At 51.9% G+C, this 137,892-nt stretch overlaps 8 protein-coding genes and 2 pseudogenes across 11 annotated transcripts; 2 read left to right on the forward strand and 8 right to left on the reverse strand.

Moving 5' to 3' along the window:
* Positions 1 to 392: 392 nt before the first annotated feature.
* DHX58 (DExH-box helicase 58) lies at positions 393 to 7,078 on the reverse strand. Its single transcript, XM_041001355.1, has 12 exons — positions 6,715 to 7,078; positions 6,353 to 6,554; positions 5,863 to 6,053; positions 5,206 to 5,322; positions 4,440 to 4,566; positions 4,148 to 4,339; positions 3,208 to 3,461; positions 2,755 to 2,904; positions 2,504 to 2,665; positions 1,989 to 2,179; positions 1,092 to 1,188; positions 393 to 957 (listed from the first exon to the last, which is right to left on the reverse strand). The coding sequence occupies exons 1-12, from the start codon at positions 6,880 to 6,882 to the stop codon at positions 772 to 774; spliced, it is 2,037 nt and encodes a 678-aa protein (XP_040857289.1). The 5' UTR covers positions 6,883 to 7,078; the 3' UTR covers positions 393 to 771.
* Positions 7,079 to 7,944: 866 nt separating this feature from the next.
* On the reverse strand, positions 7,945 to 15,094 carry KAT2A (lysine acetyltransferase 2A). 2 transcript variants are annotated; one of them, XM_041001200.1, is made up of 18 exons: positions 14,695 to 15,094; positions 14,429 to 14,552; positions 14,128 to 14,273; positions 13,938 to 14,027; positions 13,541 to 13,722; positions 13,258 to 13,449; positions 12,416 to 12,522; positions 12,141 to 12,251; positions 11,918 to 12,054; positions 11,627 to 11,835; positions 11,397 to 11,523; positions 9,859 to 9,969; positions 9,445 to 9,588; positions 9,125 to 9,239; positions 8,978 to 9,014; positions 8,835 to 8,898; positions 8,634 to 8,718; positions 7,945 to 8,534 (listed from the first exon to the last, which is right to left on the reverse strand). In XM_041001200.1, exons 1-18 carry the CDS (start codon positions 15,031 to 15,033, stop codon positions 8,341 to 8,343), a joined length of 2,514 nt encoding a protein of 837 aa, XP_040857134.1. In that variant the 5' UTR covers positions 15,034 to 15,094; the 3' UTR covers positions 7,945 to 8,340. The 2 variants fall into 2 exon arrangements, with proteins under 2 accessions (XP_040857134.1, XP_040857133.1); XM_041001199.1 differs by having other exon boundaries at positions 11,918 to 12,057; positions 14,695 to 15,033.
* A 609-nt stretch (positions 15,095 to 15,703) lies between these two features.
* HSPB9 (heat shock protein family B (small) member 9) lies at positions 15,704 to 16,237 on the forward strand. The gene has a single exon (XM_041001490.1). It carries the CDS (start codon positions 15,735 to 15,737, stop codon positions 16,218 to 16,220), a length of 486 nt encoding a protein of 161 aa, XP_040857424.1. The 5' UTR covers positions 15,704 to 15,734; the 3' UTR covers positions 16,221 to 16,237.
* Positions 16,238 to 16,760: 523 nt separating this feature from the next.
* On the reverse strand, positions 16,761 to 42,585 carry RAB5C (RAB5C, member RAS oncogene family). 2 transcript variants are annotated; one of them, XM_041000619.1, is made up of 6 exons: positions 42,471 to 42,585; positions 23,584 to 23,835; positions 20,758 to 20,909; positions 20,397 to 20,519; positions 18,497 to 18,590; positions 16,761 to 17,661 (listed from the first exon to the last, which is right to left on the reverse strand). In XM_041000619.1, exons 2-6 carry the CDS (start codon positions 23,747 to 23,749, stop codon positions 17,546 to 17,548), a joined length of 651 nt encoding a protein of 216 aa, XP_040856553.1. In that variant the 5' UTR covers positions 23,750 to 23,835; positions 42,471 to 42,585; the 3' UTR covers positions 16,761 to 17,545. The 2 variants fall into 2 exon arrangements, with proteins under 2 accessions (XP_040856553.1, XP_040856554.1); XM_041000620.1 differs by lacking the exon at positions 42,471 to 42,585 and having other exon boundaries at positions 23,584 to 23,839.
* A 2,808-nt stretch (positions 42,586 to 45,393) lies between these two features.
* KCNH4 (potassium voltage-gated channel subfamily H member 4) lies at positions 45,394 to 59,732 on the reverse strand. The gene is made up of 16 exons (XM_041001235.1): positions 59,657 to 59,732; positions 57,213 to 57,446; positions 56,803 to 56,949; positions 56,554 to 56,681; positions 55,521 to 55,764; positions 55,072 to 55,229; positions 52,066 to 52,273; positions 50,781 to 50,975; positions 50,290 to 50,489; positions 49,349 to 49,598; positions 48,680 to 48,918; positions 48,130 to 48,168; positions 47,657 to 48,009; positions 47,283 to 47,389; positions 46,864 to 46,937; positions 45,394 to 45,783 (listed from the first exon to the last, which is right to left on the reverse strand). The coding sequence occupies exons 1-16, from the start codon at positions 59,730 to 59,732 to the stop codon at positions 45,394 to 45,396; spliced, it is 3,042 nt and encodes a 1,013-aa protein (XP_040857169.1).
* A 2,258-nt stretch (positions 59,733 to 61,990) lies between these two features.
* On the reverse strand, positions 61,991 to 62,961 carry HCRT (hypocretin neuropeptide precursor). The gene is made up of 2 exons (XM_041001706.1): positions 62,941 to 62,961; positions 61,991 to 62,359 (listed from the first exon to the last, which is right to left on the reverse strand). Exons 1-2 carry the CDS (start codon positions 62,959 to 62,961, stop codon positions 61,991 to 61,993), a joined length of 390 nt encoding a protein of 129 aa, XP_040857640.1.
* A 2,179-nt stretch (positions 62,962 to 65,140) lies between these two features.
* GHDC (GH3 domain containing) lies at positions 65,141 to 69,120 on the reverse strand. Its single transcript, XM_041001417.1, has 9 exons — positions 68,780 to 69,120; positions 68,288 to 68,598; positions 67,898 to 68,019; positions 67,276 to 67,777; positions 66,793 to 66,985; positions 66,635 to 66,706; positions 66,426 to 66,559; positions 65,995 to 66,080; positions 65,141 to 65,716 (listed from the first exon to the last, which is right to left on the reverse strand). The coding sequence occupies exons 2-9, from the start codon at positions 68,583 to 68,585 to the stop codon at positions 65,498 to 65,500; spliced, it is 1,626 nt and encodes a 541-aa protein (XP_040857351.1). The 5' UTR covers positions 68,586 to 68,598; positions 68,780 to 69,120; the 3' UTR covers positions 65,141 to 65,497.
* Positions 69,121 to 73,433: 4,313 nt separating this feature from the next.
* On the reverse strand, positions 73,434 to 101,301 carry LOC121170330 (signal transducer and activator of transcription 5B). 2 transcript variants are annotated; one of them, XM_041001415.1, is made up of 18 exons: positions 100,492 to 101,301; positions 96,457 to 96,613; positions 94,045 to 94,134; positions 91,411 to 91,585; positions 88,593 to 88,723; positions 88,203 to 88,354; positions 87,632 to 87,787; positions 87,063 to 87,242; positions 86,633 to 86,720; positions 86,416 to 86,538; positions 84,499 to 84,591; positions 81,241 to 81,447; positions 80,023 to 80,117; positions 79,722 to 79,852; positions 78,740 to 78,910; positions 76,385 to 76,436; positions 76,026 to 76,130; positions 73,434 to 75,678 (listed from the first exon to the last, which is right to left on the reverse strand). In XM_041001415.1, exons 1-18 carry the CDS (start codon positions 100,617 to 100,619, stop codon positions 75,552 to 75,554), a joined length of 2,361 nt encoding a protein of 786 aa, XP_040857349.1. In that variant the 5' UTR covers positions 100,620 to 101,301; the 3' UTR covers positions 73,434 to 75,551. The 2 variants fall into 2 exon arrangements, with proteins under 2 accessions (XP_040857349.1, XP_040857350.1); XM_041001416.1 differs by having other exon boundaries at positions 96,457 to 96,585; positions 100,492 to 100,574.
* Positions 92,995 to 93,636, forward strand: LOC121169929 (annotated as a pseudogene).
* A 21,450-nt stretch (positions 101,302 to 122,751) lies between the features above and the next one.
* LOC121170332 lies at positions 122,752 to 123,973 on the reverse strand (annotated as a pseudogene).
* Between the last annotated feature and the right edge of the window lie 13,919 nt (positions 123,974 to 137,892).

Here is a 137,892-nt window from a genome sequence, read left to right on the forward strand (position 1 = left end):
CTGGGGAGTGAACCAGTGAATGCAAGATCTTGTCTCTCCTTCTCTCTGTGTTTATCTGCCTTTCCAATAATAATGTTTTAAAAAATCTTTAAAAAAGTGGAACGACTTGGACTCAAACCGATGCTCATATGGGATGCTATAGCAGGTAGCTTTACCCACTCTGCCACAGTGCCAGCCCCCTCACCTTCTGATGAGTCTCAAATTTAGACTGATGTTCCTGCTGAGTAAGGCCCCATGACACCCATGAAAAGAGAAGTGTTTTATCATTGTCATTATGCAGCAGGCCACAGGGAGGGTGGGAAGAGGACAGGATGCGGTAGGGGTGGGGAGGCTGTGTTCTTGATCTTGATGTGGGCGAATGTCTGTGTGAGACCTCACAGAACCACACACTATCAATACATGAGTTTATTTCATCAGAGTTCCTGAAACCTTCCATGCATTTCTGCTCCATTTTCTCATCTATCGGACGCTGGTGAGGGGCTTCCAACAGTGGTCTAGCTCACAATGGGGGAAACAGAGGTTGACCTGTGGGCTCCATCCCTCCATCCAGTGTGCCTCACTCTGTGTGTGTGTGTGGCTGGCTGAGCTGGAGCTCTCCAGGTGCTTCCTCATTTGGGGAATCTTCCCCCATCAGGGCACCAGGTGATGCTCTGGTCAGTGTAGGAGGGGACAGGATCCAGGGTTTGGAGTGGTGGAGGCGGAGGTGGTGACTGCTGCTGCAGGCTCTCCTGCCCACTGCAGGCTGATCTGGGTACTACAGCACCAAGGCGGTCAGTCCAGCAGGAGATCCTCCAAACTCAGGCCACAATGCTGTACTAAGTCAAAGTCTGGCACCGGGAAGGGAACGCGGGACCATTTCTTAGCCTGGATCCGCCCTCGGGGGGTCTCGAGCAGCATGCTCCGGACTTTGAGCACCGGCAGGTTCAGGGACTTGTAGATTATCTGCAGGCCCCAGCGCTGTGGGCCAGGGAAGGAGAGACACAGTAGCTCAGGGTGCTTGCCTCTGCCTTCAGGAACAACTTCCGTACACCCCGCAGGCCTGCCTCTCTCAGACTGAGGGCTCTAGCTTGGGACTCAGACCCAGCACTTACCTCCCCACAGTTCCTGCAGCTAATGACACCCCCAGGCTTCCAGTCCCGGAACTCTCTGTCCATGGCCACGGGGTCCCGGGAGACAGTGTAATAGATCCTGGGGAGGAGTGAGATGGCCACAGCCCTCAGGGACTCCTGGCTGTGGCTGCACCTGAGCTTCCCCCTGCGAGGGCCTTCCCAACTTCCCAGGGCCAGGAAAGGGAAACCTGCAGGACACCCTGCCTGATTCCACCATCCTTTGGCCAGGTTCAGGAGGAATCCAACAACCTCCTAAGGGACTGCCTGCCTCAGTCTTCACGCCTGATCCCAAGCCATGCTCTGCTACCTGCTCGAGCATGGGGAAGCTGCCAGTCTCTTGTTTGAAAAACTACAGAGATTCCTCATTCCCTCATTCCCTCGTGGGTAAAGGCTGACCCCTTGGGCTTATCTCTGTGTCCCGGGTCTTTGGTCACCTTCACATCCATCCATCTTATCTCATGCACATCCAACTTGTCCTCCAAGGCCTAGGTGGAAGGTTGTGTTCACAAATGAGAGCACTTCCGTGAGCACCTGGCACATAGCAGGTGCCTACTCAACACCTGAGAATGGTGCCAGGGATGGCGGAACTGACCCTCCAGGAGTCAGAGGCTGGGGGATGGCTCGGGGACAGCCTCTCTTGATATCGTCTGAGGAGCCAGGACCACACATCGGCCACTTGGAACCCTGAATTCCAGCTCTTAAGTCACAAGACACGTGGCTTCTCTGAGCCTCTCTGACCAAGGAGATGTGAATAAAACTTGCCTACCTAGGGTAGAAATGCCAGCTCTGTGCTGGATAAAATGCCCCCTAGGAACTATCTGGATGAGAGAGGAAGTTCTTTGCCCCTAGCCCCATGCCCATGCTCCTGCCAGGACTCACGAGAAGTTGGGGTTCACGTTGACGTGGTGGGCACCCTCCACCTTCCGCAGGTCACTCCCGTGGCCCACAGTCTCCGTGCAGTTGATGCACCGTAGCTGCACCTGCTCCGCAGCAAACTGGTTCCGTGCTTGCTTCTTCTGGTCAGCCCGGGCTGCCCGGTGAATTAGGGATGCGAGCTGCAGATCTTGGATCTGGGGGGTCAGGAAGAGGCATGGATTTGGCACTCATCACAGAGCAGCTCCAGTGACGGTGCTGGGGCCACAGGGGTAGACGGCACCACCCCGCACAAGGCCCAGCTGCAGGGACTCAAGGCCTAGCAGGAACCAGCCTGTCCTCCCTGACAGATGCATGCCTGCCTCTCCTTCTCACCCTCTCTCCCTCCACCTCTCACCGCCTCCACCAAGGTAACCCATGAGGAAGGAGGCATGGAGTGGCATGTGTGCGTGATTATGCATGTGCATGTGTGAGCCCCACCACATAGAGCTCCATGGCCTGCCCATCCCTGCAGGACTGACCTTGGCCTCATACACTGCTGGGTCCATCTTCTGCACAGCAGCCACTGCCTGCTCCATCAGTGCCTCCAACATCTCGTTGGTCAGCTCCCTCCGTAGCTCCCGGCTGTCCTTGGTCGCCACAAACGAGTACACACTCTGACCCGCACGGGCCCGGCCCCTGGCCTGGGGAGGGACGAGAAGCAGGGCCTGAGAAGGGCTGGAGTCCCAGCCTGGAGCCTCCAAGGGGCTGGGGCAGAGGGGCGGGTGCGTACCTGTACCATGGAGATCTCATTGGTCAGCAGCCCATAGCGCACCACCATGCTGCACTGCAGGATGTCCAGCCCCTCCTCGGCCACGCTTGTGGCCACCAGCAGGTTCAGCATGCCAGCCCGGAACCTCCGGATCACATCTTCCTGGTCCCTCTGGGTCAGGGCAGAGCGGGCAGAAACAGGTGGTCGGGATCAGGCCCCCGCTTGGCCTCTCTGTTCCACCAGCCTGTGCCCAGGATCTTGTCCCCAGACCCCTTTCTCTGCCAGAAATTCCCAGGCTCTTTGCTGCTCCTGAACGGGACTAAAGACCACCCTCTCCTCCCCACAGTCCCCTCCTGCCTCTGGGAGTTCTTAGGTCTACTCCTCTGCCCAGCAAGGGGGACATCAGCATGGCTCTCTCCCTGGGGCTCCCCGGCCCCATGCCTCTGCACCCCGGGGAACTCCCCCAGCCCCCACCTGGGTCATATGTGAGCTCTGACTGCCGCTGCCCGCCCCGATCAGCTGCTGGGCCCTGATGTCAACCATCTGCAGGTCAGGCTGCTGCTGGAGCCAGAGCAGCAGGGAGCGGGCACTCTGGCGGGTACGGGTGAAGATGATGCCCCGGGGGTTCTTAGGGCCTCTGAATTGCTCCTGCAGGATGCTTTTTAGCTTCTCCAGCTTGGGGTTCTCAGGGCCTTGTGTCGCCAGGCAGTCCAGCTCGTCCTTATATTCTGCCATGAAGAGCCACACGAGATACAGGTTTCAGGTCAAGGGCTGGGTTGGGCAGGGGCACTTTGTAGGGACAGGGTGGCAGAAGTGCAGAGAGGCCCAGGGTAGGATGCTTGCTCCCACTTCATTCCCAGGTGCAGCTAAGGGCACCTGTGCACTCACTCCCAAGCCACTGCACCTCCTATGCTCTTCACCCTAGCTCTCAGGGCAACCCTGAAGCTGTTCATGTGGAACTCAGCACCCAGGACAGACTGGGCCTCCACCCTACCTGATCTGGGCTTCCAGCACCCAACTCCACCCCTTCATCCTCCCTCTCTATCCAGAGGGACCACCCACCCCAGGCTTGAAGGACCCTACCATCTAGATAGCTTCTCAAAGGCCCAGCACTGTGGCATAGCTGGTAAAGCCACCACCTGTCTTGCTGACATCCCCTATGGGCATGGATTCGTGTGCCAGCTGCTCCACCTCCCATCCAGGTCTTTGCTAATGGCCTGGGGAAGCAGTGGAGGACAGTTTGGACCCCTACACCCATGTGGGTGAAATATTTCCTGGCCATAACCTTGCATTCTGATTGAAAAATTCAGGTTCCTGGATGCTTGCTGGCACCTTCCCAGCAGGCAGTACACCTGTGCCCTGGCCAGCCTCTGACACCACCGGGGCTAGCCCTGAACCCCACACCTGCACTTACCATTGAACAGTGCCAGCAGCCAGCGCTCGGCGTGCAGGATCTGAGCCTTAGTGGCACGCTCCCTGTTGTAGAAATCTCGCAGGGTTTCCAGGGCATCCACGGCGCGCACCGTGTCGTGGATGAGCAATGCATCGTTGTAGCGCCTCAGGTGAAGTGCATATACCCGCTTCTCCTGCTGCCCAGCCGCAGCCGCTGCAGGCCACCAGCAAGGGGTCAGAGTGGGCCCAGGCTCCACCCCATGGGCTAGGACCCACCCAGCAACCTGGCCCTTTGCAGGAGAAGTATGCCTCACCAGTCTGACTCAGCTCCACCACCTGCTGCTCGTAGGTCTGTGTGCCAAAGTCCCGGCTCAGCTCGGGCATATCCATCTGGTCATGCACTTGGTCCATGAGCTTCTTCAGCAAGTCCCCAAATGGGTCCTAAGTAAGAGAATGATGTGGTGTGAGGAATCCCAGAAGCAACAGACACCCATGTAGCCTTTAGCAGAAAGCTTTGATAGAGTTAGTGAGAGGCAGACACACACAAAATTCCCACCCACTGGCTCACTCCCCACATGGCTGAGGCAGGGCCAAGCCAGGAATTTCTTCCTGGTCTCCACAGGTGTGCAGAGGCCCAAGCTCTAGGGCCATTCTCTGCTGCTTCTCCAGGTGCATTAGCAGGAAGTTGGATGTGAAGCAGAGCAGCCAATGTTTGAAACATGGCTCTCTGTTTTATCTGAGAGTTCCAGAGGCCAGCAGGAGAGTGAAGGAGGCGCCCATTCTGTCTCAGTCGCTGTGCACCCTGGCCCCCTGACCCCGCCTTGTCATAACCATCAGACAGTGGCCTCAGCATCCCAGGTGCAGAGCTTGCCAGTGTGGGACAGAGGCCAGGCTCCTGCAAGGGGACATCGAAACCACAGACCATGGATGTGGGCTGGCTGCATCCCACACTTCACCGAAGGGAGACAGGAGACTCTAAAACCCCACCAGAGGCTGTAAGGGTAGACTCAAGAGCCAAATCTCAGTGTGTGAACCTCGCAGTGGACTGCTCAGTCAACCCATGTCCTGCCCCGCATGCACCTGGCTGCGACGGTGGCAGAGGTCATATCGTTTGCAGGGCTGCTGGATGTGCTGCTGCAGCTGGGACTGGTAGCGCTCTGGTGACATGATGCGCCAGGTGTCCAAGTTGGCACAGAGCTGGGGACGAGACAGAGGCTTCAGTGGTGGGGGAAGGGAGGCGGGTGGCAGCTGGGGACAGGCAGCTCAAGGTTTCTGGAGGGAAGGGATTCACTTTGGTGACAGATGGTTCCCTCTGCTGCTCCCTGCCCTGGTGAGGTCCTGGGCACTGGAAGCATGGGGCACCTGTGTGGCTGTGAGAGAGGCAGAAGATAACCCAGAAGGAGATATTTGGTGAAGCAATTCTGGAGACTCAAGTTGGATAATGGACACATTGCCGTGAGGGGTGATTGTGGGGGACAGCAAAGAGGTAACATTCAGGCTGAGGAATGCCAACAGAGCCTTACAGCACAAGCCAGACGAAGGCAGGGCTAGATTGTGCGTGGGACTTCATTAAGCAGAGACAGCAGAAGTTGATGGAAAGTGCAAGAAGCCATTGGAGGCTAGACCTTGTTTGAAAAAGGGGCCTGGATTCTGCCAGAAGGGCCAGAAGAGCAGGGCTGGTAGGTGGTGACAGAGGGGAAGGAAGCAAGGCAGGCAGGGCCATGGGCCTGAACTGACCTTTAGGATGTGGTCAATGGCTCCTTGGAGCTTGGAGGCCCCACCAGTGCCAGGGGAGGCTGTGAGTCCCAGCACCTGTGGCAGAGGTTGCACCTTCTGCAGCTTAAGCTCCAGGTAGCGACTCAGGATGACGTTATAGATGGTGTCCTTGTGAGTGTGGTGACACTCGTCCACCACGAGCAGTGTGAAGGCTGGGGGCACATGGGGAGGGCTGTGAATGATGCTTCACCAGCCCTACTCCCAGCCTCCCTCGCCCCCACAGCTTCCTCCCTTCACAGGACTAGCAGCTAGGTTCCAGGAAGGTGCCAGGTGTAGGGGGAGGCTTCAGTACCATCTTACCCATCAGTGGAATGAGCCTTGGCTGGCAGAGGGAGGCACTGCTGCCAGGTCTGTTCCTACCAGAGGGGGAGCCTGGCTGGGCGAGTGGCACTCCCGCCCAGCTCCAACTCCCTGGAGCTGAGGTGCACACCTGCCCCACCCCACCCCTCACCTGTGAGTTCCACATGCTCCTCCTCCTCCTTGCTTGCCAACGCCAGCTGCAGCAACTCAGCTGTGCAGATGATGAGGTCGTGGCACCGGGCCAGGTGCCCGAAGCCGGCCCGTGGTCCCATGTCCCCCCTCAGGGTGGTCATGGCCCAGCGTCCATCTAGCATGCGGCTGAACTCCTCGCTGTGCTGGGTCACCAGGTGCACCTGTAGGTGGAGAATGAGACCAGGAGTGGCTGTGGGATGAAACAGGGGCAAGGCCGACATGGCAGAGATGTGACCCGGTGCCAGATGGTGGTCAGGGTGCCAGGCAGCTGGAGAACATGGGGGCAACAGAGAGCCTGCTGATGGGGCAGTGAACACTCACCCTGTTGACCAGGACCACCACCTTGGCTCCAGTCACCGTCTCCAGGTGCCTCTTGGCCACATAGGCAGCCGCCCGGGTCTTTCCGGTGCCCGTGGGAAGCCACACAATGATATTCTTGCCTTCCAAGGCAGGCATGATCACTTCCCATTGATAAGGACGGAGCTCCATTCTGCACCAGCAGGGAACAAGGACCCGTAGCCCTACCAGCTCTCCCTGTTGAAGGCTTGGCTAGCCCCGTCCTGAGGTGCAGGTCTCCACTCGTGCTCCCCCTGGGGAGGTGGTGCTGAGCACCCCGGGAATCCACTTGCAGCCTGCCCCAGCCGGAGCTCACCCAGTTCTCTGGCTGGCAAGCAGAGGGCGGTCCCAACTCTAAAGCTGGGAGAGCAGAAATGGAAACTGAAAGTGGGAGGAGGAGCCAGCTCAGCTGACAGCTAACCTCAGGGATTTCCCAGCCCTGTCCTCTGCCCTAGGACAGGTCCTCCACCCTCTGCTCACAGGTCCTCCACCCTCTGCTCACCTGGCACTTGGCTGTAGCTGGGGCCAGCCAGATGACAGCCAGTGAGGGTTAAGGCAGTGGTTCTGAAGGCTGAGCTGGGGGTGGGGGGTGGGGGGTATGCAGCAAGCCTGAGGCTCAGCAGGTTCCAGCCTAGGGTGGCGAGCTGAGCTGCTGCTGGGAATTCCTGGGTCCCACATCAGGGCCAAGGCTTCCTATCGGGGGTCCTCCCGTCCCGCGGAAGAAATCACCCGACACTTGAGAGAGTCTCCAAGGCGCTTTATCCTGAACTTCCGTTGTGACCGTTATGACCATTACGCTCCAGCCCCTCCCCTGCCAAGCCCCCCCAGATAAGTTATCTGCCAAACCTGACCAATCAACTTAAAGAAAACCAAGGCACACCAATCAGGGCAAAGAGCCAATCACAGGGCAGGAAATGGTCAGTGCCCCCAACAGCGTCCAACTCAGCTTCCTGTTAGTGTGTCCCAGGAGCAGCAGAGGATGGCTCCTGCCAAATTCCTGGCTCAGCCCTGGTTCTCGTCGGCATTTGGGGAGCAAACCAGTAGACAAGAGGTCCCTCTTTGTCATTGCCTTTCAAGTACATACATACAACTTCCAGAAAAAAATATAGGTTCTGGTGTTTAAGAGGGTGTTGGAGGGGACCAAGGCTTTGGGAATATACCAAAGAGGCAATCACACAGAGACAAGAAAAAGAAAAAGAACAAAAACAACTTTATTGTTCCCTCCAAGGGATTAATATCAGGAAATAATGGTCCCCATACTCCACTTTCTGGGGGAACACAAACTGACAGAACAGGGCAAGGCAAGGCCAGGCCCCTCAGGCCCCTCCAAATGAGCCTGCTGCTCATCTCAGGGAGGACTAGGCCCAGGACTCCTGCCCCTGTCGCTCCGTGGGGCACAGGGCAGGCCAGGCAGCTCCTCCTCGGGTCACCTGCACCCCGCCCCCATGCCCCAGTCGGTGTCCTCTCCGCGAGGTCAGGCGCAGTGGTCACGGGCACCTGGACGCTCGAGGCCCCAGCAAGGCAGCAGGACCCAGGCTGGGCAGCAGGGGTGAGAATCGATGGAATCCGAGCTGGAGCTGCCGGGGCTGGGGAGGCGGCCCCAGGCCGGGGCTACTTGTCGATGAGGCCTCCCTCCTTGAGCTTGAAGTAGAAGAACTTCTCCAGCGCGCTGGCACAGCGGCAGTACTCGCTGTCCGGGGGGTTGTACTCCCGACAGTTGGCGATGACCCGCTGCAAGTCAGCCACAAACAGCTTCCGGGTCACGTAGTAGCGGCTGCGCAGCCGCTCTGTCATGGTCTTCAGGTCTAGGGTCAGGAGACAGTCTCACCTTGCAGCTGCGCAGATGTCTGCTGGGGGTGGGGGCGGGGTGGGGGTGGGGAGGGGATGGGAGGGCAGCTCCTCACCAATGGGGAAGCGGATGACCTCGTAGTAGTCCGGGGCCTCCGACTTCTTCACGGGCTCCATGAAGGGCCAGGCACTGGGGTGGGACTGGAGGGAGAGCTGAGCTGGGGACAGGCACCTCCCGGACCCTGCCCAGCCCACGACTGCCCCTAATCCCGACAGCATGGGAATTCCCCAGAAGAGGGGGGGGCCTGGTTTCCCACCTTGATCTGGGCCAGCAGGTTCTTGAGGGTTGTGTAGAGCTGATCTGGGTCCTTCAGCTCCTTCCTGGGATGACATGCCAAAGCCTGGGGCTTCAGCCCTGGGTCGGCCCCGACCCCCACCCTGCCCCCGGAGGAACACTCACCCCTTCTCCTTCCCCAGTGGCTTCCAGCCAGTCTCTCCTGCAAGAAGCGCAGAGGGGGAAGGACCCCTTAGGATGCGGGGCCACACAGCAGGTGCCCATCCACACCGCAGGCAGGTTGCCCTCCCACCCGCCAGGAGTTCTGCTCACGGATGCCAGGTACGCTCTCCACCGGGATCTGTCGAACGCCCTCCTTGAAGCAGCTGAGCCCAGGGTACACCTTGCGGATCTGGGCCTGCTTGCGCTCAATCAGCTTCTTGATGATCTGAGGGGAGGCAGGGTCTGAGGCGCTGCTTGTGGCCACTGCCTGGCCTGGGCTGGCTGGCAGGGTGCGAGAGCCTGGCCTCTGTGGGCCCTCACCCAGCACCAGCCCTGCTAACCACCCCGCACTCCAAGGAGACAGGCATGGACCCAGATGCCGGCCATGTTACACGTGCTTTGGCACACGTGGGGCTCCCTGCCCCCATCACCTCTTTCTGCTTCTTGATGATGTGCGACAGCTCCGTGTAGGGGATCCGGGGGTTCAGCTCGCACTCCATCAGCGTGGCGCCCTCGTAGTCCTTGATGTAGCCCAGATAGCGGCTCTTGGGCACCTTGATGTCCTTGGAGAAGCCCTGGGGCGGCAGGATGGGCTGCTGCGGCTCAGGAATACCCCAGGAATACCTGTGCCAGCCAGGGCCCTGCTCCCACACTTCCTTCCTGCCTACCACCCCGCACCCACTCACCTGTGAGCCTCCCAACTGTCCTGGCCGGCCCCGTCCTTCCCTGGGGCAGTGGCCGGAGGAAGAGAGGCGGCCAGCAGAGGGGACACCAAGGGGCACCTCCTGCAACCACTACAGGGCAGGGCCAAGCAGGGGACCGGGCAGGTGTGGGGCGAGGCCCACCTGCTTTTTGAAGTAGCCGATGGCGTACTCATCAGCGTAGGTGAGGAAGTACAGGATGTTGTGTTTGATGTGATACTCCTTCAGGTGGTTCATGAGATGCGTCCCATAGCCCTGTAGGGAGAAGGAGGTGGGAGGGCTGAGGTGAGGCGGGCCAGGAGCAGGGGGAGGAGGTGGAGTCTGTGGCAGGCACAGGGCCTGCTCGTCAGGCTCCCCTCCAGTGAGCCCAGGAGGCAGGGGGCATGTCTCCTTCAGGCCACAGAAGCGAAGGTGGAAGGCAGCTACCCCGGGAGCTGTGTGCCCAGCCAGGACCCCGTTCCTCTCAGTCTGCCAGTTGCTGATGCCCACACCTCAGAGCTGGGAGTGAGGGGGAGTTACAGGAGGCTCGGCCATGGTGCTGGTGCTGCCACACTGAGCCAGGGACATACCCAGCAGAGCTGCCTGGCACTGGGGCTCAGCAGGGTCATCTGCCACTGGAGGTCCACAGCCCCTGTTGCAGCAATGGGATCCCATCCACTTCCACTCCAGCTCCCTGCTTCACCCTGCAGGCACCAGGCACTGGCCAAGCACCTGGTCCCTGGCTTCGGTCTAGCCCAGCTGTGTGGACATTTGGGGAGTGAGCCAGTGGATGGGGGAACTCTCTCCTCTCTCTCAAATAAGTAGAAATAAACTAAAAACCAAAAACTGAAAAGTAGAACAAGGGATCCAGGGAGTGTACCCACTAGGTCAATTAGAGGGGAGAGCCAGCCCAGGGCGGCTGTGTCACGCACAGTGGCACCACAAGACAGTGCAGTCCTCCCGAGCTGCAGAGCACGCCACTGCCAATGGGGCTTCCCTTTTTTATTTTTAAAGATTTATTTATCTTTACTGGAAAGTCAGATTTACAGAGAGTAGACAGAAAGATATGTCCAATGATTCATTCCCCAAATGGCTGCAACAGCTAGAGCTGAGCCAATCCAAAGCCAGGAGCCAGGGGTCTCTACTGGGTCTCCCATGAGGGTGCAGGGTCCCAAAGCTTTGGGCCGTCCTCTACTGCTTTCCCAGGCCACAAGCAGGGAGCTAGATGGGAAGTGGGTCCGCCAGTATTAGAACTGGCGCCCATATGGGATCCCGGCACATTCAAGGCGAGGACTTTAGCTGCTAGGACATCGCGCAGGGTCCCAAAAATACTTTTAAAAATAAAAGTTTTCATCCACTGGATCTTTCCGAAAATTACCTTTAACAGCCCAAACCGGTCAAGGCCAAAGGTAAGAGCCTGAAACAGCCTGATATCCCAGGTGGGGAGCCAGCCCTGCTGGGCTCAGGGTGTGCCTCCCGGAGGCAGGAAGCAGGAGCCCCGGGGGGCCTGGGTCTCTAACCTGCCGGGCCAACCCCGCCCCCACAGGTGTTTCTCAATCCCGTTGTCAGCGCATGAGCGCCCCCTTGTGGCGATTTTTGGAACTGGCCCCTATAGGCAAGCCTTTAGAGTCCACCTACCACCTGGTCTGCAGCCGCCAGCGGTGGGCTGGGGCTAGGGCTGGGGTCAGGGGCACGGAGCTCACCTTGACCTGCTCATTGGAGGTGACGGCACAGAAGACAATCTCCGTGAAGCCCTGGGTGGGGAACATGCGGAAGCAGATGCCACCAATGACCCGCCCATCCTTGATCAAGGCCAGGGTCTTGTGCTTCCTGGGAGAAAGAGAGCCTGGTCACCGCCTGGGGTAGGGTGGGGCGTGGATCCAGCCCCCAAGGGCTCCCTGGCTCCACCACTTTGCCAGGTCGGGGGACGCACGGGTCAAAGACCAGGCGGGCAATGTACTCCTTGGGCATGCGTGGCAGCTGGTGGGAGAAGACGTTCTGCAGGCCCACCAGCCACAGCAGCACCCGCCGGTTGGCTTTGGGTGTCAGCGAGTTGCCGATGACATGGAACTCAATGATCCCGCGGCGTTCCTCCAGGCGGGCCGTCTCATCCCGGGCAGCGTTGGCCGACAGTAGGCTCGTCTGGGAACACACGGGGGTGGTGAGCTAGGGTCTCCGGCTGCCCTCCCTCACTTGCTGGTGGGCAGATGGGCTGGTTGCCCACCTCGGGCCCCAGCATGGCAGCAGGGTCAGTGATGGTCAGCATGACCTCGTTGACCAGTTCCATGGGGATGTCGCCCATCACGCGGAGCCGCTTGGCGTCCTCCAGGGTCAGGTTCTCTGGGAGTTTCCTCTTCTCCCCTGCTGGTTAGGTTGGCAAGGTTGCCCAGGGACAAGCTGGCACAAGGATGCACAGAGGCAGCAGAGGTCAGGGGTGAGGCACGCACCTGGCATTGGCTCGGCTCCTGCAGAATCCAAACTCAGGGAACTGTTGCTGCCCCCACCCGTGGCAGGGCTGAAGATGGGGGCGCTGGGCACTGCGGTGGCACTGACTGTGGCTGAGTGAGAAACCAGGGCCGGGTTCGGGGAGGGAAGGCCAGGTGTTGGTAGGTCCCTCAAGGCAACCCAGGACTCCCACCCTGCTGAGCCCCATCTTCTGTGTTCTCCCATGCCTGCCAGCCCCAGGCTCAGCACAGCCAGAGAAGGCTGCTGTTCTACCTACCGGGCCGGGGCACCAGCTGTGTGCCCTCTGAGGGTGGCATGGTGAAGCCTGACTCCCAGATGGGAGAGTTTGCCCCGTATATCTCTTCTTCCAGCATGGACAGGAATCTGCAGGGAGGGTGTGATGGTCCATGACTCCACCTGCCCCGCCCCCCAGGCCAGGGGAGCCTGAGCCAGGCCCCTGGGAGTGTGGGGGGAGGCCGGAGGCATGCCGTGGTCACAGACCCCCCTCTGGCTTCTGGGAGGCTCTCATGGACACATGGAGACCACCAGTTTTGCCAGTGTGGGCACCACAGGGAGCCAGGGCCTGAGCGGACAGTCAGCCCAGGGCCCCTTGCTCCCTGCAGCAGCAAAGTGTGCTGGGGACCTACCCCGCCCTCCACCTCTGGATCCCACCTGGCGGAGAGGAGTGGGGGCACCCGGGGCTCTGTGCAGAGGTGATGAGCCGGTGTGTGTGTGTGTGTGTGTGTGTGTGTAGAGGACTGGAACAGGGGTAGAGATGTGTCACCTCGGGTGTCAGCTCTGGTTCCTTGGAGTGCTGTGCTGGGAAGGAACTTCTCTGGGGTTGGGTCCAGGCCCCCCGGAGGAAACAATTAGCATCGTGTACCAGGGTGCGGAAGGGGCAGCATTAGCCGAGGCCATGTACCTGCCATCCCCAGACTAGGCAAATACTAGCAAGCTGCTTCTGGACCATGGGCGAGTCTGCCAGGTAGATGCCCATATCCCAGAAGGCCCCTGGAGGGAGAAGAGGGACCGATCCAGGAAGGTTTCCTGGAAGAAAGGGGACAACAGCGAGGACAATGAACCTGGAATGCGGTCCCCAGGGGCAGGAAGGAGCCTTACTTGGGGAAGTGTGTGAGGATGAGGGTCCTTTTCTCTGGCACCAGCTTGTCCTTCTCCACCCGGAACTTCTCCAGCAGCTGCCGCCGGGTCACCGTGAAAATGGAACGGAGCAGGCTCCGCCCAAAGACGTGTGTGGTCTCGTAGCGAGGGAGGCTGTCGCAGCTCTGGGGCACGTGGCAGTAACACAGCCATCTGGGGTTCAGGGGACGACGGTGGGAACCACTGAATCCTCATGGGGTTTCCAAACTCGACCCCCCCACACCTTCACCCCCACTAGGCCTACCTGGTGTAGTTGACCTTGTATGTCGCCACATCCTCTGACTGGGACCTTTGCCGGAACTGAGCGGGCGTCTCCAGCTTCCAGTAGTTAAGGCAAAGCAGGAACATCTTGGAGAGTTCGAACATGGTCTGCCGCTCCCGGGGCGCCAGGTGACTAAACTTGTACTGCACGAAGTTCAGCACCCCCTGGGAAGGGGCAGGTGGGGGCGAGCCGGCAGTGAGGGGTATGCAGTCAGCTTTTTCAGCTGGGAGACCACGGGGTGCCCCTCTCTCTGTGCAGCGCCCCCTGCCCTGTCCCACCCACTACTCTCAGCCAGAGTAGGAGGGAGGACACAGCACCGTCCCTTCCCTGCAGTGACCCCCAGTTCTGCTCTGCTCACCATCCTCCCCCCATCACACACCTGCTCAATATTAGGCTTCTCAAACGGGGGGCTGCCCAGGGACCCCTCCACCACGGGCCGGGTCATCTGCAGGATACACTTGCGCAGTAGCTGGCGGAAGAAAGCGGGGGAAGAACTTCAGGACTCAGCGCAGGGACCCTCCCCACTACACCTCAGCCGCTCATCCCCGCTGGCCGGCGCGGACCCTCACCTTGAAGAGGTAGAAATAGACCTGCTTGGTGTCCGTGTCTTCCTCCTTGTGAACGGACATGAACAGGTTCTCCACGTCCACCACCATGCCCAGCAGCCGGTTCACCTCATCTTCGGACACGTTCTCCAGGTGCGACACGTGGTCGGCTGCAGGGGGGCAGCCAGCAGGGTTGGGAAGAAGGGACAGGGGAAATTGACACGACTTCCTTTCCTCATCAGGGTGCACCTGACCCCCTACCGCATGCCTCCCTAGGAGTTGCCCTGATTTCCCAGAGCTGACTTCCTGGGGCAACCTGCCTTACCCAAGGGGTGCTCACAGCTGCGGCACAGTTCGCCCAGGTTAGCTGCCGGCTGCTGGAGGTCCATGCGGGGAGCAGTGGGGGGCTTGGGGTTTTTCCAGCCATTACATTTGCAGGTTTCATTGGCCTGGAGGCAAGAGACCAAGTCAACCGGCGCTGCACCCCAGGGACAGGAGTTGCTCAGCCTCCAATGTATCGCTCCCCCACTCCCACCCAAGCCCAGGGATGCCCCCGGGCCCCGCCCCTTTCACCGTAGGCCCCGCCCCCACCTTGCAAGCAGAGAAGACCCCTAGCTTCTCAAGCTTCTTGGCGCGCGGGAGTCCCCGGACCTGCGCCTTCCTCTGGCTGGCACGCTGCTGCTGGCTCAGGCCAGGTCGCGCCGGATCCCCCCCACTCCCGGTTCCCCCACTTCCTACTCCGGGCCCTCCAGTCCCTGTGCTCCCGGCCGGCGCTGCAACTGGGGCAGCGGCTGGTGCCGGCGTGGGAGCCGGGGTCGGGGCTGAAGCGGGGCTGGGCGCAGGAGTCGGAGCTGGAGTAGGGGCTGCGGACTGAAGGGGCCGGGGCTGCGCGGTCGGAACCGGGGCCGGGGCCTGGGAGGGTTCCGCCATGGCCTTCCCCGCAGCGGAGCGGCGCCGCGCTCCCAGCCCTAGGGCCGCATGGGCAACCGGCGCGCAGTGCGCAGACGCCGCCTGCCGATGCACGATGGGAGTTGTAGTCGTCCTCCGCCGCGCCCCAAGACTGCGGCTTCCAGACTTTTCCGTCCTGTGTCTTGCTGCTGGACAGCTGAGGGCGCAGGGGGATGCTAGACCGCGCTTCGTCCCTTCCAATTTCTCTGGAAAGCATCCGAGAACGTTAACGGTTGTTGCGTTCTTGGGGACGAGGAGCATCCTAGGAAATAGGCGCCCGTTTGGGGGGGGCTGTGCGCAGCCCCTGCCACCCCACCCCCACGGGCGCCGAGGCCCCGGTCCACGCGGCCCAGAAGTGGGGCTGCAGCCACGCAGGGGAAGCCTTGTGGAAGCTGGGACTGCCCCGGGACATGGTGGATGCCTGGGATGTTCACTCCGGGTAATGCACCTGTTCCATTTTGTGTACCTCGTGTCGACTGGGAGAAGAGTGTGAAAGGCAGGGCCAGGTGCTGGGAATAGAAGAGGGTGCGCCAGGGCCGCCCGAAAGTGACGGAAGTCAAAGGGGACCAGTGCATGGGGCGGGGTGAGCTGCGCTCAGGAGGACACCCCCCCTCCCCCCCGAGAACCCACACGCGTGCCCCAGCTTGGAGCCTCGAGCCCCCGGTCAGCAGTTGCTCTCTTGGATGCAGCGGGTCAGCAGCAGTTTGTCCAACGGGAGCCGGGCGACATCCAGGAGCCCCAGCGTAGCCCTCGCTGGACGGAGCCAGGTGGCCACACTGCCGGTGCAGCTGCTGAGGGACAACCCGGCTGCTGTGCAGGACCATGGCCGGGCTGAAGACAATTTTCAAATGAAGATGGACGCGCAGGGCTTCGCCCCTGAGGAGCTGGTGGTGCAGGTGACCGGCCAGAACCTGATGGTGACGGGCCAGCGGCAGCGGGAGTATGGCAACCCAGCCATGGGCGGTTACCGCATGGAGCAGAAGGTGCAGCGGCAAATGCAGCTACCGCGGGACCTGGATCCCGCAGCCATGACCTGCTGCCTGACCCCCTCCGGCCAGCTGTGGGTCCGAGGCCAGTGCGGGTCACTGCCTCCCCTTGACACCCAAGCAGGTCCGTCCCCGCCAAGACTCCGGGGCCACAGCCCTAAGAAGGGTCCCAACTTAGCCTGATCTAGTAAACCACCACCAAGTGCAGCAGCCTTCCTTGTCACTGTTGTCATCTCTGGGAATGGGGACAGAGGTAGAGAGGACAGGAAAGGAACCCGGAGGGCCACGGAGAAGCTGGCCACTGTGGCCGGGCCGCAGAGCAGCTCCAGCAGCTCCAGCAGGGGGCAGCAGAGGGCTGGGCATGCTGGGGGCCAGGAGGGACAGTTGGGAGGCTGTGGAGCGAAGGCCCTGAGGACAGGTGCTAAGTGGAGGCAGGCGCTGTAGACAGACACAGCAATAGAGACCACTGATACAGCCCACAATCTGGGGAGGGCAGGGAGTCAGGGGTGGTGGACAAGCCAGTAAGGAACCTCAACTGTAGCGTCTTGGGCAGCCTCCCCCACCCCACACCCTGGAGCTGCCAATAGCACCACCTTTCTCTTGGTGATCATGACCCAGCTCCCTGGCATAGTGGGGGCAACTGTTGTTAACAAAACTTGGGCTCAGCTGAAAGGAACATCATGTCAGGAATATCTGATAAACTCCAGAGAGAAAAGACAAGCGTGAGGTCCACTGATCGGCTGACTATATTGACAAGATACTGATTGGTTACATGTTGAAGAAAACATACAATACAAAATACAGAAAAAGTTGGTTCCATCCCCTCCCGCTCCCCCCCTCTCCCACCCACCCCCAAATACTCATCATCGTGATTTGGTCGGAACCGGGCTCAGAGCCAGAGGTTGGGGTGACCGAGGGTGGAGGGGTCATGGGCAATGGGCTCGTGGCTGTCACGGTAATGCTGTGGTAATGCTGCGGGGTCTCCCCGAGTGGGGCGCCAGGGGCCTGAGGCCAGCCACTACGCAGGGAGGAGCTGCCATTCCGTCCCCTGTCCCGAGGCTTGCCCCACTGCCCCCAGCCAAGGGAGACGGCTCCACATGAGGGGAGGGCGTGGATGCTCCTGTGGAGTCGGCTGCTGGACGGGAGGGAAAGGAAGGGAAACCACTCCAACCCCTCGTCCCTGTGCCCTTGGACAAGGGCGGGGTCCGGGAGCACATGGCTACTCCCAGCAAAGGACAAGTGGGAGACCAGCAGAGAGGGGAGGAAGTGGGAAGAGCAGATCATATATATTAAAAAAGTGACTTAAGACTTAAAATTGAATTAGTATTTGTACAGAAAGGTGCGGGTGGAATAGCTCACTCCGGCCTATGATCAAAGTTACATAGAGAAATCATGGTGGAGCCTCTCCCTGCCCCCAGCGGCCCGAAGCGTTAAGTGCGATTGGTTAGAGTGGATTCCAGTCGGGTCATCCAGGCGGAGGAGGCGGGAGCAGTGGGCAGGCAGAGGGCTCAGTTGCTGCAGCACTGGCTCCGGCTGGCTGGGTTGTTCTCCTGGAGGTCCACACCCCGGTTCCGGCCTGGAGCACCAGCTGCATTCTGGGGCTCGTTCTTGGGAAGCTTCTTGGCTGTTCGCGAAAGGAAGGGGAGATGCCTGTGTGGAGTCTTGCAGTCCCCGCCCCCAGTCCTGCTGTAGCCCAATGCAGCCTTCACCACCCATCTGAGGTGAGACCCTGAGGGCTTCGGTGTGCAAGGTACAGTCTTGGAATTCTGGGAAATAGGTGAAATAATCCAGAAGTAGGGGGTCTGGACTAGTATTGGTTTAATCAGTGCCTAGAATGCCTGAGCCCAGTTCTGGACAATTTCAGTTCAAGTCCCAGCTCCACCCCTGACCTCAGCTTCCTAAAAGCATGTATCTTGGGACGCAACAGGTGTGCTGGATACAGCACTTGGGTCCCGGCTGTTGCACTCACTTTGGGAGTGAATCACTGGACGGAAGATCTTTCTCTCTACCTCTCCTCCTCTCTGTATATCTGACTTTGTAATAAAAATAAAATAAATCTTAAAAAAAAATAAATAAAGTCCTCGCCTTGAACGCCTCAGGATCCCATGTGGGTGCCAGTTCTAATCATGGCAGCCCTGCTTCCCATTCAGCTCCCTGCTTGTGGCCTGGGAAAGCAGTCCAGGATAGCCCAAAGCCTTGAGACCCTGCACCCGCGTGGGAGACCTGGAAGAGCTCCTGGCTCCTGGCTTCAGACCGGCATGACACTGGCCATTGCAGTCGTTTGGGGAGTGAATCATCGGATGGAAGATATTTCTCTGTCTCTCCTCCTCTCTCTATAATTGATTTGCAATAAAAAGAAGTCTTTAAAAAAAAATGCCATGGGAGCCCCAGCCTACCCCAACCCACAACTATGTGCCTGCGGTGGTGGAGTGGTGCGCGGAGGCAGGAGGGCCACTCACCTATTGCCATGAAAATTTCATTCACGTTAATTGCAGTCTTTGCTGAGGTCTCCATGAACAGCAAACTGTTGTCGTCTGCATAGGCTTGTGCGTCCTGATTTGGATGGAGATGAGGAAGGGAGTGAGAGGGAAATGTCTGCAGCTGGCAGGGGCTGGGCTTTGGATAACAATCTCCTTGGTGCCCAGTGCGTTAGGCCCACTAGAGACTGGTAGAACTGAGGCTGCCAGGCCTATGACACCCTGTCCAGGATCCCAAGACACCTATGCCACCTCTGGGCACCTCTCTGCTCACACACACTGGCATGTCTTACTAGGGCTTCCCTAGGTTCACTCTGCTCTTTCGCGCTTCAACATCACCAGGTTGGGGCTGGCACTGCTGGCACTGCAGAGCAGTGTTCCAGAAATGCCTCTGCCTGTGAGGCACCATCCGGTGTCCTAGCTGCTCCATTTCTGATCCAGTTCTCTGCCCAGCCCTGGCCTGAGAAAACCAGAGCAAGATGGACAGAGTGCACTCCTCCCACTTTCCTCCCCCAGGGAAACCCAGATAGAGCCCCTAGCTCCTGGCTTTGGCCTACAGCCAGCTGGGGATTGAACCAGTGGATGGAAGCTTTCTCTCTGTTCCTTGCCACTTTGCCACAAATAAACCTTTTTTTTTTTTTTAATCACTAGGTTAAGAACTACTCCTAGAAAGTGATCCTGAAAACACAGCAGCCCATCTGAACACAGGCACAGGAGGACACATGAGTGACTACGGCACCATCTCTGCTCTTCTGCTGCTACAAATCACCCAGAAGCCCTTCAATTATGGATGGGCAAAAAAACAAATGACAACACAGAGTGCATAGCACACACCCGTCAGTGTGGAGAGGAGTCACATAGAACATAGGCTATCGCCAAGACAGGAAACTGTGTCACAGTAAGGGAGACGGCGACTGACTGAGCTTCTGGGACTGGAGCAAACTTGAGTGTCATCTTCTTTGCACCGCTGAGATTTTACTATGTGCATATATTATATGAAAAATGTACCCCTGGGGCTGACGCAATAGCTCAACTGGCCAATCCTCTGACTTGCAGCACCGGCATCCCATATGGGTGCTGGTTCGTGTCCCAGAGGCTCCACTTCTCATCCAGCCTCCTGCTTATGGCCTGGGAAAGCAGCAGAGAATGGCCTAATGCCTTGGGATCTTGTACCTATGTGGAAGACCTGGAAGAAGCTCCTGGCTTTAGATTGGCTCAGCGCCAGCCACTTGGGGAACAGAAGATCTTTCTGTTTTTCCTTCTTTCTGGAAATTTGCCTTACTGACGGGAATAAGTATTAAAAAGAAAAGGAAAGTGTATTCCAGTGGGTGTCATAGTGTGCTGGGTTAAACTGCTGTGTGTGAGGCTGGCATCCTGTGCTGGAGGGCTACTTAAATCCCAGTTATTGGATTCCTGCCAGTCCCTGCAAGTGTACCCGGAAGGCTGAAGATGGTGGCCCAAGGAGTTGGTCCCCAGCATCCATGAGGGAGACCCTAACAGAGTTCCAGACCCCGGGCTTTCACCTTGCCTGGCCCCGGCTGTTACAGGCATTTGGGGAGACAGCCAGTTAATTTAGTATTACACTCTCTCTGTCACTCTTTCAAGTAAACAAACCATCCTTTAAAAAAATACTCCTTTTTCAATAAGTCTCTAATTAAAAATCAAATAAATGCACCTAACAATGCTTGTACTCACTGTCTCAAAAATACACACACTCACATGCCAAAGCTCCTGAAGGGAGACATGGGCGACAGACAGTCCTTCTTAGGCCCATGCTGGTGCCATGTTCAGTGCAGGAAAGCTCCCTGCTGCCTCCTCCCATGGCCTCCCAGAGGCCCCTCGTGGGAGCCACAGCCGGAGGTGGGGATGGGGGGCTCCCTACCTGGAACTCCACGGCTCTCTTGCTGGCCAGGTCTGCCTTGTTGCCTGCGAGTGCAATGACGATATTGGGGCTGGCCTGCCTCTGTAACTCTTTCACCCAGTTCTTGGCCCGTGCAAATGTGTCCTGAGGAGACATGACCAGAAAGTCAGGGGGAGAGCCCAGTGGGCCCCACCCAGTATTCAAGATGGGGCTATATAAAAATAGCATGCTGCGGAAATGGCCCCAAACATCAGAGAATGCATGCCCACATCCCATATCCCACCTAGGGATGGTCCAAGATGCCTGAAACGGGGACTCTGGTGTCCTCCTTTTCAGGGCTCTGAGACGAGAAAGAGGAAGGGTGAGGGGAGAAGGTGCTTACTGTGTTGGTGATGTCATATACCACAATGGCAGCCTGGGCCCCCCGGTAGTACATTGGGGCGAGGCTGTGATACCGCTCCTGGCCGGCTGTGTCCCAGATCTCGAACTTCACCGTCGTGTCGTCCAAGCAGACGGTCTGTGTGAGAAAGGCCGCTGGAGGGAAGAAGGCGTGTCACCAGGCGAGGACAGGTTGGAAACCACCCTGGGTCTGTACTGCTGCTCTGGGCTCCGCCTGGGCACTGGACACTGGGCACCAAGCAGGAGAAAGCCCTACCCGTAGGCTCAAGGGGTAGAGCCGAGGGCACAGCAGGCAGTTCCCGGAGGGGCTGGCCTCTGGCCTCAGCGCAGAGACCACTCGGGATGCCAACATCCCTCCCACACAGGGGCACCTGGCTTGGCATCCAGCCTCCCTCTCAGCTCTTGATCCCAGCCCTCTGCTGATGTGTACCCTGGGAGGCAGGAAGAGACAGCTCAAGCAGTTGGGTCCCTGTCACCACATGGTAGGCTAGGGTTGGGTTTTTAGCACTTCGCTTCTGCCCGGTCCATGCCCTGCTGTTGTGGGTACTCAGGGTGTAAATCAGAACAGGAGATTTTTGTGTCTCTACTTTTCAAACCAAAAAGCTCATGGAAAAAATGGATTAAAAGTGTGAGAGTAGGGCTGACGCATAGTTCAGTGGCATAGCACGCTACGCTTCCACCTGTGGAGGCTGGCAACCCACACTGGCACAAATTTAAGTACTGGCCATTCCACTTTCTTTGTTTTGTTTTTTTTTCCCAATACTTATTTATTTTTATTGGGAAGCTAGATCAGATTTATGGAGAGAAAGCGAGAGAGAAAGATCTTTCATCCACTGGTTCATTCCCCAAATGGCCACAATGGTTGGAGCTGAGCTGATTTAAAGTCAAGAGCTTCTTCCAGCTTTCCCACGCGGATCGAGAGCCTCAAGGCTTTGGACCATCCTCTACCGCTTTCCCACAAGACTACAAGCAATGAGCTAGATCAGAAGTGGAGTAGCCAGGACATGAACTAGTACCCATACTGTTCGCTGGCACATGTAAAAGTAGGATTTAGCATGGGCCCGGCACGGTGGCGCAGTGGTTAAGGTCCTCACCTTGCACGCCCAGGATCCTATATGGGCGCCGGTTCTATCCCAGCGGCCCCACTTCCCTTCCAGCTCCCTGCCTGAGGCCCGGGAAAGCAGTCGAGGACGGCCCAAAGCTTTGGGACCCTGCACCCGCGTGGGAGACCCGGAAGAGGCCCCTGGCTTCAGATCAGCATAGCATCGGCCGCTGCGCTCACTTGGGGAGTTAATCATTGGATGGAAGATCTTCCCCTCTGTCTCTCCTCTCTGTATATCTGCCTTTCCAATAAAAAAAATAATAAAGATAAATCTTTAAAAAAAAAAGTAGGATTTAGCCACTGAGCCTTTGTGCCAGGTCTTGCTCCACTTCCCATCCAGCTCCTTGCTTGTGGCCTGGGAAAGCAGTGGAGGGTGGCCAAAGGCCTTGGGACCCCACACCTTTGTGGGAGACCTGGAAGAGGTCCCTGCCTCCTGACTTTGGATCAGCTCAGCTCCAGCTGTTCCAGCTATTTGGGGAGTGACTCAATGGACAGGAAGATCTTTCTGCGTCTCTCTTTCTGTGACTCTGCTTTCCACAAAAATAAGTAAATTTTTAGAGAGAGAAAAAAAAAGGGTGAGTTTATTTTTGTCCAAAAAATACTGAAACTTACACATGCTTTTTCATAATATACAATTTCTACCTATCATGAAAAAAACTGCACAAGATAAACTCACATTTAATTCCACTGTCATTGAACTTCTGGCAGTTCCCGCGTGTCTGTGAGTAGTCCCCTCACAGCCTTCACAGGCCCCCCTGAGGCAGGGCAGGTGCACGCAGCAGACATGGAGGGCCCAGGGAAAGCTGCCTCTTAGCCTTGTTCTCTACTCAGAGAGGGCAGCCCAGCTGGACAGCCACCCTAGCCCAGGGGCCTCACTGTCCTTTGGTTTCCTGAGGACACTCAGGCGCTCAGCTCTGCCGCCTGGGAGGCACTCGCCGTAAGCCAGGTAGAGGCAGGCTGGTGGCTGCCTTCGCAAGCAGCGCTGTCCTCCCACCTGCCACCTCTGCACAGACCCATTCCTGTGTGGCCACCTGTGGTTCACTGCCCATGCATGTGGATGCTTTACACCCAGGGTCCCCCGCTGGGACAGAGGGGCCCAGCAGGGAGAGAGCCACTTTCCGGGGCTGCCCTCCCCCAGCGACAAAGGCCTGGGTGTCACTCACTTCCCCTCTCCAGTAGGGAGAGTGCTGACATGGCCCATTTCATTTCCAGCTGCCTGCACAGCTCCTGCCAACCAAGAGGGTCGAGAAAGGATGACTCAATGGCAACGTGGGTCTTGGCCTGGCGAGGTCTGTGCTGGCAGCTGAGGAAGGAGGCAACTGAGATCTTTACTCACATCCTAAATGCTGACCATGGCGGGGTCAAGGACATACTTGGAACTCCAGAACGGGTGAAAGTCAGCTTCAGACACACAAGCCACAGTCCAGCTGTGGTTCCCCACACCCCTCCCCAGCCAAGCACGCGGTGTGCCCAAGAAAGCAAGACGCGCCCCGGGGGAAGTAGAGCCCGTCTCTCCCGATGCCCGGCAGGTAATGTGGGCAGAGGCAGCACAGGCAGCCTGTGTCTGATTCTGGCTTAACACCCTGTCCAGGGAAAAGAGTTGCCATGATGCCCTCTGGGAAAGAGTCCCCTTCCCCCTCACCATCCCTGGCTTCTCAGGACCCAGATTTTGCCCTGAGGGCCCCTAGTTCCCATGTGCCCACTCACCTCCAATTGTGCTCTCTTGGTACTCGTGAAATTGCCCCTTGACGAAGCGGAGGACAAGGCTGGACTTGCCCACTGCAGACTCCCCCAGCAGGACCAACTTAAACTGACAGATCTTGTTTCCGGCGGCTGGTCCATTGGGTCGCGCTGCGCCTCCCCGACCCGCCATGGTCTGTTGCGTGTGGTGGGACCAGTGAGCGCGGGGTGGAGGCCGGTGTGGTACAAAGAGGCACTTGTGGGGAGGGGGGCCTCCAACTGTGAAGGAGACAGGAATCCTAGGTCAATTCCAACACTTGCATTGGGTCCCCCTGGGGCGCCAGGCCTTTCCCTAGAGTCCTGGCTCACTACCCTCCCGCCCTACGCCTCACTACCCTGCCTTCCACAGCCATGGAGCAGCACATAGCAAAGGGGTTTCCCCCTCTGGCTCTTAGCTTGTGCATTCACCTACACAGAACACACACAGTCTGCAGGGGTGGCAGTGGGTGGGGTAAGGCAACAGGTTCTTTGGACTACCTAAAAGTAAGCAAACAAATAAACAAAAAAATGCCCAGGAAGACAGCAGGATTTAGGTCACAATGACCTTGTAGTCTGGTAGCCAGGAACGAGCCTGCCTCCGTGCCAACACAGGGGCCAGGGAGTGCCATCAGAGCTGATCAGATAAGGTTGCGGCCCTCAGAACCAAGGCCTGGCCAGGGGTGGCCAGCAGCAGGGGTGGTGTTTTCCACCTGCCACATCAGGATGGCCGCTCCACCGTGTTTCTGTGAAGTGGGGCCATGTGCATGGGAATCAAAGCCCTGTCTCACTCTCACCCTGAGCCACTCTTCTCGTGAAGGTCTATCACACACATTAACAAAGCACGTACACACACCCCCATATCACAGCCAGAGCTTGGCCAGCAGCTGTTAACGACTGCCAGCTTTCCTTTTCACTCACACACACTTCGCTTCTAGCCTACACTGACATAGGAAGGTGGTGACGCCAAGACAGAACCAGGGGAAGGGGCGAATGGTTAGCCCAAGCTGGGATGCCCCTGTGTCCTGGGTCAGAGTGCCTGGGAAGTTTCCACTCCCTGGCCCTTGCAGGTATCTGAGAAGTTAACCAGTGGATGAGACATCTTGCTGTCTCTCTCGGCCTCTCAGATAAGTCAAAAACAATTTAGGAAAGACCAACATTAAAGCATAGTGTGTTAAGCTGCTGCCTGCATGGCTGGCACTTCATAAAATGGGTGCTGGCTGAGTTGCAGTTTATATACTTTCTTTCTTTTAAATATTTTTTTTTTTTTTTTTTGGAAAGTCAGATACACAAAGAGGAGGAGAGACAGACAGAAAGATCCTCCGTCCGATGATTTAGTCTCCAAGTAGTCGCAATGGCCAGAGCTGAGCCAATCTGAAAGCCAGAAATCCAGAAGCCAGGAGCTTCTTCCAGGTCTCCCATGCGGGTACAGGGTCCCAAGGCTTTGGGCCACCCTCGACTACTTTGCCAGGCCACAAGCAGGGAGCTGAATGGGAAGCAGGGCTGCTAGGATTAGAACTGGCACCCACATGGGATCCTGGGGCGTTCAAGGCAGGGACTTTAACCGCCACATTATCATGCAGGGCCCACAGCTGGTATACATTCAATCCAGATCCTGGTTAATGTGCCTGAGAAATCAGTGGAAGAAGGCCCAAAAGCTTGGGCTCCTGTAGCCACATCAGAAACCTAGAAGGAGCTCTTGGTTCCCAGCTTTCGTCTGGTCCAGCCCTTGCATTGTGGTCATCTGGGGAGGAAATGGAAGATCTCACTATGATTTGCAAATAAATAAATAAATCTTATAAAACATTTTAGTTACAAGAGAAAAAGGGGGGGGGGCGGCACAGTAGCCTAGCTGTTAAAGACCTCACCTTGCACGCATTGGGATCCCATATGGGCGCCGGTTCTAATCCCAGCTGCCCCACTTCCCATCCAGCTCCCTGCTTATGGCCTTGGAAAGCAGTCAAGGACGGCCCAAATGCCTTGGGACCCTGCACCCGTGTTGGAGACCTGGAGGAGGCTCCTGGCCACTTGGGGAGTGAATCGACAGACAGAACATTTTCCTCTCGGTCTTTCCTCCTCTCTATATATCTGACTTTTCAATAAAAATAAATAAATCTTCAAAAAAAAAAAAAAAAAGAGAATTCCAGGGCAGTGAGTGGGGGAAAGTGGAGACAAACTCCAACCTGGCCATTCGCACCCACCCCGAGAGCGCGGGTGTCTCTGCCCGACTTGGCCTATGCAGGACAGGTCCTCGGAGAAGAACCCGCCAGCCCGGAGCTGGCCCTGCGCAGAGGCCAAGGGGCAGGGCTGTGAATGGACAGAAGCTGTCTGTGGAAAGCCAGCAGCCTACGTACATAAAGATGCTGACGGCAAAGGGCTTGATAATTCAACCTCAAATCACTTGCCACATCCAAATTCTCAGAGCAGCTTGTTTAAAAAGTGAGCTTCAGGAAGACTGATTCACTAACCAGGGACAGCCATTTCCTTTCTGGATAGCACCAAAGGAAAGGGGGTTTGCCGTGAGGGCGCCCTCTTCCCCAAAAGCTCAAGGAAGGAAGCAGGGGAGGGAGAGCTCTCGGTGACCAGAAATGGCATTTAATCGCTGTTCGATCTAAGATGCTCTCTCCCTTCCCCGCCCGCGGGAGGCAAGTGTGCCCGTTCTCCTCGCCTGGATGGCTTCCTCACATAGCAGCTCAACTCTGCTGCAATAAGGCAACCTTGAAGACAGCTAGCATTTACCGTGCTGCTGCGCAACTGTCACCTCCCTTAACTTTAAAACCTCCCGCTTTTCAGGTCAACTTGACACTCAGGCATTCAATGCCTTGCTCAAGGCCCCCCAGCATTTGGTGACAGTCTGGCTGCAGACCTGAGCTGCCCACCTGTTCAGGCCCACTGGTGATCATGCCATCCTCTGGCCCTGGTAACAGTCACAGTGATACTACAGTCCCCAGGACTCCCAGCAGTGGGAGGAGCCCTGCTCCCTGTTCTCCCACTCCTGGGGCCAGGCAGGGCGACAGCAGCAGAGGGAAGAAAATCACAACGGACCCTCAAATGGGCTAGCACCACGAGTCCACATAACACAGACTCTTGGCTGGGACACTGAAGGATGAGGTGCGAAGGAGCAGAGAGAGGGGAACAGAAACCCAAGTCCCTGATTTCGGAAAGCCAGAGCAGCTGCAGAGCAGCCAGCACAGACAAGTGGGGGAATACAGACAGCCCACCTAAAGCCCCTCCCTACCAACCAGCGACTCTCCAAACCTGCAGGGGGACAAACACATCCTACACAGCTGCTCTCAACCTTGTCTGCACATCAGTCCCCCACACAGCCGGCTCCTGGAGGGCCACGTTGCTCCGGAGCAGGACCCAGTGTCTGCAGGGCAACAGCAGCTGGCAAAGAGCCTAGCACAGGCACCGGCTTTAGGCGCCAAGGAACCCTCTCCTGTCACTTCCAGGAAACTTCAGAGAATCCACATTAGTGGTCTCAGCACTTGGGTGGGGCATGCTAGGTGCAAGACAGTGCCCGCACGTGCCTGGCACAGGTAACTGCTGAATAAACAGCACGCCATGGTACTGATGTCATTATTTATTATTATATCTTTCCTAAGACTGCTGGTGAACACTGGCCTCCCCTGGTGAACTGAGACAGGCTCTACCCAGCCTAGACTGGCTGGTGACGTGTCCTGCCTGCTGAGCGGCCCTGCCCTCCACAGACACCTGAGCAGGCACACACAGCACTTTTTACAGTCAGGTGCCTCATGGTTGTCCTGGCCCATTTAAAGATCATGTGATCCTAAAGTGCAGAAAAAGCCAATTTTGTCCTCAAAGTTTGCTGAGGCACATAGCGCTGTCTAGGGCAGGTGAAGGCCAGACTCAGGGGCCCCAGAAGCTGCCGTCCCCTCCTTCTGAGACTGGGAAATAAAGTGCATCCCCTGGCAGGAAGCACAGGTGGATTTTCGCACTGAGCTGTCCAACCATCCGGGACAGAAATCTTTCTTCGTGAGCCAGTAGTCAAAATTACCCACCATGCAGCCCAGGATGGGGGTTTACAAACCACCAGTGTTAAGGTAAAAGTCTGTTTTGAGTCAACAATCAAATCCTGTTTTAAGAGCCAAAGTTAAAAAATAGCCTGTGAGATACCAGAATAATGGCAGGGGTAGGACTTCAGACCCAGCCAAGAGATGCCTTATCATCACCCACTCCCCACCCCGCAAACCAGAACCCTGGCTTGTCCAGAGGACACGGAGACAGGCTGCCACCCCACACCGCCCACAGCATGGAGGAGGGAACACAAAGTCCTCCAAATTCGCTGCACCTTTTCCCACAGTGTACACCAAGGGCAGAAGGCACCCAAGGTTCCAAACACCCCAGCCCTGAGCACAGGCCGTTCTAGAGCTGTCGGGGGTAGGGAAGGAAAGAGAAAGAAAAAGTAGGGCTGACTCCTCCTCACTCTGGGGCTTCCTGTGCACTGGACGCCACAGCAGGTCGGTGGCTCGCAAACTGTTTTCCTTGGGGTATTTGGAAAAAATAACCCTGGGAATCTCCACGGGGGAATCTCAGACTCTATTTTAAAAACAAGTTCTTTGAGTGACTACAAGCAGCCCATCAAAGTAGGAACGTGATGGTTGGTACAGGAAGGAAGGGGGAAAGGGAAGGAGCTGAGACAGAAAGGCACCGGGCTGGTGCGGTGGACAGGGTGGGGGTAGGGGAAGCCTGCAGGTGGTGGGCAGCACCTGCTACAGAAGACTTTTCCGGACTCCAGAGGCCGCTGAGCATCTCCTTCTCCTTCAAGCTCCCTGAGCAGCGTTCACCTGGCTCTCCTTGAGTCCATGAAGTCACCCCTACACACTTTTTGTCCTTCCTGGTAAAGGGTGAACCATTCCAGCTGATGAGTGTCTCTCGGGTTTCCTGTTTGCTTTAGCGACTTCCTCTAGGTCAGAATCCTGGCACTGCCTGGACAGTGTGCTGATTAGGAAAACCAGTCTGTGGACTGAAGGTTGGGTGGGGACTCCCTCCCTTGGGGAGCCAAGGGACCCCGCCCTGGCTCCCTGGAGGGGGTTCTGGCCAGTGACTCTACAGCCACACTCCACTCTGGTAAAAAGCATTCCTGAAGGCTTACCACACAAGAGGCAGCTAGTGAAGGCAACAGGAAAAGGGACTTGTGGCTTAAAGAGAAACACAGGAGGAGACGTAATGAGGTTCAAAGGCTGCCTGGAGCCAAGGTTCTGGAAACCTCACATTAGCTCAGAAGACGACTGACCCACAGCTCTTTCTCAAAGGGGAAAACCAGTAACACCTACACCCAGAGCAGAGGTGAGCCTCACAGCAGGACTGTCCAGGCTCCGAGCTGGGGACAGACCAGAAAAAGAATCTGGGGCAACCAACTGGAGCCACAAGGTACCTGCACAACTTTCCCCGGGGTGTCTAGTGCACTGGCCCTGGAGGCTGGCTAAAGCCTAGCTCCACTGTTTGCTGGTCGTGTGACCTTGGCTGAGTCACATGGGTGATTATTATCAGCTTCAGTCCCCTATCTATAGTCGTATTATCTAATACTAATTGCACAGGGCCACAGGGAAGGTTACATGAAACTAGGCAGAGCGGAGGGCCCAGTGTCAGGCTGAGGGTCTGGCAGGTAGTAGTCAGCCTTGACTGGTTGGCCTGTCAGAGCTTAAAGGGGTCTTTAGCCAAAATCTTGATCTCACGTGGCTCAACTGGCTAATTCTCCCCTTGCAAAGCACCAAGATCTCATATGGATGGCTGGTTCATGTCCTGGCTGCTCCACTTCCCTTCCAGCTCACTGCTTGCGGCCTGGGAAAGCAGTGGAGGACAGCCCAAAGCCTTGGGGCGCTGCACCTGCATGGGAGACTCGGAAGAGGCTCCTGGCTTCGGATCAGCACAGCTCCAGTTGATGTGGCCACTTGGGGAGTGAATCATCGGATGGAAGATCTTCCTCTGTCTCTCCTCCTCTCGGTCTCATATCTGACTTTACAATATAAATAAATAAATCTCTAAAAATAGTAAATTCATAAAAAGAGTAAATCTTATGTATTAAAAAAAATCCTGTTCTCACCACAGAGAAGGTGAAGAAGCTAAGGTAAGGAGACCTGCTTGGGGTCACATGGCCACTGGGAGTGGGTGGCAGAGCCCAAGCCCAGGACCCCAAACTCAGACAAGGCTTTCCTGTCTCAGACTGAAAGGAAAACCCAAGAATACTGAAAGCATCATTCTAGCTACTTGTATAACAGGGACTGCAACCTTTCACCTGTATTTTCACAAAATCCAGCTTTTAGCCAGGGGCTAACTAGTTGCTACTGACTGAAAGATACATTGCTGGATAAATTCTATGCCTTAATTTGGGTGGTAGATGCATGGATTTCATAAAAATCTATCAGGGTGAACACCTGCGATTTGTAAATATTATATAAATTATGTATCAGTAAGAAGGCAAAAACCACTGCTGTGATAGATGTTTGCAAACAACAACAAAAATTAAAGCCTAGAAACACTATGAAACCAATCCAGCTCCCCTGTATATATGTCCTGCCTCATTAGTACAAAAATTCTGAATATCAATTCAGAATAATACTAAAGACAATCAAAAAGATGACGCCAGGGCCCCGGCATAGTAGCCTGGCAGCTGAAGTCTTTGCCTTGAGCATGTCCCAGGATGCCATATGGACGCCGGTTCTGATCCTAGTGGCCCCGTTTCCCATCCAGCTCCCTGCTTATGGCCTGGGAGAGCAGTCAAGGATGGCCCAAAGCCTTGGGACCCTGCACCCACGTGGCAGACCTGAAGGAGGCTCTGGGCTGCTGGCTTCGGATTGCCTCAGCTCCAGCTGTTGTGGCCGCTTGCGGAGTGAATCTACAGACGTAAGACCTTCCTCTTTGTCTCTCCTCCTCTCTGTAATCTGACTTTGCAATAAAAATAAATAAATACTTAAAAAAAATGATGATGCCTGCAGCAGAAGACCGAAAGAGAACAAAGAGAACAAAGGTTAAACACAAAAAAGGAGCAAGACAGCGGCATCCACATAAAAATGGTGGCTGCTGCATATTCAAGATGGACTTCCGGGACTGCTGCAAGCAGAACTTCAACAATGTGTAAAGTCTCACCATCCTAAACAGAGAAGTCTTTCCAATGGAAGAAAGAGGTGACAGTGGTGTCATGGCTTGTCCTCCCCACCAGCCCACAGAACAGCTGCAATCAAGCAGGGCTGGGGAAAGAGGAACATCCTCCCACCTGGCCAGGCCCATGTCCTACCGGAGACCCTACAAGAGGAGCCTGGACCCCGGGAGCCAGCAGCCTGACAGCCCAAGTGGAGTTGTGGACATTTGGGCCCTTCACCCACCACAGTAGATGGGAGGCTTAGGGGAGGCAGCATTAGGGGAAGGGGAAGGAAATGATGCCAACAGGCACTCAGGGTGAGCGGGGCGGGGCGGGGGGGTCCCTTCTCCCCAGGACAGGCCCTGCAGGCTCTTCCAGTTCACCCAACTCCCTTAAGGAAGATGACTGCCGATGGACTTCCCTTTGAATGACAGTTCCTGAGGTTGAGCTGAGTGCCTAGATTTCTGCACCACCCAGAGGCCCCCGACAGGATCCAAACTTCACCAATGTCTGAAGCAGAGGCTGATGAGAGAGGGCACCCAACACAGACCTTGGATAACCCTCCCAGATGGTCCTGTCCCACACAGCACCTAGGCTGCACCTGTATCCTTGCCAGCACCAGCTGGATTCCCCAGGGGTCCTCTGCCTTGTGTGGAAGACATGCTGGGTCATTCCGGACAGACAACCAGCTTCTGAGGGCATTGTCCCAGAAGAACCTCCAGAACTCCTTCCCTGTTCTCTAAGCTGCTTTCTCAGCTTTTGCCAACAGGCGGGTTCCCTGAAGAGGCCGGGACAGAAGCAGAGTCAGCACTGTCAGGAGAAGATGGGAACCTCCGGGCTGGCTCCACCCCTTCCTGCACCCACAGGAAGGATGGCCCCATGAGTCTGCTAGTACAGCTGGGCCAGGGGAGTCCACCTGCTCAGTCCACGGAAGGGCCCCATTTGCCCATGGGCAGTTACAGAGTTTGCCGTCACCAGGCCTGTTGGCTCACACAGAAACCCGAAGATGGGGTGGTGGGGAGGTGACACAGGCCCACACACAGGACTGTCTATAGCTGTCTTAGGCCAGGTGTGTCCCGCCTCCAGATTCTCACAGGCAGTCAGGGGCGAGGCCCTAACACTACCATCCCTGGGAGACTGGTTCCCTCTGAAGTAGCCTGAGACAGAGGCTCTGTCCCAAGTGGAAGCTCAACTTGAAATCCAGCATAGTCCATGGCCCAAATATGCACATGTGTCCAGGCACAGAGAACAGGAGGATTTGCGCCAGCCCTTGATGTTGCGGGTGACACTGAGAAGACCATGAGCCAGGAAGGCAAGACAAAGGGACTTCCCTGACCTGCCCAGTACCTGTTGCCTTCCTGGGACAGTAGGTGTCATGTGGATGCCAGCCAGGATGGACTAGGAGCCGCTCCACAAACCTCATGCCTACGCTATAGGTGTTCTACTCATGCAGCGACCTTTTACTCAGGATATTACTAACTGGAACCTTATCCAACCCACAGCTCATCTTCCCCTTGGTCTAGGGCAAGGACCCCTCTGTGGGGAGCAGGGGTACCAGGCCAGGACAACTGCCATGTGTGCTGCTGCCCCAGGCCTAGGACTCCTTGCACCTCTGGTGGAAGGCACAGCCATCAGCTATTCATTCCACCAACTAACACTGCTTACACCCCTTTGCATTCGGACAAAAGTAAAAACCCAAACAACAAAAGGAAGCTGGTTTCCATCCCTGCCCTCTTTGCTTTTCCAACGGTTCCTGAACAGAGAGCAGCGACCCCATCACAGAGGTGCATGGGGTTTGAAAAGAGATTCAGGTACTGGACACCAGCAAACCAAATACCTCTTGCTGAGACACCACACATTGCTCAGTGCCTGCCCAACAAGAACAGGGTCAAAGTTCCCCGTGTGAGATGCACAGGACGGAGGCTGCCATCAAGCCTGACCACGAAATGCCCCCTTTTTAGTGATTATTTTAAAGATTTATTTATTTATTGGAAAGGCAGATGTAGAGAGAGAAGAGATGGAGAAAGATCTTCCTTTCACTGGTTCACAAGTGGCCACAACGGACAGAACTAAGTCCATCCGAAGCCAGGAGTCAGGAACTTCCTCCAGGTCTTCCATGTAGGTACAGGGTCCCAAGGTTTTGGGCCATCCTCGACTGCTTTCCCAGGCCACAAGCAGGGAGCTGGATGGGAAGTGGGGCACCTGGACACTAACCAGCTCCCATATGGGATGCCAACACACTCAAGGTGAGGATTTGGACACTAGACTATTGCGCTGAGCCCACTGAGGCACTTTTTGAACAGATTTGTCCTTCTTCATTATTGCTGGACAAAATATAGAACAGTGCCAAGGGAAGACACCAAGAGATGAGCAGGTCACAACAAACAAGCCCAAGGAATGAGCACACTGCTGCCTCCAAGGTCTCACATTTTCATTAGACTATTGTAGGTAGCAAAGGCTGAGCATGAGCAAGCCAGAGGAAGTCAGTCCTGGTGCAGATGAAAAAGGTCACATGACAAAGTTCCTAAAGCCTAGAATATCAGCCTCCTCTGTTTTAACACCCCAGAATATAAAACCGGACACACAAAAAGTGCTTACATACTACAGCGAGCTGAGTATGTGACACAGGGATAGCCTGGACTGGTATAGGAAAAGAATGAGGGCAGCTGAAGGCTAAAATATACACTCATGGACCAGACAGAATGGCTGCCTACCAGAACCATACCCTGCTGCTCAACAGCCCAGTGCTCCACACAGACTTCAGTTCAAATGTGGAGCCATCAATGACCAGGACAGCCTCACACTGTTATCACTGAACCCACGACCTTACGTGCAAAATGAGGACTGTTACCACCCATCTCCTGGGACTGCTGGGAAGACATCACACACCATAGTCTGAGCCAAGAGCTTGGCTCACAGAGTACAGAGCAAATGTTCAGGGGGGACCTAGAATTCTCTGTGAAGAAAGCAAACCCCTCAATACCTATGTGCAGACACCATTCACATATTCCTTTATCTCCCACACCAACCTCTGGCTGCCTAGCCCCTCTAGGGTATCTCTCACCAGTTTCACAGGAGGGCAGATGTCCTCTCAGCCACCCCACACTTGACTCCCCTGGAGACTGGCTCCCAAAGCCTTAAGGACAGAGAAGGGGCACCCACCACTCAAGAGGTCAGCATCAAGTGAAAGCTCTCATCTAGGTAAAGCATAGCCCCTTAAAAAAAAAAAAAAACGCACACACAGAGTATCTTAAAGCTCCTTCCATCTCTCAAAGCCTCTTTCAGGAAAAGGAAGAAGTTGTTCAGTAGCAGGCAGGGGGAGGAGACAGCAATTGGGCAGTTGACAAAGAAACCAGAGTTCCTTTTAAAAGCCAGGCTTAAAATGCTAGAGGTTTGGAAAGTGGCGTCATTAATCACCACAGCCATGTGAGCAGCTCAGAGAGCAACCTGATGACCAGGAGAGTGGCCAGGGTGAGGGAAGCCTCCCACGCCTTCACCCAATCTGACAGGGCCACCTGAAAAGTGACACACACGGAGCTATGAACAGAAGGCAGGAGGCTTGTGAAGACCCAGAGCTAATGCTTCCAGCAGCGCTCACGTTTCCCATCTGCACAAGGGATGCTGGTGCCACAGGGTTTCCAGTTGATCAGTGAATCAGGATCCAAGCCCGGGTGACAGCCTCCCAGGGCCTGCTGTGTACAGCCACAAACTGCCCAAGCCCTCCTACCATGCAGCATCAGTTTTGAAAGGCACCAAAAACTGCTGGCCTGACTTTGCGGGATTTCATACCTAGAATCTAGGAAAGTTTGGCTGGAGAACTTAGCACCGATCACATCTTCCACCTGGTTAGTAAACACCCAAGAAAATCCCAAAGCTGACCACTTGTTGTGTCTCCTGCAGTTTCAGCAGGGCTACAAAGTACGAATGGATGAACTGAGAAGCACAGTCAGCTGTGGGGATCAACTCCCTGCCCAGAGCTGATCCCTACAGGGTGCATCTCCACCATAGCCACCTCGGGAGGCCTCAGTGACCCTGACAAACCCCATCCACATAACCCCACAGCAACCTACTGACAAGGAGACAGCTGATGCTAAAGGGAGGTGGGTCTGCAGCATCTCACAGCACCAGCCAGTAAGGAAGTGTGCAAAACACAAAACCAGCAAAGCCTCCCAAGGAGCGGCTCAGAGGGAGTGGGAAGGGGGGCCAAGGACTGGAGCGGAACCGTGCACCAGACTGTAAACCACAGCCCTAAATAAACACTCATGAGTCCACACTGGAATCAATAACTGAATAAACAAATGGGGGAGGACAAATGCCTTGTATAGAACTGAACAGGTCATGTGGAGATTCCGCCCTCAGGAAGGGCACATTACTCCCCACTGGTCCCATGTGGGCTGCACAGAGACATCCTTCCAGACAGTGAAAATGGGCAGAACAACTTCCCACAAAGCGAGCTGATGGCCATCACTCAGTTCTAGGCCTCGGGGTTGACACGAAGCGTGCTAACTCACATGGACAGTAACGAAAATGCACATCCCTTCTGCTGTCTGTCCGAACCCTCCCAACCCCAGTCCTCTCAGGAGTAAAACAGCAAACAAAGCCCAGTTGAGGCACATTCTATCTGGGCTCTGCTGACACTGAGGCCTCGTGTGCGAGACATTGTTAGTCAAGAGGAAGCCTGAAGATGTGTGACAACTCAATCCAAAGGGGGTCCCTAAGACAGAAAGGTCACTGGGGCAAAACCCCAGAGAGAATCCAGACACAGCACAGGGGCTTCCTGCAGCTGCCAGCCAGTCACTGAGGAGCAGGGGTGGGATTCAAGCTCTCTGTGCTGCCTGCAGCATGCCCCTACAGCTGTCACGAAAGCACAAGTGTATCAGAAATAAAATAAATTAGAGAGCTACAAATTAAGCTGGTGCCTCAGGTGCTTACATCTCATACTAGAAACAAAAATTTTTTTGAAGACAGTTGATTTTTCAAAAAATGCCCAAAATCTTTTCATTTTTAAAAAGATATCTGGTCTATTTGAAAGGCAGAGATAGAGAAGCAGACACAGAGTGAGAAATTTTTCACCTAGTACTGTGCCAGGCCAAGGCCAGGAAGTCTGGAGCTTCTTCCAGAGCTCCCAAGCAGGTGCAGGAATCCAATCATTGGGGCACCTTTCACCGACTTCCCAGGTCATTAGCAGAGTTGGATCAGAGGTGGAACAGCCAAGATATAAACTATTACCCATAAAGGATGCTGGGATCACAAGTGGTGGGTTAACTGGTGACGCCCCGACACCGACTCCCTGCTAAAATGTTGAGCACAGTCCCAGCTACTCCAAGCTCTGCTTCAGCTTCCTGCTGATGTGCATGGGAGGCAGAGGAGGAAGACTTCAGTACTTGAGTTCCTGCCACTGCCGTGGCAGACCTGGATGGAATAACTGGTACCCTAGTGGCCAAAGTCCTCACCTTACATGTGCCAGGATCTCATAAGGGCACTGGTTCTAATCCCAACGGCCCTGCTTCCCATCCAGCTCCCTGCTTGTGGCCTGGGAGGGAAGTAAAGGACGGCCCAAAGCCTTGGAACCCTGCACCCTCGTGAGAGACTAGGAAGAGGTTCCTGGCTCCTGGCTTTGGATCGGCGCAGCTCTGGCCATTGCAGCCACTTGGAGTGAATCAGTACATGAAAGATCTTCCTCTCTGTCTCTGCTCCTCTCTGTATATCTGACTTTCCAATAAAAATAAAGTAAATCTTAAAAAAAGAAAGAAAAAAAAAAGGAAGTGGGCAGGTGTCTGCTCCTCAGGGAGGCCCACAATGCTGAGAAGCATGAGTACCAGGCCTAGGTCCTGAACACAGAACACAGAGAAAACAGGACACGATGGGCCCCTACAGGGCTCACAATGTCAGAACACTGGGAAGTCTTGCCAAAAGGGGCCCTTAACCTTTTCGGGACAAGGAGAAGCATTGGAGGAAGTAACACTCGGGCTGGGCTTGGAGAGAGCAGCAGGGAGTTACAGTGGCCAGGGGAACAGGTGGACAAGAGCCTTCCCGCAAAGGGAACACTCAGGTCTAGTCCTGAAACGCAGCAAGGGTAGGCTGGACACCTGCCCAGTCAAGTCCTTGCTTTTTTTCTTTTTGTAAGATTTATTTATTTGAAAGGGAGAGTTAGAGAGAGAGAGAAAGGGGTATTCTATCCACTGATTCACTCTTCAAATGGCCACAACAGCCAGAATGGGGAAAACCAAAGCCAGGAGCTCAGGACTTCATTCGGTTCTCCCATATGGGTGCCAGGGGCCCAAGAATTTGAGCCACCTCCTACTGCTTTCCCAGGCACATTAGCAGGGAGCTGCAAGAGAAGTGGAGCATCTGGGACATAAACCAGTGCTTGTATGGGAGGTCAGCAGCAGTTTCACCCATTATACCTCAACACTAGCCCCCATACTTTCAATTCTAATCTCTATCCTGCCACTTTTCCCACAGTCTCCCACTATAACATGGGAAAGAGATACAAAACCAACCTCCCTGAGTTGTCAGGATGACTGAAAGACTATGCCAAGGGCTCAGGAGAGGGCCTGGTGCATGATAAGTAAGCTAGCCTGGGACACGTGTGTGGTTAAGGCGTTGGGCAGTCTCCATTGCACACTGCAGCACTTGGGTTTGGTACTCAGTTCTAGTTCCTGCCTCCAATTTCCTGCTACTGCAAACCCTGGGAGGCAGTAGTGTCGGCTCATGTAGCTGTGTTCCCGCAATCCAAGTGGGAAACCCAAAGCGAGTTCCTAGCTCCTAGCTCTGGCCTGGCTTGGCCCAACCTGGGCCATTACAGGTATTTTGGGGAGCAAACCAGTAAATGAGACCTCACTCTCATTGCCCGTGGTCTCTCTGCCTCGCAAATCATCAAAAATTAAATAAAGGGCCAGGTATGGTGAATACCGGGACACAGTATCCCTTGCCAGAGTGGCCGTCGGGGTTCAGCTTCTGCCGACCCACCGGGGAAGGATGAGATGCTCCTACCTGTGTGAGAGCTGGGTGCAGGTCCTGCCTCCCGCCCTCGCCTCGCCTGCCCTGGCTGTGCAGACATGTGGGGACTGGACTCTCTCTCTCCCTGTCACTCTGTCTTGTGAATAAATACACAAATCTCCAAGTACATAAAGTGAGAGTGGCTTAAGGAAAAAGAGGAAGTAAGAAGATGTGGAAGCAACTTGTAGGGGTGGTTCACTTGCACTTGTGAGGCAGACACCCTGTAACAGAGTGCTGGCTGAAGTTCTAGCTCAGCTCCCTGCTACTGTGCCTGGGAAAGCAGTGGAGGATAGCATAAGAGCCTGGGCCACTGCTACCCATGTGGGAGCCTCAGATGGAGTTTCCGGTTGCTGGTTTTAGCCTGGCCAAAAAGTTTTGTTGAGTACCTGCACAGTGAACCAGAGGAATAGAAGATCTCTCTGGCTCTTCCTATCACTCTGCCTTTCAAGTAAAAAGCACATAAATAAATAATAAACCTTTAATAATAAGAATAATGAAACTAGGGGCCAGCAGTCGGTTAAGTCACTGTCTGCAGCATTGCCATATTACATGGGCTCTAGCTATTCCAATTCCCATCCAGCTCCCTGCAATGGCCTAGGAAAAGCAGTGGAGGACAGCCCAAGTGTTAAGGTCTCTGACCTCAGGCGGGAGACCTGGGTAAAGCGCCTGGGTTCCTGGATCTTGTCTGGCCCAGCGCTGGCTGTTGTGGCCATCAGGGAAGTGAACAGGTGAATGAAAGACCTTTCTCTCTCTCTCTCTCACTTTCTCTCTCTCTCTCTTCCCCCCTCCCTCCTCCGTCCCTCCCTTCCCATCCTTTTGCCTCTCTGTAACTCTTTCAAATAAATAAATAAATAAACCTTTAAGTAACAATGATAATAAAAACTAAACCAAGCTTTACTAATATTTGTATTACTGTACCTCTGATGCAACAAAGGAGATGGGGCTATTTCCTTTGAAAACTTTTATTATGCCAGATTATTAATGCTGAGGGCTGTGTAAAAATATTCTAACTCGTGGGGAGCTAAGCAGGTCCAAGGCCCAGCACAGTAGCCTAGTGGCTCAAGTCCTCACCTAGCAGGCACTGGGATCCCACATGGGCACCAGTTTGTATCTGGGCTGCTCTACTTCCCTTCCAGCTCCCTGGTTGTGGCCTGGGAAAGTAGTCAAGGACAGCCGAAAACCTTGGGGCCCTGCAACCCATGTTGGCAACACAGAGGAAGCTCCTGGGGCTCCCGGCTTTGGATTAGCTCGGCTCTAACTGCTTCAGCCACTTGGGGAGTGAATCAGTGGATGAAGATCTTTCTGTCTCTCCTTCTCTCTGTAAATCGGATTTTCCAATATAAATAAATAAATCTTAAAAAAAAAAATACTCCAACTCTCCTCTGCCAAGGTTCACACAAGCACTCAGCAGACATGGGGATGTCCTCTCTGCCAAGTTCTACCTGAAGCAGTGCCTGTCAAATAAGCCCAGGAGAAGCAGCCCTGACTCAGGTCCGTGAAAGCAAACATAAAACTCCAGGAATCTGGGAACCCAAACCAAAGCTGCCAGTCACAACCAAAACATTATCTTCAAGTTTCCCGTTTTAGCTTAAATTCACCCAAACTGTGCATTCTAATCCACACTAGGGCCAGGACTGCTAGCCTCTGGAAATGATGCTGACTGAGTGTCAGAGGGCCTGGAAGAAGCAAAGATGCCTTTGTTCTTCAGTGTGTGGCTCTGGGTATCCTCAGCACACGGCCCCACGGAGTCCGGAGAGTCCCTGCAGGGGAAGCAGCCTTGGCCTTGGCGTGCCTTTCTGCGAAACAGGAATGCCACACCAATTTTGTCCAGGATCTGTGATGCAAGACAGTATGGGAAACGTCCAGCAGAGTATCGGACACTACACCCACCTGAGGCCACTGCTAGTCAGTAACAATCTATCCTGAGCCTGGCCAGGGGCAGGTCCTTGACCCTTTGTTTCCTTACACAAGATACTAAGTATTCCTCATTCGCTGAAAGCAGCAGCTTGAGGAGCTAAGCAGGCCTAAGGTCACACAAACTGGAAAATGGGGGGAGTCCAGCTGACAACTCAGGTCCTGCAAGGCTCCAGTGACGTGCCCCCAAACACAGACACACATACACTGATACACAGACACACATACACTGATACACAGACACACACGACAGACTGACACAGACACACAGTGACACATTGCCACACACAGACACACTAACACACAGTGACACACTGGTACACATAGACATACACTGCCACACTAACACACAGACACACACTGCCACACTAACAGACACACACTGACACACACACACACTGACACACTGAGCGCTGGGTAAGGTTATGGGAAGAAGCCTCTTTCTAACAAGTGCATGCTTGGTAGGGCTGAATTTAAAGTCATGATCTTGTTCTTGCTTCCATGTAAGTGCCAGTGAGAGGGGCCCCAGCAGACAGCTCCTCTTCCCACCTGTAAGTGTAGGTGGCACCTAAGGGGCATCAGAGATACCCCCGTCTGCTGGGTCCCTTCTCCCTCATCCCCATCCCGCAACACCACTGAGCCCACTCACTTTCCCTTTCATTTTCTAACCATCACCACTTCCAGGTTCCCAAGACACCACTGGCAGCCAGACGTTAGCCATAGCCAACATTTGGATCCTGAACACCACTGACTCCTGTCAAGATCCCCACAGGCCAAGAAGGAGGACAGGAGGCCGAGGTAAAGATGGGGAAGCAATTGAAGCCAAGCAGAGCCAGCGATGCCAAAGGCAAGAAGGTTCAGCGCTTGCACTTGCGTCCTTCATGGCTTACCCCACCTGTTCATTCATCTAAGGGCCCATTATTAGGAAAGATGACATCACATATGAGCCCAGAACCCATGTCTCGGCTCTACCACTTGCTAATCTCCCCGACATCTTTCAGTACCTCTCCAAACAGGGAACACAGATCTCACTATATTCCTGATACTGGGGAGCCCTGTGTGCGGAATCAAGTTTGCAACTTTACCCTAACCTCTAGGAATTAGTAGTTACTGCACCTCTCTAGTATCTAACAGAAAGAGGCCAGCCAGCTTGCTGGGACAGCCAACAAGGGGAGGAAAGAAAAGTGCCACAGATGAGGGGCTTCTACACCACACAGAGTCCCCCTCCTCCTCCCAGGGCCAGGCAGGCTCCCACTTCTGCCTGGAGTGACACAGCCATCTGGGACTCTGAAGCCTTCCTCGCCCTCCTGCGATGGGAGCTTCACAGCCCGGTTCCAGGTTGGAGCTGGCAGAGCCGGCCTAGATGCTGGGGAGGAGTCATCCTGAGGAGGACTCCTGAGGAACTCCCCCCAGGTCCTGGGAAGCCGAGTCATGGAGACCAGGCTGGTAGTCAGAGTCTCCGCCACGCCCACAGACAGAGCACTTGCCATCCAGCTGGTGAGCCCAATAAGAGTTTTCCTTTGCTGTCCAATGAACAAGTGAAACAAGCACATCCAAGCTGGAGCTCAGCAGACTGAAGGAATCAGATGCCGGAAGAGATCTCAAAGCCAAAAGAATCTCAAACACCTGTGGGCAGGAGCAACCAAGGTCAGCCAAGACGGGCAGGGTGGCACAGGAGTGCAGGGAGTGCCAAGCACAGCTCGGCTCCACCACAGACAGCAAGGGCCAGCCGTGGCCGCGGTCAAGCTACTCCTCATGAAGACACAGCCTCTGGCCTGTACTTTGGCCACATCACACAGAAACAACAGGGTAGGAAGGTCCAGCAGGACAGCTGACGGAGGGAGGGACCAGCCCCTTCTGGCAGGCCTGGGAGTTTCTCAGGCTCCAGAAACCAGCACACTAAGAATCCAGGGCTATCACCGGGATCATTCATCAGTTCAAGCCCAGAAGACCAACCAGAGCCCATGGTGTGGCATGGACCTGTTGCACACACATGCGGATGTGCGTGTATCCATGGGCCATGGATCCCACCCAAACCGCTCCACTCATGCCTGGCTGTGGTCTCGCCTCTGGGGCAGCTGGGAGAACACTCACTCCCATGCTTTGGAAGGACAGGGCTGGGCCTGGAGCAAAGGAGGAGGAGCAGGGGAAAGAGAAGATAATGAAGGGGCAGGTCCACCCTGATCTGTGATCTGCAGCTGGGATTGAGCAAAGCTCAGCTAAATTCTTCAGAGGCAGGAAGGGGGACTCACTTGAGAGCACAGCCTCCCGAGAAGGCCAGGGCTGGGAGGGCTGGGTTCCCAGAAGTGAGCCACACTCCCCAACTCCGCGGACAGCCCGAAGTGGTCAGGAGTGGTGGGAGCAAACCTACTTTCCACGCGTGTGGAATCGCCTTCCTGGGCATTCCCTCCCTCCCTCCCCCACAAAAAGGCAATCGGGACAATTTTTTCTCCAGGGCTGCAGGAGACAACTGCTTCGGCGGGACGGGGAGGAGAGGACAGGGGCGACAGCCTGCCCTCCCCGCCGCCTCCACAAGAACGGGGTCGGGGGGGAAGTCTCCCTTCCCACCTGCCAACGACCGTCCGATCCTGGGAGCAGGAGGAGCGGAACTTGGGGTTCCCTCTCTCCCACACCCGGGCTGGACAGGCCAGAGGAGAGCCTCGGGGGTTTCTCCGAGGTTCACAGAGGGCAGGTAAGTCCAGCACAGCAGGGATCTCCCCTGGCCCGACACCCTAAGAAGGGGCTACGGGTCGGGGGAGGGGTCAGGATCCCCCTAAGCTAGGGTTAGGCGGGACGAAGGGTTACCCCACAAAAGCAACTGGGCAGGCGAGACACGGGGTCCCGAGACCGGCATACTCACGGTGGCTCCGGGGACGGCGGCGTTACTCGGGGCCGCGGCTCGGACAGGCTTCGCTCCTCTCCCCCCCCCCAGCGGTGTCCCAGGCTCCGGCCTCCACTTCCGCCTTTCAGCCGCTCCGGATCCGGATCTCTACCTCGGCCCCGCCCCTCTCACGCCCAGGTGATTGACAGGGCGGAAAAACCAATGGGAGGCACTCTTGGCCGACTCACACGCTGCGTCCATAGGGGGAGTGGGAGAGGAGGGCGAGAGCGCGCGAGGCACGACGGGATTTGTAGTTTGCAGCGCCGGGAGGCGCCAGCTCCTGCTTGGGACTGGCGCCTTAAGGGTGGAGCCGGCTCGGGCGAGGCGGGGCTGGCCTGGGCCGGGGTTCCAAGGAGTCTCGGGGGAAGGTGGTGATGGACGGTTGGCAGAAGGCAGAGGGCGTTGTGTGTAGCACTGGGAAGGGGGACAAACGTGGTGTGAATGAATATGTACGGAAGGCCGCGTGGGTCAGCCCCGTGTCCTGGGAGAAGCCCGTGGTTATTCTGCGATGGGACACTAGGTAACCCCCCTGCCTTGGTGTGGCCCCCTAAACACCCAAGACCACCTCAGCCTCGGCCTCCGCCCACTCCCAACTGGAAATAAACGCAGAGCTGGATCGCTCCATCCCTAACTGTAGGCTGGAATCCCCCACGCTCAGGTACATGGAGACATTTGTTTCTCCTCCCTCAGGTTCAGAGCCACTGCTTCTCCTCCTCCCTTCCCCCTCCCACCCCCATTCCCTATCTCACTCTCCAGGGACACTGCTCAAAGCTCCTGTGGGCTCAAAGCTTACCCGGGTGGCAGCTGTGGCCATGGTGCCTGTGACACGGGCCCTCACCAGTCCTACCTGGAGGCTAAGCTGGAGATTCTGCCTATCTGGGACAGCCTGTCACAAAAATGTGCCTCCGTCCCATTCTACCTGGGAGTCAGGATGCCTCCTTTACTTTTCTTTTTTAAAATATTCATTTATTTAAAAATCAGAATTTTATATATAAAGGGAGAGAGAGAGAGAAAGAGAGATCTTCCATCTGCTGCTTCCCAAATGGCCACAATGGCCAAGGCTGGACCAGATAGGAGCCAGGAGCTTCATCCAGGTCTCCTGTGTGGATGCAGGGGATCTAAGCTCTTGGCCCATCTTCCACTGCTTTCCTAGGCACATTAACAGGGAGCTGGATGGGAGCTGGAACAGCCAGGACTCAAACCAGTACTCACATGGGATGCCAGTGCTGCCGGTGGCAGCTTAGCATGCTCCATCACAATGCTGGCCCCTGGTTCCTCTTTCTTGTGATACCCATAGTGCCCCCTCCTCCTGGCAGCAGTCAGCAGAGAAGCGAAAGCCAGGTAGCCAGGACTCGGTCCCTCTCACATACCCGTGTGTTTCTGTGGCTATGACTGTGAGCTTGGAGGAGGGCACCTAACAGGCCTGTAGAGACTCATTAAGATTGCTTCCTCCTCCCTGAGGCCCCTGGTGGCGTGAATGTGGTGCCAGGTGGATTGCTTGGCGCCTCTGCCCTTCCTAGAGACAGCAGCCGAGCCCCTGGGGGCCGGTGAGGGAACGGCTGCAGGGCTGCCTCCTCCTCTAAGGCCTTGACTCCCAGATAGATTCCCAGGCACAGCCCGAGCCAGTAACTATGAAAATAAAGTTTATTTACTATCCAAAAGTTAGTCCCAGGTATGTCGAGAAGGGGAGGAAAGCTGGAGACCAAGGCAGGTTTCTGAGATGTCCAGGCCCTGAGTGAGACCATGTTGGAGGGGCTGGAGGCTTGAGTCGAGGCTGGGGGCAGGGGTATGGGGCAGGGAGTGCTGCTGGGGGTATCCTGAGTTGCTGGTAGCAGAAGGGACCACCTTGCACGACAGCCTGCAGGGAGACACATGGAGATGCTGAGAGACCCAGGCTCAGAGGTAGAAATGGGTACAGGGGTATGGGGGTGTACTCTAAGGCAGGGAGTGCAGATACCACAGAGTGCAAAATGAGGGCAGAAAGCTGCATGGCAGGTGGTGATCGGAAACAGTGGGGCGGGGGGGACTGCAGGTCACCTCGGAAGAGGCCAGCACCTGCCTGCTACTGCCAGATGGAACACTGGCCCAGGCAGGGTCCTCCAAATTATTTAGAGAGACTGCAATACATGGACTTCTGTGTCACTACTTCAGAAGTTTAACACTGACAACCAATTCATACATGGGGGCAGGGAAGAGGCCATAAAAAGAGCCAAAAAAAATACATATATCTGGGACAGTGAGTTTGTTTCCTGGGGGTAGGCTGCAGGAGGAGGCAGCCCCCTCTGCTCTGCTTGGAGGATGGGAGGCTTAAGAACTTTGACTTCTTAGGTTGGTCATAGGCCAAGAGGGATCTCAAGCAAGCCCTCCAGAGGTGACACTGCCCGCCCACTAAGGCTAAGGCTACAGTAGAGACCGAGGGGCTGAGCCACAAGGTCTCAGAATTGCTAAAAGAGATAGAGAATGGGATCCCTGGAGTCTTGGCTAGAAATGGCAACATTCTGCCTGGTCTTGCCTCAGCCTCTGGTTCCCAGGCTGGATCTGAGGCCCTTACCCCTCCCCTTTGTTCCCCAATTTCTACCTGCCTCCAGGTCCTGGGGTAGGAAGTAGGACATCTCATCTGCATGCCTGGGCCCTGTGGGCACCACAGTGCATCCCAAGCCGGCTGGATCCCAGGGCCTCAGTCCTCCTCACAGAGGAGGAGATGGAGGGAGGTTTGGTGAAGCGGATGACGGGATCTGGGATCAGAGGCAGCCAGGCCTCGTTACAAAGTCCAGAGAATCTGGAGCCATCCAGGCCAGCTGGAGGCTGCTGACCTCCAGGCAGGAGGCCGAGGGGCCCAGCTCCTCCTCAGACGGCAGGCAGCAATGCCCACCCCAGACAGGCCTGGGCCCCGGGGCCAGGGTCAGTGGAAGGTGTCAGATCTGGATCGGAAGCTGGGCCTCAAGAAGCCGGGGCATTGGGCAGAGGCCTCTGGCATTAGGGAGACTCCCAGAGGGTCAGGTTCTGAGGTGCTGGGGGGCAGCATGGAAGGTCTCGGGGGCGTGGCCAGCATGCCTGCTGCTCCCACACCAGCTGAGCAGTGGACTTCAGCCAGCGTAGTATCTTGGAGGCCAGGTGGTGGGAGCGAGCTACATGGAGACACACAGGCTGGCCTCTGCTGGTGGCAAGGAAACTGGGGGGGCCAAGCTGAGCCTGCCATGTGTCGTGGGACCCCCAGTCTGGCCTGCAGCAGCCCCATCATGTGGCGTAGCTCCCGGCTCAGCTGAGCCACTTCCTGGTTGAGGCGGCAGATCTGTGGAGAACAGAGCAAGCTGTTTCATCAGCAACCCTGTGAACGCCCCTCTACAGTTTGCAGAGCTCTTTCACCTCTCTTCCCACTGCTGCCCTGGGAAGAAGGCAGGGCATTGAGCCTAAGTAGAAGTACTCCAGGCTCTTTCCAAAAGGAATGTGGGACAGTAGATATTGCTCAGTTGCAGATATACCCGCAATTCTTGCAAGATATTGAAACAGGTGCTTGAAGAGGCCACCAGCTTGGGGCAAGGGGTGTGGCCCCAACTCTCAGGGACTCCATCACCCAGGCCACAGCATCCACGTCAGCGGCTGTCCACACTTTGGTGAGCACAGAGTCCACCAAGATGCTTGTCAAAATGCAGATTTCCGGGTCCCATCCCCAGACATTCCCAATCAGGGGGCACCCTGGAATGTGTATTTTTGTAAGAAGGGTTCTCAGGTGGGTTTAGGCCAACAGCCAAGATAGTGACCCACTGGCCTAGAAGGACTGCAGCGAGGACAAGCTGGACATGCTCTTCAACCTGGCCCCTATGGGCCATCCGCTGTATATCAGAGTACAGGAAAAGCCACTGAGTGACTCCCTGGGGCTCTACTCTGTGGCGACAGCTCTGAGGTCCCTTGAGATCAAGCAGGCAAAGGCAGCAGCTCAGAATACAGGACCCAGCCTCCTCCCAGCCAGGATGAGCAGCCTACCTCTAGGTCCTCACCTCCTCCCTGTCTCCTGTCCCAGCCCCATTGGGGTGAGCACCCTGGCTTGGTGGCAAGAGAAACCTGTGCCACCACAGGGGTGGAGACAGTTGGGTCTGCTTTCCTGGTTGGCACCCTGGAGCCAATTGAGAGGAAGGGAACCAACTAGTCCTGGGCACTGGTGATATGCCAGGGGCTGCAGTCGGCACTATCAGGTTCTCCTTGCTTCTGACCACGTTGGGGAGAATATATGGGTTTTTTGCTCATCTTCCATTTAGTTCAGGGCTTTGCCCAAAGCATCAGCAAGCAGAAATGTCTGCCCCATGAACTCTGGCTGCAGAACCTGACCCACTTCCTGCTGGGACACAAGTCCCAGACCAGTGGCTGCACCCACCTCCTGGTTCAGCCTGCAGACTTTCTCCTGGACTTCTTCAGCTTCCATGGCCAACTCCCGACTGGGCTTGGTCCCTGTAGGGGAGGGGATGCTGGGTCACCCCTGCACTGGGCAGGCAGACAACAAGGGGAGAGGGAGCTCTGGAGACAAAGAGGTAGGAAACTCTGTAACCCAGCATCCATCTCCCCCAGGAGGCACGGCTGGGGCACCCTCCCAGAGTCCTGTTCTCGTCTGGTCGTGGCCAGCTGACACCATTTACCTGTGCCCACAGGTGTCTCACCCACCACCAGGCCCAGGGCTCACCAAGAGCAGGGGCCAAGTCTGGCTTCTACTTGCGTTCTAAGCATGGCACCTACTATGTGATAGGCTCTGACTATGAGTAGCTAGCTGTGCGCTCAAGTTTACTATGAGGCTCTTACCTGCAGGAGGGACCTGGGAGCGAGCCTTTGGAAGCTCAGGCCGTCTGCTGAACCGGAAGGTGGGGGCCTCGGCTGTGCTGCCAGAGTCCTCAATGCCATCCACTATCCTGGGGACCAGGCAGTACACATCAGCACCATGGGGTGAAGATGGGGTGGGAGGGAAGGGGCCAGAGCACAGCTGGCAAAGGGCGAGTGGGGGCAGCATTGCCAGGGAGCTGGGGAAATGTAGCAGGCGAAACAGGATGGAGCTGCAAAGCGTGGCTGGAAGTAGGGGGCCCAGAAGGAGTACTGAATGGAAGACTGGGGAGGGAGCCCAGAGAAGGTTCTGGAAACCAGTGGGGGTGCACGGGAGGTAAAGGAGGCTGGCGTCTCACCGGGGACTGAGGTCCGGAGGTCCAAAGGTTCCCAGTGGGGGAATGAGAAGCTGGGGAGGCTTCCAGGCAGCAGAGCACCTGACAGGGCCTTGAGAGGAGGGGCTGTGGCCCCGGCCAGCCAGGGCAGGGGAGGGGGATGGGGACAGGGAAGGAGAGGAGATTAGGGCTGAGAACGGGGGCAGCTCCTCGCCCAAAAGGCTGACCAGGGAGCCCCGAGGCTGTGCAGGGCTGAGGTTGGGCAGCAGGAGGGGCCGGCGTGGCCTAGAACCAGCTCCGGGCTCATCACCCGTCACGGCTTCTGTGACGGATGGCAGGGTCTTCTCTGAGGAGGAGCCAAGGCTTTCCAAGTGGGGCTGTGGGCAGAGCAGGTGGCAGGTGTCACTGTATGGGGTGGCTTTCCCAGCAGGAGCTGAGGAACCAGGAACGTTGCCTCCCGCCTCCACCCCCACCCCGACCCAGGCAGGCAGTGATACCTGGGAGAGGCGAGGGGATCGGGAGAGGCGCCCAAGACCCTGTGGGGACAGATGAAGGTTCAAATCCATTCCCACCACCCCCTGCCCTGGGGCAATCCCTCACAGTGCCCTCAACAGCAGGAGGGAAGTGGGGAGGAAAGAATGAGAAGGTGGGCCCTCTTCTGGAGGTGACCCCACCCACTGCGAAAAGGTGTAACCCCACCAGATCTGAAAAAGTCACAAGGGACCAAGGCCTAGAGTGCGAAGGACAGACTCGGTCATGAGCCTAAAACAGAGTGGGCTCCGGAAAGGGCTGGGGGAGGGGAGGAGAGGACTCCCAGGCAGGGACTGTGTGCAAAGGGAGAGGTCTGGAGGGAGGCTGTGAGGTGCCCTTTGTGGATGGGCGGGTTGTCCAGGGGGCTGAACAGGGTGGGGCTGGGAGCTGCTGAGCAGGGAAGGGGCGATGGAAGAACATGCCCAGGGCTGAGGAATGAAGCTTCCTGGGGCTGGCGTGGGGTTGCGAGAGGTCTGTTTGGAAGGAAGGGCCCTTGGAATGGGAAACCCTGCGTACATTGGTGTCGCAGCCCTGGCGCAGGTTGAAGGTGAGATCCCGGAGCAAGCCGGCCCGGAAGGCGGTCCTGTACTCGGGGTAGAGCCGCAGGACCTCGGCCAGCCCCCGGCTGCTCAGCTGCTGCAGGCCACAGTAGGTCAGCGCCTTCACGTCAGCGCTGGTCTTGAGCACACAGCGGGCCCCAGCCCGAGGCTCAGGCCCGGCCTCGGGCATGTCTGCTCCAATCAGGTCCCCCTTCCCTGCAGGGTGTAAGGGGTGGAGCCTGTCAGCCAGCCAGGGCAAGAGGGAAGAGGCAGGCAGTGGTTGGCATGCACAAGGGCTCAGTCAACGGGGACTGTGGAAGCAGTGGATGGAGCTGGGGTGGGGGATGATGGATGGGACAAAATGAAGCAGGGAGGGGAGACCAAAGGAATCAGCCAGAGGGTTAAGAACAATGGAGGGGAGGGGAGTTGGAGGAAGACAACAAAGTTAGGAGAAGGCACAACTGAGCATGCTCCAAGCTGGGATCCAGCCACAGGCCAGGATGGAGGCATGGCCAGGGAGGCTGGGGATTGCTAACAGGGGATGGACAGAGGGCAAAGGGACCAAGACACTGGCACCCCAAGCACCCCCCAAAAGGCACCCCATTCCTGGCTGCAGAGGGGAGGGCTCCAGGGTGGGGGTCCTCACCCAGGATGGCCAGCACCATATTGTCCCGGAGCACCTCGAGAGAGCCGGAGCACACATAGTAGTGGGCCTGCAGAGCATCCCCATGGCGCAGCAGGTACTCGCCCGGAGCACAAAACGAAGCCTTGATGTGCAGGGAGAGAGCCCGCAGGCAGCCCCTGCTCGCTGCTCCAAACAGCGGCAACTGCAGGATCTCCCGATTCAAGTGCATGGCAATGTCTGCTCTCAGCTCGTCCGGGAAGTCACGCAGTAACTGCATAAGGGAAAGAAGTCCTTGCGGCCATCCCCCTGCAGTGTCCACCAGAGGCTACAGTGTGTGCTCAACTGCCTCTGTGGAGACCAGCTACTAGGTACCCTCTGCTTGGAGATCCCCAGTTCAAGGCTTCCAGGAAGACTTCTGCCTGTCTGACCTTGGCCTGGCTGCTGTTGTCCACCTGACGGGCCCAATCCCTGGGGACGGGGACTGGGTCTTCTGTCCACCTGCCAGTCCCATTCCTGAGGCGGGAACTGGGTCTTTTCAACCCCAGGGAGCTCACTGCACTCTGCAGCTTCCTACATCACCCTGCCAGGCTTGCATCTGCTATTTGACCAAGTCTGTTTTTGTCCTTTACCATGTCCCCTCCTCTGGGCCACCTTCTTTGGCTCCTCAGAGCCCAGACACAACAAGGGCTGCCTGGCCAGGGTCTCCATGGGGGGTAAGGCTTTATGTGGTCATCTCTGAGCCGCTTGAAGCTGCCTGAGGTTGGCACTTAGCAGGTGCTTCAGGGAATGGCGTGAGGAGAAGACAGAGGCCCTTTCAGCTCCCTTACTCAGGCCCAAAGGCAAAGGGACTGGATTTGGGTGGCCGAGTGACTCTGTTGGACAGTGCCTGGCCTCCATAGGCCACGTGGGCTTCTTCTTCCCTTCCCTGCCACACCCCACGCACTACCTTGTTGACGCACTACCTCGTTGGAATCGATGCCGCTGTTGACAGCCCACGTGGTCTGAAAGTACTCTAGCATGCGCTGCTTGAGCGGCCGCGGCAGGCGGTGCACGCGGATGAAGTCCTTGAGGTCCTTCATGCGGCTGTGGTAGAGCGAGCGGCGCGAGTACATGCGCTGGATGATGGCCGTCACGTTGCCGAACACCACGGCGTGCATCAGCGCTGCGGGGAGCGTGGCGTCAGGGGCCACCCACAGCCCCCGGACTCCGAGGATCTACCTGGTGTCCTGAGACCAATTCCCCATTCCACTCCCATTAGATCACAACCTCTGGTTCTTGAGCTCACTCAAAGGCTGTGCCTGTTTGTGGCATCCCCCAGGGATAGCAGAGTGGGCAGCGAGGAAACCTCAGAGAGCAAATGTGCCCCTTCACCCCGGATTTAATGGGCGCCACGGATGGACGGGTCCCCGTTTCCCCCATGCACACTGCAGGCGTCCTGGGCCCCCTGCCTCACCGCCTATGAGCATGGTGCAGATGGAGAAGATCTTCTCAGCGTCCGTGTTGGCACACACGTTGCCGAAACCCACGCTGGTGAGGCTGCTGAGCGTGAAGTAGAGTGCTGCGATGTAGGCGCTGCGCCGGCTGGGGCCTCCGGCCGAGCCGTTCACATAGGGCACCTCCAGCCGCTTGCCCAGCTCGTGCAACCAGCCTGCCAAAGAGGAAGGAAGCAGGGAAGAGGAGGCCCTGACTTTGGAGGCGTGTGCAGCTTGGGTCCCCAGAGTTGCCCCCACCCTCGACCTTGGGTCAGTATTGACTTAGGCGAGGTCGGGTCTGCAGGCAGGCACCAGTTCGGGTCTGCAGGCAGGCACCAGTTATCACAAGTGGGAGCAGCACAGCGCTGTGCTGGGCTTGGTTACAGTTGCAGCACCAAAGCTGCCAGCTCCCTTGGATCCTCCTATGGGACTGTGTGCCTCCCGAGCACCTCCCCTGCCCTGGGGCAGATTTATAGCCTGGAGGGGCCCCAAGTCCGGAGACAAGTCATTGCATGTGGGAGGTGAGTTACTGAAAATCACTGCTAGGAGTCCTAACAGGCCAGGGAGAGTCAGTCCACTGAAGCAGGGTGGCCGTGCGGCTTCCTGAGGACAAGGCCAAGTGACTTGAGAGTGTAAGGATCAGAAAAGGCACCTAGGTGAAGAAGGGAAGGCAGATACAAGAGGGGGGACTTCAGGGAAGAGGAGAGCATGGCCTACGTGCAGCAGACAGACCAGTGCGGCCAGCTTGCAGGGAGCATGGGAGAAGTGGAGGAGGCGGGACCCAGAGGGCCCAGGGTGTACCCTGTGTGTGTGTGAAGGGAGAGTCAGCAATGAGAGCGGTCAGGCAGAGTGAGGCAGGTCAGCTGGGCTGCAGGGAGGAGGTGGGTGGGTGGGGCTGAGAAGCTACCACCAGTGCCATAGGAGAGATGGCATGGATGGGCTGGGCTAGGTGTGGGATAGAGGAGGGGATGGGGTGAGGACAGTGTCTGAAGGCTGAGCTGCCTTGCTGGGGGGATATTAGAGGCCCTGGTCTTCCTGGCCTCTGGGCTTTTAGAGAAGGAGGGATTGAGGGGGCAGGGAGAGGACCCATGAGGCTCCTGAGCCTTTGTAGGTGGCTTCCATCTGCCCCCAGCACGCCTCCCCCATCACAGTGCTGCTGCACTTGACGCACCTGGTCTGGCTTCTCCTCCAGGTCCCCCCCCCCCCCCTGCCGTGGCATCCACTAGGGGGAAAGGATGGGAGCAAAGTCTGGGGTCGGTGGCTCACCGATGTCCCAGAGCAGCGGATCATGGGCTTCCATCTCCCGGCGCCCGATGACGTACCAGATGCAGGCCATCCAGTGGGCAAGGAGGGCAAAGACAGACATGAGCAGCGTGAGCACCACCGCGCTGCACTGCGAGTACCGCTCCAGCTTCTGCAGCAGCCGCAACAACCGCAGCAGCCGCACTGTCTTCAGCAGGTGCACCAGCGAGGTCTGCGGGAGAAAGGCCGGGCAGGCTGGCAGCAGGTAGATACACCTCTGGACCCTTCCACCAGACACCCTAGAGTCCAGGGAGCCAGGGGAGGCTGACACAGACATAGCTGCTGTCCTGAGAAAGTGTCCCCGCCCCCACCTGTCCCTCCTTAAGCAATTGCAGTCCTCAGAAAGAGAATAAAAAATCATCATCCTTCCCAATCATTTGCAGAAGAATAAAATAAGACACCCAGAGGCCAGTGGCTTACTCAAGGTCCTAGACCAAGGAAAGGAGGAGCTAGGAGTCCATCTGGGCTGACTGGTGCCACCCTCGGGCTTGGTGCCATGCTGTGATGGGGGAGCTAGGAGGGGACAGGGAAAGATGCTTGCTTAGAGGCCTTAACACAGTCAGCTAGGGACAAGAGCTGTTCATTGGTGACAGCAGCACCTGTGCTGCAGGCCATGGCATGAGACGTGGAGCATCAGAGTGGAGATGGGAACAGGCAAGGGGTCTGAGGCATGCAAGAAGCTGGGACCCTCCCCTCTGGGAACCCCCCAATGGGCAAAAGAGCAGAGCCTGTGCCAGGGCCTGAGGGTTTAAGCAGAGCAGGCCAGGACCCTATGAGGTTTCGCCACACAGCCCCGACCACTGTTTCCATCATACTGCTCTTGGTGGGATGAATCAGGTATGTGTCTGGGGGCAGCACCTGCCTGAGGAGCCTGGGGGGAAGGTCCCCACGACCACTCCCAAGTCCTGCAGGGGACCACAGGGCTATACCCTGCCCCATAGCTTAGAGTACATACTGCTGCTAAACCACCTCGGCATTTAGTCCACTTTCAGGGGAAGGAGCCAGAGAGAAGGTGCTGATTTCTCTGCAAAGACCCCCGTTCAGGGCTTAGTGGAGCCCTGCCCCGTAGCTCCCAGAGCTCCTGGCTCCAAACTCTAATCCTTCAGGGACCCCCCACCTCACCCTTAGGTACCTCTTCTCAGTCTCCTTTCTTTCTCCCCCCCCCCTTAGAAAACAAATGTAATTAAAGGCAGAATAATACAGAGAGAGAGATCTTATATCCATTGGTTCACCTCCCAAATAGCTGCAGTGGCTGGGGCAAGGCCAGTTGAAGCCTGGAGCCAGGAGCTCCATACCTGTATGTTACTCGGGGTAGGCACACAAGCCCTTAGGACACCCCTGCTACCTTCCCAGGTGCATCAGCAAGGAGCTGAAACAATTAGGACTTGAACCGGCAGTCCCAGCTGGGGTGCATCCAGCACCAGGCCCCACTCATTCTCTTTGACCTCGAATGTGACAGGCCCTGTCCTCAAGCCCACAGCTCGGCCAGAGCCTGCTCATCCTCTGAGTCTGCTCTGCCTCCCCCCAGCCTCCCATCTGGCCTCTCATCACCTCCTAAATCAGACCATTCACTCAGGTGATCTGCTTACCTGGCAGGCAGGGGGATATGTTAGAAAGAAAGCTAGACTAGGACCGGGAGATCTGCTATTAATCTCTTGTATGCCACTGCTAGCTGTGTGATGTTCAGCAAACCACTTAACCTCGCTGAGCCTCTGCAACTACCTCTGAGAAAGGATGCGAGAACCTTCCCTGCGGGATTACTGCAAGGCTCCCATGTGATGATATGACTGGAGGAGCGCAGTGACCATCAAGTACTTTCAAAGGCCCATGGGAAGCAAAAGAAAAGGGCTGCCATAGTGTCCCCTCTCCCCCAAGAACAGCCTCTGTCCACCTGACACCCCTGTGGGCAGGAGGGGGCACTCCCCACCCCACATGGAGGAGTGAAGGGCTGCGCTCATGCTGGCCAGAGGACAGATGGACACACCTGCACGTGTGTGTGAGTGTGCACACACGTGTGAACAGGCAGGAGCCAAGGCCCGCAGCCCGTCGGCGGCTAGTTAAATCTGGCTGCGTGTAGGTGGTTTCCTGCTATAGCTGAGAGCGGCAGGGAGAACACACAAGGAAGCCTCTCTCCACCTCCCCTCTCACAGCTGAGGGGGTCTGGGGACACAGGATGGGTCTGCCTCGCCCTGAACTTGAACTCTGCTGTCCAGGTCCAGGGCAGACCATTCAGGCGCCTCCAGAAAGTCCCCAGGGAACTGCAAGGACATAGGTCCTGGCTTCCTCTCCCTCCGAATCCAACCCTCTCCTAGCAACACACAAGCACACTCTCTCCCTCCTCATCTTGACATAACAGTGCTCCCTGCAATGTCCCATCTCCCTCCAAAGTTCCTCCCCACTGGAGGTCCAGCTCTGCTCCCACATCCTTCACCCCAACCCAGCCTTGGCCCCACTGGGGTACCATGGCCTCTCCAGCACTGGCCTGCTCTCAGGTCCTCTCAGTACAGGCTCATGTTGCAGCACTGCGCCCAGGTGGTGATACCTGGGCTGCACCTGCCACTCCCCTTCTCCTTTGCTGAGGTTCTCCCTGTCCCAGTCCCTGCTGCTCGCCAGCTGAGGCCCCCTCGTGTCTTTCCTCTGCAGTGACCATGCCCCACAGAGTGCTTTGCAGCCAGCCAAATGCTCATCAGTTGTTTGTTAAATAAAAATGTGAAAAGTACCACTCGCTTGGCGCCAGACCAACTCTGCCTTGGTAGCCATAGTTAGCTTTGCATTTGTCTCAGCTTCCCTCAGACATCGTGCGCCCAGCTCTCGGGCACAAACACTCTCGGGTCCCTCCCAGCACCTAGCCCAAGGCCACACCTACAGCAGGTGCAGACTAAGGGGAAAGGCTTTGGTCTGGGTGCTCAGCCCCTTCATGGGAGAGGTGAGGTTGCATGGTGGGATCTGGGGTGACAGGGAGTCACTCACCACAGTGATGTTGAAGACATAAAGCAGGTCAAAGGGCAGGGCAGCAATAAGGTCGACGAAGAACCAGGTGGCCAAGTAGTGGAGGCCAATGGAACGAGGGGCAGAGATGACCTGGCCAGACTGGGACACGTAGGTGGTGCGGAAATTCAGGATGATATCTGGGGGTGCAAGAGGCTGTTACTGGTGGCGGGAGGGGCCTGGAGACTCAATCCAAAGGGCCCTGAAACTGGACAAGCTACGGAAGAGGAGGAAGTTGTGGGAGAGAGAGGGTCAGTGTGGCTGGTTTGACCTCAGGGAGAAAGGGCATAAGGATGCAGGCTGAAGGGGCCTGGGGCACACAGGCCGGGATGGGCTTGAACCGCCTGGGTGCGGCAGGCCAAGCAGGGAGTGGGGCTTGGCTGAGAAGGTCACCCGAGGTCACCGGGCAGTGGGGAGGCAAAGAGTCTGACCCAAGATGAAGAGCATCTCCACAGCGATGTCGCTGACGAGAGTGTGTCGGGAGGTGATGGGGCTGTCGTCGTCCTCCGCGAAGCAGACGTTGTAGGGCACGGTGACCGCGACGTAGAAGGTGGCGAGCAGGATGAGGCCGTCCCAGATGGCCTTGGGGACGCTGTAGTGGAGGAGGAGGCAGCGGGACCCCCCCACGGAGGCCACTTTGTACTCAGGCACTGATGGCTTTGGCTCAAACACGTTCTAAGGGGAGAGGGGTGGCCATTGGGGACACTTGGGGGACAGAGGAGTCACAGCTTGGTGGGGGTGGGGGAGGGAGAAGCAGCAGAAGAGCAAAGTGGGAAGCGGGCACTGCGAGGGGAGAGGAGGCAGAAGGTGAGGGAGAGGGAGTTGAGGCTGGCACTGCCATGTTTTCCTTCCTGCATGACTTCCTGCCCAGGCCCCCTGATGATCCAATCACATGTTTGGGGAGTTTATTGACCCCCAAAGTACTAAAAAATTATGATACATCAGGCACACAGCCTAGCTTCAGGGGTTACTGACTTCTCTGTCAAGTCCTTCCTGGGTCTTAGGGGTCTTGCTGGGTGGGTACATGTTTCCCACGGGAAGGCGAAGCTGACCGACCCTCCCCTGCAGAGGGTGGAATTCTCCATCCTCTGGCTGTGGCAGAGTCCTAGGAGGGAGTGCATGGGGCTAAAGGCTGGGCCCTTCACAGGGGTGGGGTTTTCTCCCCAGGAGCACAGCACAACCCCGTATAACCTTGATGTGGGTGGTGTGACACTGTTTCCAGGGCCCCGCCCTCGTGCCAGCATCAGAGCAGAGCGATGTCAATATGTCAATCAACTGCAGTAGCAAGGGAGATTGGGCTGGTAGGAGTTGTGGAAGGACATGGAGGGGAGCAAACCAGTGGCTGGCAGCCAGTAGGCAGGAGGAAGGCCCAGGAGGAATGGGGGAGCAGCAGCAGCAGCAGAGGTGGCCCCGGCCTAGGCAGCAGGAGGACTCAGGGGATGCCAGGACAGGACTGGGACTCACGTTATTGGTCTTCATGCCTGCCTGTGTCCTACGGCCAAAGTGGCCAGTGAGCCGGTGGAAAACAGTGCGACCCTGCCTCCTGGCGGACTGCAGTTTCGAGCCAGCTCCCCTCCGACCATGGGAGTTTTCTGTGGGCAACAGAGGATGTGGAGGTCGGCTCACGCTGTAGCCAGGTGGGGAGAGGCCCCATGTGACCTTGGCCAAGGACCTCTGGCGATTCCCATGTTGCCTGCCCAGCCTTGCGGTTACCGTGGTTACTGTCCCCATGGCCTCCTGGGGTGCCAAGTCCTGGGCCTCCTGTGTGAGTGATGTCCTTGAAGGAGAAGAGGAACAGCACAACATCCCCCATCTCATTCTTGATGGGCATCATGTCCAGGAGGCACCAGAAGGCGGAGCCTGCAGCCGTGAGAAAGGCAGGAGGCAGTGAGCAACCTGGGCAGGGGAGGGGGGGGTTTGCTGGGCAGGCCCAGGGGGCTTGGCAGCTGGAAAGACCCCCAGAATCTACCAGCCTGATGCCTTCATTTTCCAGACAGGTCTGGGAGACAGAAATCGGTGGCCAGAGAGGGCTGGGGGGGTCCTCCGTCACACAGCCAGTTTTTGCGGTAGCATGGGAGGGGCAGCAGACTCTGGGGTGCAGGCAGGGCTGTAGGACCCCTCACCATCCTTGCGGTAGAAACAGATTTCAGCGCGGTGCTCCTGCTGGCCCTCCAGGGCCTTGTGCAGCCGCTGCAGGGCCGGCTCGCTGGTCTCTGGGCCGTAGAGGAAGCGGCAGCTGCAGGTCTTCTGCATGACCTCGGTGCGGCCGTAGCCCGTGAGCTCGCAGAAGCCGTCGGAGCAATAGACGATGGGAAAGCCCCGTGGGCCCTGTGCGTTGGCCAGCAGGAAGTTGCTGTCTGTGGAGGGAGAGGGCTAGGTCAAGATAAGGCCAGGAGGAGAACTAGCAAGTAGACAGCACTTTCTCCAAGATGTGGTCCCAGCGGGAACTTTCTCAGGCATTGGCAGATTTCCTGACCCCTTGGGAATATTCTGGAATGAGAGAGGAGATGATCAAGGGAAAAGGACCCAAGGCATGGGAAATTGCAGGAAGAACCTAAGCCCCCGGAGACTTTGTAAACCATCTCCCAACTGCCAGTCCATGAAGCCTGGCTGGCGAAGTCAATACAGCACGCTTGGAGATGGGCCTGAGCCAGCATCGTGGCACAGTAAGTTAGGCTGCCGCGGTAACACCAGCATCCCTTGTGAGTGCTGGTTCGAGTCCTGCTGCCCCACTTCAGATCTAGCAATGCTTGGAAAGCAGCAGAGGATGACCCAAGTGCTTGAGCCCCTGCCACTCCATAGAAGACCTGCATGGACCCACTAGGCGAGTGAACTAGCAGATGGAAGATCTCATACTCTTTCTCTCCCTCTCTCTAACTCTGCCTTTCAGATATAAAGATTTACTTATTTATTTTTTAAAGGTAGATTAGATTTACAGAGAGAAGGAGAGATAGAGAGAACCATCTGCTGGTTCACTCCCCGAGTAACCACAACAGTTAGAGCTGAGCTGATCCAAAGCCAGGAGCCAGAAGCTTCTTCTGGGTCTCTGACATGGGTGCAGGGTCCCAAGGTTTTGGGCTGTCCTCAATTGCCTTCCCAGGCCACAGTCAGGAATTGGATGGAAGTGGAGCAGTTGGGGCACAAACCAGCTCGTATGGGATCCTGGCACTCGTGGGGTGAGGATTAAGCCATTGAGCCATCATACCAGGCTGTTTTTTTTTTTTTTTTTTTTTTTGCATTGGGCCCCAAAGCCCCTGTCCTGCCACTTGAGGACTGCATAGCTTTAGGCAAGTTAACCAGCCCTTCTGGCCCTTAGCCTCCTTCTCAGCCAAGTGGGGCATAACACACCGTCCTGGCATGGTGGCAAGAGTTACATCAGTTCACCTGGGGCACACATATCCTGGCAACAGGAATCAGGGCTTGGAGAAGGTGAGAAGACTCCCTACCATGTGCCCCACCATTGCGCTGTCCTGATGCACAGCAAGCCAAGATTCTGCTGGTCTCACAGCTGCAGAACCCTCACTCACGCATCTCCTTAGTGTGGGGGTGATGTACCCTGTAAAATGCTGCTCCTGGTTCTCAGCGTCTGAGGCAAGGCCCACCTTTTCCTATTCCTTTAGCTATTTTCAGGGAATCAGTCCACAGGGCTCAAAGTCACCCAGGAGAAGGCACCGTGTGACCCCTGAGCTGGCTCCAGCTCCAATGGGAGGTGCTGAGGACCCCTGGGGAGGCACGCTCACCCTGACAAGGGGGCCTGAGATACAGTCGGTTCTGGGGCACTCAGTAAGGGTGGCTGGGGAGGGGATACACATCAGGGTGCTGGGTGGCTCTAGGCCCTGGGCGCAGCCTCCTTTTCCCATCCCAGGGCCCTGGTTGCCCTGGTGATGGGTGCTATGGAAACAAGGAGGTGTGTGTGTGTGTGTGTGTGTGTGTGTGTGTGTGTGTGTGTGTGTGTGTGTGTTAGAGGGAGGGTGGAGAGGCGAGGAGGGCCCCTTGGCTCGGTTTCCGCCCCTGGGGTATACTGCTCCTGGCCCCAGGCTCCCCAGGGGGGCGGGAGGGGATTTCTGCACCACAGTGGGCAGAGGGAATGGCGGGAGAGGAGGCAGGGAGGGAGCCAGCGGCTGTCCAAGGTGCTGAACTGGGACCCGCGCGGGAGCCCCGGTGGGCGAGCCCGAGTTCCCTCCGCCGCCCCGCCTCACCCGCAGTGTGGGGTCTCGGGACCCCAATCCCAGCTGGGTCCCGCCAAATCCAGTTTTCCTGATTTCTTTCCCTGGGTGGGGAGGGTGCAGGTGCAAGCCCTAGGACGCTCGGCCTCTTCGTCCCACTCTTGCCTCGGATGCCCGCCCCCTCCCCCGGCCCTGAGGAGGGAAGCCTCTTGTGTCTCGAGTCACACCCCCTACCCGAGCCCTCAGGGGGACCCCTCTCCTTCCCTCTCCCCTCCTCCGCCCTGCCCCGCGCCTCAGCCACGGCTTGCAGGCCGTCCTGGACCCTCAACTCTCTCTTCACCACATCCCGGAGACTTGGCCCCGAGCTCCAAAGCTGCAGCCCCAGCCTCTGCCCCACTCACGCGTGCCGTCAAAGCGGGTGGCGATGGTGTCCAGGAAAGTGTTTTGGGGGGCCAGTAACCCCTTCATGACCGGCATGGCCCCGGGTCGCGGGTCCGAGGTGCGGCGCCAGGGAGCGTTCAGCGCGGCCGGGCCGGAGGGGGCGCCCCATGCGCCCGCCCGCTGGCCTCCCGCTCGCCGCCGCCGCCGCCTCACTGCCGGCAGCTCCCCACGGGTCAGGCTCTTCCCCGCGGGCTGAGCCCGCCACGTGGCCCCGCACGGGGAGGGGCCCGGCCGACACCCGCACCCCCCTCGGCAGCCTGCCTCGCACCGGGGAGCGGCCCACGCGTGTCTCTCGGGGAGAGTCTTGGAGACACGCCCATCGGGAGGGGCCTGGCGCCGAGACACGCCCCCTTCCAGACGAGGCCACGCCCCCACGCGTGCCGCCCTGGCGGCTCCACCTCGCGGGTTTCCCCGCGCGCCGCCCACGCGGGCGCCGGCGTCTGGCGCACAGCGCCGCCTGCTGGAGTCGCGGTGTTTTGTGGGAGAGGTAGAGGGAGGGTAGGACTGGGAGGCTGGGAACCCTGGCTTGGAGGAAGCATTGGCCTCTGTGCCCTGTGCCCTGCACCCTGGCCGAGGCTACCTCCGGGTGTTGAGCGTGTGACTTGGCTTCTTCAGCCACATCTGCAACATGGACATAATTGATGAATTCTCTCCTCTGCTAGTTGTGTGCATCTATTATGGTGCCTCTCTGTTCCCCGCTCCCCACATTCAGTCTTGTTCACACTCTCCTCTCTGCCACCATTTTTCCCCTTAAAGATTTTGATTTGGAAGGCAAAGTTATAGAGAAAGAGAGAGAGAGAGTTCTCATTTGCTGCTTCACTCCTAAAGAGCCACATCAGCCAAGGCTGGGCCAGGCTGAAGCCAGGAGCCTGAGAGTTCTTCAGGACCTCCCATGGGGGGTAGCAGCAACCCGAACATTTGGGCCATCTTCTACTACTTTCCCAGGTGCATTATAGCAGGGAAGTGGATCAGAAATGGAGCAGCCAGGACTCGAACTGGTGCCTATCTGGGGTAAGAGTCCTGAAAGTACTGGATTTATACACCATACCACAATGCTGGCCCCTCTACCACATTTCAAGTGTAAGTGGTACACGAGGCAGGTTTGGGACTGAGGAAGTTTCTAGGTGGGCAACACAAGGGTTTGCAAGTCCCCAGGGACACACACATGGACTTTGATCTCTAGCAAGCAAAACCTGGGTAGGATCAGACACAAGGACTTGAAAACCACCGAGGCAGCTGAGTGCTGTGGCTGCGGGGGGCTGGCTTCTTCCAGAGACAAAATAGCCGGAGTGGAAAGCAGGTCTGCAAGAGGGCAGGCTACCTGCCTTCCCTCTCACAGTCCACTGTCTGTGCTGGACAGTGTCTGGGATTTCAGATTCTTCACCAGGGCCTCTTCTTTCTGCCCCTTCACTTCTGGCCTTGTGAGTTTCCTGGGGCCTTGTCAGATTCCTCCTGCTTGGCCAGAGAACAGAGCTGCACAGAAGGCAGGTGCCAGAGGCAACCATCTCTGTTCTCACAGTGCTGGACTCCCCAAGTCCAACCAAGACCAAGGTGGAGAAGACGGGGCTGTGAGAGGGAAGATCTGCCCCCCATGTGGTGGGGCAGGGAACTGCTGGCCCTTGGCTGGCAGATCTTCACCAGTTTCCTAAGGGTACCTGTCCCCATAGATTATTCTTGCATATCTCATCCCAATTCATTACACCCACACCCACCTTCCTCCCTAACCTGGCGTCCTGCTGGGCAGGGCTAGGAGTTAAGGCTTGAGCGTGAAGGGGTGGAGGGAGAGCAGGTGTTATAGGAAAACCTTGCCTTATCCTCGCCTAAGTAGTTGCTATGCCTCCTCGTTTCCTAGGGACAGAGTATAAGGCCTGATGATGAGTGGTGAGAGCCATCATCCGCCCATAGGGTGCCACTTCCCGCCCTGTACCCCACACAGCAGCACTCCCACGCCCACCCCCATGTCTCCCCCGCATCGCCTTGCAGGCTGAATTCCCGTTCCTGGGGGCAATCATCCTTGCCGTCTTTTCTTGAGGATCTGTGGGTCCCCTCCCAGGTCTTAGCTCCTGTCAGGGAGCGTCTGTTGTGCAGCCTTCCTACCAAGCACCCACAGAGGCGGTCCTCTTATTGCCATGATGCTCCCCTAACCAGTGCCAGTCCCTGCCAGATGTGTGGCTCTTGCTCCCCTAGAGGGCTGGACGCGACCCCACAAAGGACAGAGACACCAGGCACACACGGGAGGGAGAGTCGTCTTTATTTGGGAGCAAAAGGTGGAGAGCGCGGGGCCTAGGAAGGACTCAGATCCCAGAACGTGGCGCCAAGGCCGTGGGGACCACAGCGAGACAGCGGCTGCCAGGACAGGGACGTGGCGCAGGCTCTGCACCTGCCCGGCGGCCCATGGTCAGGATGCCGGCCGCGTGGTTGCCGCTGGCCTGCAAGAGGCGCTGCAGCCGGCCCTGCAGCCCCGCAGGTCCTGGCCGCCGCTTGCCCAGCGTGAGGATACCCGCGGCGTGGTTGCCTGCGCCATGCAGCAGCTCGTAAAGGCGGCACGAGCATGTCTTCTGGCGGCAGCAATCAGGCAGGGGCTGCGCAGCTGCCCCAGGCGACAGGAGAGCGGGCGGCAGCAGCAGGAGCAGCAGCAGGAGGGTCACAGCAGCCCAGGAGACCTGTGGGGGGCAAGACAGGACCGTTTGGACCCTTCTCTTTGATAGAGAAAAGCTTGTGTCCACTTCCTTTGCTCATCCTTCAAGACTCAACAGGACATCTCCTCCCGGAAGCTTTTGGAGATTTCCTTTGGGGCAGAATGAATCTCTGGCTCTGGATACCGTTTTCCTCCGTCTCCTAGTGAGATTCCTGTGCTCACCCCTCTCCACAGCTGGCCAACCCAGAAGATGGAGATCGGCTGCTGGGTGCACTACGAGCTGCTGAGTTGAACCCCTTGGCTTTGTACATTTCCCTGTCTTGCTGCCTCACCTGTGAACTGGGTATAAAGCAGTTTCAGCTGGGCAGGGCATCCTGCTGCCAGAGTGAAGCGTGCTGACAGGTGAAGACATGACACTTATCTCATAGTAGCTGCCCAAAGAGAGTGGGCCCAGAAGAACAGTGCGGGTCAGAAGCTGGGCGTGTACCAAGCTTCTTGCCTCAGAGCCCAGAGGAAGAGAGAGACCTTCCCCTACTCCTTGCCTCCTATCCCCCTGCCCCAGCAACACTCTCTCACAGGACAAGTGGCCATGGGGTCTTTCTGTACCTTAGTGCAAGGAACGTTCATGGCGTCTGAAGCGTAGGGTGGGGCAGCTGGGAACGGAGGTGTCAGCGGTGATGCCAGCAGACAGAACCCCGGAGGCTGTGGACTGTGACCCCCTTCAGAGGGCCTGGGGTTTATAGTGCCTTGCCATGGTGGGGGAGTGATCCATGCTTGCGTCCTCTCCCGGGGCCCAGACAAAGGCCAGGCTAAGATTAGCACCCTGGTCTCCAGGATAGCTCCCAGGAATGGCCGCCCAGGCAGGCAGAGGCCCCAGGGTCCCGCTGCTGGGTCCGCCTGCTCCCTGGAGATGGGACAGTCTCCGGGAACTAATGAGGCCACCTTGCATCCAGGAATGCACTCGCACAAAAGCAGCTGAGCTGGGACGTGTTTATGCCATAATATGGCGGTGGAGGGATAGCTGCTAATTAGAAGAGGTTGCGTGAGACAGTGGGGTGTGGGAGAGCGACCATCAGCAGGCCTCATTCTGCTGCCCAAGCTGGGTTCTGTTCCTTCCTCCCTCCCCACTCCTTCCCTTCTGCCTTTTCTAAGACTTTTAATATTCTCTCGGTACTGGTAGAGAAAAAGAAGGCAAATGTGGTTTTTGCTAGAAGCTTCTAGAAAGCTCCCACCTGCCCAGTTTTCTCCTTGGTCAGGGTTGCTTAGAGGAGAGGGTGTCGCCCCTATCCACCTTCCACAGGGAAGATGCCATTTCCAGGCTGGGCACTGGTTGTTTCATTTTTAATTGTTTAATAATATTTATTTGGGGCCCAGCATGATGGCTCAGGGGCTAAATCTTCACCTTACAACACCCAGGATTCCATATGGGCACCAGTTTTTATCCTGGCTGGTCCACTTCCCTTCCAGCTCCCTGCTTGCGGCCTGGGAAAGCAGCAGAGGATGACCCAAAGCCTTGGGACACTGCATCTGTGTGGGAAGAAGCTCCTGGCTCCTGGCTCTGCACTGGCTTAGCTCTGGCTGTTGTAACCCCTTGGGGAGTGAACCACCAGATCAAACATCTTTCTCTCTGTATATCCTTTGTATATCTGCCTTTGAAACAAAGATAAAAATCCTTAATTTATTTATTCATTGAAAATACAGAGAGACAAAGATTTCCCATTCACTGTCAGCATTCCCAAGTGCTGACAACAGCTGAGACTGGGACAGACCAAAGCCAGCAGCCAGGTATTAGAGCACATCCAGGTCTCCCACATGGGCAGGGTCGGAGCACCAGCCACAGTGGGTGGGACTTGGGGGAGCAGAGCAGGGGCACAAACCCGGGCCCTCTGGTAGAAGAGCCAGGCTGCCCAGCGCCAGCCATCTCAGCTGCTGTACCCATACTGGCCCCCAGGAACTATTTATTGCACTCCTGCTGTGTGCCAGGCCCTGTGTGGGCGCAGGAACTGTGGATGCGTGGGACACAGCCCAGTTCCCTAAGAGCTCACAAGTGCAGGCGGGGGCTCCTGAGGACAGCTTAATTTGGAGAACAGGACAGCGACTGACTGACAGGAGCGGAGCAGGCGGAGTGGAGCCCTCCTGCCGGCTGTGCCTGTCCTGAGAAGTAGGTGTGGAGGAGAAGGCGCCCACAGCCGTGATGCTGTGGCCAAGGCCTGGCTCATGTGGGCGGCATGGGGGACACGTGGGCCTCGCAGGGTATGTTCCCTCCACCCATGGGGAGAGAGGAGGCTAGACAAGGGGCCCAAGGCTGTGCTGATTGCCCTTGAGGGTGGGGGCCTAGGAGCTGTCGCAGAGGAAGGAGTCGTGAGAGGGGTGGGGGTGGAGGACAGTGGCAGGGGCCTGGATGTGAGGACAGAGGGTGGAGAGGCAGGCAGAAGCCCAGGAGACAGACCTGGTGCATTCTCTGCCTGCAAGCTGCTGCTGGGCTGGGCAGGGAGCAGCGTGGGAGGCAGGAGGGAAGTGCTGCTCCAGTCTCAGGTCTGCTGGAGCTGGGCAGGCAGGGAGGGCCACTCCATGGGCTGGATGACCTAGGCAGGGTGATCTAGGCCGTGGCAGGAGTCTCTGGGCCCCCCACCCCATGTGCATACAGCTCCAGGCTTCAGCGTCTAGCTGGCGGGTGGGGAGTTTGGGGAGAGAGGGGCTGAGGGTTCCCAGGGGAATAGCTGAGCCCAGGGGAAGGGGAACCAGGCTGTGGCAGACCAGTAGTGAAAGGGGGCTCCCTGCGGACTCAGACTCCGGACTCTGGGGGCCAGAGGTTTATTTGGGAGACATCGGGAGGTGGGGAGGGATGCTTTAGGGAGAAGGCCATGGCCGAGGCAGGAGGGGCCACGTGGAACAGCCAGGGTCCGTGATGGTTTTCTTCCTTGCCCATCTGCCTTGTCAGCTGAGGGTTCCTCTGGAGTCCACCCAGCCCATCCAGAGCACAGGTCCGAGAACACTCCCTGGGCTGGGAGACATAGGGAGCTCTCCCCCAGGGGTCTCCAGTGGCCATGAACTGGGGTCTACTCTTCCTGGCTGCCTGCCTCCAGCACTGGCCAAGGATCCCCATGCTGAGAGACCCCCACTGGGGAGAAGCAGGGAGCCTGGCAGTGGGGCAGGCCCTGGCTCAGGACACCACCCTCCTTTGTAGGAATTGGGCCAGGTGCTTGTGCCTAAGGACCCTGGGCATCTCTGGGGGGTAAGGAGATGAAGGGCAGGCCCCAAGGGCTGCTCGGAGGGCTTTGAAGGTCCCAGCTCCCACCAGGTGGACTCGGGCAGGCCCCACGCTGCCCCGGAATCGCAGGGACTTGTAATGGGGGGAGACTTCTTGAAGGCAGTGATCGAGCTGTGAACAGAGGGGTTCATGTGAGCCAGGGCTGTGAGTGGCATAAAAATCTATTAAGAGACCAGCTCTCTCCTAGTGGGGCCCCGCCCCTCATCGCAACCCCGCCCCTTGCCACAGGCCACGCCCCTCGATGCCCCCGCCCTGATTTGCAGGCCCTGCCCCTCATGTCCCATTCCTGCACACGGCCCAGCGTTCCCCTCCGCAAGGCCCCGCCCTCCCTCCTCACAGGCCCCGCCCTCCCTCACAGGCCCGGCCTTCTCTCTTAGTGGACCGGCTACCTTGTCCCGATTCTCCTCCGACAGGTTCCTCAGTCCCCTGAGCTCCACGAAGATCTCATAGTGGGGAGCAGAGCCTTCGCAGGAGTCTGTGGACAATACCCACCATCCATACTTCCTGTAAGCAGGGCACCTTCCAGGGCTAGGGATCCCCTGCCCCATCTTGCTTTTTCCCACCCTGAGGTTCATGGGGAAGAGAAAGTTTCTTGGTAGGGTGTAGGCTGCGTGAAGGGGAACCTATCGTACAATCCCAAATACCACAGAGCTTTGGAGAGAAGAAAGCAGCAAGGATGTGAGTTAGACACCAAGAGGGACTTTCATCAGGTCAGTGGCTGCCAATGAGGCAGGGTCTCCTCTCCCAGAGGGTGTGGGGAGCAGGGAGTGGGGGAGGCGCTAACCAGAGAATGAAAGCAGGAGCCTGTAGAGACACATACCCAGAATGCTGCTCTCCACACAACCGTGCTCCACGAGTTTGGCCCCTGGCCATTGCCCCACCGCCCGGGCCAGGGCCTCCGAGAAGACATGTTCGCTGGTATCTTCGCCTCGTACGCTCAGGGCCTGGCCCAGCCTGGGCGGAGGAAGGCGGAGGCAGTGGAACCAGGGCACAGGGGCAGCCACTCCGCTCCCCAGGGGTGTCCCTTACCTGCCCGTGAACTTGACGACTGGACAGTGGTTGTAGGCCCCAACCACATGCACCACATCACCCTGGCGACACCTGCACGTGGAGGGGGGAGTCAGGGCAGGGGATGCTGAGCTCACATCCTCGGCTCCCACGGAGGCAGGGGATGGGCAGGTGGTCACCTGATGAGGCTGGTGTGATCAGTCAGTACCAGCTCATACTCTTTGCCCTTCTGAGCCTCAGCCAGGAAGATGGTGTGGCCAGCCTCCTCCTGGGCTCCCTCTGGGACTGGGAGCAGCTCAATGAAGGGGACCCCAGGGGGAAGGAGGTAGAGGCCTGGGGACTGCTCTGGCCAGAGGTTGAGGCCCAGCACCCCTGTAGAAAGCCAAACAACCAACTGTTCATCCCACAGCGATTATTTGCTTTCCACTGGAGCACCTAGCTCCAGGCGCCCAGCCTCTGGGTGTCTGATCCTCTCGATCCTTCTAGGCCAGAACCCCAGGTTCTGCTGGGAGGAGGCCCAGTGTGTGCTGCTGGGAGTTGTAGGAGTGTCAGGTTCTCCATTTGTGGAATGGAGGGTGTCAAGAGGTTTAAGTAACCCACCACTGGCTGCCCCTAGGCCTCTGTCCCCACCCTGTCCCACCCCGCCCCAGTGGCCTGCTGACCTCCAGAGCCCACGTAAGCAGGAGAGAAGAAGTTGAGCCCCTGGCACCATAAGGCCCCGAGCGCGGCCATAGCCTCAGCTTGGCCTCCTGCATCCAGCGTCACCACCACCTGCAGTTGTGGCCATAGCCGGCGGGCCAGGCCCTGGGGTCCTTGCTCCAGGGCCTCGCTCAGCGCCGCTGCCCTTTCCGGGAGAGCAATGCCGGGGTCTCCGGCTGCAAGGGTGGCCACCAGCTCTGTGCTGTCTGCCTCCAAGCCCAGGAAGACATCCAGGAGTTCAGTGGCTGTGCTGGCCTCCAGCGCTCTCAGCTCTGGGGACCTTAGTGCCTCCAATAGCAAAGCTTGGGAGTCCTGGGTTGCAGGGGTGTTAGGCAGGCCCAGGGCATGGCCTGGCCATGGGAGGGCACTGGGCCAAGGGGACGTGGGAGTCACGCAGGCTGTGCTTCCTGGAGCCAGCACACCGGGGTAGGCCTTGTCCAGCGCCCTGAGACCCAGCAAAGTGGCCTGGGGGAGAGAGGGGAGGCTGTGGAGCTAGCTCTCAAGAGCCCCGGCTTTGGGGTTCTTTGCCCATCCCATGGGAGGGCTTGGCTACAGGTAGGGGTTCCAGTGGCTGCCCCTGTTTACCTGCAGCGAGATCCCACCACAACACTGCTTTGCGGGAGGGGACAGGAGCTGCCCTCCATGTTCTTCTTCCTGGGCCTGGTTGGCCTGAGTCAGAGGGAGGCGATTCCGGAAGGTGTTCACATCTATAACCACAAAGACCCCAGAAACTGCTCTGGAAACTTCCATGTGCCAAGAGTTCCATGTGAGACAGGGAGACCCCTTGTGGGAGGAACCCAGGGGACAAGGAAGGGAAAAGGTGAACCTGACCCTGTGAGCTAGGTGGGGGCCTGGGGCCTAGCACGGGCTATAGGTCAGGGCGCTCAGGGTTGGCAGCAGTGGTAGGGGAAGAGGCTCTTCAGCTCTAGAAGCTAACTTTCCCATGGGTGACTTTGCCAAGCCCTGGCAACACACCTGTGCTCCCTGCGCAGGGCCAGCGGGGACCCCGGGCACCCTGCAGACACCAGGTGAGAGCCTGCTGCTGGCTCTGGCTCACGTGCCACGTGCTCTGTTCTAGTCTCCGCTGCTGCCAGGCTGCTGCCCAGCCCAGGCCGCAGCGGGCCACTCGGTACTGGAGGTCAGCAAGCCAGGACAGCCTGGCCTTCTGGGAGCCCCGCTGCACCAGTGTGGCAGGAGGCAGCAGCAGGAGGAGCAGGAGCAGGAGGGACAGGGGCAACAGCAGCCACAGCAGCCACAGCAGCCACAGCAGCATCTCCAAGCAGCTCCTGGGGTGTGTGGGGGGGAACAGGAGGAAAGAAGGAAACCTAAGCAAGGAAGGAGGGGCTGTCCAAGTCCCCTCCCCTCTCCCCGTGCTGCGCACCAGAAAGCCTAGGAGAAGCAAAGTTGATAGGACAAAGCCAGGACGCTGCTGGGCAGGTGACCCTGGGGAGAGGCTCTGGAACCGACCTGAATTCAGATCCTGCCTCTGCGGCTTGCTGGCTGCGTGGCCCCGGGCAGTCAGGTTAGGCCTGATCTGTAAAACAGGAATCCCAATTTCTCTCCCAGAAGAAACAGAAATGGCTCAGCACAGGCCTGGCACAAAGTGGCCGCTGCCAGTGAGTTTGCGTTCTCTCAGCATCCACCCTGTCTGTCCCAGCTGTTCGTCCCGCCTGAGCCCTGGATGGCAGCTCTGTGCCCTTGTGCACCTGTCACAGTCCACTTCTGCCCACTGTCAGTTCCCAGGGCCCCCCTGTACAGTGCCTCAGGAATCAGGACACCAGCCGGGAAGATGGAGCCGGGGCTTTAAAGGGCTGGGCCATAATGGGGGAAATCCGGCCTCCAGGCTTAGGGGAGGAGCTGGGGTGGGGGGTGCTCTTAAAGCAGCAGAACACCCAAGGGCTGCGTGCTGGCTCAGGCAGGTAGATCTAGGAGTTGAGGCCAGGCTCTCAAACTGACATAGGTGCAGGAGAAGCTGAGTGTGGACAAGAGCACCCTGAAGTGGCTTGTGTAGCAAGACAGCCTCAGAAGCAGTGTGCGGTAACTCAGGTGTCTGGGTCCGTCAGTCCGTGTGTATGTGTGTGTGAAGGGTTACAGCAACACAAACCTTCTGCAAAACAGAAAACTCTAGAAGCACACCTTGGAGCAGCATTCCACAGTCCACAGTCCTGCTCTGGCCCCCACAGCTTTACAGGTGGGCCGAGTCTTGCCCACTAGGGGAATCCTCTATGCTCAGCAACAGATATGGCTTACCCAACCTGAGGCCATTGCCTACATTCCCCAGGAAAGGCCCCCCAGGGACATCTCCTCTGCTTAGCCTGAGAGCACTGGGGTAGGGAGACCTGGACAGGAATGTTACCTAGTTGACACTCTGTCCTTGGGAACTGGGAGGTGGGAAAGGAGAAAGGGTGGGGAGGAGTGGCGCCCTTTCCCTTACAAGCCCCAGTCTGAGTACAGGCTGCACGCTCAGCTCTCAGCTTCTCCCCAGCTGCCTGCCTGGCCTGCCAGCTGTGTTCTCCTCACTAGCCCACATCCCCTGACTTCTCCAGCCTCAAGGACAGAGCACCTTGAGGGGCACCTATCCACTCTGACAGATGCTCTGCCCCATTCAGCCTCACTCCCATGAGACATCTGCCTGAACTCCTGACACAAAGACAAGAGCCAGTCAATCCTTTCCACTACCAGGGGGCATTTCTACTACCAGGGGACATTTGTGTTAGTCTATTGGCTTTCTTTGGAGAAGCAGGTGGCTTTGCAGCAGAGAGCAGGGCACCTGCTTAAGTTAGGCTCCTACCCTTGGGGAGACAACTTGTGCTCATGAAAGCCCCTCTCATCATGCCTGCTGTCTGGCTGGGACACTGTCTTCTTTTCCCCGCTCCTGCTGCTTTTTAAACTTGAGAGGGAAGAAAACAGACAGAACACTCCTATCTGCTGACTCACTCTCCAAGGAACCAGCAACTCCATGTGGGTCTCCCACATGGGTGGCTGGTGCCCTCTTCTGCTGCTTTCCCAGGCACATTAGCAGGAAGCTCAATCAGAAGTGGAGCAGCCAAGGCTTGAACTGGTGTGCAAACGGGATACTGGTATTGTTGGCAGCAGCTTCCCTTGTGCTAAACTGCTGACTGATAATAAGCTCTTTTTTTTAAAAGAAAAATATTTATTTGTTTATTTATATTGGAAACTCAGATTTACAGAGAGGAGAGACCACGAGAAAGATCTTCCATCTGCTGGTTCACTCCCCAAGTGGATGCAATGGCTGGAGCTGAGCTGATCCAAGGCCAGGAGCTTCTTCCAGGTCCTCTAGGTGGGTGCAGGGTCCCAAGGCTTTGGGTCATCCTCCACTGCTTTCCCAGGCCACAAGCAGGGAACTGGAAGGGAAGTGGGGCAGCTGGGATACGAACCAGTGCCCATATAGGATTTTGGTGTTTGTAAAGCAAGGACTTTATCCACTAGGCTACCATGCCAGTATATTTGTGTATTTACATATAAATCCACTAGCCTACCTTCGACTTAAAAATATTTCACCCTGTGGACCATCTTTTGTTCTCTTTGTAGTGTCCCATGAAACATAGTTCATGAAAAGCCACTTTCATTTGATAGGCGGTGGTGGAGGGGAGTGAGAAAAGGAAGGAGGGAGGGAAGTTGGGGAGAGAAGAAAAAGAGGGAGACGGAGAGATCTTGCATCTACTGGTTCATTTCCCAAATGCCTACAACAGCCATGGCTGGGCCAGGTTGAAGCCAGGAGCTCTGTCTGGGTCTTGTGTCACATGGATGCAGGGTCCCAAACACTTGGGCCACGTTCCACTGCTTTCCCAGGTGCATGAACAGCAAGGTAGATCTACAGTGGAGCAGCCGGGATCCAAACAGGCAAACCCATAGGGTTGCTAGAGTCCTAAATTGTAGCCAAATGTGTTGTGCCACAATGCTGCCCCTGTGTTATTTTAAGTCTCCAAATATCTGAAGTCTCCAAATATTATTGCATTTTATATTTCTTCCTCCAGATATGTCAGGTTTTTAAAAATGTATTTTGAGGTTTGGCTGCTAGATGTACATAACTGTTCTATCTCACTTCTTTGTCACTATTATAAGTATCGCTATATCTAGTAACATTATTTGTTTTACAGTGTGTTTTTTCTGATCCAGGACAAGCTACTCTACATGTCTCATGGTTGGGTGACACATTTTCTCATGCTTTTATCTTCAATCTGTTTGGTGCCTTTGAATCTAAAGTGTATCTGTTATGGAAAGCATTCAGTTGGGTCATTATTTTTTGCTAAAGTTTTAAAATGTCCATTGTTTATTTTTACTATTCTGAAAGGCAGACTGAGAAGAAACAAGACACTTACGATTTTATTTATTTTTATTACAAAGTCAGATATACAGAGAGGAGGAGAGATAGAGAGGAAGATTCTCCATCTGCTGATTCAGTCCCCAAGTGGCTGCAACGGCTGGTGCTGTGCCGATCTGAAGCTAGGAACTAGGAAACTCTTCTGGGTCTCCCACGCGGGTGCAGGGTCCCAAGGCTTTGGGCCATCCTCGACTGCTTTCCCAGACCACAAGCAGGGAACTGGATGGGAAGTGGAGCTGCCGGGATTAGAACCAGCACCCATATGGGATCCCGGACTTTAGCCACTAGGCCACACCACCAGGCCCAAGACACTTTCCATGTACCTATTCAATGGCCCAAATTCCTCAGCCAGGGCTGGGTCAGGCTGGAGCCAAGAGCCCAGAATTCAAGCTGGGTCTTCCATATGGGAGGCAGGGACCCAAGGACTTCCCCAGGGTGCACACTAGCAGGAAGCTGGATGGGAAGCAGAGCTGGGAATCCCACCTGCACATTCAAACATGCTACACAACACCTGCTCCTGTTTGATTTACTTGATAGAGGGGCCAGTACAATGGCTCAACAAGCTAATTCTCTACCTGTAAGCACTGGCATCCCATAAAGATGCCTGCTTATATCCTGGTTGTTTCACTTCCCATCCAGTTCCCTGCTTAGGCCCTGGAAAAGCAGCCAGAGGATGGCCTGAAGCCCTGGGACCCTGCACTTGCTTGGGAGACCTGGAAAAACTCCTGGCCCCTGACTTTGAATCAGCTCATCTCTGGCCATGGTGGCCATCTGGAAGCCATGAAGCAGATGAAATATCTTCCAACAGGATTTACTTGTCTGAAAGGCAGAGAGACATCTTTTATCCGTTAGTTCATCCCCCATATGGCTGTATAGATGGGGAATGGGCAGGGCTAAAGGTGGAAACCGGGAATTCCCTTTGGGTTTCCCGTGTGAGTGACAAGGACTTGAGGACACAAGCCATCAACTGCTGCCTCCCAGGGTGTGCCTCAGCAGAAAGCTGGAACTGAAGGTGCAGTCAGGACTTAAACTTCAGCCCTCCAATACAGACAACAAACTTTTTTTCTTTGAGATTTATTTATTTTCATTGGAAAGGCAGATTTACAGAGAGGAGAGACAGAGCTATCTTTCACACAAATGGCTGCAATGGTTGGAGCTAAGCAGATCTGAAGCTAGGAGCCAGGAATTTCTTCTGGATCTCTCATATGGGTACAGGATCCCAAGACTTTGGACCATTCTCCACCACTTGCTTTCCCAGGAAACAAGCTGGATGGGAAGTGGAGCAACCGAGACAGGAGATCCCTTACGGAATGCTGGTGCTTGCAGGTGGCAGATTAACCAATTGAGCCAATGCTCTGGCCATAGGATGCAAGCATTCTTAGCGTGATCTTTGGCACTGCAATGGTGCCTGCCTACACAAGATGAGCTTTCTCACAGGAGTGCATGAGAAGGCCAGGAGGGAACCTGTTGCACTGTTTTATAACATTACATGGGCAGGAAAATAAGGAATACCCTGTCTGTCCACCAAGGGCCACTGGATGTTCACAACCTCACCCGTGGATCATACAGAACTGTCAACATCACAATTCACCTGCTGTAGGCTGACTGTCTTTTGGTAACGCTGATGGTTGCCTTGGCAGGGACAGCATGAGTGACCTCGTGGGCTTGTAGGGTCTGTGGGCCAGCCGTGTCCCACGCCTGCTTCTCAGAATCACACCGAGACTTACAGTCATCCTCCTTTGCCACATGATGGGGAAAAAAAATAAGACTCAAACCTAACTCTTCAGATGAAGCCTTTATTGTAACATGAAATACACAATTCTGTGACTGCCCCAAATTGTACACAATACTTTTTTTGGTTGCTATATGATCTGCCTCCCACGCTAAAATATGAATCTGAGATCATTTCACAAAGTTTTAGAAAGAAAAAATTATAAAAAGTATAACTTTCATTTTAAGTTACGCTTACGTGGTCTCCCCCCAATCCCCTACAAAACCTGCACACGCCACACACAGGGAGCTGGCGCATTGGAGGACTCTGTGTGCGGTGGGGGTAGAGGGGTGTGGGAGCGGCAACGAGCCTGCCACCACCTCTTGTTGTGGTTGCAGGAGCAGGGCGAAGAGAGAAAACAGAATGCAGAGAACGAGCGCACCTTTCAGTCAAAACTCTCTCCCACCTCTCAGCGCAGCCTCCTGAGAACAAGGGCGGCTTGGCCCCCGTGTGAACACCCCCGCTCTTCCTCCCAGACCCCAGTGCTAACTGCCAAGTGAGCTCTGAGCCGCTCAGGGCTGCTGGGCTGCTCTGCCCTCCTTGGGCCCTGGGGCGGTACCCACTTCCGACAGCAAAGTACCACTGGGCTCCGTGTCCCAGCCAGGGCAGCTGGTGAAGTCAGCTGGACATTGTGGCAGGGAAGGGGCCGACCAGTCTCCTCAGGCCAAGATGGCACCTGAAGAGGAGCCAGTCCGCTCCTCGGGATGGGAGCAGAGACTCCACTCCCTGACATAGAAGAATAACTCAGTGTATGAACCCAAGCCCGGGCAAACAGCAGCTTTAAAAAAGTCATCTTCCAATAAATAGTTTCCTACAGAGGAATATTTTCCTTTAACAGCAAAACACTGATAAATTCAGAAGTTACTTTTGTAAAAAAAAAAAATATCTGTTTATTTACTCACATGTATAAAAATAAGGTTTTTAGGGCCATCCTCTCTAGGGGTGCTCGGGCTCATCTGGAGAAGGGGCCCCAGGGGACCTCTTAGGCCTCAACTGAAAGTTGCACCTGCTCCTCTTGCCCCGCTGCCCATTTCTGTCCAGTCCTGCCCTCTGGCATGATTCTTCGGAGGAGACCACAGGACAAGATGCTGCCAAGGGAGTTTTTTTCTTTTCTTTCTTTCTTTTTTTTTTTGTTTTTTTGATTTGGTTTTCATAGTTCACCAAACTCCCAAGCAAATCTGCTGACTGCACTTCCCCCAAGTTCCCTCCACCTGGTACCCAGTGGCCTGCAGCAGCGGGAGTACCTGGTCAGGCCTTGCTCCCAGCCTGCTCCTCCAGCCTGTCACAGGAAGGAAGAACCCTGCTGTCCAACTTGGTGGGAAGGGGGAACCAAAAAGACCCAATTTAGAAACAAAACAAAACAGAACAAAACAAAACAATAAAAAAAATGCCATTCAACATTGCCCCAGAGCCACTGTGACTAAGCCTTAAGGAAGATACGGAAGGACAGACCGAGCAGAAGGGCCACTGCCCTGGGACTCAGCACCTGGGGGTCAGGGCCATGCCGACCACCCTGGCCATGACACCGAGGACCTCCCAGCGTTGGCTCTGTCACGCGACTCACTTTCCTCCATTTCCTTTGTGTGGACACACACAGGAACTGTGTGGCTTTCCAGAGACAGAGAGGGAGGCAGGGGGCAGGAGGAGAAAGGACCAAGACAGGACATCAGGTGGCTAAGCAAAAAGCCGCCACCAAGCCCCCTTCCCCATGCCGCCTCCAGCCTTGATGAGGCAGCAGGAGCTTGGCGGACAGTGGTGGAGGCCTGGTGGAGAAGAGCGGCCCTCTCCAGTTGTGGCCGTGGTTGGAGCTCCGCTACCTTTAAGACCCATGGCTGAGACCGCCTTCCTCTGCGAGGGGCAGGAACAAGCACAGCCTCTGAGGTGGCCCCTGGGCTGGCGGCATGGAGCAGAAGCACACGGCAACGTGCACACGCACACACGCACGCACTCACACGCCCGCCACTGGTGCCACGTGCACAGAAACACGAAGTCACAAGCGAGGACGGACACTTCACATTATGAGCATTGTTTCCAAAGAGAAGCGGTTCATGGAAGTCACGCATCCACGACAGGAGCTCCTCCGGCAAGGACCACGGAGCTGCTGACAACGGAGCCGGGCTGGGTCACGACTGTGCGTGAGGGATCCACTGGCTGTCCATGGGGCGGCCCAGCAGTTCCTCTACTCTGCGTGCCACATCCATTGTGTCTTCCAGGTCAAAGTCACCATCGGTGTCAAGGACGGAGTCCGGGCTGGGAAGGGAAAGCCAAGGATGCTGGAGACCCAGGCCTCACCAGGCAGTAACTTCTGCCCTAAAACCTCCTTCTGACCTGACTCGGGGGAGCAAAGTCTCTGCAGTTAGACCTAGGGCATGGCACCTCCCCCGATGTGGTCCTTATCAGGGGAAGACAGTCTCATGAGGAATATAGATGGGTCTACTTGCCCTGCATCCCACACTACTCACACTTTTTGTAGTATCACTCCCGCCTAGGGCTCAGGCCTCGGCCAGACTCCCATGCCCACGAGCCTTCGGAACTACAGACTGAGGCCCCATCCATAATTACCCCTTCCCCACAGCTCCCATGAAAACCCAACTTACTTCTGGGGGTACATGTTGTAATGTGTCTGGGGACACACAGCCGGGGAGGGGGCCTGGTCCATGTAGGTGGCGTTGGCCCCTGCCTCTCCAGATGCATTCACAAACCTGCGAGAGAAGCAGGACAGAGCTCAGCTGCCAGGGATGCCTCTGGCTGCCCAACCCGGAGGAGGGGCCCGGGCGAATGGCCTCCTTCTCTGGGTCAGGCAGGACACAGGGCCCACTGGGCTGTGGGACAGGACCTGGGGTCAGCTTTACCCCCTCCGATGGCTGAGCCAGGTGTGTGAGCAAAGAGAAAGGCTGGGTTGGGGTGACGGAACAGGAGGGTGGGAGGAGGCCCCAAGGGGACGCTGCACACTTACTCAGGGACCACTTGCTTGATCTGCGGCTTCACGTACCCGTCCACGGCCTTAGCTGCGGGGATAAGGGCAAAGATGCAATCTCCCCTCAGAATCCACTTTGTATGGGATACGACACAGCTACCAGAGGCTCGCGCCTGGGTACCTGTACTTCTATCTACCTGTACACTAACACAGACACTAACACAGTGATGTTTCAACCTGTGGGGAAGACGTGGGGCATCCCAGGCATCTGGAGGATGGCTTGAATGTTCTACTAAGTTCCTTAAGCCACAGGAAACACAGACTCCAATACAAATCTCCTTTAGCAGTGTCCAGTCAGAGGGGAGAGCCTCTGCTGTGTATGGTCTGGGGAGGACATTTGTGGTCACAGCAAGTAGGGGGTTTTCACCCTGGGAACCGTCCCACGTTGGCCAGGCTGTCCCAGGAAGCTCTGCCTCACATCCCTAGGTGCCCTGCTGCTGGTAGCTCCTGCCCAGACCTCCACATACTGGAGAGGCATCAGCTGGGCTGGATGAGCTCGAGGCAACCCTTGGGCCAGAGGTACTCAGGCAGCAGGGACATGGTTCTTCCCGGGACCTGTCTGCTCCTTCATGTGAAGGTGTCCACACATCCCAGGGAGGGCTGCCTGTGTTGCCTGCCTCAGAAGAACACTGTTGTTGGGCATGTCGCTTCTCAGAGGTCCCTGTGCCATGAGAGACCAGGGGCAAGGCTGGCATGAGTGGGTCCTCCACAGTTGCCAACCTGGCAGGAAGAGTGTGAGCATGTGCTGAGGGTGCATGGCTGGGGCTTTGCTTCCTGGGCATGGGATGGGGGTGGGGAGCGGTGGTCTCAGCCAGGGAAGGAGACCGCCTGGCACCAACAGGGTGAAGATCACAGAGCCTGACAGAGTCAGTCCCCAGGGGCATGGGCACCTGCCATCCCGACTTGGCACTCTTGGTTTGGCGGTGGGAGCTACCTTGCCTGGATATTGCATACCCTCTGTGCTTAGTTTGTGGCAGAGATGACAAAACTCAAAGGCTGTGGCAATGAGATTCTACAGGCTGAATTGGCTGTGCTAATAAAAAGAGGCAGTGGATGGGTAACCTAAACTATCACATAAATCTTTTCATAGTTGGTCTTTTTTCTCCACTTATGAATGCGACTATCATCTTAGTGTAAGAAGAAATGACAGAGGGCCTGGTGTGATGGCTTAATTGGCTAATTCTTCCCTTAAAAGCGCCAGGATCCCAAACAGGCACTGGTTTGTGTCCTGGCTGTTCTGCTTCCCATCCAGCTCCCAGCTTGTGGCCTGGGAAAGCAGTGGAGGACGGCCCAAAGCCTTGGGACCCTGCACCTTCATGGGAGACCTGGAAGAGGCTTCTGTCTCCTGACTTCAGATCAGCACAGCTCTGGCTGTTGTGGCCATTTGGGGAGTGAACCAGTGGATGGAAGATCTTTCTGTCTGTCTTTCTGTAAATCTGATCTGCCTTTTCAAAAAAAAAAAAAAAGAGAGAGAGAGAGAGATCAAGTCACAAAAGATTCTGTGGTGACCCAAACTCGCATCTTCCACCTTGGACTCCAAGGTCTGAGGTGATCTGCTCTGACCCCTCACTCTCTTCCTGGCTTCACTGGCTGTGACCTCCCAGGTGCTCATGCAGTTGCTCACTCTACTCTCCCACTCCCAGCCCAGCAGTTCTGCCTTTGCTCTTGGCCGGAATGTCTTCTCCAGGTCTGTGCACGGCCAGCCTCCCTCCCCGTGCCCGGGTTTGTGTGGGACCAGCCTCCTCCCCGTGCCTGGGTCTGTGCATGGCCAGCTTCCTTCCTGTACCAGGGTCTACTCCAGTTTCTCTTCAAGAAATGCCCGTTAGCCCTGGCTTTGTTCTCCTCACAGCTCCCGTGGCTAAGCGAGTGCCTGCTAACCTGACTGCTTTCTCCCTACCACTGGCTGGTATATGGTCTCCACAGAGGAAGTACTGCTGTGCACCTGCTGGTGGAATGCAGGGAGGAGGCACACTGCAGAGCGTCAAGTGCCAGCCGCTATCGCGTGCATGGAGTCGAGCCTCCAGATGAAAGACCGTGGGTCATGTCTTCTTTCTTGCCTCTGCTTTCATGTGTTTTCTGACAATTTTACAAGAAACACCTAATACCTCCAGATTCAGCAGGCAATAAAGCCTGTATTAAAAGTGATTTGTGCTTTGGAATGTGGTATTTGGGATTGGTGGCAGATGCATTTTCCTGAAATGAAGTACACAGCCTGGCGTTGACACCTGCCCTGGATAATGCTCACACAGCAGGAACTGAAGGCTAGTGTGCAGGCTTTCATGTATGAGAAACACACACACACACACAATCAAATCAGAATGCAAACATCATTACCAGTGGCAGGCTCGCAAGGAACCGGTGTGTAATATTTGGAGTACACTTCATCTTTTGGTCGATCAGGAAACACATATATAAGGTAATTCAAGTCCCCCAGGCGGTCAGCCAGGGACCGGATGGAGAAATCTCTGGTGGTAAACGGCATCAGATTCCAAAACATTCTTTCCTCTAGACCAAAACACACAACAGTCACGTTCTACACGTGTTTTCTGAACAGGAAATCTTAAAACCCAAACATGCTACAAATTTGAGCTTTTCACTGAGATGGCCCCCAAAAGAGCTCCATTTTTAAAATAACCACAGGTGGTCATTTTGAAGTCACTGGTCAGTAAGCAGGTAACAGACCAGCTTCCTTCAAGAGCCAAAGCTCTTGGGCCATTTCAAGTCCACATGCTATTCTGCTCAGGGAGAAGCCATACTTAGGTTCCCTCCCCAACCCAGCCCCTGCCTATCTATCAGCGAGCAGGGCTACAAGCTCACACAGGCAGGGGAAGTGATATCGGCACTTCCATCATGAAAGATGAGCCAGCAGGCCATTCTCTGCTCCCCTTCCTGGACACAAACAGTCAAGAGCAACATCTTTATGCTGAGGGCATGGGCGAGATTCCCATGGTGTGTCCTCATGAGAGACTCAAACTCCCAGAGGACTTCTCTGCCACAGTAAGTTCTGGGTTGCATAACAATGAGGCCCATGTTCCAGCGGGTGAGCAGCTGGGGTCTTGCACAGACCACCCTGCGCTGCAGGAACCCATGTCCTGATCAAATGCTCCTGAATCCCAAAATTAGCCATTGTGCCTCCTGCAACATGTTTGACAGGCAGCTGTTGCCATGTCCTGGCTGTGCATGTATTTCCTGTAACAAATCTTGGCTCCCCCAAAACAACAGGTGTGCGTAACCAAGTACCAGTTTTGCAATAAAAACAGTTGACTCTGGACATGAAAGCAAAACACAGCTCTTTGAAAAAGGGACAGGCACTCACGGGAGTCGAACTTCCAGGCAATGGTGATGCCGCCGATTTCTGAGTCACTGAACCTCAGGAGGAAGGTCCCGTCAGGCTTGTTAATGAGCAGATCGTGGGCCTGCTGCTTGTTCACAAAGCCGAGGATGGCCCTGGATCACAAAGGCCACAGGAGCGGAAGCAGAGGGTGACAGGTGAGGGCCAAGAAGGAGACTTGACTCTAGTGCTGACTTAAGCAATGATGATTCTCCTCGATCCTTCCCATCCTGATCAACCATGTAATCATTATTAAAAAAATTAAAAAAAAAATGATGATGCTCACCCATCGTTCCAGTGAGGCTTGAGATGCTTTTTTAGCACTTCCATCACTCCGTCAAACCACTGCCAGAAGGTGTAATTCCGTCCTGGCAAGTTCTCCTGGGTGGAGAACCAATAATGAACACAAGGAGGCAAGAGGAGCAGTGGGAACCCGGCTTGCAGGCGCACACACTTCAACCAAGAAAACTAAACGGGGTACAAACATGGGACACTGGAAGCATGCAAATGGACCTGCCTGACTTTTACAAAGGCCTTACAGCCAGGAAACAGAGTGCCAGGAGAAGAGGAGGGGAGGGTCGGGGAAGAACAGCACAGCCTCCCTGCCAGCGCTGGCACTATGTGGTGGCCCCCATCTGACTGGCACTGACTAATCCTGACACTCTGGCAGCCCTGGGGTCCCCGGGAGCACCTGAGAAATGTACAGTTCCAGGGCCCGAATCAGATCTGTTGACTCACAGCCTGCCTTTGAACAAGATACCCAGCTGACGAATACATTTAGAGCATGCTGTGAGGTCGCGCAGAGGTTCCCAACAGATTTCAATAAAATGCTTTTAGCTAATTCCATTCTGAGGCACAAGTGTCGCTGGCCACGGCAAGGACAGCCGGCCAGCCCTCCTGCCTCCCTGCCCCAACATCCTCTGATTACCAGCCTGTCCGCTAGCAAGCCTGTAAGTACAGATCGTGGACACTTCTGAATTCAGGGCTAATGCTGTAAAAATAGCAAAACAAACAAACAAACAAAAAACAACCCTGGCGGTGATAATGGGTTAAAAAAAAGAAGCAAAACTAATGGCAGATTTGATCGACCTGTCAGATGACACTGGAACTACCCGGTGCTAAGGGAAAAGCTCTCCTTCATCAGCAACCCCTTTTGTGGGCTAGGGATGCTACAGGAGCCTGACCTGGCATGACACATCAAGGAACACAGCGAGCAAATGGAACAGAGCCAAGGACTGTGACCATGCTGGCTTTGCTCATCAAGAACCGTGTTGGTATTTGCTGCTTCTTTCACAAAGCCCAAGTACGCAAAGATGCAACCTCCTACAGGGATCCAGGGAACTCCCAAGGCGTGCATCTACTCAGAAACTTCCGTTAGTTTGGGTCCATTTTATCAGAAACACCAAGGGCACATCTGGGTGGGGTAGGGGCGGTGTAGCAGGCTCTGGGCATGTCTGGTTTGGAATGGCTGACCTAACGGCAGCCGGTGGCCTGGGCCTCTCACCCTGTTGAACTGGGACCAGGACACAGACATGCTGTTGTAGTCTTCCAGGTGGCTGCTGCTGCTGTTGAAGAGCTTCTGCGCCAGGAACACCAGGTTCTCCTTGGTCAAGCCCCGGTTGCTCTGCACCTCAGCCTTGAACTTCATGTTGAGGGCCTCGCACAGCTGCGGCCACAGTACTTTGTCGGGCACGGCGAATGGCACCCTGCCCTAGGAGGACGGAGAGGCCAAAACCGTGTGAGCAAACAGTTGTGCGATTTATTGCCTTTAAGCTGCCAAAGAAAGACGGTGATGGCTGGGAGCAATCATAAACAGGTGCCTTGCCAGGCCTGAGGGCAGTCAGACCTTGGGGTGAGCAGGCTGTGAGACTGAGATGACAGCGTTCTAGGTTATTTTCTTGCACTGCCACAAAGTGGTGGGAGCTGCTTTGCAAAAGGAGATGTTGAATCTGCAGCTCAGCCCCGGGCCTGGAGAGTGGGACAACAAAGCCTAACCAAAGTTTGGCTCTTCTACTGTGAACATATTGGAAATCAGGAAGGCTGAAAGACTGGTTCTCTAGGTAAAAAGAGAGGCAGAAAGAGTGAGGGCTGGGGGAGGGAGTCCCTATAGAGGCATGTGCACAGCTGTAATCCTGCCTTGGCACCTCTCACCCAGACCTTGGGCTCAAAGTGCAGCAAATGGTATGAAGAGATTGGTTGGGATTTTTAATAAAGGGCTTTAAAAAAAAGTCTCATCCAGCCTAGCCTCAGCACTTCATGTTAATTGCTTCATAACTGCTGGAATGGGTAATTCCTTCATGCAATATAAAATTTAAGAAGCATGAGATGTATGTACAGCAATGTCAGCTCCTACTCCTGCCCATCGGGGGCCGGATCTACTCCTCAGGGCCGTCTGAATCTAGTTTCTCACGCGAGGTCAAAAATCTGAGTGGATGCCATACAACCTGAGCAAACGGGACAAAGGATGTTTCCTTTGGTGCCAGGGATGGCGAAAACTATGCATGGTTGTTTCATGACACACATTTCCCATGAACTTTTCGAAGATTCTGTCCTGCTGGTGGCAACAATAGAGCATCACTGGCCCTCATACATGGTGGCATAAAAGCCACATGTTCTGAACCCCTTTTACCTGATGCTGCCTGTGAGAGGGCCTGGGTCACTAGGTAAGGGAATTCTGTCCCTTCACGGGCAGGGGACAGGGTGGGAGGGCAGGAGTGAGGCGGGTGAAGCACGGGGATCCTGCCGTGGGCTGCGGTGGGTACAGCTGGCAAGTCTATATCATGTGATTCACAGATAGCCAGAAGAGAGGATTCTTAGTGTTCTCAGCACAAAGAGGTGATAAATGTCTGAGGGGACACACATGCTAACCTCCCTGATTTGAGCATTGCACCACAGACACCCACTTGGGGACACCCACCCTATAAATACATGCAACTACTATTAGGAGTCAGTTAAAAAGGCAAAGAAAGGAGTTCTGCCTGTCACTGTATGGTTGCTAACTGCTCTGCATTATGAGGGCAGTAAAACCTATTTTACCAGAGCCTGGATGAGGACATAACAGCCTCTGATCTTGAGGAGCCACAAACAACACTTCAAGGCATTCATGTTAATTCTCTCTCTCGCGCACGTGCACACACACACAGTTGAACAAGAAACTCCCCCAAGAATTCATTTATTTTGAAGTAGCATAATATGGGGCCCAACACAATAGCCTAGTGGGCTAAATCCTCGCCTTGCACACCTGGGATCCCATATGGGTGCTGGCTAATGTCCCAATTACTCCACTTCCCTTCTAGCTCTCTGCTTGTGGCCTGGGAAAACAGCAGAGTATGGGCCAAAGCCTTGGGACTTTGTACTTGCATGTGGGGAGACCTAGAAGAAACTCCTGGCTCCTGGCTTCAGATCGGCTCAGTTCTGGTCGTTGCGGGCCCTTGAGGAGTGAGAGGATGGAGGATTTTTCTTTCTGCATTTCCTTCTCTGTATGTATGTTTTTCCAATAAAAATAAATAAATCTTAAAAAGTTAGCATAAGATGTACACCACTAGTCTTTAGCAAAATTAAAAATGTGAAAAACAAAACTAAACATAACTAAAGTGTCACAAGAGGACACTTTAGTTATCATGGTGATGAGGGGATAAGATCTGCTGATAGGGAAGGGTATGAGGAAAGTGGAACAGTCTTACATGGGAAGCTTATAGGGACAGATGCAGGCAGATCTTTTGAGTCTGGGGCCTGGTGCAATGGCCTAGTGGCTACATCCTTGCTTTGCACCCACCAGAATCCCATATGGGCTCTGGTTCATGTATCAGCTACCTCACATCCCATCTAGCTCCCTGCTTGTGTTCTGGAAAAGCAGTGAAGGCTGGCCCAGGCCCTTGGGACCCTGCACCCACATAGGAGACGTGGAGGAGTCTCCTGGCTTTGGCTCAACTCAGCTCCAGTCTTTGGTGCCACCTGGGGAGTGAATTAACAAATGGAGGATGTTTCTTTCCTTCTCTCTGTAAATCTTCCTTTCCAATAAAAATAAATAAAATCTTAAAAAAATTAAAATAGTCCGAACTTGGAGGTTGGTAGAACCTCATTAAAAACCTGCCTTTGCAATAAAAATACTGTTTTCTCAAGAGTGCTGCTGGGAAGGCTAAGTCCTCCCAACAGCCAGGAGAGAAGGACACACGTTTATGTCCTGAACATGAACCCCTTATCCTGCTTTTCTGGACTAATCTCTGCTGCAAGTATGCAACACATAAACCTCTCCCTACTGGAACATTCTGGAAATGTGTGTTAAGCAGCACATCAGCGGCTTTCAGGTACACAGATCTAGAAAACTCCCTTTGTCCACTAGACAAAGCTTCTCATTTTCTTGAGAGACCTGCAATGAATCACAGGCTCAGAGATCTGGAGAGAACACTGGCTGTCATCATTTCATGGAAGGAAGATGACATGAAGGAACTGCCGTGTAAGAGTCGGAGAACTGCCTCAGCCAATGACAACTCCCCGTGTCAGTAAACACAATCTTCCTGACACTACAACTGCCCATCGCTGGCTGGCAACTCAGGCCCAGAGAGGCCAGGCACCTGTCCCACAGTCACATGGTAAGTGAATTGTGGCCTAACCCAGCCTGTATGCTTCCCACAACCCTTCTACTCTGTTAGGGAAAACAGCATTTGTTTTCCTCTGATTTTTTGGGGAAGGATGAAAACAAAGAGATCCAAAGACACTGGAATGAAGACCTGGAAACCCACAGGCCCCAAAACCCACTCACAGGCTCCGCGAAGGCATTGTCCCAAAGAACGGTGGCTGTTGCGTTGTTGTCCTGGCTGCCGTGCACAATCACCACCACAGGGAGCGACAGGGTCTAAAAGAATACAGGAGAGAGCTAAGTGCCACAGCCCCAAGTTCCTCCCCCGTCCCTTCCTGCTGCAACTTTCTCCTGCTTCAGGAAACATCTTCACACACAGAATCTGAGTAGTTCTAGTAATAATCTCCCCCACCCCAAAATATTTATTTATCTGAAAGCCAAAGTCACACCTAGAGGAAGAAACAGAGAGAAAGAGAAATCTTCCATCAGTTGGTTCACTCCCTAAATGGTCACAACTGGAACTGAACTAGGCCAAAGCCATGAGTCTGGAGCTTCTTCCTAATTGCTCCCTGGGATATAGAGGCCCAATACTCGGGGTATCTTCTGCTGTTTTCTCAGGTACATTGGCAGGGAGCTGGATCAAAAATGGAATGGTTGGGTCTTGAACTGGCACCCATATGGGATGCTGGCAGTGCAGGTAGCAGCTTTACATGCTATACACAGTGCTGGCCCCTAATCTGACATTCTGTGCTCAGTCATAGACATTTTATTTTAAAAATGGTATCGTGGTGGCTGGTGCAATGGTTTAACTGGTTAATTCCTTAAATGCAAACATCAGTATCCTATATGGCACTGGTTTGTGTTCCAGCTGCTTTGCTTCCCATCCAGATCCCTGCTTACAGCCTGGGAACACAGTGGAGGATGGTCCAAAGCCTTGGGACCTTATACCTGTATGGGAGACCCAGAAGAAGCTCCTGGCTCCTGAGTTGAAAGGCTCAGCTCTGGCCATTGTGGCCACTTGGGGAGTGAATTAGTGGATGGAAAATCTGTCTTGTGTCCCTGTGTCCCTGTAAGTCCATCTCTCTAATAAAAATAAATAAATCCTCTTTAAAAAAGTGATATTGTGGGTTCAGCATGTGGCCTAGTGGCTAAAGTCCTCACCATGCATGTGCCGGGATCCCATACAGGCACCACTTTGTGTCCGGATGGCCCTGTTTCCCCATCCTATTCCCTGCTATGGCCTGGGAGAGCAGTTGAGGACAGCTTTGGGATCCTGTACCAACGTGGGAGACCCAGAGGAGGCTCCTGCCTCCTGATCGGCTCAGCGCCAGCCACTGTGGCCACTTGGGGACTGAATCAGCAGATGAAAGATCTTCCTTTCTGTCTCTCCTCCTTTCTGTATATCTGACTTTCCAATGAAAACAAATAAATCTTAAAAAAAAAAAAAGGTGGCATAGTGGGGTCAGTGCTGTGTCACAACAAGTACAGTTACTACCTGCAATCCTGGCACTCCATATGTGCACTGACTCAAGAGCTGGCTGCTTCACATGTAATCCAACTCCCTGCTAAGGCACTTGGGAAGGCAGTGGAAGATGGCTCATGTACATGGACCGCTGCACCCATACGGCAGGCCTGGAAGCAGTTCCCAGCTCCTGCTTTTGGCAGGCTCCAGCATCAGCCATTGTGGCTGTTTGGGGAGTGAAACAGTGGATGGAGGATCTTTCTCTCCCTCTTTCTGTTGACTCTGACTTTCAAATAAAAACGTTTTATAAAAATTAGGCATTCCTGAAGGATGGAATTAGTCTGTCAAAGGTACATGGGGAACAAGAGAGAAAAGTACAAACACTTCTGGGAAACAAGTAATAAACATTTAGCATTGACAAACCACTTATCAAACTCTGAGTGCTGGTGCCCTGACTCAGTTTACCTGTCCACCAGCTGCTGCAAAGAGACTGTGTGTCCATGTCCTAAGACAGTCTAAGGGAGGGTTCCCAGTTCTCTGTGGATCAGTGGTGAGAGAAGACATGCAGGAATCTAAACAATCCTTTTGTAGGACAAAAGACAGATCGAGCCAGAGTGGTAGCCGAGCCAGCTCCTCACCTTGACTTGAAAAACCAGTTCATTTCCACCAACACTGAACTGTGATTCGAACAGGATGGTAAATTTTTCTTCGGTCACAGACTCTGCTCCACGTCGGTCAGACCTCTTGATGCGCTTCAGGGACTGCAGACGGGAAGGAGCAAGATGACAAAGACGCCCACCCTTCACCACCCACCAGTCAGGAAAAATCCCGGCTGGCCCGCCTCCCCGGCCTCACCATGTTCCTGAAGTGGGCGCTGAGGGTGCCTGTGGCTTGGTGGTATTCCATGACGCAGCAGTTGTTGAGGATCTCGCCGCTGTACTCGCTGCAAGCACAGAGAGGCGGCTCCAGGTCATACACTGCGATTCGGCACCCGGTGGGGACGGGACAGATTTGGGGCAGAGGAAGTAAAAGAAGGCTGCTACAAACGAGGTGATGGAGCGGAAACGTTAGCTGCGCAACACACAGGAGTTGTCTTGAGCGCATCCCTGCTAATGAGAAACAAAGCGTAGCATCTTCATGGCAGAACATCCCTGTGCTGTTCCTTCTCTAGTGAAGAAGAGGCCAGAAGGGACCACGGGAAGCTGACCCAGGAGGCAGAAGTACGTTCTTCCCATCGCAAGCACACAGGAAAGCAGCAAGGAGCGAGAGGCGGGGGGACATTTACTTGCGGGTGTTCTCGTTCTTGAGCAGGGACTTGGCCTGCTGCTCACTGATGATGGTGGCCTTCACCTGCGGGGGGTTCATGTGCACGTTCAGCTTCCCGCCCACCAGCAGGCGCACGGTGGCTGCAAACTTGGTCTGGGTCTTCAGGACCTGAGGGGGTTGCTTCTCAATGATGAAGGTGCTGCAGGGGACACGGGGAGCCCGCAGGCCGTGAGACACGCTCCAGGGAGAGGCCTCTCTGGGGCAGGGCAGGGCAGGGTGGGGCTCCTCCCTCCCTCCACTGGGGCTCAGCAGATGAAAGAAGGGCACACTGCCCAGGTCCAGCTCTCAGGGAGACCCCAGGGAAGGGGTTGGGAAAAGGGCAGGAGGGGAGCAGGCCCTGAGGACACCGCTTGTGGTGTCTGCCATAGAAATGGGGCCAGAGAAGCCACAGTCACAGCTGACAGGGTGGGGAGGGATGTGAGGCAGGGCGAGCCAGGACTGGAACAGACACCCAGGCTGCCCAGCACCCCTGCCTCCCAGGTGGGGAGCCACCCTGCCCACGGGGCATGGCCAAGGGACAGCGGTCACCTGGTCACCAGGGCTGAGATGATGTCTGTGATGGTGGCATTGACCTCGGCCAACATCTCCTCCACGGGGCCGGGGATGGGCAGCTGCTGGCACAGGTGCTCGGCTCGGCGGATCTGCTGCCGGTTCTGCCAGATGATCTCGGCCAGCTTCTCACACCTGGGGGCAGCCCAGGACCACAGGTATGCTAGGGCTCCCCCACTTCCCAGACTGCAGTTGGAGGACTCCCGTTGGGGGAGACTCTGTGCCATTATACAGCTCCACACTCCCAGGAGAGTCTGTGCTGTAACCGCCCCTCCTTTTCCTGCTTCAGAGCAGGCTGACTGCCTACCAGAAGCACAGGAAACAGGCCAGGACCAAGCAGCCCAGAGCTCTGCACACCTGGCCAGGCCCCCCTCAGGACAAGACGCCCTCACTAGGGAAGCTGGCAAGGACTTTGAGACTAATGTCTGTGTCACAAGTGGGCCCTGCTGAGATGCAAGTTGTCCCCAACAGAGGGGCCTGCCACACAGGCTGACCCAGTGGGCAGAGGGGTCTGCCCCTTCCACCAGCCCAATCCGCACCCTGGCCTCACCAGGACTGCAGCACGTCCAGGCTGCCCTCGGGGGGCCCACCATTGCCGGCCAGCTGTTGCCGCCGCTTCCACTGGATCAGCTCGTCATCCAGAATGATGGTCTGCTGCTTCCGCAGCAGCTGCAGGGTCTTCTGATGCTTCTCAGCCAGCTCCTGCGGGACGGTGGACAGCAGCCCTGCTGGGCCCCCAGGCCAGCCTGCAGGATGCCCAGAGACACAAGGCCCGACACCTCCTGCTCCACACCTGCGCTGACCCAGAGCATCCCAGAGAGAAGGATCCAGCCACCGGCTCTCCAGGGCCCTGCTCTCATCCCGGCCTTGTCCCCCTGGCTGGTTCCAACAGCCCCCACCAGGATGTTCCACCCTGGGAGCAGGACGCAGAGCCACTCACCACGCGGTACTGCTGCAGGGTCTGGGCCTCGCGCTGCAGCCAGGCCTCCAGGGACACCTGCTTCTGCTGCAGGGCCGTCTCCCTGCTTAGTCGCTCCTGGGGGTTCAGCTGGGCCAGTTGAGCAAACTGAGCTGCAGAGGGGACACGACACCCATGGCCATCACCTCCTGCAGCCTGGTACCGAGCCCCAAGCCTGCACCCAGCTGGACAGATCAGGAGTCCTGCAAGCCTGCCTGGGTGCCAGTGATGAATGGGCTCCCTCGAAGGCAGTCCCACCCTCACTCTCCAGGCTCCTGACCATGTCCTCCTCCAGGGGTGGGTAATGGACACTCAACCCTGCCTCTGGCTCTGTCTGCCTCCACACACAGCTGTCTGCTGAGCCCTTATCACAAGGACTCTGGGTTGGACTAGTCTCGGGTGAGGCATGTGCCCTGCCAGGAGCCACCCCTTTCTGTCCTGGGGTCCCCATGAGCTCAGCCCACTAACCAGCAAAGACCACCAGGAGAGATACCTGGGCCTGCTGGGAGCAACGAGATGTCCCTGGGAAGGGCACTGCTGCCCTCACACTCCCTGGAGGGCCTTCACCCACATGGGGATCTGGCCTGTGAGGCCTTAACACCTTGATCAGAACAGCTGTGACAAAAACCTTTAGACCAAGGAAAGGACAAAGTCGAGCATGAGGAACACCTGTGTGGCACTAACTGGTCACTAACCTGGCTTAGAAGTGAGCATGTGCCCAGGCAAAGCCCCTGTACACCCTTCCCCACAGAGAGCCACAGCCCTGACCCAGGTCATGCCTTCCTCCCAGAACCTTCCCAGCTCGAGCCCATCTTGCTGGAGCTCTTGGCTGGCCTCTATGGGCCATGTCACCCTGACCTTGTCCCTGCCTCAGGGAACACACAAGTGGACCCATGAAAGCCACTCCAGGCAGCCAGCAACTGCCCAGAACTACAACTCACAGATCTGCACACATCTTGGGCAAGGCACCATACAGACTGAGTGCTCCCCAGGCAGGGTCTGGACTAGGGGACTGGGCTGACTACACAGAAACCTGCCCACTCACAGGATGGGCGTTTGGTCCCAGCCCCTGGGCCTGGCCTCCCCATGCCAGTGACCCACTTGGCTGTCTCCTGGAAATCTGCACAATTTTCTGGAAGGAGGTCTGGGAGACCTGAGACAAGGGCTGGCTTCACTGAGGGAGCTGAGCCTTCCCTTGCGCCAACGGGCCCATGGTCTGCACAGGATGGGGGAGGCAGATAGATGAGGCTGAACACACGTGGCACTACAGGAACAAATTCAGATGTGGCTCCAGTCTTAACCCATCCCCAGCACGGGTCCTAAACCTAAATTCAGGATCACAAAGGACCTGGGTAGAATTAACACCCTGAACTCTGCTGGCTCTGCAGGCAGTGTGGGGTGGAGTCAGCAGCTAGGAGGAGGATGTTCTGGCATCCTCTTGCCAGCTGTTGCTTGATTTGTAGGACTCTTACAGGACAGACAGGTCTTACAATGTGACCAGGGGCCTCGGGTCCTCTGTATCTGTCGTGTTGCAGCTTATAGTGTCCCCATCTCTTAGTGAGCACTGTGTCTTTTATAATCCATTCCCTACTAGTATGCCTGGGAAGGCAGCACATGAATGCCCCTGCGCTTGGACCGCTGCCATCCACTGGATGACCTGGATGGAACTCCTGGCTCCTGCTACTGCAGCCACTTAGGGAGTGAATCAGCAGATGGACCATAGCTTTGTCTTTGCCTTTCAAATAATTAAATACATCATTAAAAAAAGAGATTTATTTATTTTTATTAAAAGGTCAGATATCCAGAGAGGAAGATCTTCCATCCACTGATTCACCCCACAAGTGGCCACAACGGCCAGAGCTGATCCGATCTGAAGCCAGGAGCTTCTTCATGGTCTCTCATGAGGGTGCAGGGTCCCAAGGCTTTTTGGACCATGTTTGATTGCTTTCCCAGACCACAAGTAGGGAGCTGGAAGGGACGTGGGGCCGCTGGGACTTGAATCAACATCCATAAAGATCCCGGTACATGGAAGGCGAGGACTTCAACCACTAGGCTACTGCGTTAGCACCCCCCTTTTAAAACTCTATGATCTTTTGGGGCAGGAACTACATTTATAATTATGACCCACATGGTTTAGAATGGAGTTTGCACACACATGCTGCAGGAGTACCTGTGCAGTGCACATGTTAGTATCTGTATAGGCTGACATGCTGATCCAGGACCTCCCTGAGTTTCTCAGCTGGGCTGGCAAGCAAGAGAGGACACTGCCTAGTCTCAGCGTGTCTAATATCCCTAGGGTCAAGAGGGGCACTGGTGGGCTCTGCTGTGACAAGCAGGACTTAACACTAGACCTTTATGCTTTGTCTCCTGGTACAAGGACCCCCAGAGGTGCAGGAGGCCCCTCAGAAGCACCACTTGGAATGCAACATCAGAAGTGTTCAGCCCCTTGTCTCTTGACCTCTCGTTGCTTGGAAAGTTTTCTTATCATGTAATTATTTATTTCACTGATCATTCTAGGGAAAGTTGCCTATTACACATAAAATATTGTGGTGCTCTTTCCCTAGATGGCAAGCTTCTTCCTAAAAGAGGAGGTGTCCTCCCTTGCAGTCTGGGGGCTTCCCGGGTGCGAGGGATTCTGCATGAGACTCCCCACTTGGCTTTTCTGAAGTCTCTTCCTTCTGGCACTGACATTGGTGCCAGTCATCGCCTGGTACTCAAACAGACTCGGACACGTTGGGCTGGAGAGCAGCCTGAAAGCCACCCAGCCCCCTTCCTCCTTGGGGACAGGTGCTGGGCCCACCTTGGATCCTCAGGCTCTCCTGGTACTGGATGATGAAGTACTCCTGAGTCTGCTGCAGTTTTTTCAGCTCATTCTCCGTGTCCTGTGTGACCAGTCGCAGCTCCTCAAACGTCTGGTTGATTTGCAGGTGCTTCTGGGACATGGCATCAGCAAGACTTCCAGCTGGAGAACTACCCTGGAGACAGACCCAAACAAAGCGCAGGCCAGTGGGATAGGAGAAAGCTGAGGCTGACACCCCCAAGAAAAGCTGGTCCCTACAAATGGCCGAAGGCCTCACCAGCGTACAAGTCTCAAATGGCATCTGTGTGAACTGGGGCCAGCAGGACATAAGGCATCTTCGTAGAGTACACTAGAAACTTCTAATTCAGATCTGGCCTCCACTCGAGATTCCCAAAAGGGGTCCATCTGATTCTTTTCAGTGAGACTAAAGTTTAGCACAGTCTTGGTGTCATCCAGGTTTTCCTAGTAATAGTGATGACTCCTCACTCCACACCAACTCACTGACACAATGCCAAGTCACTGTGCTAATGATGAGGACAGAGTGGGCAACAGGGCTGCCCGGACACACACTGTGTCCTCATCCAAGATTCTTTTTCTTAAAAAAAAAAAAGTTTATCATTGAAAAAAAAAAGTATTTTTATTTGCAAGGCAGAGTTAGAGAGAGAAGAGAGAGAGAGAGAGAGAGAGAGAGAGAGAGAGAGAGAGAGAGAGAGAATCTCCCATCCACTGGTTTACTCCCCATTGGCTGCAAAGGCCAGAGCTGGGCCAGTCCCAAGCTAGGAGCTTGGGCTTCATCTGGATACCCCATGTGAGGCAATGGGTCACCTTCCACTGCTTTCCCTGGCACATTAACAGGGAGCTGAATCAGAAGTAGAGCAGCTGGGAATCCAACTGGTGCCCCTATGGGATGCCAACACCACATAGGTAGAGGCTTAGCCTGTTAATACCAGGGCGCCAACCTCTATTTATTTATTTCAAATGCAGAGGAGAGACAGAGATCTTCCATTTATTGGTTCATAGACCATATGGTCCAGACAGCCAAGGCTGGTCCAGATAGAAGCCAGGAGCAGGCCTCCTACCTGGGTAGCATTACCCCCAACACTTAGGCCATTATTAGCTGCCTTCCCAGGCACATTAATAGGAAGCTGGTTTGGAAGTGGAACAGTCACGACTTCAATATGGGATACTGGTGTTGCAATCAGCAGATCAATTTGCTGCACCACGATGGATCCTCACTCAAGATATCTTGGAGATGGAACAGTTTGTTTGCACATAGAAGATGTATCCTGAGGATTGCTATAGGAAGTCATGGGGAAAGGGGCTACACATAAGATCTGTGGGTATCCAGCCATTTAAATGACCTGGACCAATCCATGCCTTTAAACACTGGGTTTGTGGGGGCTAAGTCGAAGTCTTTCCTAAGTAATTTAATGAATACAACAAGCATGCCTTTACTAAGACATTGTGGGACAGGTGGGTTGTGATCTGGTTCTGGGTTGGGTAGTGGGGTTGGCCCAGGCTAAATGTACTAGGTGTGGTGTTTCCTGCTCTCTCTCCTGTCTGGCTGCCTGACTCAGCTCAACCATGACTTCAGCTTGGGAAGAATTACAGGAAGATCTAGAGGAGGTAAAGGTATTGCTCGGAAAAGGCTACTTGGAAAAGACTACATGATGCCTTTACCGTAGAAAAATCCAAGATTAAGACCGAAATCAAGAACAAGATACAAAAATAATCCCAGAAGAGCAGAACTCCTTAACCATGACTAGCCAGCTGCTGTGGTCGCTCCCATCGCAACAGGATATCCAGTGAGAACCAGCAATTACAGATGAGATCAGTCAGACAAGCCTGTGAAGATCTACATCACGCTAACTGGAGTTTACCAAGTTCCCACAGAGAACGTGCGAGTGCATTTCACAAAAGGTCCTTTGAACTAAATGGCAAGAGTTCTGTCATGATTGAGAACAATCTGTTGAAAACCATCTCTGTGGAAGGCAGTTGAGAAAAAGCCAAAGATGGATACAGTTCTTACTATATAGGAAAAAGGAAGAAAACACACAGTGGGAGTATCTGACTCAGGCTGGAAAAGAATGCAGAGAGAAAGAAAAGGCCTCCTACGATGCGGAAGCAGATCCTGTGAAGATGGAGATGATGATGATAGGAAGCAAACTTAATAAGGCCTGGGTGGACTGGAGGGAGAAACAAGCCAAAAGAGACACTGAATTTTGAGACTTTAAAGTCCTCTTGGGAACTGTGACAAGGAAATACTAATGTTTCCAATAAGGGAATATTGGTGAACTGTATATATAAATTCAACAGGTAACTATTTACACATCCTTCTTCTAAGTAAAGGCAATGAATTCTCCATCCCCTACTGGAGGATTTATTTAAAGAAAATATGCTTATTAAACAACAGCAAACCAAAACATTGCGGTTAGGATTAAAATATTTGGCACTTAATTATGTGGTTTTAGGGTTGCAATTTCATCAAAGGCAGATACATCAGTTACGAGTACATGTCTTTAAAACACACCGAGAGACATCCACTGAGTCACCCTGACAAAACCATGACACAACAGAGACAGGGTGTGCTGAAGGGACCTCCCTCTTCTCTCCCCGCCCCCACGGGACACTCACGTTGTTGGCCTCCCGGACCAGCCTCTGCTCGTTGTACAGAATGTGCCGGATGCAGCGTACCAGCTCCATGGGACAGCGGTCATACGTGTTCTGGAAGAATCCAAAAGCAAACATCACCTAGTCCCACTGCCCGCTCCAGGACCTAATCCTGCCTTAGGGTTCTCCTGGCCGAGAGGACTCCAGGTGATGCACCACCAGGATCCTAGGAAATGCCCTTTCACACAGACGGGGAACAAGAAAGTACAGCGGAGAAAACCCAATGGCAGGGAAAAAAGGATTGCTTTGTTTGTTGTGTTTCAAGTTGTCTAACGTACAATATTCTTGGAAGCAGAACAGGTAAGTTTTTCTTTTTTTAAAGGACACAGCACAGCAGAAACACCACCACTGGGCCTAAGCAGTAAGAATCAGCATCATTGGTGAGGGGAGGGGAGACACTGTGTGTCTGAATGCGACACACACTTGGGGAGGGTACACTCATTTAGAGGACACTCATTTAGAGTCCTGACCAGAGATGGGCAACGTGAATCTCATTATGGGAAAACATGAGATAAACCCCACACAAAGAACGCTTTATCTGTAAACAGGAAGGGGGTAGGTGACTTATTTTGAAATGCTGAAGTAATAAAAGAGGATTGCAAAGTAGTTCTGGATTAAAGATGATGAAACAGATAAGAACAATTTGATTCAGGAAAAGGGTATTTTAAAATGTTTGTGGAAAACGCATATTCTGGTTAAATCGATTTCAATTTTTTTTTCACCAAAATAAATACCTTTTTTGTTACTATTTCTTTAAATGTTTGTTTTGGGACCGGCATGATAGCCTAATGGCTGGATCCTTGCCTTGCATGTGCCAGGATCCCATATGGGTGCTGATCCATGTCCCAGCTGCTTCACCTCCCTTCTGGCTCCCTGTTTGTGGCCTGGGAGGGAAGTAAAGGACGGCTTAAAGCCTTGGGACCCTGCACCCACATGGGAGACCCAGAGGAAGGTCCTGGCTCCTGGCTTCAGATCAGCTCAGTTTGGCCATTGTGGTTACTTGGGGAGTGGGCCAGTGGACGGAGGATCTTTCTGTTTCTCCTTTTCTCTGTGGATTTGCCTTTCCAATAAAAATAATTAACCTTAAAAAAAAAAAGTTTGTCTTCCTCTCTGTCTCTCCTCTCTGTATATCTGCCTTTCCAATGAAAAAATAATAAAAATAAATCTTTAAAAAAAAAAAAAAAGGGCCCGGCGCGGTGGCGCAAGTGGTTAAAGGTCCTCACCTTGCACGCCCGGGATCCCATATGGGCGCCGGTTCTAATCCCGGCAGCCCCGCTTCCCTTCCAGCTCCCTGCCTGTGGCCTGGGAAAGCAGTCGAGGACGGCCCAAAGCTTTGGGAACCTGCACCCACGTGGGAGACCCGGAAGAGGCTCCTGGCTTCGGATCGGCATAGTATCGACCCGTTGCGCTCACTTGGGGAGTGAATCATCGGATGGAAGATCTTCCTCTCTGTCTCTCCTCTCTGTATATCTGCCTTTCCAATGAAAAAATAATAAAAATAAATCTTTAAAAAAAAAAGTTTGTTTCTTTATTTGAAAGTCAAGAATTATAAGCATGGAGAGAAAGAGTTCTTTCATCCACTGGTTCACTCTCCCAATGGCTAGAACAGCCACAGCTAGGCCAGGCTGAAACCAGCAGCCAGGAGCTGCATCTGGGTCTCCCACATAGATGCAGGGGCTCTGCTTTCACAGGTGCATTATCAGGGACTTGCATCTGAAGTGGAGAAGCTGGCACTTAGAACAGCACCCATTTGGGATGTCAGCATCACAGGCAGTGCCTTTACTTGCTATTATACAACATTGGCCCTCTAAACTATCTTTTAATTCTATTTTTCCATGAGCTTTTTGCAGTACCTGTATATGTGATCTTGGACTGCATTTTGGCCAGCTGACACAATGGAAGTATAGACATAAGATTACTTAAGATTTTATATCAACATCAAGTTTCCTGAAGTTGATAAAGGGATTATAATCAATATGACCTATATTTTTTAGAAGATGCCCAAATAAATATTAATGAGTAAAGGGATGCAATGTATACAACTTACTATCCAATGACTAAAAAGTATGCCAATGCAGGAAGAAAAAAGGAATAGGATCAAATGTTAATCGGTCAATTTGGGCTTATATACAGGTCTTGGTATCATTTTTGATAATTTTATGTGAATTTCAAATAAGAATTTTTTTTAAACAAGAGCACACAAAACCAATTAGAACTGAGTGTTTGTTACAGAACCTAGTACACGGAACCTTAAAGGGCCTGGGTGGGAGAAGAGAGGCCAAGTCTCTCTGGTAAAAGATTAAACAACTTTGTTCGGGGGTGAGGGGTGGCCATGGTGGGGAGAAGAGGTGAGTGCCGCCTGGAGTTCACACCCACCTGCAGCTGGGTGGCATAGTGGCCCAGCTTGATCTTCAGGAGAAAGCCATCTTCCCCCACCTGGTGCTCGGCCTTCTTCTGCAGCTCCTGCACCAGGCCCTCCAGGAGCTGGGTGGCCTTAATGTTCTCCTGTGGATTATCAAGATCTATTGAGTCCCTAGGGGAAAAAAATTACATGATCTGTATACATACATGCACATGAGCCTGTACAAATGCAGCCTCAACATATCACACAAGCATTCTTTGACTGAAGTGATTTCTTCTTTTTGCTCCTGCAGATTTTCAGAAACAAGTCCCCCAGTGACCAGACGCAGCCTTTCTGAACTTGACTGCACGCTGGGCTAACAACATGCTGCCCTTTCTCCTTCTTGCTGCTGCTGGCTTTGCAGCTCACGTTATCTGCTCCGAGAAATGAAGGGAAAGGCAAAGTGCTTTGTGCATGTTGGAGGAAACAGGAGCTCTGATAATCTCCTATTTATAGTTATCCCACAAGGGCATAAAGGAGGGCACAAGGTTCACGCCGTGCTACACGTCCTTTCCAGACTCAGTGAGCTCAATGCCTGTGTCGCTCAATGTAACATAGAGTGTTTCTGGAGTAGAGACAGGTCAACCAAGAGTTACTGCTATGTCGAAGGAGCCTGGCAATGAGACCGTGTCAGAAGGTGCCTCACCAATGGGAGACTGCGACCTACCAGGCCTTGCTGACTTTACCCGTGAACAAAAGAATCCAATTGCTGTATTAGTTCAGAGGTGCTTAACTGCCGACAGGTGAGTGGCCTTCCCTCTCTTTCTTTCTGTAATTTAGGCACCAACTGCTATGGGACAGTAGGCAATCTGAAGAAACCCTACAGCTGTTAGACTGAAATAACATTCAACCGGTGCCAATCGAGCCTGGGGTAAAGAGATACAGTGGGGGCTCAAAGGTGCTGTAATTCTGGCCTCCTGAGGTCAGTTAGCACAGAGAGACGTCCCAGGACGTGAGCATCAGACTCTTCGAGGAGTATACTCAGACCTACGTCTGGAGACAGCGATAAAATTGAGCCACACTGTAAATACACATGCTCTACATACTAAAGAAGAGCCTGGAAGGAGAGAGGGGGCAGCCTTGTAGGGCTGTTTCAATCAGCGATGCTCACTGCTGGGGAACTTTCTCTTGAGAGATCCAGTCCACTGGAAAAACTCAAAGAAGTACTAGTTGCTTACTTAAAAACTTAATTATTGGGTGAAAAAAAAAAAGTAGTTGAAAAGACAGTTTCCAAACTGATGATTTCGGCCTGACGCCATGGCTCAGTGGCTGTATCCTTGCCTCGCAAGCAGTCACAATCCCATATAGGCACTTGGTTTATGTCCTGGAGGCTCCACTTCCCATTCAGCTCCCTGCTTGTGGCCTGGGAGGGCAGTACAGGACAACCCAAGACCTTGGGACCCTGTACCCACATGAGAGACCTGGAGGAAGCTCCTGGCTCCTGGCTTCGGATCAGCTCAGCTCCGGCCCTTGCAGGAGTGAACCAGAGGACAAAAGATCGTCCTCTTTGTCTCGCCTCCTTTCTGTATATCTGGCTTTCCAATACAAATAAATAAATAATTTAAAACAAAATAAATCTTTTAAAAACAACAGAAAAAGACTTCAGGAAAATCTTATTAAATTTTAAATCAACAGAAACTTCTTACTGAGTGGGTTTTTTTGGGTACTAAATCCTTTAAATCATTTAAACAGAAAAGAAAATTGAAAGGGAACGGAAAAGCATTAAACAAGGTGCACTTGACATTCTCATATTTAGCTCGTGTTTTTCTCACTTGATTACATGAAGCTGAGAGATTTTTAATTGCCTAGAAAATTGCTTCCCTTCGATGCTCTCTACCTTCTGAATAAAAATCTACTACCAGCATGCAACTGAAATTGCAATTGTTCCAAGCAACATCTCCAACAGGTTACAGTGAAACAGCGGCATCAGTGACGGCTTCTCCAGGGACTGTCAGACTCTGGGCCTCAATGGTGAAAGCCTGAAGAATCTAAGGTGTATTTCAGATTATAACCAACCAACAAGCTCCTAGGCTCCGATCAAAACAGAGTACAACCTGTTTCTGGGTATGAAACATTGTTTACCATCAAAGAGCTACGTCGGGGCAGACATGATGTACAGGGAATGACAGTTCTTTTTTTTTTTTTTTAAAGATTTATTTTTATTATTTTGTTTATTGGAAAGGCGGATATACAGAGAGGAGAGACAGAGAGGAAGATCTTCCGTCCGATGATTCACTCCCCAAGTGAGCGCAACGGCCGATGCTATGCCAATCCGAAGCCAGGAGCCTCTTCCGGGTCTCCCACGCGGGTGCAGGGTCCCAAAGCTTTGGGCCGTCCTCAACTGCTTTCCCGGGCCACAGGCAGGGAGCTGGAAGGGAAGCGAGGCTTCCCGGATAGAACCGGCGCCCATATGGGATCCTGGGCGTGCAAGGCGAGGACCTTAACCACTTGCGCCACCGTGCTGGGCCCGGGAATGACAGTTCTGTTTCACCTGCAGCCCACACTGGAGGGCCTGGGTTCAAGGCCTATTTGCTTCCGATCCCAGCTTCCAGGTAATGAACACCCTGGGGGTCCGCAGGTCATGGTTCAAGTAGCTGGCTTCCTGCCACCTATGCAGGCGAGCTGGACTGAGTTCCTGGATCTTGGCTTTAGCCTGGCTCAACTCCATCACTCAGGGAGTGAACCAACAGATGGACAATGTGTTCTCTGTCTTTATCGAAAGCGAAATTTTTAATAAAATTTATTTATTTTTATTGCAAAGTCAGATTACAGAGAGGAGGAGAGACAGAGAGGAAGATCTTCTATCTGGTGATTCACTCCCCAATTGACTGCAATGACTGGAACTGAGCTGATCCAAAGCCAGGATCCAGGAGCTTCATCTGAGTCTCCCATGTGGGTGCAGAGCCCCAAGGCCCTGGGTCATCCTCAACTGCTTTCCCAGGCCACAAGCAGGGAGCTGAATGGGAAGTGGGGCTGCTAGAATTAGAACTGGCGTCCATATGGGATCCTGGTGCGTGTGAGGCGAGGACTTTAGCTGCTAGGCCACCGCCACGGGCCTTAAAACAAATTTTTTAAAATTCTAAAAACCTGAGTTTCCACTAACTGCATTGTACTAATTCTATTTGAAAGGTAGATTTTACAGAAAGAAGGAAAGACAGAGAAAAGGTCTTTCATCTGCTGGTTCATTCCTTCAATGGCCACAACAGCCAGAGCCCAACTGATCTGAAGCCAGGAGCTGGAACATGTTTCAGTCTCCCACAAGGGTACAGGGTCCCAAGGATTTGGCATTGGAAATAGAGAAACTGGATAAGAACTGCTGCCCCCACAGGATCCTGGCACCACAGGGCAGAGGATTAGCTTTTTATGCCATCACACTGGCTCCTCTACAAGATTTTTACTGCCCCCCCCAACACACACTAGTCATTTGGAAAATAAAAACTAAAATTCTTGTCACATCTACCACTGAAATGTAATTGCTAACATTCTTGATGTATTTTCTTATAGTCATTTTGTATCTACATAAAATACATACTAATTTAAAAACACTAACGTCTTCATTGTCAGACTACTGCCTTATGTTTATTAGATGTGAATTATTAACATAAATGTAAAATATTTTATGTTGAATATAAATTTAAATTAAATTATACCCAGATTTATCTGCCCTCTTAAATGTTAAATTTTGTAGGGATAAGGGCTTTTTCTTTCTTTCTTTCTTTCTTTTCATAAAAACCTCTGCCACCTAGGGACTAGCTCAGCCCCTAAGAGGCACTCACCACTTAGTGCTGGGTGCTCGCTCTCAGTAGCAGCAGCCTAATACTTTTAGCTGGCCTATGCCATTGAAAGGAGCAAATCTTATTTTACAAACCCCAAGAGCTAATCCCGATATCTAAATCTAAGCTAAGATGGGGTTAAATATATTTTCATGAATCACATTACAAGCATTTTTTACAGCACATCTTGTACACGTTCCATCACGATGCCTTTCTTCAGCAACACTGTGCACTTACCAGGCCTGGCTTTCGATCCACTGGGACAGGTAATGGCGCACCTCAATGGGGAAGTGCTGGCCGTACAGCGCTTGCATCTGGTGAAGGGCATCTCCTTGCAGCTGCTGGGCTTGTATCCACACCGCCATGGCTTACAACCTGCTGGGAAGAGGCAGTGGTTGGAAGATTCTGAAATGCTGTTAATTGTAAGCCTATTAGAGTCAAGGATCACATAGATTACAAAGGCAAATACTTATAGCCCTTTAGTAGACTCAAGGTCAGTACTGCTGAACTGAATTTTAGCTTTAAAATGTTTTCAAAACACAGGCAATTAGGGTGGCTGTGGAATGGTGCACAATAGGGCCTAGAGGTTTTGATCCTAGAACAGATGGAGGTCCTATAAGCCAAAGAACAAAACTGAATCAGGGAAGGAACCGCTGGCGATTTGATATCACAGTCATGGTCTTCATTTGTGTTCAAAACTACTGGCAAGGGTGAGTCGTCTTTCAATAATAGTTACAAAACTATCAGAGCGGCTTGTAAAAAAAAATCACATATTGTTTATTTGGCATAGTGGCTTTAAGAAAGGTAGAAAACAACACAGTGCCATTTAGGAAAGGAGCTCCCTGAAGGAAAAACAGAGACCCCCTAAAGCATGGAAGAACCACAGCGATTCCCACCAGGCACCCAACCAGCAGCACTTTGCTCACAATGAAGTAACCCATGATGTGATATTCTGTTATCTTTCAGGCAAACAAATAATATAGACCAACTATTAGAAACAAGGGCTGTTCTATTCCAGTGGTGGGTAGATTTCTGAAATAGGCACTTGGTTTCAAACAGCTACCAGGAGGCCTCAGACTCTCTGACGGTTTGTAATTCAGTCAGCAGAGGCTCTGGGTTAACCAGACTGTAGCAGCAATGTTATTGTACGGAACTGAGAGAACTAAAACTGAATCTTGCTCTTATGTTGCTTTCCATAATGTGGCTGATTTGCACTATTCTTCGTTTTTTTTTTTCATATAGTTCTCTCTTTTTTTTTTTCCATTTTTTATTTTATTTTGACAATCTTTACATAGTTAATTTGGGTAAAAAGGTTCAAGGGCTATAGGAAAGTGGGTAAGACTATTATTTCCATATCATTTCCTTCATGATTCTGAGGTAAATGGGGATATTGTGATCTGCACTATTCTTCTAAGAGGCATGCTGCAGTTAGGATGCAGGGAATTGGACCTGAATTGTGTTGGTGACCAGAGACTGGCATGTGGCTGTTAGGAAACAGAAATTCTTTCTCTGCTCTGTTGTAGTTGTCTGATCCTGTAACACTGAGCTATTTATGGGACAAGTCAGCCAGCAGTGAATGTGGGGTGGCTGCCAGTTACCGAGTTTAGACTTGTGCAATGCTATAGAACACTTGAGCAGTGCACAGTTTTATTTAGGGCTTTTGGGCATAAGGGCCAGGATCACTCAAGATCAACCAACACATCAAATTTCAATAGCTTTGAAAAGACTCAAACCAAAGTTTTCTCTCTAGAGGCAATCCCATTTTATAATCAAGCAGCTGGAAGACATCTGATTGTACATTTTTTTTAATCTCAAAATCAAAACAGATGCCCAATTATAATTTTGGAGGAAGGATACAGGGATAAATGGATGAAGGTGCATAGGCCTTTACATCTGAAGAAGACTAAGACAGAAATGAGGAGGAGAGTCCAAAGAATAAGAAGCAGGACCTTGTTAGAGCTCTCTTAACAAACAGGTGAATGGCACCCACAGATACAAAAGTTCTTTCGCATCTGTATTCATTACCTGAACTGTCCCAAGAGATGGAAGAAGGAAAGCTATGGGAAAATTTCTCCCAGAGACTCCATCCCCATTCCCCCAAATACACGGTATTCTGGCCACTCTCTTCTTTCTTGCTGTTATCACTTCCTGGCATGTATTGTGCACTTGCTGGCTGCCTTTTCTCTAACATGAACTCATGAGGCACCACACAAGGACTGTTGAGCTCCAAGCTCTCTTTGTTTCAGGTCTCACTCGCTCGGCACCTGGCACTTTAAAAAGTGACAGCAGCCGATGACGAGTTGTGGTGGGTTAAATTGCCCCTTACTATGCCTGCATTCCATATGGCAGTGCCACTTCAAGTCCTGGTGGCTCCTCTTTTTCTTTCTTTTTTTTTCTTCCTTCCTTCCCTTTTTTCCCTCCCTCCTTCCTTCCTTCCCTCCCTCCCTTCCTTCTTTCTCTCTCTCTCTTTCTTTTTTCACTTTACTCTTTCTAAAAAAAAGATTTACTTATTTGAGAGGCTGAATGACAGGGAACACTCCTATCCGCTGATGCCCACATGGCCAGGGTTGGACTGAGCCTGAAACTGGGGACCAGAAATGAGCTTTTTGGGCATGACTGACAGACACCCACTTTCCTGAGCCATGAACAGTGCCATGCAAGGTTTGCACCTGCAGAAGCTCGAATCAGAACCTAGAGTGGGGCATCAAATCCAGGCACTTCAGTATGAAATGAAGACATTTTTTAAAAAATTTATTTATTTTATGATACAGTTCCATGGGCTCAGGGATTTCATCTCCTCCCTCTCCAGTTCCCCTCATTTCCCCACTAGATGAAGGCATCTAACTGCTGGAAAGCATTGCAACCTTTTTTTTTTCTTGGTATATGAATCAATAAGTACAAACATTTTAGTTGACTTATCAGGCTTTTTCAATATTATCACAGAGTAAGATAAAATAAGAATCAGTGTAATATACCAAGGTGTGATAATGAAATAATTTGTTTAGCCAATCAATGACAATTTTATAATTTGGAAAAGTCTGTGCTAAGAATGGGGTTTTGGCTCTTTAACAATCTATACCACAGTTTGTGTAACTTTTCCATTCAGTTTTTTAAAAAAAGATTTATTTATTTTTATTGGAAAGTCAGATATTCAGAGAGAAAGAGAGACAGAGATAAAGATGTTCTGTTTGACGATTCACTCCCCAAGTGACCGCAATGGCCGGTACTGTGCTGATCCGAAGCAGGGAGTCAGGAGCTCTTCCGTGTCTCCCATACAGGTGCAGGGTCCCAAGGCTTTGGCAGTCCTTGACTGCTTTCCCAGGCCACAAGCAGGGAGCTGGATGGGAAGTGGGGCCACTGGGATTAGAACCAGTGCCCTTATGGGATCCCAGCATGTTCAAGGCGAGGACTTTAGCCACCAGGCCACGGTGCCGGGCCCTCCATTCAGTTTTTATTCATTTTGTCTAGCTCTGTATTAAATTCACTGCAGTGGAAGATGGCAGCGTATTATTTACTACTGTGTCCTAGATGCCTGTGGCCGTGGTTTGCCTGTGCAAATATCTGTTCAGTGAATCGACAGATCAGTCGTTCCTACTGGCTGAGATGCCTGCATCCCACAGCTGGATGCCTGGGGTGACAGTCCAAGCTCCACTTCCAACTCCAGCCTCCTGCCATCCACATGTGGAGACGCAGGTTAAGTCCTTGCCTCCTGGCTTCGGCCAGGCCCAGCACTGCCTATCATGGACCAGCAGATGGAAGATCTCTGCCATCAGCCCTTTCCTTTCTGCCACACATATAGGGTTACACTCTATAAATGTCACACTGTTTATGCTGTCTTAAGTGTTACCTTAATTTTTATCACAGTCGAATGCTGAGTTCTCAGAACCTATCGCAATTCTTTTATGATTTTAAATTGAACATGCTGTAATTATTTTCTAAAACAGTATGTCTTTACTAGGGGATAATAGCTACAAACACAAGGAGATAATTGTTTTATTTTGACAGACATGATACACTTCCACTGTGTAAAGGGGCTTAGCTACAGCAAGAAAGATTTTGCTTACCACTTGTTTAAAAAGTACACAATAGTATAGAATTATTTTTATTTTGCTTTTAAAACAAGAATTACATATACATGGGCTTTGAGATGACTTACCAAGATTATCAAGTAAATAATTTAAAATTATTTAGGAAAAAAATTATGTTTCGATCTTTAGGAACAAAACCTAAAATCTAAGCACTGTTTTTCACACATTCTTTGCCCTGCTGCTGGACGAGGTCCACGCTCCATGTAAGCTGATTGCTGCCCTCCTTCCCCGCATCAATCCCACCATCCAGTGTGACTCTGCACTGTCAACCGCACCTGCCCCCACCCCGTCCCCAAAGCTGACTATCTTCGGCGGACCAATAGGCAGCTCCAGCCTCACTGTGCGATGTCTGACAAGGGAAGTGGTTTGTATCTCTGGTAAATCATCACAGGGGTTTCTCAAAGCCTGGGAACTGGAAGTGCAGTCTTATTTTTAGGCCAAAGATGAGAACTAGCTGAGCTCTGAGTAGCTGCTGTCTTCACAGGCACACCAGACCCCGCGTGCGGCAACCCGAGCACAAAGCCTGCACCTCGAGAAAGCACAGAGCGTCTGCTTGGCCCTCACGTCCAGGGACAGAGCCGAGGTCCCGGAGTCCTACACACAGCAGCCCTTAGGCACCTGTTAGCAAGTCACAATGTTAACGTCTTATAATGCCACAGGTTTACTGAAAGCCACCAAAATGAATGTCTACCACTTCAATAAATAACTGAAGGAGGTAGGACATGGGGATAGTTCTGTCCCAATAATACCTATCTTTAAAAAGTAAAATGTAAACTTTTACCCAAACAAACAAACAAAAATAAGCTACTCTCTATGGAGACTTTCAGAACACAGTGGCCCAGGGCTTGCCTTAACCAAACTGGAGGGGAGCATGGTGTCTGACACTGGAAGGCTCCAAGGCCTATCTGCCAGCTGAGTGGAGGAATTCCTGCTTGGGGTGGGAGCTCAGTGGTAAAATTTACATGGAGGTTTGCTTCACTGGATTCGTGTCCATAATTTAAAGCATTTTACAATGTCTCCTTCCCATCCCAGGATCTTTAAAGCAGAAATAATGTTTTAGAGATAATACCGGGTTCACCCAGTTAGTTCTGCAGATTTAACCAGTTGGTTTGCTCAGGGAGTTGCTGGACGATCAGGCTCTTAAATCAGCACCTGTGGGCCAGTATGATCGCCTATGAAGTCAGGCTAATCTTCCATCTGCAGCACCTGCATCCCATATGGGTACTGCTGGTTCTAGTCTTGGCTGTTCCACTTCCAATCTAGCTCTCTGCTGATGCACCTGGAAAAGCAGCAGAAGCTGGCCCAAGGCCTTAGGTCCCTGCACTTACATGGGAAACCTGGCTCCTGGCTTCAGATTGGTCTAGTTCTGGCCATTGTGGCCATTTTGGTGAGTGCACTAGTGGATGGAAGATCTCTTTCTCTCCCTCTCTCTGTAATTCTTTCATGTTAAATTAAAAATAAAAATAAACAAATCACAAAGAGCACCTGGCTCAGTAAGAGCTAGCTCTTGGTCTGATGCATACTTTTTGCCTTGAATTCTCTTCTTCTCCTCTTCAATTTTTTTTAAAAGATTCATTTATTTTTATTGGAAGGTCAGATTTACAGAGAGAAGGAGAGACAGATTTTCCATCTGCTGGTTCACTCCCATAGTTGCCGCAATGGCTGGAGCTGAGATCCGAAGCCAGGGGGGCCTCTTCCGGGTCTCCCACGTGGTTGCAGGGCTCCAAGGCTTTGAGCCACCTTCTACTGCTTTCCCAGGCCACAGGCAGGGAGCTGGATTGGAAATGGAGCAGTCGGGACATGACGTGGTTCCCATATGGGATCCCAGTGGATGCAAGGAGCAGTTTTAGTCACTAGGCTACTGTGCCGGGCCTGGGTGCTCCACTTCTGATCTAGTGCTGTGCTCATGTGCCTGAGATAGCGGTGAATATGGCCCAAGTCCTTGTGCCTCTGCATGCATACAGTAGAGTCAGAAGAAGCTCCTGTCTTCTGGTTTTGGACTGGTTTAGCTCTGGCCATTGTGGCCATTTGGAGAGTTAAAAAGTGGATGAAAGATCTCTTGTTTCTAATTCTGCCTTTCAAATAAATAAATGAGTCTTTAAAAAAAAGATTAGGGCCTGGTGTGATGTGGACACAAAGGTCATCCATTTTTCCTTGGTACTGAATCCTTCCCACCCTAATCAACTATGTAAACATCATCAAAAATAAAATTAAGAGAAAAGTGGTGGTGTTATTACCCAGCACCCAGACCGAAGAGCTAACAGTAACTATATTATCTGCAATGAGTGCTCTTATGAATCTATTCACTCAGTCCTCACCAAATAGTCATTATCTCCACCTTTAACAGATGAGGAGATTGAACTTTTGCTAAGATTAAGCAGCACTGGCCAACCGTGTGATGGTTTGGAAAACAAATGGGTAGTTTCATAAGAGGCTGACCCAGAGTGACCAGAGGGTCCGGTAGTTCCATTCTTAGCAATGTGCCTGCAAGGACTGAAAACATCTATCTACTCAATAACTTGTCCATAAATGTTCACAGCAGCACAAGTTGGAACAGTTAAAAAGTGCAAACAACCCAAGTGTATGCAATGGATTAATGAATATCGACAGAAGTGGACAGATAGAATGTCATATTATCCCAACACCAGAAAGAAATCAGGGTGAGCATTTGACATAGCAGCTAAGAGGCCACTTGGGATGCCTGTTCAGGCTCAGCGCCAGCTTCCCTCTGAATCCAAGTTTCCTGCTTTTACGGATCCCTGGAGATAGCAAGTTGGGTCCCTGCCACCCAAGTGGAAGACCTGGCTTGAGTTCCAGTGATGCTGGCTTCATCCTAGCCCAGTCCCACATGTTGTGAGCATCTGGGGGACTGAAATAGCAGATAGGAGGTTTCCTATGTTTCTTAAGTAAATAAAATTACAAGAAAATAAAGTCCTGGTACATGTTGTAACACGGGTAAGCCTCGAAAATACTATGCTGAGGCTGGCACTATGGTGTTGTGGATAAAGCTGCCTCTTGAGACACTGGATTCCGACATGGGTGCTGGTTCCACTTCCAATCCAGCTCCCTCATGATGGGTGGGGAAAGCAGTGAATGACAGTCCAAGTGTTTGGATCCCTGCCACCCACACTGGAGACTTGGATGAAGCTCTTGGTTCCTGGCTTCTGCCTGGCCCTGAGGTGGTCATTTTGGCCATCTGGGGAGGGAATCAACAGCGGATATCTCTCTCTTTCTCTCCCTCTCTGTAACTAAACTTTCAAAGCAGATAAACATAAAAAATACTATGCAAGGCAAAAAAAAAAAAAAAACCAGACAAAAAAGGCCACAATATTGTCAATTTCATTTATATGAGTTATTTGGAGCAGGCAAATCCAGGGACAGAAAATTGACCAGTGGTAACCAAGGGTCAGAGAGGGAAACCAGAAGGTTACAAATAGGCACAGATTTTTGGGGGGAGGTGGTGCAAATGTTCTAGAATTAGTGGCAATGATTGTACAACTCTGGTAAACATATTATATAGAGAGAAGTAAAATACTGGTCCCTAATTCCACCACGGATCCCCCTAAGGGACACACAGCCTGGGCAGAGTCCACCCTCAGCACTGCACCCCACACTTGGGACCTGGGCCCATGTACACAGCTTATTGTATGTCCTCTGATGGGCTTTATACTTGTTATATATCATAATTTGAAGAAAAAAGAAAGAATCAGAAATACAAAACACATCTCCAGAGGCTCTGATCTTGGCAAAGTCTAGGGTCAGCTAGAAGATGAAGCAGAAGCTGTATAAATGCTTCTTCTGATCTGAAACGTCTAAGGCAGAGAGCCAAGATTAAACATTTGAACACTTCAAGACCAGTTAATGATCAAGGACTTTGGACAGGATTTCAGAGCAAGCTCCCAGGTGACAGTTACTGCTTCACCATCGACACCAGCATTACTGCGTGTTAAGTGGTACTGGCTTCCAAGTAGGGGAGACTTTGAGAAGCAGAGAAATATCAAATGGTAATAATAAAGGCTTAAGACTTTTCTCATATTAAGACTAACCTAACGTCAAAGTACAAAGGTTAAAATAATCACATCTAGAAGTAGGTCAATACTAGAACCATCAGCTCTATATAAGCAAACAGTTTAAATACTATCTAAAGCAATCAGGAAGACAACTCTCTTTCTTAAAAACTCATTACTAAACAGATGGGAATGGAACAATAAAATCACTTGGCCCACAATGAAACACAGAGGGAAAAATTTTCCCAGGTAACACAATGATAACATTCTTGGAAGAAGATCATTCATAAATCTTTACTCATAGCTAAATTGTGACATACTACCTTGAGGAAAGGAGAGAAGGGGAAGGGAAGGAAAGAGAGGGGAAGAAGATCTGCTAAGCATAAAAATAAAGCTGCCTCCACTGGTTATCATACATTTAAAACTCTTGCTTCCAATACACATATTCAGACAAGGATCATCGCAGCTCAAGATGACAGGTGTGGGACACAGGACAGTCAGGCAAGTCACAGCATGATTGCACATACTGTTTTTCACCAATGGGAAGAGATACATTTCAGTAGAGAAGTCTGATGGACCACACCTTAAAGCAGTGATCAAATCCTTGCAATATTTGTGCCTCCAGGTGTAATGCGCCAAAGAGAATACACAAAACAAAATCAAGAAGAAAAAATATCAGATTCAAACTGTAGGGTTCTCACAAACAGACAGAAGAATAACAATTAAAAAAAGGTAAAAGTGATAAAATTTCATTCCTTTTAATGGCTGAGTAGTATTCCACAGAGTAGATATAACACAATTTCTTTATCCAGTCCTCCTTCAATGGACATCTAACTTGTTTCCATGTTTTTGCAATTGCTGATTGTGCAGCAATGAATACAGGGGTTCAGGTTGCTTTCTCATGTGTATATATCAGATCTTTTGGATATATTCCCAGAAGAGAAATTGTTGGGTCATACAGCAGTTCAATTTTCAGTTGCCTGAGCATTCTCCAAAGCAACTTCAATAGTGGCTGCAGTAATCTACAGTCCCACCAGCAGTGGAGCAGGGTACCCTTCTCCCCACATCCCCATCAGCAGGTGTTGTTGGCAGTTTTCTGTATGTAGGCTATTCTCACTGGGGTATGGTCCCGACTGGAGACCATTATGTTCAATGAAATGAGCCAATCTCAAAAGGACAATTATTATATCTTAACTCTAATATAAAACAACCTTCACTGAAAATATGAAACAAAAAATAAAGGTAAACAAACACACACTTGTGATCTCACAACGAAGGATGTAATGGAGTCCAGAGTGCCAGAAATCAAAGAAAACTGACCAAATACATCTCCACTACTAAATAACAGTAGGCTGCCAATAAAACTTCTAAATATACGTAGGCAACAAAATATTAAACTTTCTACTACCGCCTACACCAAAAGTGTCATGACCCACGTAAAGAGCAGAAAGTTGGGAGTCAAGACTGTACCTGATAAACTATTTTACTACAAAACACAGGGGACAATGGGGGAGACAGAAGGAGATGGAGGATGGGGAAAAAACCCTATGCATGCAAAATTGTAAAACGGAAAATAACAATAAAAAGAAAAAGGTACAATTCTCTAGATCAAAGGTAACAGAAGAGACATGGCAACTACAGGGAGAATAATCACCAATTACAATAGCAGAGTGCTAAAGGACATTACCAGGACGAATAAGAAAATCTTAGGGAAGGCATTGTGGTACAAAGGATTAAGCTGCTCCCTGCAACTCCAAAATCCTCCACAATGCCAGCATCCGATACGGGTGCTGGTTCCAGTCCCGACTGTTTCATTTCCAATCCAGCACTTTGCTAATGAGCCTGGGAAAGCAGTGGAGCATGGCCCAAGTACTTGCACCCCCACATCCATGTGGGGAATCTCAGAAGAAGCTCCTGGCTCCTGGCTGATTGGCACAGCTCTAGCTGTTGTGGCTATCAAGGGAGTAAACCAGAGGATGGCCAGGATCTCTCTTTCCCTGTAACTCTCTCATATACATAAATAAATATTTAAAGAAATTTCTTGAGAAGTATTTCAGAGGAAAAGGCCACGATGTCTGCAGCTGACTTGCACAGGACAGAGCAACAGCAGCGGTGCCAGCGAGTGCTTGAGCAAACGCAGTGACTGCCGACAGTTGGCCAGTCTAGGCGAACTGTTCATCACTCCATTCTTCCAACTTTTCAGAACACTGTTGTTTTTTCCAGTATCAAATTTAAAGTAAAAAACTCCAAGACAAAGCAAAACAAAACAGTCAACAAGTAGGGCAGAGATTTGACTCATCAGGAAACTGTCCTTGGCAGGACACAAACTCAGGACTTCACAGGCTCTGTGTCGAAAATGAGCAAGCAGCATGAGGTCACCCCGCAAGGGCGCTGCCATGGGCTCTGGGCTCCAGTCTAGCAGGCAACGTGAGCAGCCCACTGGGGGAGAAGCTACAACAACATTTTTTAGATAACTAGAAACATTTGCGGTAGCCCACAAATAATGACCATCTGCGTTATGGAAAAACAAGAAACATGTTCCCAATATTTTCCTCATTAAAGTTCACAGCCTTCCTCTCACCATTGAGAATTTCAGTGTTAAGTTCCCAATTAGCAAAATTTGCTTTGAAGACTGTCTTGCACTCGGTCAACTCCCAGAACCAACATTAGAGAGATAGTGTAACAGCCAATCAGGGGAAACCAGAAATACCCTCCGGATGGTGGTAGTGGTGGTGGTGGTGGTGGTGTGTTAAGCCAGAATTTATGAATCTGATGGAATATGTGGCAACCACTGAAACAAAATATAAAGGTTCTGTTGCACAATAAAGATGAGGCAGACATATTTTTTTAAGTAAAAATAAAAATGCTAAATGAAAATGTCAAACTCTCTCACTTTCAAATGCACATACAACAGTATGCTAGAAGACACATGCCAGTTGTTACATTTAGGTGAAGGGATTTTAGCACATTTTTTGTTTTTTAAACATAATTTGTATAAAATGTAAAACTTCAGGGCCTAACAGGATAGCCTAGTGGTTAAATCTTCACCTCGCATGTGCTGCAATCCCATGTGGATGCCAGTTTGTGTCCCTGCTGCCCCACTTCCCGTCCAGCTCCCTGCTTGTGGCCTGGGAAAGCAGTTGAGGACAGTCAAAGCCTTGGGACCCTGCACCCATGTCGGAGACCCAGAAGAAGCTCCTGGCTCCTGGTATTGGATCTGCTCAGTTCCGGCTGTTGTAGCCACTTGGGGAGTGAACCAGTGGACAGAACATCTTTCTCACTGTTTCTCCCTCTCTCTGTAAATCTGCCTTTCTAATAAAATAAGTAAATCTTAAAAAAGTAAAACTTCAAATATGACATTAACAAACAAGACATCTGATACTAACTACTCCACAGGAATCCTGTTTAAAGGGACAGGCAAAAGGGATAAGTTTTTCCTAAAATGACAGTACCCAGATTATAACATTGCTTTATATTTAAGTGAGACATGAAGCAGTAACAATTCAGAATTGCAAAAATTTTAAAAAGATTTATTATTTTTATTGAAAGGTCAGATTTACAGAGAGAAGAGGAGAAAGATCTGTCATCTGGTTCACTCTCCAAGTGGCTGCAATGGCCAGAGCTGAGCCAATCCGAAGCCAGAAGCCAGGAGCCTCTTCTGGGTATCCCATGAGGGAACAGGGTCCCAAAGCTTTGGGCCGTCCTCGACTGCTTTCCTAGGCCACAATCAGGGAGCTGGATGGGAAGTGGAGCAGCTGAGATACGAACTGGCACATGCAAGGTGAGGACTTAGCCACTAGGATATCTCACTGGGCCCAGGAGCCTGGCTATCGCACCAGGCCTGAATTGCAAAAATTTTCAAAGAAATCAAATTCTAGGGGTCTGGTGCTGAGATACAGCATGTAAAACCACCACCTGCAGTACTAGAAACCCCGGTGGGCAGCAGTTTGAGGCCCAGCTGCTCCACTTCTCATCCAGCTCCCTTCTAATATTTGACTGTTTAGTCTTTTATTGTTTTGTCTTGTCTTGGAGTTTTTTACTTTAAATTTGATACTGGAACAGTGTTCTGAAAAGTTGGAAGAATGGAGTGATGAACAGTTCACCTAGACTGGCCAACTGTCGGCAGTCACTGCGTTTGCTCAAGCACTCGCTGGCACCGCTGCTGTTGCTCTGTCCTGTGCAAGTCAGCTGCAGACATCGTGGCCTTTTCCTCTGAAATACTTCTCAAGAAATTTCTTTAAATATTTATTTATGTATATGAGAGAGTTACAGGGAAAGAGAGATCCTTGAGAAAATGGCCCAAGTTCTTGGGTGCCACACCCACATGGGGAGACCCCAGTGAAGCTCCTGACTTCTGGCGTCTGACTCTGGCCTGGCCATTGCCACACTCGAAGAGTGAAACAGCAGATGGAAGACCTCTCTTTCTCTCTCTCTGTAACTCTGCCTTTAAATCTCCAAGAAGAATCTGTATCTAAAGCCAAAGCCGGTTTGCAGTCCTCTTGAACTCTTGAGCCTCAGGAAGGTTGGACGGCTCAGAAGAGCTGCCAGGGATGGGGAAGAACACTTCCGGCCATCTTGCCAGGAAAGTCCTGAGCTCACACTCCCTGCACTGGTCTCCACGGCTCCTAGTGCATGTGCGCTAACCCCTTCCCAACCATCTCTGCCATCAACAGGCACTCTGGGAATATCAGCAGCCATACACGGAGAAAACACACTTGTTCTTTGGGCACAAATTCAATGTAGAAGATGGTATTCTGCCTCTTTTCTAGGTAACTGCATCCTCTTCATTTACCAGGAATTATCATCTAGTTTGTTTGCTTATATGCAAGTACTGATATATAAGTCCTTCCAGAAATAAATGAATGAATAAAGAACCCGAATGTTTTGGTTTAGACTGTAGATTACAAGAAATATGTTCAAAGAGAGAAAGTCTCCTCCTCCTTTGCTGGCCTACCAGGTGGCATTCTGCTTCTGAGGCACACCTCCGCTCCCTGCAGATAACACCATTCCAGAGGTATGTGATGCTACCTGCGGTTAAGGAACACATATCTTGTAGAGAAGGCAGATCCGGGGGGCAGGCATTTCACATGGCAGTTACGTCACTACTTGGGGTGGCCACCTGGATCAAGTCTTGACTCCTCTGCTTTCAATGAAGCTTCCTGCTGGTGAGCAAATTGCCAAGTCAGCAGATGATGACTCAAGGACTTGGGTCCCTGCCACACACTTTGCCAACCATGTGGAAAAACCTGGGCTGAGATCATGGAGGCTTCTGGTTTGGTTCTGGCCCAGCCTTGGCTGTTGCAGGTACTCAATGAGTGATGTAGTGGATGAAGATCTATTTCTCTCTTTCTTTGTCACTCTTTAAAATAAGATGAAGATAAATAAAACAGTAAAAAAGAAAAGGTGGGGCCGATAAAGCAACAGGTGTGTCAAGAAACTGAGAAGAAATGACATAAAAAAAAAGTTCATATCCTAGAAAGTCAAAATGTCCTGTTAGGACCACCCAGCCAAAAAACCTAGCAGGACTTTTAACATTTAGATGGATTAAATTTATACACAAGGTAACTCCACACTCATGATGGCACCAAACACCAGCACTCTGCAATGAAATGCAACTACTTTTGCTAAAATAAACCATGTTTCTCTGGATACAGATTAGTTCTCACTACGTATCTATGAGGACATCTCCATGCTGCTGTGCAGTGTGAACTTGAACATGTGTTCCCGTTGCCGCAGCACACAACAGATGCAGCGGTAAGCCTCCCCACGCGTAACTGATAGCTCTGCCCTAAGCCGTGGGCCAGGGTCACGGCAGAAGCCTTCTGCCTGTGGCTTCTCTCACACACTGCACTGCTACAGGAAGAAGCCAACAGCAGTGACTTCCTTCCGAAAGGTCAGCTGCCCCCGACAGACCAAACAGAAAGCAGTGAATTCTCGCCAACTTCCCCTCCTGCTTCTGCAGCTAGTGTGCAATAGTTTGGCTTCCAGCAACACTCCAAAGAAAATCAAAGCACATGACAGATGCAGAGCATCCACGTCATCCATGCTCACTTGATGAAACTGAAGGCAACGAGATCATGTGGAGCTCCACTGTGCAAGCTGCGGCGGGACTGTCAGGAACCACCGGGGTAACAGGAGATGAACACGAGGAAGAGGACAAGGACAGTACGGAAGATACATGACGCCTTTTTAAAAGATTCATTTTATTTATTTTTTTTATTGGAAAGTGAGATATACAGAGAGGAGGAGAGACAGAGAGGAAGATTTTCTGTCCAATGATTCACACCCCAAGCAGCCACAACAACTGGAGCTGAACTGATCCCAAGCCAGGAACCTGGAGTTTCTTCCAGGTCTCCCAAGCAGATGCAAAGTCTCAATGCTTTGGCCCATCCTCCAGTGCTTTCACAGGCCACAGGCAGGAAGCTGGATGGGAAGCAGGGCCACTGGAATTAGAACCAGCACTCATATGGGATCCTGGCGCATACAAAATGAGGACTTTAACCGCTAGGCTACCATGCTGGATCCTCTTTCAAAGATTAATTTATTTTGGGTCTGGTCCGATGGCGCAGTGGTTAAATCCTTGTCTTGCATGCGCCAGGATTCCACATGGGTGCCAGTTCATGTCTCAGCAGCCCCACTTCCCATCCAGCTTCCTGATTGTGCTCTGGGAAAGCAGTAGAGGATGGCCCAAAGCCTTGGGACCCTGCACCCATGTCAGAGACCCAGAAGAAGCTCCTGGATCCTGGTATTGGATCTGCTCAGCTCCGGCTGTTGTAGCCACTTGGGGACTGAACCAGTGGATGGAAAATCTTCTTATAGTAAACATTCCTGGCTTTCCATTCTAATTGTCAAGTCAGGCATTGTCCAACACACAAGGTGCTGGCAGGCTTCAAAGCAGTCACCCAGCAGAAGTACATCTACAATGAATACAATGATGTAGATACAAAGAAAAGACTGCACAGCTAATCACCAAAGAGGAAGAAGACAGAAAATTAAAGTATTTAAATCGTTGGGTTAGGTTCAGGTTAGGGAGGAACCCCGAATAGACAATGAATAACACCGAGGACTCCCTACCACCTTCTCAAAACAGTACTGCATTCTCGCACCGACAGTTTTAAACTAATAGAGTTAGGGCCATCATTGTAGCATACTGCGTTAAGCTGCCACTGGGGATGCAAGCATCACACAACAGTCCCGGTGTAAGTCCTGCTGCTTCACTTCTAGGTTCTGGCTAATGTATCCTGGGAGGCAGCAGGGATGACGGTCCAGTCAGTAGGTTCTGCCACCTGTCTCGGAGGCTCAGAGTTCCGGGCTGCTGGCTTCCAAGTGGCAAAGGCACATGGCTGTAGGCGTTTGCAAGAATGAACCAGTAATAGAAGATATTTTCTGTCAGGCTGCCTGTCCATTAAAACAAAAAAAAATTTTAATGATTTATTTATTCATTTGAAAGCCAAAGTTATGTAGAAATGGAAGGGGGAGGAAGATCGATATACTACTTGCTGCTTCACTCCCTCAATGGCCACAACAGCTGCGACTAGGCTAGCTGAAGCCAGGAGCTTGAAACTTTCTCTGGGTTTCTCACATAGGTGGCAGGGGCTCAAGGGCTTGAACTATCTTCCACTTTTTTTTTTAAAGATTTATTTATTTTTATTGAAAAGGCATATTTACAGAGAGGAGAGATAGAGGGGTCTGGCATGACAGCCTAGTAGCTAAAGTCCTTGCCTTGCATACGCTCGGATCCCATATGGGCGCCAGTTTGTGTCTTAGCTGCTCCACTTCCCTTCCGGCTCCCTATTTGTGGCCTGGGAAAGCAGTGCAGAATGGGCCAAAGCCTTGGAACCCCGTACTGCATGGGAGACCTGGAAGAAGCTCCTAGCTCCTGGTTTAGAGGATCTGCTCAGATCTTCTGTCTGCTGATGGACGGGGGTGAGGGGAATCCTTCCATCCACTGGTTCACTCCCCAAAAGGCCACAACGGCTGTCCTGAGCCAATCCTAAACTAGGAGCCAGGAGCTCCCTGGGGGTTCCCCTGGCAGGTGCAGGGTCCCAAGGCTTTAGGACATCTTCCACCACTGCTTTTCCAGGTCACAATCAGGGAGCTGAATGGGCAGAGGAGCAAACAGGACATGAACCGGTACCTATACAGGAAGTCAGTGCTTGCATGCAGAGGATTAGCCAGTTGAGCCATTGTGCTGACTCCCATCCTCCACTGCTTTCCCAGGCACATTAGCAGGGAGCTCGATCAGAAGTAGAGAAGTCAGGACTCAAACTGCACTTATTTGGTATTCTTGCATTGTGGGTAATAGCTCAATCCACTGAGCAAAAGGCCAGCCCTAAGTAATAAATCAAAAAAAGAGCATCAAAATAAATGAAACTATACATTCAATCTTCCTAGAGGCAGAAAAATTAGGTCATTTTTAAACAACTAGTACAGAAGGAAGGAAGAAAAGTCAAGATTTAAAAAACTTTTTTTTACAACTGAATCTAGTTTCTGACAGGCATCTCCAGCAAGCCGGAGGGCTTGGTGTGGTTTCCATCACGGTAGTCTTAGATTGTGGCGGCAACAGAAACGGGAGGCTTTGGTGAGGCTTTGGTGAGACTCGCTCTTGTTGTAAAGATCCTGGGCTTTGATGGTGGGGAGCTTTTAACCCCACTCTGACAACACCCTATTTGAGATGGAGACAGCTTGGGGTTCATGGAGCAACAAGTTTGCTATATGTGCTAAATTAAACTACCCAAGGTTGTTCACACTGGACACAAAGTAAATTTAATTCCCAAGCCTTTCCAGGTTTCATTGCCAAATCTGAAAGACCAGAAAAGGAATTCCTGAGGGAAAGTAGGAAAAGCAAGTGTAGGCTACAGCAGAATAACAGTAACAGTAGCAGAAGTAAATATGGAAGGAAAAGGAACTTCTGCCATGTCATGTGCTGTATGTTAGTACTTAGCCTCATTGAAGCCCTCAACAGCTACTACCACCACCACCACCACGGCTACAGCTACAAACTGCTACTACCCCTAGGCTACAGATGTGGAAATCTACTTAAAACTCCACAGTAACAGCTGAAGGAGCTGGGATTCCCATTTAGAAGATCACTTCTGTAGCCTCATACTTACTAAAGGCCTTTGGCTTGTCAGATAAGGATCCTTTCAAACACCCATGGTCCCAAGTCACAGTGCCTGTGGGTTCAGTACTCAGCTCTGACTACTGGCTCCAGCCTCCTGTTAATGCAAACCCTGGGAGGCAGTAAGTGATGGCTCAAATGCTAAGCTTCCTGACATGCACATGGGAGATGTGGATTAAACATCATCTGGCTTCATCTTGACCCATCCCAGGCTGCTCTGAGCATTTAGGGAGTAAATCAATAAACGTAAGATTTCTTGTCTCTCTGGCTTTCAAATAAGTGAAAAATTTAAACAATCCTCATCTAGAAAAATGAGCTTTTCTTGAAAATAACACCTGCTGGTTCAAATTATTTACGATAAAAATCATATATAAGGTGAATTATCATAAAATGCAATCAACAGACACAAAGAGATGGTTAGACAATTTTTAAAAGTTTTAAATGAGACTTCCTTTTCTAAGGGTTATCACCATTCCAAAACCATTGAAGCAAGCCATGGGAGGCACTTGGGGGTTCACCTCCATTCTTCTACATCAATCAGGTATTATCTAAAAGCTTTAGAATGTAAAGGGATTGGATGGAGAATTAGCAACAACTGCCCAGGGTAAGGTAACTTTGCAATGAGGCCAAGACTCTAGATCCTGACCAGTAGTGGTCAGAATTAGCACTGTGACATTTCTTATTAGAAGCAGAGTCGTCATCTTTGTTAGGTTTGCTCCCAATTTCTTCACTGTTATAAGCCCTCATCTATGTTTATCATGGATGATCCTAAACTTAGGCCTTGCAAAGGCGGGAAATATTTCCCACAAAGGGACACTATCATCAAATAAAAGAACAATTTGTGTAATGTTCCAGGGGGTAATATAGGAAAGTAGAAGATGCTAAAGTTAGTTGTCATCTAGTTAGTATTCATACTAGACCACTAATTAAACATGAACTTAGCCCAATGCTGACGCAGACAGATATAAAATGTTGAATTCCTGTGACTTGTACTTTGAAAAAATGTAGAAATAACCATGCTTATGTGCTTTTTGGTATACACTGAATATTACTTTCGTGTCAGGAGAGCTTCCTGGCTCATGAAGTTATGGCATTAAAGGAGATGCTCTGGACTCCTGAGTTTCACGGTGTTGTGCAACATGTTTAGGGAAACCTGAGACAAGGACACTTGGTAATATCATAGTCTCATGAAAGAAAGTTGCCTCATACAATCTCCAGTACATTTAGCTAGAAACAGAATACATACAATACAGGCTTTTGTTGTTGTTTACTCAATTTCATTTATTTGAAAGGCAGAGTGTGGGAACAGCACAGTGACTTTGCAAACTAATGGTTGGTCTACGGTGCCAGCATCCCATATGGTCACTGGTTTGAGTTCTGGCTGCTCTACTTCTGATTCGGCTCCCTCTCTGTGGCCTCGGATAGCAGTGGAGGATGGCTCATGCCCATGGCCCCTGCATCCATGTGGGAGACCTGGAAGAAGTTCCTAGCTCCTGGTTTCAAATCAACTCAGTTACAACCATTGTGGCAATTGGGAGAACAAAGTAGTGGATGGAAGATTTCTCTGTTTCTCTCTCAGTAAATTTGTCTCTCAGATAAAAATTAAAAAAACTTGTTTTACAGGTCCTCAAATTTTTTTTAATAGAACGAAGGAATAATGGCTTAAAGCAATGCTACTGTCTTAGTGCGTTATTACTTTAGTAACAGGCAACCCTGTTGAGTTATTTGATTTTGTTTTACCACATGAATCTCTGGGATTTTCCATTTTTCAGCTCTCAATAACTGCTTTCCTGTAAGGTAACACATTCAGTAGATCTCTCCAATTAGTTGTAGATAATGGTGACGTCACAGGCACCTTTCCTTTGTCTTGACATTTACAGCAATGCTTCTAGCATCTTCCGGGTAAATATGATGTCTACACAGAGAAGAAAAGCCTGGATTCTGTTTTGGACATATTCAAAGGGTTATGAGACTGCTGACATCCAGTGACTAGCTGGACATGTGTTCAACCTGGACTCCAAACGAGGATGCCCAGGTTCCTGTCACACTGATAGCAGCTGATGGGTGGGCAGAACTGGGGACAGCCACCTGAAGGCTTCTCTTTCCTGCTGAGCTTTCTGTTTCTCTCTCAGTAAATTTGTCTCTCAGAAAAAAATTAAATAAATATTTTTAAAGAGGAAGGAAAATGTGTGTGTGTGAGAGAGAGAGAGAGAGAGAAAGAGAGAGAGAGGGAGAGAGAGAGATCCTATTCACCAATTCACTCCCCAGATACTGATGATCACTAGGACTGGTCCAGGCTGAAGTCAGAAGCCCAAGTCCCCTACATTGGTGGCAGGGAGTTGAGTTCTTGAGTCATCATCTGCTACTTCCAGTGTGCACATTAGCAGGAACCAGGATCAGAAGCCAAGTAGGTACTTGAACTCAGGCACTCCAACGTGGGAAGTGGGTGTCCAGAGCAGTGTCTTACCCTGCACGTGTGCCAGACACCCACCCCTGCAACACCTTTGACCACCTCATCTTTAAAGCTGAAGTGTTCTGCCCCTCCAGGATTAGCATTTCCCCGTTAGGCAGAAGAACTAAGGCAAGTCTGAGTTATCTGGTGCCTAGTTAACAGAGTACGAGCAGGGACAAGAATTGTGTCCCACTCACTTGGGTGTTCTTAACATGGCTGATCGTATCAATTACTTATGCTAAATATGATTTGGTAGAATTCCATGTGACCAAAAGAATCTAAGGTGGGGGAAATGGCTGGTAGGTCAGTTATTTCCTTCAAGATGCTATTTTTAACATCATGGCGGTCATTAAGTTGAGTCCTTATTACGGGAATAATGGCAGTGAATCACACTTTATAGAAACTGTGACGGAGGTTTTGAGTCATCATCGGTACTAATCACAGAAAATACAATTGCGAGTCGTACCATCCATACACAGCAGGATAAGTTTGTAAAACAGCGCTAACATCTCATTGCAGCAATTTCAAAGACAAGACTTCCATGAGATACAACAATGCCAGCATTAGCTGAACCCCCACATCCTGCAAACCAACCTCCTCTGTGCAAACTAAACTTTTTTTTAAAAAAGTATTTATTTTTATTTAAAAGTCAAAGGGAATGATATACACACTCACACACACACAGATCTTACATCTGCTGCTTCACTCCCCAAATGGCTACAACAGCAAGAGCTAGGCCAGTACAAAGCCAGGAGTCATTAGCCAGCAGCCAGAAGGTTTTCCAGGTCTGCTAGGTGGATGCAGAGACCCAAGTATTGGGCCAGCCTCTGCTGTTTTCCCAGGTCACAGGCTGGGACCTGGATGGGAAGTGGAGCAGGGACTTGGATCGGTGCTCATATGGGAGGCTGACCCTGTAGGTGGAGGATTAGCTTGTGAGGACATGAGGCTGGCCAATGTTTCTTTCTTTTAAGAAGTTGAATACACATGAAAAGCGCCAAGTTCATCAACAATCTACTTCTTTGGTCACCGTGTGTGCCACTAAATGCAATCCTGGAAGATTTTATTATTCTGCCAAAACAAGACAATGAGGTTTGCCATCCAGTGTGAAGATTAAAGTGGGCAGGATGACTCAGGGCTAATGGTCTAAAGTCTGAAAGCCACCAGGCCTGCTTGTTTTCAACACCCTAACAGTTCTTCCACTGAAGGACAGGGTGCCAACTCAGGAAGATGGTGCACGAGTTACAGCTATCTTGGCTATGGACTATTTTTTGTTCAACATGTATTTCCAGAGTAAATTTAGCAAATGAAAATACAGCCTGACTTGCTAAGGATGTCCCCTTCCCTGCCAAAAATGCCAAGCTGCTTGCTCAAAAACTGTCACTAATTAGCAGCTGCTGCTGTAAAGAAAACGAGAGCAAGTGCCAATACGAGCATATTGAACTGAGAGAGGGCCCTGGGATAGGGAGTGGGAGATGCAGAGCTCTATACTGTCTAGTAAACTTTAGAAACAGGGCGCTCTAAGGGTTGGTGCTATGATACAGTAAGTTAAACTTCCGTCTGCAGTGCCGACACCCCATATGAGCACTAGTTTGTGTGCCAGCTGCTCTATTTCTGTTCCGCTCCCTGCTTACACACCAAGGAGAGCAATGGAGACTGGCCAACTTCTAGGGCCCTTGCACTCATATGGGAGACCCAGAAAAGGCTCCAGGCTCCTGGCCTTGGACTGGCCCAGCTCTGGCTGTTGTGGCCATTTGGAGAGAGAAGTAGTAGATGGAAGATTTCTCTCTTTGTCTCTCTTTTTCTCTCTGTAATTATGCCTTTCAAATAAATAAATCTTAAAAAAAATGAACAAGGGCATTATAAATTCCAGAGAAGGGGGCAAGGCATTACTGGATACAAATATTGTGAGTCTATATTTAAAGAGAAAACAGGGCCTGGCGTAATAGCCTAGTGGTAAAGTCCTCACCTTGCATGCACCGGGAACCCATATGGGTGCTAGTTCTAATCCCGGTGGCCCCACTTCCCATCCAACTCCCTGACTGTGGCCTAGGAAAGCAGTCGAGGATGGCCCAAAGCCTTGGGACCCTGCACCTGCGTGGAAGACCTGGAAGAAGCTCTTGGCTCCTGGCTTCAGATAGCTCGACTCCAGCTATTGCAGCTGCTTGGGAAGTGAACCAACAGATGGAAGATTTTCCTCTCTTCTCTCCCCTCTCTGTATATCTGACTTCCCAATAAAAATAAATAAATCTTTAAAAAGAGAGAGAGAGAGAGAAAGCAATGGAAGATTTTCCTAACACCCTGAGCTTACAGAAATGTCATGAAAATGATATCAGTGAATTCCATCACAACCATTTCCACCTTTTGATATGAACCATCTTGGTTTTGGGTAAGTTTTTCTTTTTTTTTTTTAAGATTTACTTTATCCTTATTGGAAAGGCAGATTTACAGAGCAAAGGAGATACAAAGATTTTCTGTCCACTGATTAATATCTTCAAGTGGATGCCATCTCTGGAGCTGAGGCAATCTGAAGCCAGGATCCAGGAGCTTCTTCTGGATCTCCCATTCAATGCCAGATCCCAAGGCTTTGGGCCGTCCTTCTTTGCTTTCCCAAGTCACAGGCAGGGAGTTGGATGGGCAGTGGACACAAATCAGCATCCATATGGGATCCCAGCGGATGCAAGGGGAGGATGTAGCCACCGAACCTTTACACTGGGCCACTGGGTAAGTTTTCATTGTCTATACTTCTGTTTCTGGCACATTAACACTGATCTATAGACAATACAAAAACGGGACTTTATTTTTTTTAAAAAAAAGACTTATTTTTATTTGAAAGACACAGGTATATAGAGAGGAGAGACTGGGAGATCTTCCAGCTGATTCATTCTCCAGATGGTTGTCTGTGATGGCCACAGCTGTGCAGGTTCAAAAACAGAGGAAGTTTGGAGTTTCTTCCAGGTCTCCCACATGGGTCAGGAGCACAGGGATTTGAGCCATCTTCTTCTTCTTCTTTTTTAAGAAACCGGTGTTTATTTTCCGTCAACTTCACTCCATGTCTGCTTCAAAGACTGCAGATCACTTAAGACCACTCGGTGGTGGTTCCTACCCACTCAGTGGCCTGAGCCTGGGGGCTGCAGACCAGTCTTGAGTGGCAGGCTGGGTGCTCCAGTCTTCAGTGGGGAACTGCTGGGTGGGCACAGAAGGCAGCTGCACACCCTCAGACCAGACTACAACCTCAGGCTGGGTAGCAGTGAACTCAGGAGCGGGGCGGTCCATTTACCCTGGAACTCCTCCTTGGTCACAGCCTTTTCAGCTGCAGTCTGCTCTTCTTTTTCAATCTTTTCAGGATCACAGTAGAGGTAGAGATTAGCCATGACCTCCCATGGGTGTTCATGGGACATGGTCCCATGCATGTGCAGAACCTCCCGGGCCAGCATCCACATCAAACCCAGAGTGGGCTCCCTTGTTGTTGCACAGGGTGGAAATGTCCACGTAGCACAGAGGAGAGTCCACACTGCACAGAGCGATGGTGGGCAGGTTCATGTACGATGCCACCGTGAGGGGGTGGTGGACGGCCCTGGGATCTGTCACCACCAGGAGCCATGGCTCCCAGAAGGTGGCCTGGATCTGATTAGTGAAGGTGCCAGGAGTGAAACAGCCAGTGATGGGAGTAGCTCCAGTGGCAGTAGCCAACTTCAGCACAGCCCTCTGGCCAGTGTTCTGGGAGGAGATCACGCTGACATCCGCAGGGTTCTCAATGGCCACGATGGCTCACGCTGTCAGCAGGAGCTTCTCCCAGGTCCTCTGGAGGGACGTAGATGCCATCGCTGTTTCTTTTGTAGATGTACTGTTCCATCTGGAAGTCAAGGTTGGTACCTCCCAGGTGGGTTCCTACAGCCAGGAACTTGAGGACATCCTCCTCCTCCATCTGCAGGACATCAAGGGCTCCGGATACTGTGACAGCTTCCCTGTAAAGTTACGCCGGGAATCAAAGACAATGCTGTATGGAGCTCTTGCCAGGAGCACGAAAGCTTGAGCCATCTTCTTACTGCTTTCCTGGGCACATCAGCAAGTTGCTGCATGAGAAGTGGAGCAGCCAGGACGTGAATCAGCACCCATGCTGGCATTAAGGCAGAGACTTAACCTATTATGTCATATGAGGTCCTGGCTCCAGCCCCCACAGTGGAACTTGAAAGTACCTTTCAGGGATCAGCATGATGGTGCAGGGGACTAAGTTGCCCCTTGCAATGCTGGCATTCCCTAACAGAGTGTTGTGCCCAGCCTCAGCTGTCATGTTTGCAATCCAGCTCCAGGCTCATGTATCTACGTAGGCAATGGAATATGGCACAAGCCATCCGTCTGGGAGACCAGGATAGAATTCTTGGGTGTGCTGTCACAACTGCAGCCTGATTCACTACTGGCTTTGGAAGCCATGTGGGCAGTAAGCCAGTGGATGAAGAGCTCTCGCTCCCTCTCCCTTACTTTGCCCTTTAAAAAAAAAAAAAAGGCAATCTTTCCAGGCCCAGTGCGACAAATGCCAGGATCCCATGTGGTCACTGGTTCTAATCCCATCCAATTCCCTGGGAAAGCAGTCAAAGATGGCCCAAAGCCTTGGGACCCTGCACCCGCATGGAAGACCTGGAAGAAGCTCCTGGCTGCTGGCTTTGGACTGGCTCAGTTCCGGCCGTTGCAGCTGCTTGGGGAGTGAATCAACGGGCAGAAGATCTTCCTCTTTGTCTTTGCTCTTCTCTGTATATCTGAATTTCCAATAAAAATAAAATAAATCTAAAAAATAAGAGAGAAATGTTTCCTATTCTAATGGCTTCAGTCCGGATATTGGGGGTTCTGAACTTCATAGCTGATCCTTTGGTATGGAAAGCAGCCATGAGTGGTGGAAAGCAGAGGGAAGCCAGGAGCAGCGCACTGCTGTACTAGCTCATAGTCCAACATTCTGCTTAGGAGGCACTGAAGCAGTCCAGACCAAGCCCAACACACGGTTTCAAAGCTAAATCACAGGCCTGGAACAGTGGACCAGTGGCTAAATCCTTGCCTTATACATCCTGGCAACCCGTATAGGTCCCGGTTCATATCCTGGCTGTTCCACTTCTCATCTAGCTCCCTGTTTGTGGCCTAGGAAAGCAATAAAGGATGGCCCAAAGCCTTGCGACCCTGCCTATGTGCGGGAGACCCAGAGGAGGCTCTTGGTTTCAGATCAGATCAGCTCCAACGGTTGTGGCCCTTGGGGAATGAACAGTGGATGTAAGATCATTCTCTATATATCTCCTTCTCTCTGTAAATTTGTGTTTCCAATTAAAAAAAAAAATCTTAAAAAAAAAAGCTAAACCACACAGACCATTCTTCAAATAATTCTTCAAAGTTCTCTCTTTTTCTACCAATCAGATCTTCCAAAATATCAAGATATTTCTCTTATCTGAGCTAGTTAATGTCTCCCCACTCCCCGCAAAAATACTCCCTTACTTTCCTTTCTCTTTCCTCCTGCAGGTGGACTGCTATAGAAGTCTATTTTATCTATGCATGGACCTACAGAATAGGTCTTTCTGTAGCAACTACTAAGAAAAATGACAATGAAAAAGAAAGACAAAGAAGAAATGGAAGAAGTGAGAGGACAGACAGGGAAAGGAGGATGAAATAAAAATGGGAAAGAGAAAGGACAGAGAGAATAATTTAGAATAAGAAAATAATTTTCCCAAATCAACAACTTCTGCTGTGGCTGAGGTCCCCTATGTAGATATGTCCCAATGTCTGTATAAACAATTACCAACAACGTACTGGGTACATTGGTAATTTTCTAGCTCATAATCAGGCTATGAGAACAATTTGTTTTATGAAACATTCAGAAGGACTAATCTCTGCTATTACTATCAGTGCAGGTTTACCAGCAAGACTTGGAGTAGATAAACCCACAGACACACAGATTAGGAATCATATTTTCAAAGCTTTAATAACCCCCTAGCGGAATGCAACAAGCTGTTGAATTAACTTGTATTTGGATACTTACTGTGTATGCACGCCCAGCTAGCTTCAGCTACAAAGCAAAAACTGAATATTCATGGAGAAAAAAAAAACTGTCAAATCTTCAAGGTCATTTTAGAAGAAAGAGTAAGGGCTAGCTCTGTGGTCTAGTGGATAAAGCTGCTGTCTGTATTTCCAGCAGCCTGTCCAGCTCCTTGCTAACGCACCTGGGAAAGCAGCAGCCGATGGCCCAAGTGCTTGGGCCCTTGCACCCATGTGGGAAACTGGGAAGAAGCTCCTGGCTTCAGCCTGGCCCAGTTATGGCTGTTTCGGCCATCTGGGGAATGAACCAGTGGCTTTACCTGCTATGCCACAGTGCCAGTCCCTGTTGTAAATTTTTAAATAGGGGGAAAGCCAATGTTTGCTTAGTAAGCTCACATATCTTCCACCTGTAGCTGAGATCCAAAAGGAATAGTACTATTGGTTTTCCTCCTCTTTTCTTTCTTCCATAGGAGAGGGCCTACATCCAGTCCTTCTGAGGGTTAAGGTCTCTGGAAACAAACTTGGAGGTTAAAGGGGAATGAACAGAATCAAGGAGACGGCAACACCCGGCAGCAGGTCCAGCGCAGGGAGGGCGGCGCAGATCAGAGGGCCTGGCTCAGACCTCCAGACGATGTTTACTTCACAAGTGAAGTGCTTGGGAAGCACCAGCAAGGGCACTTCAGAAAGTTTCTGGAGAATGCACCAATCTTTTCATTCCACCGTTCTACAAGCTTTTCTTTGAAGCATCTTCCTAAAACATGCAGGCTCTGTCGTCCCAGGCACGGAGAACACAGCACTGAACAAAACAGACTCTGCGCTGTGGAACTTAGATTCTGGCATCGAAATACGAAATAAAGTTTAGGTAGCCACTTTCACTGTACCTCTGCTATACTTTCAAGTTTTTATTTCTTATTTGCTGCTCTTTACTTCTGTTGAGAGAAAGGGACATTACCAGACTAGAAAATGGGTAAAGAGCAAATCCATACATTCTAATCAGTATTGGGAGGAAATTTTTTTTTTAAAGTCAACATCAGACTAACAGGAGGTTTTCATTTTTGTGAGGTCTCGACAACGTGAAAGCCGTTTCTGAGTAAACAGGGACATCTAGTCACTGCTGCTGAAAGCGGATTGTCTTTATGGAGCTGCATGATACACAGAGCAAACTGGGTCCAATCAGGGACTGCACAACTAAAATCAGCCCAGTGCGGCCTCGCTCCAGCTTTTCCCAGGATACACAGTTTCATTTAGAGGACAACTTGCATGCTTGCAATAATCTCGTCAAATCCTTTATCTCTCAAAGAAGATTTACAGAGTCAATCTTCACAAGTCACCAAAAAAAAAACACAGCACAGAACTAACACCTCATGACAGGAGTCAAGCCTTCCTCACAAAGGAGGAACAGCAACATAAAGTGGCTACATTTAGTCTTTTTTTCCCACAGAATAAAGTATCGGTCAAATTCTTCTGAGACAACAAATGACATCACAGTGAAAACCTGGGTCTAACAAAAACAAATTTGAAAATTCCCACCTGTTTCTCAATCTAACACAACATGTTTCTGTGGAATATAATGAATTTTAAAGCAAAAGAATCAACATTGGGCCCAGAGCAGTAGCCTAGTGGCTAAATCCTCCCCTTGCATGGGATCCCATATGGGAGCTGGTTCAAGTCCCAAATGCTCCACTTCTCACCCAGCTCCCTGCTTATGGCTTGAGAAAGCAGTGGAGGAAGGCCCAAAGCCTTGGACCCTGCACCTGCAATGGGAGATCTGGAAGAGGCTTCTGGCTTCTGGCTTCAGATTGGCTCAGAACAAGTCATTGCAACCACTTTTGGGGAGTGATTCAGCAGACAGATCTTCCTCTCTGCATCTCCTACTCTCTGTATATCTGACTTTTCAGGAAAAAAAAAAAAACCCAGCCTTGTTGGAGCAAGAGACTTTCATATATGCCCTTAAATCTAGATCTTTTGGGATATATTTTAAATATTCTAAAACAGGCAATAGAGATTATAATTTGGAGAAAGGAAATTTTCCCTTTATAGAATCATCCTGAATTTTATCGAAGAATAATTTATAGTCAATAAATTGCAACAAGGAGCACACAATGTAGCAGAATGGTTAAGCCGCCTCTTGGGCCACCCACACCCCTTTGTTAAGAGTTACTGGTTCCGGGCCCGGCGCGGTGGCGCAAGTGGTTGAGTCCTCGCCTTGCACGCCCGGGATCCCATATGGGCACCGGTTCTAATCCCGGCAGCCCCGCTTCCCTTCCAGCTCCCTGCCTGTGGCCTGGGAAAGCAGTCGAGGACGGCCCAAAGCTTTGGGAACCTGCACCCGCGTGGGAGACCCGGAGGAGCGGAGCGAGGCTCCTGGCTTCGGATCGGCATAGTATCGGCCCGTTACGCTCACTTGGGGAGTGAATCATCGGACGGAAGATCTTCCTCTCTGTCTCTCCTCTCTGTATATCCGCCTTTCCAATGAAAAAATAATAAAAATAAATCTTTAAAAAAAAGAGTTACTGGTTCCACTTCTGGCTCCTCTACTTTCTGTCTAGCTCCCTGCTAAGCAGCAGCTGATGGTTCAGACACGTGGGACCCTGCCAGCCAGGCAGGAGATGGGGATGGTGGAGTTCCTGGCTCCTGGCGTCTGCTTGGCCCAGCCCCTGACTGTTTGGGAGGCACTTAGGAAGTGAACCAGAGGGTGAAAAGCCTCAATCTCAATACCTTTCTCTTGCTCTTTTCAAAGAAGTAAGTTTTAAAAACTTTTAAAAAAAGACTTCGCAGGTCAGGCTCTGGAGCTCTGTCTGACCAGTCATCTACCAACAGCTGGAATCATCAGAACTGGGAGAGTCCTGCCCATCACCCCATCCATTGAGAACTAAAAATCACTCCCCTCTTCCTCAAGTTATCTCCTAAGATTAAAACAAAAGGGGGAGAAATCTTTTTTTAAAAAGTATTTCATGTGTAACTAGAGCTCAAATTTCAAACTTAAATTCTTACATACCCCATGAAAATAAACAGTAGGTAAGTCAAAAAGACAAATCAGTTCTTTTCCAGGCAAACTGAATTTAAAACACCAAACCCGGAGCGGGTGATAAGCCTAGCAGTTGGGATGCTGGCTCCCTAGGGTCGGGCTTGACTTTAATTCCCCACTCCGCTTCCTGCAAATGCGGCTCAGTTACCTTCTTGCTGTCAGGTTCTCCCCCTCCCCACCCTCTTCAGCCTGGAAACCCTCAGCATCTGGAGAGTGAATCAGCAGATCTGTGTTCTTTCTGTTTGTCTTTCTGCCTCTTAAATTAAAAAAGTGGAGAATTGGACCTGGTGCGATAGCCTAGCAACTAAATCATCACCTTGTACATGCCAGGATCCTGCACGGGCACTGGTTCGCATCCTAGCTGCTCCACTTCCCTTCCAGCTCCCTGCTTGTGGCCTGGGAAAGCAGTGGTAGAGGACATTCCAAAGCCTTGGGACCTGCACCCACATGGAGACCTGGAAGAAGCTCCTGGCTCAGTCCCAGCTGTTGAGACCACTTAGGGAGTGAACTAGCAGATGGAAGATCTTTCTCTATATATCACATTCTCCCTGTAAATCTTCTTTCCCAATAAAAATAAATAAATCTTAAAAAGAACTAAACAATGAAACATATTTCAAAAGAGAATCTTTAAAATATATATATATATTTATTTATTTATTACATTGCATTATGTGACACAGTTTCATAGGCTCTGGGACTCCCCCAACCCCTTCCCGTATCAAAAGAGAATCTATGCAGCATTCTTACTTCGTACTCATTCTATGAACAAAAATGGAGGGACCTAACTGAAATGCCTAATAATTAAATAATACAGTATATCTGGATTTTCATATCAGTGGGGAAAAGAGGGAGACAGTGGGAAGGATTAGGTTATTTGGGAAAACTGGAAGACAACTTATGTCAATAAATATTAATTATAGTTATCATTAGAGAAAATAAAAATTCCTGTTTTGCTTCATATATAAAATAGAAAAACAGCACCATAAAATATTCTAAAGGAATATATAAACGGGGCCAACACCACGGCATAGCAAGCTAAGCCTCTGTCTGCCATGCCAGCATCCCATATGGGCACTGGCTTGAGTCCTGGCTGCCCTGCTTCTGAGCCAACTCCCTGCCAATGCGCCTGGGAGGGTAGCAAGGACAGTCAAAGTATGTGGGCCCCTGCACCCACGTGGGAGACCTGGTATAGGTTCTGGGCTCAACCTCAGACCAGGCCAGCACCATCGCGGCCATCTGGGGAGTGAGCCAGCACATCGAAGATCTCTGTCTTTCTTTCTCTCTGTAACTCTGCCTTTCAAATAAAAATAAATGCTTTGTAATAAAGAATATATAAATGAAGCTTGTAATCATTGGCTAGGCATTTTTCCTCAGCATGTGTTGATAGCAGGTTCTGAAGATGATTAAACAGACTATAAAGTGTTTAACATTTCTGTACGGGGGGGGGGAAACAACAACAACAAAATTCTACACTAAAAAAGAGTAAATATGAGAGAAAGCTATCTTGGTATGTAAGACAAAAAGCAGCTTTGGATAATTCAAATATTGATAGTAGTAGATGCCTTTGTGTATCTACTTCCTTTGCAAGTCACAAGGAAGAAGTGAAGTGACCAATAGATCTATGGAAAACAACATCCAACCTTGCTACAGATGAAACAAATGGAAGCAAAAAGAAACAGGCCAGCAGGGTGGGCTGGCAACAGTGTGCCATGCAGGGCATGGTGGCCCCTTTCCACTTTTACATGGTCTCCTGGCAGCAAGAAGATGGGGGTGGTCTTTTTGGAGAGCAATTTGGCGCTACTTACAGAATTGACTCAGAGATTCTACTTCCAGAACTTACAGTAAGGAGCTGATCAAATATGTGTGAAAAAACCCACTAAGCCTGAGTTGGCTGCACAGCAGCGGCGGTGGTTGTGTTCTGGCAGAGTCACAAAGAGAACCTTCCATCTTCTGGTTTACTCTCCCAAGGGCCTGTATTCAAGTCCTGGCTTCACTCCTGATTCTAGTTTCTTCTGTACTTTCGGCAGCAAAGGATAACAGTCCAAGCACTGAGACCCGGAGTCTCCTCCGGGTCTCCCACGCAGGTGCAGGATCTCAAGGCTTTGGGCCACCCTCTATTGCTTTCCCAGGCTACAGGCAGGGAGATGGATGGGAAGTGGAGCAGCTGGGATATGAACAGGCACTCATATGGGATCCCAGCACATGCAAGGTGAGGACTTAGCCACTAGGCTACAGCACTGGGCCCAGGAACCTGGAATTCTATCCATGTCTTCTGTGTGGGTAGCAGGGACTCCTGGCTCCTAGTTTCAGATTGGCTCAGCTCTGGCCGTTGTGGTCACTTGGGGAGTGAACTAGCAGATGGAAGATATGGCTTTCCAATAAAAATGAATGAATCGAATATATACATATATATATAGAATTCCAGCTTCCTGCCTTTTAACCTGATCCCACTCTGGCTCTTACGGGCATCTAGGGGAATGAACCAGCAGATGATCACTCTGTGTAATCCCTCTGTTTCTCAACTTAAATTAATTTTTAAAAAGATACACAAATTTTTATGTATACGTCTATTTTACTGAGAAGAGAGGCAAAGGATTTAGAGGCTAGAAATTGCCCTAATCCCTTGGGGCCGGGGACAGCAGCAGGGGATAGCCCAAGTACTTTGATCCCTGCACCATGTGGGGGACACACAAAACACTCCTGCTTCCTTACTTTACCCTTGCAGCCACTGGACAAGTGAACCAGCAGATGGAAAATTTCTCTCTTTAGCTCTCTAACTCCTTCGATTAAATAAATAAAATAAATCTAAAAAAAAAGATTTATGAACCTGGAGAAGGACTTATCTCTGTAATGATACCTAAATTCTTAAAATCAGATAAGATTTGGACACAATCAAGTAACTAGCCCTAGAAAAAAAGCAATAAAACATTTCATACATGAATTTTTAAAATGTTTATAATTTACCAGCGGTATATTATGAACCACACAATCCCAAAGGTGAGACCCCAAGTTTATATAATTTTTATATTACATGGTTGGGTAAAAAGATTCAGAAAAAGGAGATTGCTCTAACTGGGCACAATAATTTGCTATTGACAAAATAGATCATGGAGAAGATTGGCAATTATAAACAAACTGAAACCAAAGGGAAACAATTTTGAATTAAATGAGATTATTACATTTCCAAGAGGTAGAGGAAATAAGAGATGACAAGCAGAGAGAGAGCCAGAAAGTCAACAGAAGTTTCTACGTGTGTAAACACACTGAACAATGTACCTAAAACATTTATCTTCTGGCATTTTAATTAACCATTTATGAATTTAGGTTTCACAAGCCCTAGAAGGCACTAATGTGATTTATTAGTAGTAGTTTTATAGTTTCTAAAGTGGCTTAAAATCAAGTAATTTCAGCAAATTCCATTACAACAAATAACAAAGTAGTTAAGGTAGACTTTTATTTATTCTTATGTGAAACAAACAGATTTATTGATTTAAAAAAATGCATACTGTTTAAGGTTATAACTTCCTAAGTTAAAGAGTGGTAAGATCCAAATTCTGTGCAAAACACTCCCCCTGCAACATCAAGTTGTAATTTATTTCATTTCTCCTCTTTAAATGTCTTCAAATGTTAAAATGCCTCTAAACGCTAGAGCCACTTGCAGAGAAACTATTTTATGTGAATTGATTTAAAGCAGAACACAAGTTTCTTATGTTTTTATGTAATTATTTCTAATTAGTATGGCATATGCCCCAGAGAAAGTGTCTTTGGAGAGTTCCTTTACTGGATATTCCCCAAAGAGTATCATAATAAACATTTAGAGAAGTCACTCAGCATGACTAATGGAGTTACAAGAACTCCACAGGTCCGGCCGCCTTTACCAGGATCACCATGAAAGAGAAAGCTGTGCAAAAGTAAACAAGAAACTGACATAACACAATGCTCGGATGACAAGTTAAAATAAACTGTGCTGATTTTTTTTTTAACTGAAAAGAAAACTCTCACACACACACACACACACACACACATCTTCAGTATGAAATGAATGCTAACCTAGCAGAGCCCACTTACAAATAAAACAACACAATTTTTTATTGTGATAAAATAGTTCTTAATCAACTTCTATGCAGAGAGCTTTCCACCGAGGGTAGGACATTAGCTCAGTCCCCCAGCTCTGAAGGCACCAACAAGGAGCACGCTTTCCACAGGGCTCGGCAGGCAACCTGTAACAGCAACACACAGCCAATCCTGGACACAAACATCACGAGCTGCTCTCCTCTGCTCCTGGCAAGGAGGCCAACTGAAAACGTAAACAGGCTTTGCATTCTAAGATAAATCAATATGCAAACGTCATTTTAAAAGGAACTTTTTTTCCTCCTGATGAAAGTATTGTTCACTGTTACTTGTTTCTTAGAGAAAAATGGGAAGACATTAGAAACCATGTGATACACACGCCACCCTGAATCCCACAACTCAGACATCTTTTTTTCCATGATTTTTTTTTTTCAAGCATGACTAGTATGTGATCATTCTGCCACCTGATTTTTCACTCAGTGACACACTGCTAACTTGCTAAGGTCACTGGATTTTTTTTTCTTTTTTTTTTTTAAATTGGAAAGTCAGATTTACAGAGAGGAGGAGAGACAGAGAAAAGATCTTCCACTACTGGTTCACTCCCAAAAGTGGATGCAGCAAGACACAAACTGCCACCCACATGGGATCCCAGCATATGCAAGGTGAGGACTTTAACCACTAGGCTACCACGCTGGGCTCCTGGATCTGCTTTATAATACTGATTTCAAATAGTTCAATAGCATTCCAATGCACAAATTATACACAGATGTAATAAATGAAGTTATTTTTATATTCTAATGTCACACAGTGAAGCTTACTACTTGTTTGAAATAACTACTTATTTGATGGGCCGAACAAGAGAGCACGAGGGATCCTCTAGCTGCTGGATTGCTCCCTAAGAGGCTGCAATGGCCAGGAGCCAGGACTCCATCCTGGTCTCCTATGTGGGTGACAGTGAGGTCCAGGTTCTCAGGCTGACTTCAGATGCTTTCTCAGGTGCATCAGGAGGAAGCGGAGGAGCTGGGACTGGCACCTGCACTGCTCTGTGGGATACCACGTCGGTGTCACAAGCAGCTGCTTAACCTAAAGGGCCACAGCATTTGCCCCTATGGTAATTTCAAATAATTCTGCCAGGAATATGCTTTCTGCAGACCTTCAGGCACATTTTAGGTTGTATCCTTAAACAAAATTTTACTAACTGGAAATGCTAGGCTAAAGTATTTTAGAAGTTGGATATACATACACCACACTGTCCTCCAAGAAGGGCCCCAACTTACACATCAAGCAAGGAGTGTGAAGGGGTCAGGTCCCCACACTCCCAAGCCTCTTTGTGCTTTTGCAACATTTTTACTGTTTATAAATCTATTAGCAAAAAAAAAAAAAGTATCATTATATCATTGTTTTAATTTTCATTTGTTGCTTTCTAGTCCAGATGAACAACATTTTATAATGATTAGTGGCCATCTGTAATTCTTTTGTTCACTTTCCTTTTATGGGAAACATTTTTTCCTTACTACCAGTTTACATGATGTATATTAGAATACACAGAATATTACCTCACGATGCTCTGTCACATTTATGTGTATACTAAAATATTATACCTTATGCTTTGTTATGCATGTTAAAAACATTTTTCTCATTTTTGTCATCTACCTTTGACTTCTGACATATTTGATAGATATGTATTTTTTTTACATTTTCAGGTTTATATCAGAAATTTTATTAGTTACTTCATGAAAACTGTTTTTGTTCTTTGCAAATTTACAATATAACTGGGACATGATGTTAAACCCTGAGCACGCTAGGCCTCTCCACGTGTAGGTAATGAAAACCCAGGCGGCAAGCCCTGAGGGGCTTCAGGACGCATTTACCTTATGTGCTACGGTCCTGCGTGACCTTGCTCAAGCGCCCGCTGTTGCCACACCCGTTCAGCATGTGAACCGTGTGGTGGCCACGCTGCCTCCAGGAAGCCTGGTGTCTCCCAGTTTGTTTGGACACTTTCCACAGTGAAGGAGACGGCGATTGGCTCACAGAGGAGCTGGTCTTTTCCCTGACAGGCTAGCTCTCTGCAAGACTAAGCCGCCCTTTTAGGTAGTAACAACGGAGTAATACCCACACTTGGGGTTTCCAAGCAGGGCTACATAACTGAAATAATAACTAAAGAAAAATCTGAAAAGGGGGGCTCTCTGCAGGGAACCCCTATAGTGTTCATACTCACCTGTACTTCTGGGGCTACGTGCTACAATGTTCCCTCTACTGAAAACAGATTAAAAGCCTTAAAAACTCAAGCCAACAAGGTGAACTTCAGCTACATTTTGTAAGAACTATCTGTGTATCTACAGTGTGCTGCTTGGTCAGTCCTAAAAGATGACCAGAAGATTTTTAGAAACATTTAAAAATTAATATTTCTGAGAAAACATTTCACCTATTTAAGATTATATTTTATAGAATGCTTTATTATAAAGCTCATAAATTTTGATTTTTGTTACCTCGGCAGATGAAGTACTCAACAGTATATTTTTCTACGAGCTAAAATGGCATGTGTAAAATAGATTCTTGAAAACATGTAGCTCAACTTGGATTTTCTAGAAATTCTACCATCCTACCAGGTACAGGCTGTAAATTTCAGACAATACAAAACACTTGGTTGTTCACAAACTTTCTAATTTACTCTCATCTAAAAGGCTGGAAAGCCCCACTGATAGGTTTTTTAAACTCAGCAGACACAGAGGGAAAAAAACTGCTTTAGTTGTAGGATCTCACTGACAAACACAAGGAAATTCTGAGTTACAGACATCTCACATTAAGCTTTTTCCACTGACATTGTAACTTCTGTCAACATTCAAAGAAAATTCAACCCTGGTCAAAGGTAACAGTTTGACAATCCTGGAAGCTAACATCCTTTGTTTATTTGAACAAGTTTATACTGACAGCACAGGGAACTGGAGGTTTTCTCATCCATGACTGGCTCTCCCAATTCAAATCATTCCTCTTGTGACTGTGAATTCTGTCTTCCAAGATTTAACTTCCTAAACCATTCCCAAGGAAGCATGGAGAGAAAACAGGTGACAGACATTAAAAGGAATAAAAGATGCCCGGCATTAGTTTCTAAGGGCTGTGGCAGAGCTTTTAACACAGAAAGGGGAGTTCGGGTGCCTTAGAATTTGGACCAAATAAGCAAAACGCATAAATCTTTTTCAGAAATCACAATTAATGGCTCTGAAAAGCTTCAACAAAGCAAGAATAAATCCCCACAAAATGGAAGTTGTAATAAAATGAGTGAGCTGGACAAGTGAGTTATCAGTGCAGACGCCCTCGTCACATGAACCCACCGCACTGACACAAACGAGCCTCTTGTGTATAAACAGAGGCTCAGGGGACCGCTTGCTTAGCGCTCTACTCCTGTGATGAATAAGCAGGTGGAAAAAACCAGAAAGGACAACTTGGGTAAAAATTCAGACTCTTTGTTTTAATATAATTTCCACCTGGAGTATACACTTTTTAAAAAGATCTTTTTTTTTTTTTTTTCATTTCTTTATTTGAGACAAAAACAGAGAAAGTGCTCTAATTCACTAGTTTACTTTCCCAGTGTCTGCAAGGGCCAGGGCAGAAGCAGGTGCCAGGAGCCAGGCACTGAATCCAAGTCTCCCACCTGAGTGAAAGGAACCCAAACACTTGAGCCGTCACTGCAGTGTCACTGCTGCCTCCCAGGGTTTGCCTCAGCAGGAAGCTGGGATCATGGGCGGGAGCCGAGAAATGAACTTGGATGTGGGAGAACGATGTCCCAATCAGAAAAATGACCATCCCATTGATTATATATTTTCACTGGAAGAGTTTTACTAGTATGTTTGAACAGCAAAAAAATAAAACAAAACAAAACCCTCAAGAATATTTAAAAAGTCAAATTTAAAAAAAGAGTCCATTTTAGAAAGTGAGTAAAGTAATATACAAGCTTCTAAGGAACCAAGTGTTGTGTTACACAGCTGCTGGAGCCCGCTGTCCTGTGCAGTGCAGTGGTCAAGGAGGCCATGTCTGGCAGCAGCTTCTGTGTCTGCAGCCTGCACTGCCACAGCCAGCAACGCGACCTTGTCTAAGTTACTTAACTTCTCTGTGGTCATTTCTTCATCTTCATCAGGGGATAACACCCAGGCCCCTGCGGGTCACAGAACATGGCAAGAGCTGAGTGCACTGCCTGCTGGGCACACCTAAAGGTATCATCTTTATCATCCTTCTACTTCCACAGCTTTGGAACAATTTATCAAACTTTGAATTTTAGATTTTAAAATTATCTTGAAAGATTATAGGGTATTTATCATGAAGTTAATCAGATGAGGCCATGGTAAGTAGACCTATAGGTTAGGATGACAAATAAGGATTTCTAATATAAATTAGGGATGTGGCTGTTACTGGTAACTTTGGTTTGACTTCCCAAACTAAAAGAAATCCCCTACCCGGGGGAAAGAGCAGCATTAGAAGACGCTTGGGTTTGTCCTGTTACCAGTGCAGGGCAACGCCAAATGCACGTTTGCTAGCCTGATGGGCACTGAAAATATTAGTCACCAAGTTAATCCCAACAACTAACAATAATTGATTGGCTCACTGATGTATTTCCCCTTGTCTTCCCCAACCTTTCTCTAACTAGTCAGAAAGGAAAGTTTTCATATTTTCTGAGAATTTCATTACTGCTCTCAAACTATGCTCTACATCTTAGTATAATTTAAAAAAAAAAAAAATGAGTCAGCACAAGGACTCTCCAAAAAAAAAAAAAAAAACCCTAACAGTGCATGGAATATGGAGTTATTTCTCTTAAGAGAAATGTACAAAAAATTTAGAAAAGGGTTATTTAGAGTGCAAAAATA

Source organism: Ochotona curzoniae, unplaced genomic scaffold (genome assembly GCF_017591425.1).
Source record: "Ochotona curzoniae isolate NIBS_2020 unplaced genomic scaffold, NIBS_Ocur_1.0 scaffold_2453, whole genome shotgun sequence".
NCBI classification, from domain to species: Eukaryota; Metazoa; Chordata; class Mammalia; order Lagomorpha; family Ochotonidae; genus Ochotona; species Ochotona curzoniae.

Coding starts and splice junctions, on each gene's coding strand:
- DHX58 (XM_041001355.1), bottom strand. CDS start 6,882: ATGGAGCTCCGTCCTTATCAATGGGAAGTGATCATGCCTGCCTTGGAA. Junction 2,905..3,207: donor AGAGCTCACATATGACCCAG/GTGGGGGCTGGG, acceptor GCCCTGACCCAG/AGGGACCAGGAAGATGTGAT. Junction 2,180..2,503: donor CAGCAGTGTATGAGGCCAAG/GTCAGTCCTGCA, acceptor CTGACCCCCCAG/ATCCAAGATCTGCAGCTCGC.
- KAT2A (XM_041001199.1), bottom strand. CDS start 15,033: ATGGCGGAACCCTCCCAGGCCCCGGCCCCGGTTCCGACCGCGCAGCCC. Junction 12,058..12,140: donor AGGAGCCGAGCCAATGCCAG/GTGCGTGCCTCA, acceptor CAACCTAACCAG/CAGGGGAGAAGAGGAAACTC. Junction 8,899..8,977: donor CCACTGGGGAAGGAGAAGGG/GTGAGTGTTCCT, acceptor ATGTCATCCCAG/GAAGGAGCTGAAGGACCCAG.
- HSPB9 (XM_041001490.1), top strand. CDS start 15,735: ATGCAGCGGGTCAGCAGCAGTTTGTCCAACGGGAGCCGGGCGACATCC.
- RAB5C (XM_041000619.1), bottom strand. CDS start 23,749: ATGGCGGGTCGGGGAGGCGCAGCGCGACCCAATGGACCAGCCGCCGGA. Junction 18,591..20,396: donor AGAGAGCCGTGGAGTTCCAG/GTAGGGAGCCCC, acceptor CATCCAAATCAG/GACGCACAAGCCTATGCAGA. Junction 17,662..18,496: donor TGAAATTTTCATGGCAATAG/GTGAGTGGCCCT, acceptor TTTCGCGAACAG/CCAAGAAGCTTCCCAAGAAC.
- KCNH4 (XM_041001235.1), bottom strand. CDS start 59,732: ATGCCGGTCATGAAGGGGTTACTGGCCCCCCAAAACACTTTCCTGGAC. Junction 57,447..59,656: donor CACCCGCTTTGACGGCACGC/GTGAGTGGGGCA, acceptor CTCCCTCCACAG/ACAGCAACTTCCTGCTGGCC. Junction 56,682..56,802: donor CCATGGGGACAGTAACCACG/GTAACCGCAAGG, acceptor TGTTGCCCACAG/AAAACTCCCATGGTCGGAGG.
- HCRT (XM_041001706.1), bottom strand. CDS start 62,961: ATGAACGTTCCTTGCACTAAG. Junction 62,360..62,940: donor TGAACGTTCCTTGCACTAAG/GTACAGAAAGAC, acceptor TGCCCCCCACAG/GTCTCCTGGGCTGCTGTGAC.
- GHDC (XM_041001417.1), bottom strand. CDS start 68,585: ATGCTGCTGTGGCTGCTGTGGCTGCTGTGGCTGCTGTTGCCCCTGTCC. Junction 68,020..68,287: donor GCCCTGCGCAGGGAGCACAG/GTGTGTTGCCAG, acceptor TTGTGGTTATAG/ATGTGAACACCTTCCGGAAT. Junction 65,717..65,994: donor CGGAGGAGAATCGGGACAAG/GTAGCCGGTCCA, acceptor CTCTGTTCACAG/CTCGATCACTGCCTTCAAGA.
- LOC121170330 (XM_041001415.1), bottom strand. CDS start 100,619: ATGGCGGTGTGGATACAAGCCCAGCAGCTGCAAGGAGATGCCCTTCAC. Junction 88,355..88,592: donor CCCTGCAGCAGTACCGCGTG/GTGAGTGGCTCT, acceptor ACCGTCCCGCAG/GAGCTGGCTGAGAAGCATCA. Junction 76,131..76,384: donor ATCAAGCAAGTGGTCCCTGA/GTAAGTGTGCAG, acceptor CTTCTCTCGCAG/GTTTGTGAATGCATCTGGAG.